General features: G+C 41.4%; 4 protein-coding genes, 4 long non-coding RNA genes and 1 other non-coding gene across 16 annotated transcripts; 1 reads left to right on the top strand and 8 right to left on the bottom strand.

The window, feature by feature from the left end:
* Positions 1 to 8: 8 nt before the first annotated feature.
* On the bottom strand, positions 9 to 1267 carry LOC138926384 (uncharacterized). Its single transcript, XR_011442881.1, has 3 exons — positions 923 to 1267; positions 500 to 708; positions 9 to 168 (listed from the first exon to the last, which is right to left on the bottom strand). It is a non-coding gene; the product is annotated as an uncharacterized lncRNA (long non-coding RNA).
* A 17120-nt stretch (positions 1268 to 18387) lies between these two features.
* On the bottom strand, positions 18388 to 25268 carry LOC108132727 (cationic amino acid transporter 2). 7 transcript variants are annotated; one of them, XM_070279740.1, is made up of 10 exons: positions 25040 to 25268; positions 24620 to 24777; positions 23777 to 24008; positions 23601 to 23714; positions 22588 to 22883; positions 22232 to 22516; positions 22063 to 22167; positions 21168 to 21998; positions 20831 to 21106; positions 18388 to 20744 (listed from the first exon to the last, which is right to left on the bottom strand). In XM_070279740.1, the coding sequence occupies exons 5-10, from the start codon at positions 22826 to 22828 to the stop codon at positions 19288 to 19290; spliced, it is 3195 nt and encodes a 1064-aa protein (XP_070135841.1). In that variant the 5' UTR covers positions 22829 to 22883; positions 23601 to 23714; positions 23777 to 24008; positions 24620 to 24777; positions 25040 to 25268; the 3' UTR covers positions 18388 to 19287. The 7 variants fall into 7 exon arrangements, with proteins under 7 accessions (XP_070135841.1, XP_017107742.2, XP_070135838.1 ...); XM_017252253.3 differs by having other exon boundaries at positions 23601 to 24008; XM_070279737.1 differs by having other exon boundaries at positions 23601 to 24008; positions 25047 to 25268.
* Positions 25269 to 26703: 1435 nt separating this feature from the next.
* Positions 26704 to 28604, top strand: Best3 (Bestrophin 3). Its single transcript, XM_017251983.3, has 4 exons — positions 26704 to 26864; positions 26924 to 27034; positions 27091 to 27634; positions 27729 to 28604. Exons 1-4 carry the CDS (start codon positions 26794 to 26796, stop codon positions 28587 to 28589), a joined length of 1587 nt encoding a protein of 528 aa, XP_017107472.2. The 5' UTR covers positions 26704 to 26793; the 3' UTR covers positions 28590 to 28604.
* A 229-nt stretch (positions 28605 to 28833) lies between these two features.
* On the bottom strand, positions 28834 to 30868 carry Best4 (Bestrophin 4). Of its 2 annotated transcripts, none has more exons than XM_017252025.3 (6): positions 30714 to 30868; positions 30542 to 30652; positions 29728 to 30475; positions 29467 to 29667; positions 29168 to 29405; positions 28834 to 29116 (listed from the first exon to the last, which is right to left on the bottom strand). In XM_017252025.3, the coding sequence occupies exons 1-6, from the start codon at positions 30842 to 30844 to the stop codon at positions 28869 to 28871; spliced, it is 1677 nt and encodes a 558-aa protein (XP_017107514.3). In that variant the 5' UTR covers positions 30845 to 30868; the 3' UTR covers positions 28834 to 28868. The 2 variants fall into 2 exon arrangements, with proteins under 2 accessions (XP_017107514.3, XP_070136425.1); XM_070280324.1 differs by having other exon boundaries at positions 28834 to 29113.
* A 23046-nt stretch (positions 30869 to 53914) lies between these two features.
* TRNAP-AGG (transfer RNA proline (anticodon AGG)) lies at positions 53915 to 53986 on the bottom strand. The gene has a single exon. It is a non-coding gene; the product is annotated as a tRNA-Pro (tRNA).
* A 30030-nt stretch (positions 53987 to 84016) lies between these two features.
* Tollo (Toll-like receptor Tollo) lies at positions 84017 to 88768 on the bottom strand. Its single transcript, XM_017252237.3, has one exon. The coding sequence runs from the start codon at positions 88243 to 88245 to the stop codon at positions 84199 to 84201; it is 4047 nt and encodes a 1348-aa protein (XP_017107726.2). The 5' UTR covers positions 88246 to 88768; the 3' UTR covers positions 84017 to 84198.
* Positions 88769 to 97661: 8893 nt separating this feature from the next.
* LOC138926373 (uncharacterized) lies at positions 97662 to 98520 on the bottom strand. Its single transcript, XR_011442860.1, has 2 exons — positions 98457 to 98520; positions 97662 to 98393 (listed from the first exon to the last, which is right to left on the bottom strand). It is a non-coding gene; the product is annotated as an uncharacterized lncRNA (long non-coding RNA).
* A 12402-nt stretch (positions 98521 to 110922) lies between these two features.
* LOC138926422 (uncharacterized) lies at positions 110923 to 136500 on the bottom strand. The gene is made up of 3 exons (XR_011442952.1): positions 136136 to 136500; positions 113318 to 113675; positions 110923 to 112379 (listed from the first exon to the last, which is right to left on the bottom strand). It is a non-coding gene; the product is annotated as an uncharacterized lncRNA (long non-coding RNA).
* On the bottom strand, positions 122772 to 123330 carry LOC138926380 (uncharacterized). Its single transcript, XR_011442877.1, has 3 exons — positions 123286 to 123330; positions 122988 to 123202; positions 122772 to 122917 (listed from the first exon to the last, which is right to left on the bottom strand). It is a non-coding gene; the product is annotated as an uncharacterized lncRNA (long non-coding RNA).
* Positions 136501 to 144179: the final 7679 nt, after the last annotated feature.

The following is a 144179-nucleotide window of genomic DNA, read 5'->3' as shown; positions in this document are numbered from 1 at the left end:
CTATAATATTTCTCCAAGTGCATGTCCTGTCCAGCAGGCGTTAAGTGTGACTCGAATCGAGTCGTTTTAGTTGGATTGGTTGCGATTTGAATCCGAGCCTCGAAGGTATGAAGACTACCATAATTCCATTAGGCGCAGCGGGCATCTGACTGGAGGAGCGCCACAGGACTTCACACCAAAAGAAGAAAAACTCATTAAATCAATGCTGAGACAAAGGGGAACAGTTGGATATATTGGAAATACGAAAACTGTTTAGAAGCGTCGAAGAAAAACCCTCAAAAGTGAAGTCAGTCGAACAATGCACTGCATGGGATGCAAAGAGCGAGGAAAACTGTGGCAGTCCTTTTAATGTTTTTCCTTATTTTTCCTGTTTTTCTCATCTGCAGTTGCTTGTGTGTGTGTGTGAGTTTCTGTTTGTGGGTGAATTTTTCCGAGAGAACAGCGACAGCTGTTGTTCGTGGTGAACTTTCTCGGTCGCTTTGCAGACTTCTGAACTCACCACACTCTCCACTTTTCTCTCGGCTCTCCAGCTTTTCCGCTCCCATTTTCCGCACTGGGTCACTTTGGGAAATTCTCTCCGGCACACTCTCTCTCTCCCTACGCTTTCTCGCTCGGGCCCTGCCTCACTTTCTTTCTCTCGCTGTGCGTGGGTGACACATTTTTAGGAACTCCAATTTGCGCCTGTTGTCTTTTTTTGATGTCTTTAAACTAAAATAAAATTTAATTAATTGCCAGCTAATCAATACGGGCGGGCTTTTAAAGAGTTATCCGCTTAATTTCTTTTTGAGGACTCCTTTTAGGGCCGAAACCATAAATAAAAGTTGTCAGACTTTTGACACTTTTGTTTTGCTTTCAGTTTTTTGCTGCTTGGCTTTTTCATTTTCCTGGCTGTGTTTTTCTCTTCGCATTCCTCTTGACTTACTTTTCGCAGGACGATTTTTCGGTGTCAATGTCGGCGCTGTTGTTATCCTTTTATTTTCGCAGCCATCTTCCTCAGATTGCGCACATGTTTTCGAAATTCTTCCATATTTATTGGCAATTTCATCTGTTGCAAGTTTTTATTTTCCTATGGTTCTTTATTTTTATGTGGGAGCTATCTTAACGCCCTCGTCGAGTCATTAACGTGTTTTTTGGGTCTGGCTTTTATGGGGATTCAATGTTATAGGCGACTGGGTGACATAAAACTAAAATTATTGAGGTAGGTTAATCAAGAGGAAATAAAAAATAAAATTAAAAGGCTGGCCTAGTGTTTGCCATGAAAGTAAGTATGTTTCTAAAGGTGGAACTTTGTCTGCCCTACTAAGACCACATTGTTGGCTCTGGCTTTTCTTGCTCAGCATCTTATAATTCCATCTGAATACATCATCTGCATGGCGAAGTATCTTAAGACTTCATGTCCCACCCCGCAGTATCTTTCGTCGAGTGTTCAGCTTTTTTTAGTGTTGCTTCCTCAATTTTTGACACACTTTCCAGGCGAGTTTCTGTTTTATGCTCGGTTGAACTGAATAGTTTGCCCAACCCATAGCGCCAAAGTTGAAAGCCAGGCAGCAGTTTTGCAACCGCAAATATGCAGCAAGGATATGCCAGCTGGCGGTGGGTTGTGGGTGCTGGGCGCTGGGTGGTGCGTGGCTCCAAGCGGTGAAAGTGGGAGTGACTTAACCTGAACATTAAAGTGCCTCTTGGCTGTTTTGTGGGTGAAGCAACTGACTTTGATTTCAGTCCCTCAAGGTGCGTGTGTCCCAATAATTTTCCCCTTCTGTTGCTGGGCCCTTTCCCCCCAAAAACAATTGGTGGATTTTTGTCTGCCAGGGTTGCCAGGGGTGTGGGCAAAAGGGTTGTTGTCACTCGGCGCTCCTCTCTGTTCTGTCATGGAAACAATTGAAATGGCAACCGAACGATGGCATGCCGTCGACATTTTTCAGCCATAATCAAAGTGAATAAATAACATGAAAGAACTTTTTTTTTGTCCACCTCCTCACTCGGTACTCGGTACTCCGTTAAAGGGAATATTCTCTCCTTTGCCGGAGCAGGCGACAGAGCAATTAGAAATCAAATTTTCCACGGAAGGAATGGGAATCCCGATGGTTGGGGGGACTCTGAGGGAAATTAATTAAAATATTCCGGAAAGGCAGAAAAAATTGTGGGAGGAGGGCCATAGAACAGGGCAATTAGATTTCATTTATTTCCCTCTACTTTTTATTTTTTGTATTTTTTTTTTGCCCCTTCAACCACAACAAATGTTGGCATGGTCTAGGTTAAGTTGGGTTCGGGAGAGGGAGATGAAAATCCTGTGGAAAATACTGAAAAAAGGGAAAATGAAATTAAAAAGTCGGAGGGAAAGCTATCTGGACATTAATTGGGTAAAATGTTTTCATATTTATCCCTTATTATAATGGGGGTTCAAAGTGTAAATCGCTTATCTGGAAGGTTGTGAGACTTTGGCTTGAAAAAGTCCTTAAAAGGAATCATATTTCAAGGATAAGATTAACCAAAAATTAAATTGTATAATATCTTGAATTTAAATCCTTTGTATAGAATTTAAACCATTCCATGAAAAAATACCATTAAAATCATGTCAATTGTAATTCGAGAGCAAAGCTTCGATGTGACCGTAGTTAAGCCTGTCTCTTTCCATTCGGATCCCCCATCTCTCTCACATTCTGCCCTGATTGTGACAGTTGAATTTTTCATTTTTTGTTAGCTTTTAGTTTTGATGTGCAGGGCGTTAAATTTGTCACAATGCTTTCGCTTGCTCTTTTATCCTTGTTGTCCTGCCTGTGTCTGTGCCTGTTCCTCTGCATATAGAAAATGTTATACAAATAAATTTTAATGCCCACAGAAGCATCCATCCAACCACACACCCACCCACCCACAGACACATATGCATGCACTGTGAAAAATGTTGGGGCAGAGCTGGAAAAGTTTCAAGTGCAGCGCAAAGCGCACACCTCAATTTTCCCGCCCATTTTTCCTGTCTGGGTGGTGGGGGCCAAAAATGCCATAAATTAAATTTTATAAAAAACAATTACAGAGAAGCCGGGACACGCCTCTCGCACCCGCTTTTCCGCAGCAAACCTTGACAGGTCTACATGTGCCCAGGCTGTGGTTTACACTTGTAAGCATTTTCTGCCCGAGCATATTTCATGCAGAAGGACCTAAAATACAAAAAATAAAGAATGGCAAGTGGAAAATGTATATGAAATCCTGGGACTAGGAAGCCGCATTTGCAAGTGTGTAAATTTTATTATTTCTGTGGGGTACGAGAGCCGACTTACCTTGCATTGCTTAAATTAGCACTGCCAAAAATATGTGGGGCAACAGGTCGCCGGCAGGAGCTTCCTTCTTTTGGGTGGGCCGGGATGGGTTTTACTTTCCTTTTCGGTAAATTGGCCAAAAGGGCTGCTTGGTGGCTAGGTGGTCTGGTGGAGGACTGACTACCTCCCCTACCTCCACCTCTTTCTCTTCCTTTCCATACATCATTTCCGCTTTTATGCTTTTTTATGTCCTTTTAATAGATGTCTCTGCATTGGAAGCAATTTATATTCCTTTTTTAGCCAAGGAATCTGCAAAGGAGTTGCGGCATCTGCAGGGGGGATGTAAAATGTAAGGTAGACTGGAAGTCCTTGCCTGGGTCCTGTCGGTGTCGTTATTTGCATTTTATGTATTCAAATTGTGACATTTACACACATGCAATCCCGCATACTTATACTCAGGAACATTCAACAAGACAGCAGTGGATAAATAAATAGTATAAGAAATTAATTTAATGAGGTCCTTTAGAGGATAACAAAGTATAAAAATAATTAAATAATTCCTAATATTTTTAAACAAATTTTTATAAGAAAGGGTTTTTAAAACATTTTCTATTAATCTGCCCATATCTGTGCTTATATATCCACAGAAACACTCATAGATATTCATTTGTATGTCAGGCGACTCCTCTCTTTTTCGCCAGGACCCCCTCTTCCTCCATTGCCACTCATCCTGCACGAATGAATCTAATTGCGCAAATGTGTGTTAAATTATATTTTTGCATACGCAGACAATCTGGGGGAAGGAGCCGGAAGGGTTGGAGGCACTGTGGCAGCTGGGCTCCAGCTCCCTCTGCCCCTTTGCTCCTTGGGCTGTGGCTGTAGTTGTTGCTTTGGTGGTGCCACCTAAATCTAACAGCCAGGTGTGTGTTTGCACATGTGACTTTCTCACTCGCACATCGCCCTGCCTCGCTCTGGCTCTTCAGCTCCTTGTAGATGCAGCACGAGGGTTGTCTGTGAAGTTTCAAGGGCTACCAGCATGGGTAAGTTTCCAAAAACAAAACAAAAAAATTGTTACACTTAATTATCGAATGAAATATCTTCAGGGAGCCCGCATGAAACTCGTATGATTTCGGATTCCGATCAAGAACATCTAATGAAGGCTGAGAAATGCTGGGGAAAGACAGCTGAAATAATTTAATGAAAGAAATAGTAACTAAACGTAAATAAATTTGTCACAAGAAAGTCTGGGAAATATGTAAAAATAAAAATATTTATAATCCGCCCAATTTCAAGGCCCTTGGTGTGCAACTTTTGAAATCCACCCAACATCACTCAGCACCATAATTTGAGCTGTGTTTTCGAGGGGGTTGTAGGGGAGCTGTAGCTGTTGTTGGGGAGTGATGGGTAGTGAAACGGTGGAAGGATATGGCATTCTTCGGCGGTATGTATGGGTGGTGGGCCATAATTGTCAGTAGCTTTTGTTGAATAATTGCTGCCATGCCAGATGCCAAAGCATCAGAGCAAAGCCAAGCCAGAAAACTGGGTATATGGCACATTTATGGCAATGCCAATGGCACTTTACCTGTATGGTGGTATAGATGCTCCACCGGCATCGCCAACGAAATTATTATCCTCATCATCATCGTTTTCTCCGGAAGCAAACAATGTAAAGAGCCATGGCCATGACTCTTATTTTGAGTTGGGGGCGAAATTTAATACATTTGGATTTAAAAGTCAAGACATGCGGCGTTGCCAGGGATTGGCCTTAGCTGAAAACAAAAGGGGGGCACTGGGTACTGTGTACTGGAGGCTGGAGGCTGGGAAGTGTGACCCAGGCACACAACAAATTGCGACCTACACGTTGTTTTCTACTTTACATAAATTACAAAAACAGAACCAACAGAAAACAAACTCATCGCAACACACCCACAAAGTCACCGTCCCTGTCCCCACACCGATCCAGCAACGTGCAACATTTTTATCAATTAGTTTAATCTCCTGTTCCTTGGGGGATGAGTCCTCCCCATTTTCCTCGGAATCTTATCAAGCCAGAAAGCAGTTGACAGAAGTTTTCTTTTCGCTCTCGAGTTTTTTTTTTTTTGTTTCTTGGGGTATCTTGGGGAGCTGCCACCAGAAATCGTTAAAATTGATTTTGATTTCACAAAGAAACAAGGAAGATTTCCAATCTTGTGGCAGACACTGAGAACTTCAGACAGTGGCAAATCAGGCAAATTATATTAATTTCCCACATTGTCGGATCCCATTGGCATGACACGAAAAATCTCCGTTTGAATTGGTTCTCGGTTCGAACACACGCACAAAAAATTACGCACAAAATCGATTATTTTAAAGCCTGACTAGGGGAGAACTGGAGGCCAGAAGGAAGATGTCCTCCCACTTTGCCTCACTGGTGATGTTTGGGCAGAACTTTTGGCAAACGGCAGAGACAACTGCCCCAAACAAAGCCGGAGAAAAAAAAAGATTACTTGAGTGGGGACAAATGCACAAACTCAAATTATAGGGCATCTTAAACCAAAAAAATGGCATTAGAGGTTTAAAAAAGGAAAGTAAAATGGACTACTATTTTTGTAATAGTTTAGGAAATAAAATTTTTCAAATAAAACCATTTAAACATCATTCAAAGTACAGCTTCTTATTTTATATTTTTTATATTATACCCCTTTAGAGGATTTTAAAAAAATCAATAGGCTCAAAACTTTTTTTGAAGAGTATCCTACCGAAAGCAGGAAAAAAAGAAAACAGCAAAAAGGCTGATGTCCTGCCAACGCATGGGTGTGCCGCACAGACACACAAAGGGAAAACAGACAGAGACTGAGTGGGGGACATATATATAGTTGAAAAAACACTAAAATGCTCTTATTCAAATGCAGATTATCCCTGGCCGCACCCACTCACACACACACGCACGCACACATCCTTGCTGGGAGGCTTAGGCCAAGGATTTACTTTCATTTGTGCAAGGAGTGCGTGCCTGTCTCGTACTTTTCGAAGCCCCTAGAATTAGACAAATGAAGTAGAATCTCCTATGCGGCAACGACACATTGAGACAAAATTTAAAGTGCACCCTGGCAAGCACAGGCAGCCCGGAAAGGACCCTTAAGTACCTCCTTGGCAGAGTGTTCACATAATTCGATTTATGTAGTGTAGTTGTCGGTCCCCCTTCGGTGTCCTTCAACGAACCGAACCTGAACAGAAATCTCAGTTTTGGTCATTCCAAAAATGACCAGTTGTCAACTGTTGCCTTGATTTGCAGTCTTTAAGTGTCCTGTGATTTTGGGGCTTTCCCACAAAACCCTACAATCGTCCTGGGTCGAGTGATGTTTTGCCAATTATCGATTTGACACATTTCTGAGCTGAAGGCCCCCCAAACATTTTGACATCTGCATTTCAGTTTGCTCGGCCTTGGATGTGGATGTGGCTGTGGATGTTTATCTCAAAATGGTCAATGGCGAAACAATGGCAGAATTCAATTGGTTTCTGGATTATCAAATTTTGTAGGCCACAAAGCGTTGATGAAACCGAAAACCAAATACAAAATTTTGTCACTTGCCAACTCGCCATTGACTGATTTCGAAAGCTTTGAAATGTTTGACAAGTGCAAACCGATGTTTAACTAATGAGTTGAACATGATTGAATCAATTAAAGTGGTTTCAAATATTAGAGATAGATATTATCTATTAGATGAGCACCAAATATTTTTAGTAAACGAAATTAGAGTCCTGAATAAATAATTTTGATGGGCTATAAGTATTACACTTTTAAATAGAATACCCATCGGATTATTTCGAGTGAAATATAAATTTTAACAAGGTTTCTCGAGTGCTGGTATTCAAAAAAATCTGGGAAAAATAAAACCAGAAGCCATGAAAAGATTTTAAATGGAACTACTTATTTGTATAGCAATTTTTTCTTACTAACCGATGTACTTCACTTTTTGTTCTACGATATTCTATTCAACTTTTTTGGGTCTCAGATTTCTTGTTGTGTCAACAACATTTGGCTTGAATGGAAGAGGAGCTCTTAGAGTTCCCGCCCTTCTCCGAATAGGTCGTAAATCCTATTAGATCCTCTGCAACATGTGACTGACGGCCAGTAAGGAGTTTGAATGGATATAGCTGAAGCTGCAGCATAATCGGCTTAGGATCAGTTGCCAACAATTGATGCTGTCAACGAATCTGAAGGAGGAAAGATCTGGACAGTATTACAGTCCCTGAGATCGATCTAGATTTTAGACTCTATATAGAACCTATGAAATTAAACCAATTTCCGAGTGGGATATCATCTGACAGCTATTTCGTTAAAAATCAGAATGGTAAAGAATGTGATGGTAAAGAATGGTAAAGAATCGTTAAAAATCAGAACGTGATAAAAATCACATGTACTCCATGGATATATGTCTTGCATATCATAAAAATTAAACATTCCATTTTATAATCTTGAAAAATTTAAAACCCATCAACTAACTAATAAAAAGAGACCTTAAAAAGTAATGAAATTCTAACCACAAGATTATTTCTACCATTAATTCTTATCATAGAGAATACAATCTATCTCAAGATGATCTTCACACCTTTGCATTTGGTTTCATAAAAAACAACAGAAAACCATCTGGTAGCCTATCGGGAAGGTTCCACAAACAAGAAAAACCAAAACAAAACCGTCCTAAAAAAATTTACCATAACTAGATCGCCAGATCAAGCTGATCTCGTTTATCGGAAATGACTTAACATTTTTCATGTATCGATCTAACAAGTTCCTGCCCTGTAATTTTGGACCTGGGCGATCCCATAAAAAATCAGAGAACCCGATACCCAAGACACTATTTATCAATCTGGTTATATGGGGTTGAACTCAGATCAAAGGAGATCATGAAAGATCCAAGGAGTCAGCTGACTGAGCGACTGACTTGACGACTCCCAAGAGATGTCTTTGGAGAAATCGAAGCGAAGCGAATAGGAAACTCTTTGCCGGCTGTCGGGGTCGGGTCGTTAGAGAAATCGTTAGAGACCGGCAGAGGGCCATATGGCAGGGCCTGCCTGGTTTTAGGGACCCGCCTATGACTTCGGGTTATGCCATATGCTGCACTCTTTTTTCGGTAATTATCCTTTACACATACTCTCCTTTAAGGACTACACTGGGAAAATTGTCTGAAAAGAAAAACAACTTTAAGAAGAAATAAATCATTTACAAAAATTACAGACAATTGTAAGAGATTATTTATACCATTCTTCATTACATATAGCCATTATATGGGTAAGTTAAGACCCACTTTATCAATCAAAAATATTTCTTTCAGTGTCCACACTTTCCTAACCCAAAATTAGTTTCAGTTTTTTCAGTTTTCGGGTCTTGTTGCACAGACCAAAGCGACTGCCGCAAAACTGCACTGGTCGGGAGTTTGGTGTATCTCATGGATGCAACCGCAGCTAATGCGCTTATGTACGCTCAATAAGATGCTGACAGCCGTGTTTTTGGGGGCCGTCAAGGTGAAGGGCGTGCCCGAGAAGACCCACAGACTGCAGACTACAGACCATGTCTGGAAAAGGTTTTCCTTGTACTCACAAACTCATAAAACTTGCACCGGCTTGGCGGGCATTTCCCCCCCCCCCCCATCCAATGTGTGTGTTTTTTTTCAAACGCTGGCTGTCTGGTTGCCTGGTTATATCTTTAGCATAATCTGCATATGTCTCCTAGTGCAGGCACTAAATCTAACGCCCTCGAATCTAGAGCACTTAGCGCCAGCTGCCGTCACATCGAGAGTTTCAAGGATGCTAGCGTTGTGTAGTTAGAGGAGTTTTTCTTCCACCAAAGTCCCTTGTATTTTAATACTTTTGGTGTCATTTATCATGACCTTCGGCCGCTCTAAAAATAGTCGCTCTAGTTGGTCATGATGAAGAGCCCCGGGTTCTTGGAGTGGGAATAAGTAAATAAGAAGGGCTATAGAGATAATGCGATCGGTGATGATGTACACGAAGTACTTGGGCTCTGTCAAAGTAATCAGCTAGCTGAAAGTTTGATGATCTTGAGGGAGGTCGGAATGCCCTGACTCCATGCTGAGAATGATAAATACAAAGTATTATTTATTATTCAAAAAATATAAATGCTCTCGCCAGACTGAAATAAAATGAGACATTTTTGAGAAGCGACAAGTGCTGATAATTTTCTTCAAACATAATTATTTCTTCAAAAGCATTTTAAAATATTTATTTTCCAACATCTGAAAATGCAAAGGACCTAATTCCGCTAATAAATGTAAAAATGAGAGTTCCCTAATTTTCATGCTAATTTAAGCAAATTTTTTTCTTTGCCAACTCCCATCCTTTATCACTTTCTTTTCAAGAAGCTGCCTTGATTTAATTATTTTATTGAAATTTCAATTTTCGTATATCATTAGCATAGTTTTCCTCTTCTGCTCACGCTCCTCGTCTGTTTTTCTCTTTTTTTTATTTGAAATTCAACGAATTAATTTTGTTGTTCTCGCAAACTCAAAAAAAAGAAAAAAAAAATCCAAAAGCGAAAAATCTGCGCACTTTTCCAATCGCCCGCTGACTTACTAACTTAACCAGAGAGCCAGGCATCCAGCTACCTCTCCTTATTTTAGCAATCCCCCCAGTGACGCCCCTGGTTTCACCTCTTAGCCCTGCCCTGCCACTTGCCCTGACTTTTTGCGTACAAGTGAATTTTAATTTAATTTCCCTACAACTAGACGTTGAGCTAGACGTGAGCTGAGCGAACAAGCGTTCCTCCCACCGAGAGCCACCCATCCCCACCAATTTTCCTCAGGATCCTCTGTGAAAAAACAGTCGTGGGTAGAATATTAGTAACAGTCTTTAGTGCTTAAATGAAGATTAAAGCTTTTGATCCATTATGTCGAAGTTCTTAGTTTTATATAATTTAGACCTTAAATGTTCAAGCTAAAATACTTCAAAAACTTTCTTTATAGTTAACCCCCACTGTGGCCAGGCCATAGACATAGCTCTGCTCTCCAGATCCTGGTGCTTTAATTGTGTATGGCATGACAGCGCACAAAATGGCGTCGAGAGTTGCACGTCATCAGGCGGGAATGCCACTCCTCCTCCGCCTCTCGTCGGCCCCCTTTAAGGCATCATGCCCCCATCACCACCTTCTATACTCCCTATTCTGTGTGCGATTTTCGTATTTAGTTAAACAAAATTAAAACGTGATTTGTTTTCTTGTTTTTCGCCTGGCACTTGCCCTGCTCCCGAAACTCCCATCCCTTCCAGGATGTTTGCACATTTTTGGCATTCCTCGAGTGAACTGCGACGAATGTTGTCTCAGGGCCGGCCTTCTTCATTAGGTTGCAGTATTTGGCGGGCTTTAAGCGTTTTAAATTCAATACGCGCCTCCTTCGGCCTGCCATCGCTTCAATAGAAAATTTATTGCATTTACAAGTCGATTTATTATGCAGGCACCGAGGAGGGTTGAGCTGGAATATAGGAAAGCTGTTTCTCATCAAAACTGTCTTTTGGTTTTGGTTTTTTTTTCCCTCTATTTTTGTAGTTTTGTACTTCACTGCTGCTGTTGCTGCCATTTTCCAATCTGCACTTTCATTTGAAACGCTGCTGACAATTTCCATTTGGCGACTCCCAGCCAGCTGTCTCCCTCTGGGCGGCTAGTTCGCTCTCTTTCCCACAGCGAACCGCAGCTGGTAACCAACTGACGTACAGATTTGATTTGAAATGTTCAAATTACCAACATTATAAAAGATGAACAGCTCTGGGACAGTCAACTAGCTAGACCAGGGAGACCCCTACTACTGCCTCCCAATTACCGCCCACTTTTCTTGCTTTCAACGGTATTTATTGAGTGGGGAGTTTCTACAATTTTCATAGGGGGTTTTCAAAATATTGATCAGATTTTAAACATAGGAGTTTTACATTTCAAAAAATGTATAGATGAAAAAGTAGTAAAAAAAACAATTTTTGAGCCATTCTGTTCACTTCTATTATAATTTATTTATTTATTTTATTTCTTTAATAGCCTATGATACTTAAAAGTAAGATATTCCCTTCCTTAGTCACTATTACTGCCATTTTCCTACTCTATTAGACTCCCCACCTTTGTGGTTTTCGCCAAGCACCCTACTTCCCAGCTCCTGCCCACCCAACCATCTCTCTGTATGTCAATCTATCTGCAGATATAGCCAGATATACATATATCTTATATATATATGGTATTTTGTATAACCCGACTGTGGATGTGTGTTTTAAACGCATCAAATGCTTGCGTGTGATTAGTTTGCATACAACTTGACAGAGACAGAGTCAGAGACGGGCAGGAAGACAAGGAGCTGAAGGAGCTCTACTGAAGCTGATGATGATGGTGCACCATGTGAACGGTGGTGGAAATGCTGGTGGTATTGCTCCTGCTGGTGGCGGTGTTGCAACTCCTGTCGAGTGGGTGGCTGCGATTTGGTTTTGGCCCTGTTGCCAAGGATGAAGAATCCCTTTGTTGACAAGTTCTGCATGGCATCATTCATTCGCGTTCTGTCATTTGGCGTAGCTTAATTTCGCGGTTTTAACGCGCTTTCAGTCCTCCATCATTCAACTCCCGCCTCTGGAAAGGGAGCTTCAAAGTCCTTCGGGAACATCTCTCCTCGTAAACCACAACAAAATGAGCATTTTTGAGGTACTACTTGTACAATGGAACCTGATTTATTTTGGAACAAACAAATTCCTTGACTTCAAAATCGAATTTGGCTGAAATTGCACCGCATTGGCATAATTACCATGACACTTAGCATCAGTCATTCTGATTAGTATTGTCATAGGTTTGGTTAGTTTGCAGCTCGGTTAGTTAGCTAGTTAGTTAGCCTGGAAAAATGGGACAAATTGCCTGTAATTTTGAACTGGGCCAACTGCTAACTAACCATGGTCCAGAGCGATTGCCAATGGCAAACAACACTCAACGGTAGTGGGCTGCAACTAGTGTCGAAAAATTGCGGCTAATGAGCATTTGAAATACGCACATTTGTGACTATAACCCGGGCACTGTAGGCCAGGTCCAAAGTTACCCTATTTTCCTACATACTGCCAGGCCCGACTCCCCCCACCCGACTGGCAACCGTTAACAGCTCCTGGCAACTTGTTAACAAGCTGGCACCCGCAACAAGCTCTCGGTACCAAAGGGGCTCGGAAAATCGGAGGAAAATCACAGGGAAATGGTGTAGGGTGGAACGGGAGGGTGGAGGACTGGGCCAGGAGGCTACAGCTGCTGGCTGTGTGTTGACAATTAAGCCGGTTAATATGATTGCCACTTGATGTGCTGATGCTGAATGTTCGCTGCTGGCTGCCAACTGATGATGGCTCCTGATGAGGATGAGGATTGCGATTCTGGCATGATGTCCTTCCTCCCATTTTGCCAACGAAATGAGCGAAAGCGTTAGGGCCCTAAAATGAAAGCCAAAAACGATACCCTAAGTGGTGATATAGTTTCCGGGGGACTATTTTGTAACAATTATAGAGGTTCTTATAAAGAATGTAAAAGCCTGGATATCCTTTAAGAAAGAAAGGACAGTTCTAGCCAATAGTTAACTGGGTATTTTATATCACCCTTTAAAAATAAGTGCATTCAACTTTCGTGTTCCAGCCAGGTATGATTTTGTGATAGATTCCTGCCCTCTCGCCTTTTACACCCACATTCTCTAATGCGAACTTTGCGCGCAATTTGTTGCCGCTGACAGCTGTGAGAAAGGGAGAATTTGTTCCTGTTTCTCGTTTCTCATTCCTCATTTCTCTATCTCGCTGTTGTTATTGTTGTCCTGGGCTGCCTCTGTCTCTGGCCCTGGATTCAGGCCAGGATGTCAACGGCAAATGCAACTGCAACTGCTGACATTCCCATTGTCCTGGAGACCTGAAAAGATAGAGTCAGAGAGCGAGACAGGGACGAGAGAGATGGCGATAGTGGTGGGTGGGGATAGTGGGTGGGTGGGTCCATGAGTGTGTCACAAAATGCTAACGACATTTTGTTATTTACTTATTGCATTCATTTAGCTTGAAGATGCCCCCACCCACACACTTTTCATTCAATGTCTCCTACAGGACACTTTAAAAAATGATTCAAAATTTCAAGTGTTTCAATAGGGAGTCTATATCTATAGAGCAAAAATACTTCCAAAGTATTAAATAATCTGTTACCTTGCTTTAAGTTTGAATCCCATTTGCTTTTGACCCTCTGCTTTTGTCTCAGTGCAAACGTCTTTTGCACATTTTTAATCTGGCTGCCTTTTGTATTGCACTTAACTTGGCTTGCAGTCTTCGCCCGTTTTCATTCTAAGGCTCTTCCCCCGCTCCACCGCACTCCACTGAAGAATGGAGAACCCGCTTCAACCCAGCCCCTTAGAATTTAGCCAGGAACAATGGGCCTCACATAATGGGGCAAATTGAATTTGAATTGCTTGGTTGGCTTGGTTAACATTCTAAGCGCACTCACACACTTGGAAAGGGACAGATAGAGGGCAATAGAAAGAGACGGAGACGGGGCCATGGGACCAGGGACCAGCGACTGAACGTGTGCAGGCTGGCCACATTTCAGATTCTCAATAATGCTTATTGTCAGGGAATTGAATGCGAAAACAATGCCATGTCCCAGAGACCTCTTCTCTTGTGTCCTGCCATTGTGCGTGGCTCGGTAAATATTATTCTTCTTTAAAAATTGTCCAATGCTCAAGGATACAAGCGACAATAAGACAAGAAAAGGGAGATTTCAAAAAAAATATAAAAACGATAATGTAGGAAAGGTTATGACAAGCACAAACCATTTCTACCAAACAAGATAAATGAGAAAAAATTAGAGGCACTGGCAGAGGATTGCTGGTAGAAATCAATTGAAGTCGAGTAGAAAATCAACAGCGTATTATTTTCCCTCGGCCATTCTCGAACCTTTTGTGCCTTGTGGCAAATGACAAAGGAGCAATTATGAGGAGCACCCTGAAATAGAGAAGTATAAGGAGCCTTGAGAGTCACGGCTAGGATTGGGACTCTTAATGGAGGAGCAGCGAAATTCAAGGAAAATGCTTAGAAATCAAGCCTGTGAATTGTGATGGAATTTCAAACAAAATCGTGATTAGCAATTGGCAAGGTGTCTCAGAATTGTGAGGTATGTATTTTTTATGAAGGTTCAGGTAAGTGCTTAAGGATAAGGAAAAGAAAAGATGGATTTTTGTTTTCTTGAGGGTGTGAGACCACACAATAGGTTCATCATCGATTGCAGTTAATGATTTTATAGTTTGAAACTTAATTTTTATATAAATGTCTTAGAAAAAGAACAGAACTTCAAAGTAAATTTGGCCAAAAAGTATCCAGGACTCATCTGCTTAAAAAGTAACAAAGTACCTTGAAAAAATCAATTCATAATTAAACCGAACCATCTGCATAGTAACAAAAAATTCTTAAAATTCTTAAAAAGAAAAATCCATTTTCTTAAGAGTTCCCCCTCTCCGAAGACCAGAGGACTCTACAATTGTCTTTGAGAAAATCTTCTCAGCAAAAAGGCAACCGGAAATCCCTTTTCTAGCCGCAAAATTAATCTTTCCTTATTAATCTCCCACGACTTGACCTCAAGACCGCAGGATACCTTTCCGATCCCATTAGAGAGTAATTCATTTGCCTCGGCCGACCTACCTCCTCAATGGGTTAATCTCATCCAAATGCAATTGCCTGCTTAACATATGTATGGCCAGACCGCAAAGCCAGGATCCAGTGCCGTCCCAAAAACCTTGACAAGGACCATATCCGTTGCTGACTGTCATGGCCGATTGAGCAAACAGCTAAACCGAAATGCTAATCCTTTTTCCAATTTTTTTTTCCTATTCTGGGCCTGCATTTGTGCAGCTGTTGCTACAAGAATTACTTTTTTTTGTGTGTTGCTCGTTCGAAACGAACAAATCCACTGATCCACTTTGCGTACAGTAGCAAGCCGCCTCCGTTGTTTTGACAAAATGTTTTTGTCGAGTGCCATTGACTTTGGGTAGCGGTCCGGTGGTAGGTGCAACTGCCCCTGCCACTGCCCCTGCCACTGTCACTGCCACTGCAGCACCCGCATTTTAACATTTTACCTGCCACCGTGCGGACAAATGATGATGACAACTTCCGCTTCTGGCTAAAACCCTCAACACCATCCCGGCCTGCACATATTTTAATTTTCGAAACAATTCAGCAAAACAAAATACGAGAAAATCAAGGAGACACTGTTTGCCAGCCAGCCAGCTAGCCAGCCAGCACCAAAGTCGAACGGAATACGCTGAGAGTTGTCCGGCCAAGTTAAGAGGATTATGTCCTGCCGGAATGCGAATGTGGCTGCCAGTGTGTCGGTCTCGGTTTGAGGGGTTCCAGGGTTGTGGGGGTGGATGGTCGGAGGGAAATGGTAAAACTCGCAATTTTTATGAATATGGAAAAGCCGCTTTAGACAGCAGAGAAAATAATAACAAACTAACCGACTTCAAACAAAAACATGCCAGAGTGGAACAAAAAAAATAAAGGAAACAAAGTCCATGGAGTTGGAAAAGGGGAAAATGTTATTAGTGCTGAGCAATGATTACATAACCGAAAACCAATTTGAAAGGAGACTATACCAATTGAAAGTAAGACTGGTTTAGAGCTTAGTCACTTACACAAGAGAGGTTTGTGATGTAAGTATACTTTTTCCAAAAGGATGCATTTCAAAAGCAGTCAATGCATAAACCCTTTAATGTACGATATTTGTCCTGACTAACGAGAAACCCAATGATTCAATATATCATTCTTAGGGAAACTTATTCCAACTTATGAATATTTACCAGAATCTTTCTCTGCTCTCCTTGTCCCACTTTCTGGAATGCAATATCCAAAGTTGTCGTATTCCCCCTGCATTAATTAGTTTCGCTCGTTGCCAATTTGTCACAGAGTCCGATGTCAATGCTCTGGCGATATGAGGGCGAGATCTTGAACTCCCACCCGCACCCGCACCAACTCCCACGACCGACTCCCATCGGGTGTCTTAAAGTCTTAGCAAGGGGGGACTTTAAGTTTTGGCGCCCATAAATATGCCATAAAACTATTTGAACGCTCGACTAGATAAAGGGGGCGGACAGCCGGCGAGCAAGTGTAGCGAACAACCAAAACAACCACCAGACAACTGGGACTTCTGGGACTACTGAATAGTACTACCGACTGTATACTCCCGCCCCTCTCTCCCTGCTGGCCCATAACAAAGTTAATAATAATAAAGCTGAGGCGGAGAAGTCAGGGGCACGCCCCACAGTGGTTGCTCCCATAGGCCAAAAATAAAAAAATTGATAACGACAAAAATAATCGAAAAGTAAACAAATCGCCTCTAAAATGTCCAAGCTTCTTCATGACAAACCCGATTTGTCTAAAAATCTAACTGGATTTTCTAAAAAATGATTTGAAGATGCTCATTTGTAAAGCGCGGCTGCGCGCATCACGAATATTTCACAACTATACCGCACTTTGAAGTGGTCAGATCATTATTTACGTGTTCAAATTCAAATTATTTGTAATGGATTTTGAAGTTGAAGGTATTTTCTATAAAATGAGATATAATTTGATATATTTATAATAATTATTGTTATTATTATATTACTATGAACTAATGCATGTTTTTTTCCTATATTTTGAACGTATTTTTCATGTTTAGCTGAAGTTTTAGTAGTGATCCCACAAAATTCTACAATTCGTTTATATACCAATGTGTTTGTCGGTCTCCAAGGGTAACAAATGTGCAAAAATTTTTTGCCAAAATTTGCCTATGTGTCTAATATCGTAAAAATACTAACACCATCTTAACATGAAAGTTGGGTAATTTCCGTTTTTTCAGTTATATGGCAGCTATAGATATAGTCGGCTGATCCTTATGAAATTTGGCATGTTGAATTATTTTCCCAAGAAGAGCATTCGTACCAAATCAGAATTCTCTAGCTTTAAAAACACCGAAGTAATATCATTTCCGATCAATCAGTTATATGGCAGCTATAAGATATAGTCGGCTGATCCTTATGAAATTTGGTAGGTCGTGTTATTTTGTCAAATATAGCATTCTTACAAAAATGCAACTCTCTAACTGTAAAAACACCCAAGTTATTGCATTTTCGATCAATCAGTTATATGGCAGCTATATGATATAGTTGCCCGATCTGGCTGATTTTAATATATTATTTTAGAATAAAAATATAAATATTTTGTGCCAAGTTTCCAGTCCCTACCTCAACTAGAAGTATTTTTGGCCGCTCTCTTCATACAAGCCGGACCACTGTGCGCCCCAGACAGAGTCCCCGCCAAATACGATTACAATTTGTTACACTTACGCAGCACAAAAGTCGTCAGCCACCCCAGCCAGATACCCGGGAACAGTCCATCTCCTTCGAGGAGATGGGACGCCAAACAGTCGCCAGTTGTTTCGTCTTCGTCTTGTGGTTACACAAATCTCCAGACTGGCATCACAACCCAAAGCAGAACCATCAGCAGCAACCTGACCAAAGAAATGCCCAAACGAATGTCCGCATAAATCAGAGCATAGTTTGAATCGAGGGGGAAAAAGGGGGAAGCCCAAGGGGATGTTTCCCTCTAATCAAAATCAAAGTAAAGGGGAAGGATACACTGTGAATAATTATATATTTTTATATATAGCATATCTATTTTTTCAGGAATTTTAACAGGAAGATTATTAGAGAAAATAGTGACTCTTTCATAGTCTTTGTAGTTTGTAGTTATTTTATATTTTATATATTTTTTAAACACTTAAATTTAAACATCTGTATATATTTTACAGTGTATACATATTGTTGGAAAGTGGATTCACCAAGGAAAACTTGTAATATCCGAAAGGGGAAACACACTCCCTAAATGAGTAACACACACACTCTCCTCAACGATCAGCCGATACCAATTAATTTATCAAAGTCAGTGCAGCCGAAGAAGAACAGTCTTCGAGACAAGGCCACTGGGAATTAAACGACAATGAACGATCCCCATTCATTGGGTTATTAATACAGCACACTCCGGAGAAGATCATTTGGGAATCGATTCCGGAAGCGGCTGCAGTTGCTCTCAACATTTCTTTTCTTTCCATTCTTCCCTTTCAGGTAAACACTCATTTGACTTTTATTAATTACAACTAGATTTTTATTTATAACCAACAAATTGTTCACAATTTATCAACTTGGCTTAGTGATGCATTCGTGTATATATACATTTATATAGATATGTCTTGTATAATTATCAAAATTTCTCAATCAGAGCCGATCGCTATATTTGAGCTTCTGCCAGCCAGCCCTTTGGCGCTTCAGTTCCCTGTAGCTGTTGGGCAGTCCGTAGAAAAAGTATATAGAAAGTCCTGTATACATAGAACCGATTAGCATACTTATATGTAGGTATCTCAGGCATGCACTAGGTTTTGACATGTTTAATGCCATTTAATTAAATACTTTTGCGACTAGTTAGCTAAGCATGCACATTAATTAAGGGGGATTGTTGTTAAGGTTGCCGAAGAAAAGTTTCTATGAAATTGTAAAGCAAATATAGTGTTTGGCTTAAAAGAGAATTAATGTTTGGCCCATTAAACTCTCTCAAATTTATGGCATTTCTATTAAAGCTTTACAGATGATAGGTAATAATTTCAGATACATACATATGTGGTGAAAAATACTCCAAGCCAACAAAATTTATGTTTTGAAGCTACACACTTGCCAAGTATCTGGTTCCCTTTTTCGGGCAGTCCATTGAATGTAATTCCTGTGAAGCCACCTTGTTCTGGCACACTTCTAATCAACCAACTCCCCCCATCCACCTGGTGCTTATAATCTAGAATTGCTTGGATTCCACACTGACTACTAACTACTAGAAACTAGTAACTACTGCTATGCTAGATATGTACAATTCAAACTACATTTGCATTCCGGGGCGCATGCAAGCCCAACTACTCTTAACTGGGGGAGAGAATGGCAACCTCTTTGGTTTCAAATGAGGGAAAATGATGGAGGCGGGGTGAGCACCCTCAGCTAGCGCTTTCCGCTTCCATTTCTATATAAGTGGACTGCGGACGATGGCGACGCACCAGGTCCGGATGTTGTTGGGTTCGGTGCGAGGGACCACGCTGCAATATGGCCTCCAATTTCGCCCGGAATGGCAACGGCTCCAGCGACTCCGGTTCCGTTCTTGTCTCCAATTCCGATTCCGGATTCGATTCCGGTGGCAGGAGGGCCGGGTTCCTGGTATCCACGATATGGTTTTGACTTTGCTGCTGATTCAAAGTGGGTCGCTGTTTGCGCAAACTAATGCTGTTGATGGTCTTGTACAGTACCGGATCGAATTTCGGTGGACGCGGTATGTTGTTGGCACTGGCAAGTGCATCTGCCACTGGCACAGATGGAGATTTCAGAGGGGCTTCTGTGGCGGATATTCCTGTGGCGACCTCATCACCATTGCCAGCCTCATTATGGCCGATTTTCAGTTCGCTGATGGCCTTGAGCATTAAGCGGCGTACATCGGTCTCGCTTTTCGATTGCTTCAGCTGCGGCCTTGCCTCTGGCAGGAGTTCGGGCTCCTCCTCCTCATCCTCCACCTTGTTTCCGTTCCCATCCTTTACAGGCGTTTTCACCTTGTGGGCATTGGCATTCATAATGATGTGGCTTAAGCGGTCTTTAAACTTGGCCGAATGCAGCGGATCCTCAATTTCCGAGACCTGGGATTTCAATGACGTCTGGGATTCCAGGCGCTGCAGTGGAGGCTTAATTATGGGAGCGGTCTCAGGTTCTTTAATAGGTTCCATAAGCTCTGGGGCCTTTGCATTCTTAGCCTCATAGACCCTTTCGAGCTGCTCGTAGAACACTTCACTATTAAACATTTCCTCGAGCATTTTCTGGGCCACTTGCTTGCATTCCTCGTATTTGTTTGGCTGCAGGGAGGCCAGGCTCTTGGTTTCGTCGTCGTCGCTGCTGCTGTGAACCGTGGCCACTATCACCGTTTCAATGACACTCGGATACATCTCGGAATCCATGCTGAAGTGCCTCCCGAAAATCATCTGCTGTTGCTTCAGCTGCTCCAGTTCCAGCTGACTTTGTTGGGTTTCCACCGCGTCCAGGACATCGTCCAACATGGCAATCACCGACTGTTCGTCCTCCCGCGACGGAGACCCATTGTCGCCCAGGGTGGCTGTGGAATTTTCGCTCCTGGTATCCTCCACGTAGAACACCTTTCCATTGGCGTGCTTTACTTCGATTAAATCATCACCCACATCGCTCAGATTTTGTATTTGGTCCACGCTGCTGCTCGGACTCTTCTTTAGTTGAGTGGCCAAGGTCAAAACACTCTCCTGGGACAGACAATTGTTGTCTTTATCCGAAATAACCTCCATTCCCTTCAGGACTTTGTAGTAGGTCACCCTCTCGGGGTTTCTTTTTTGGGGATTCTTACAATCGTACAGATACCAGCATGCAAGGAATATGGGTATACCTAGGTTAGTTGAAGTTAGTGCGAGATTACAACATGCATTAGTCTCTACCACATGCAATTCTATGACAAAAGCTAAAAGAACTCACCAACAATCATCCATATACCGAAGCGTATCCACGTCCATGTATCCAGCTGCAGCATCAGGTAGATATTTATGAAAATACTGATGGCTGGAACGACCGGCACGAAGGGCACTCGGAAGAGTCGACTTCTAACCTCTCTGGGCTGAAGACAAATCAGCAGGATTACCAGAAAAATTAGGAAAATTAATATGACAAGGACAGCCAGGACCCAGGGCTCCTCGGAGGCGATGGAGTGATGTTCTTGCATTATCAGAACACCCAGACCCAAGGATAAAAGACCTGAAAAGTATTAATAATAAGTCAAGATTTATCTTTAGTTTATATAGTAAACTATTCTTACAAAACAAGGTAGCCAAGACTCCCACAATCCTAGAGGAAATGGCGTTTGGCTCCCGAATTCCGTGAACATTAAAAAGCTGTTTACACACAGAGCCGCAAGTAAATCTATCCGTCCGCGAGGTCAATGAGGTTGTCTCCGTAGCTTGACCCTCCTTCTGGCCCCGATTGTTCTCCGGCTCGCAATAGTCCATGTATCTTAGTAGCATTATCGATATGGCCACCACGCTATAGGCCAAGAGGGTGCCAATAGAAAGAAGGCTAACCAATTGGGCCAAATCGAAGAGTCCTGCAATGGTGGCCGTGAAGAGAGCAGCCACAATGGACCCCGTGACTGGCACTCGAAACCGTGGACTCACTTTGCCCAGAAACCGGAATAGAAGACCGTCCTGAGCCATCGAATACATAACCCTTGGCAGGGGAAAGAGGGCTCCAAAAAGGCTGGCCATCAGACCCACCAGTCCACCCACCGTAACTATCCACATGGGCACCGTCCATCCCACATATTCGAAGGCGTAGGGAAGCGGTGCGTTGGCATCTTGCAGGTAGTACGGAAGCATCAGGGTCAGTACAGTGGACACTCCAAAGTAGCACAGGAATATGATCAGCAGGGAGAGCAGGATGGACTGCGGGATGTTCTTGCGCGGATTTCGAACCTCCTCCCCGGTGGTGGCGATGGCATCGAAGCCCACAAAGCCAAAGAAGCAGGTGGCTGCTCCTTGGAGAGTTCCCTCAAATCCAAAGGGGAAATAGCCACCCGCACCGATGGTCACATTTGCGAAGGTTGAGTTTTCCGCGAAGCTAGCAGGATCCACGGTCCAGTTGGCAAGGTCAGCTAGGGAAATTGGGAGGGGAGCTTGATTATTTTAATTTTCAACTAAAACCAACACGCTTCCTACCTTTCAAAGCACCAGCTATGATAACAAATCCCAGAATAAATATATTGAGACAGGTCACAAAATTATTGGCCATTGTTGAGGTTTCCACTCCAAAAGCAAGGGCCACTGAAAATAAAATATCATAAGTTAGATGTTTTATAATTTAGATATTTAAAAATCAATAACTTACCTCCAAATACAACCACCAAACCAAAGGCCAAAAAATCAAAGTAGCTGCCAAGAAAACTAACATTCATGGGGGCCACCTCAGCGAAAGTGGTCTTCAGGGTGTCATTCAGCAAGGAGTCCAGGTACAGGCTGATGCCCCTACAAACGCTGGCAGTTCCGATAACATATTCCAGGATGAGATTCCAGCCAATGACAAAGGCAGCAAATTCCCCGATACAGACATAACTATACACATAAGCAGATCCCGCTTTTGGAACTCGAGCTCCAAACTCTGCATAACAAATACCTTGAGAAGAAAATATCAAAAATTAGTTCACTTTCGCCAATCAACACTGTAGCCGCAGCTATCAAACTCACCCGCCAGCAGGGAGGCCAGGGCCGCAATGGCAAACGATATCATCACCGAGGGACCCGCCTGATCCTTGGCTATCTGTCCGGCCAGGACATAGACCCCAGCTCCCAGGGTCGAGCCAACGCCGAGGGCCGTGAGGTCCCAGAGACCCAGCACCCGATTGAGCTTCGTCTCCCCCTCGTTGCCATCGGCCTGGAGGTGCTTGCGTCGGGTGAGAACCTTCCACGGGGAGATCTGGCGAACCATCTCCTTCGTGTCTCGCGGGCTGGGGTGGTGATGGGGTCAGTAAACCTTCGGAATTCTGGAAATGAGCAGAACCATATTCGCATAGACTTAGGTTGTGCCAAGATCATGCATAATGCACTTCGATCTACGTATTGTCCGGGTGTCTTATCTTGTGACGACCCGCTCGATTATACAAAGCAAATAATTGAGCTCAAAATGTAATCGTAAATGGCCAGTCTATTGTGAGCTGCGAGTTTGAACTCGATTGCTCCACTTAGAATTGGGTATAGGTAATCTCTACATGGGGAGCGGTACATGGGAGAGTTTTTGGAAAGTCTGGTCTATAATGGAAAAGTTTCTGAAGGCCTTCTTCAAGGTTGCACATCAGAGTCTAATATTCTACCTAAATATCCTTCTTCTACAAATGATTTCATTATCTAAGGAAAGTCGTATATCCTTGAATTTTATTATTCATCTTCTGGAGTATATAACTTTTCTGTTAGCCATAAATCCATATATTTTCTACAGCCCCAACAGGTGACTAAGAAAATTATCCACACCCAGGCCCAAAAGTTGAAAAAAATAATTGTACACTCTTTGATAACAATCGGATGCTCAACTTTTTGCCTATATGTAGTATCTTTTGCAAGTTTGTTTGCATTTCTATTATTATACCTTATAATTTTTCTCGCTCGTGTTGCTTAACAAAGATAATTAAGTGGGTCTAGGTAAGAGTCGGCTGGACTTGTCGAACGAAAACTTATGCTGTTTTTATTTTATATAATTGACTCACCAACTTTCTGATTGTTTTTCTCGCTTCTGGGGCCTGTTTTCCCCTTTTTATGTAGCAGTTTTTATTGTGCCAGTGCAGTTTGGGCAAATATTTTCGATTCGCCTTTGTCTGATTCTTATTAATGAATTGTAAGCCTATTATTAATTCTCGTTCACACCAAACAATAAAAAACGGACAACAAACGAGTGACTGACATTCTTGGCGATCTGGGAGCGTCTGCGCTGCCGTTTCGCTGCCTTCTTCGCCGCCGGCTGCAGGTTGTCGCGTTACAGCCGCAAAACCTTCGGGTCCTCCTCCAAAGATAAGACCACCAGTCCAGGGAGCGGGATCCGCACCACCTCCACAGTCCGCCGACAGCGGCCGTGAGGCATTGGCGTACCGAACGGGTGCACTTTGAGAAATATTTGACTGAAAAAAATATAAAGTGTAGGAAGTTGCTTACAGAGTAATCAAAAATAATCGTTATATTTATATACACTTTATAGTTTTTTTTTATAAACGGTAAGATTTCGGTAACCGGGAAGTAAACGGTAAGTAATAAAGTTTTTGGAAATTTATTTAAATCTTTTTTTTAAATTTTAAAATGTATTTGTCTTTTTTTTTAATTTTATAGATTTTTTATTTTTTTAACATTATAAAGCAGAAATAAAAATAATAATATATTTAAAATATTAAAATATATGAGAAATTGTTTGAAAGATTCACCAAATAACATATCTTCCAAGGCGTATACGTAATATTACGCATGTAATGTTTCCTTTTGAAAGGCTTCTACAATGTTTTTGAAAGCATTATTAAAAATTATTATAAAAAAATGCTACTCTTACTTTTAAAAAATATATTGTTGATAAACAATTTAAATATTTTATTAATTTAGTTATTGTTAATGTACATTGTACACATACTTGAATAAATTTTTATTTTCACTTTACTTTTGAAATATTAAAACACTGTTTTGCTACTGTTCAGCTAATAATTAATTTATAATTTATTTACTATAAATTTATTATAATATTAACCTTCTGATTCTCAAAAATGACACACAATAATTTCTCCCAGTGCACACACGAAGCTGGAAACTGATAAGAGACGAAAGACGATGCCGATTCGGATGGATTTCTGGAAGATAAGGCCCGGGCCGGCTGGCGGAGGGGGGTCGGCGGGATCAGTAGATGATCTGAGTTGTAATTAGAGCGACAACAAAAATAAAAAATTAGCAGGTGCACGAGGGAGTGATTGGGAGGGAGGTAGACAGGGGGCGACTGTGAGGAAAGAGAAAGACGGAGGCTGAATCACACTGTGTGACGTCGCATTATAGTTGGTGGTGCTGCTGTGTTTTGATATTGCTTCTATTGTTGTTTTTAGTTGGTGGGTGCCTACTTTCGGTTTTATGATCTTTGCGATATGGGAACAACTGATTTTTGTACACAAACACATACACTCTACCACTAACTCGGCAATTCCCAAATTCTGTTATTTATGTTTTCTCAGATAAGGACTATGTTGGTCTTGTTGTGTTTTCACTTCATTTCCGATCTGCCGTATTTTGGCTTTAGATTTTAACGTAACATTTGTTTCACTCCCCCGCACCCGCGTCTGTCCCACTCGCACCCGTTGTGGCTGTCTCTGTTCGCTTGTTGACGGTTTCGGTGTATAACGTTAACTGAAAGTGTAAGATAATATTCTGGCCGCTATATACGAACGAGAGAGCGGGAGCTGGCTGCTAAAAAAAAATATATAGCGGGGAATGCAACAATATCGCACTGGCGAACACAATTATAAATGCTCGTCTTCTTCATATTGTTTCTGTTTTTTATTTTGCCCGTTGTTGTTGCTGGTCTAGTTGTTGTTATTATTGTCGTTAGCTGCCGAGTGTCAATTTGTAGATTTTATGAAGTGGTTAAGTCGGTTGATAAGCTCCGATGCGCTCTATACAATGACTGGAGATGGAATTCGTATTGATTCTAAAATATAATATATACACATATCTAAGCTGAAAGCTCTCTTTCATTAAGAAATTGGCTTCTTAACGATTGCAATACATTTTTCTTAACCAATTCCCACTGTATGGAATTCGTTATCTCGCTGAAATCTACAATTACGTAAACTTTGTGGATTCAAGAAGGTGAATGAATGACTTTATTTCATAATTCCAGATATGATTCCCTGATACGCCAGATAAGCCGTTCAAACAAATCTGTTCCGATTGTTTTCGTAGCCTCAGCTATAGCTATAGCTCTTTTTTTTATCATTAGGAATTTCAGCGATTTTCATTTCTTACCTTCAGAGGTACCATTATTTTCCCTGGTCTACATTCGGTCGTTAACCATGAAAGAGCACAATCGTTAGCGGTTATTAAATTATCTATAAACTGATTACAAACGCTATTAAGCCAAACCCAAGTTTTATTTCTATGCGTCATGAGCTTATTATTCATCCACTACTTCTAAAGTCTGCAGGTGTATTGCCAACTGAGAAGCACATTTCTATTAGAAATAGTGATAGCTATTAAAAGATACAAGAAATATTATTCTTAAAAAGGTTTAATTATTCTTTTGTTTATCCAATGTAGCATTGAGTGTTTGAAAAACTCATTAGCCGCCTATTTCCTTCCTGGAAAACTGCTGAATTGGCCAAAAGAGTGCTATCAACCCAATCAACAACAGCGAATAAATACTGATAAGATACTTCAAATGCTCGCCACACTTTCACTGCGGCAAGTGGGGGGGAAAAATCACGGCATCGCCGCCTTATCCACACAGAATGTTTGCTGGGGTATTAAAATTTTACTGCACCTACTTGATGCCACCAGACTGGCGTCTATATACACACATCCCACATATATGTATGTATATACAGAAAGGATCTAGAGGTGGAAGGATATGGAGCCGACTTTATCACATGTGGCAGTGGGTGAGAGCGTGTGGCAAATTGGCCTTTGTGCGCTGATGGTTGCCGGTTGGCCTGGCGGCAAATATAAATGATCTAATTTAAATAATTACGCCCACAAAATGTGACGCGCCTACCAAATTGCCTTCGTTTAATGCTCGAGTGAGAAAATTACCCCCAGGCCAAACCGAAGACTAGAACTAATTTCAAAGTTGGCTTTGCTTATGGCCTCACAAAGTGCTTCCTATTGCCAAACCGATTTACCAGCCCAGTATTATTAAAGTTTTCCAATTGATTGTCGAAAATGACTGTTTCGTATACCGCTGAGGTTGCAACTTGTCGTCGCTTCGGTTGCTTCTGGAAACTTTTGATCAGGTAAGGATATGCTTGAAGGACTTTTACTGCCAGCCCTACATCCTTGCCAAAATCAACAGATGGCGCGCAAGCATCTACAAGATTATTTGGGTGGATCTCCTAACGTTCTTGACTTGTTTCTACTTCATGGCTATCGTGTACCGTTTCGCTTTAAGAGAATGCGATAGAGTGTAAGTTTTTGTACAGAAATGGAAGTATTTTTTATTAAATTAAAACTGATTTCTAGAATTTTCGAGGACATTGTGATGTATTGTCATAGTTATGGCAACATGATTCCTCTCTCCTTCGTCCTGGGATTCTATGTTTCCATCATCGTGGAGCGTTGGTGGAGTCAGTACACTACTGTCCCCTGGCCTGATCCTTTGGCGGTGTACGTTAGTGCCTTGGTTCGGGGTCAGGACGAACATGGTCGCCTGATGAGACGCACAATTATGCGCTACATGTGCCTGGCCTTAACCATGGTCTTATCGATGATCTCGCCGGTGATCAAAAGGCGCTTTCCGACCTACGAACAGCTGATCGAAGTGGGTCTCCTGAATGCCAACGAGGCCAATATTATCAAGGCTATGGACGTCAAGTTTCCCAAGCATCCCAAGTACTGGATGCCCATTATTTGGGCCAGCAGTATTGTGACGAGGGCTCGCAAGGAGGGACGTATTTGGGACGATTTCTCACTGAAATCCATGATTGACGAGCTCAACAAGTTCCGATCCGGATGTAATATGCTTACTCACTATGATATGATATCAGTTCCGCTAGTTTACACGCAGGTATGCTCTTATGCTCCATCTTATGCTAGAGATTTATTTCCTATTATTTTTTCCCCTTTTTCTTAAAAAACTCTATCTTTAAATTATTTTAAAGGTTGTTACGCTGGCTGTGTACACCTACTTCTTTGCCGCCATTTTTGGCCATCAGTGGATCGACAGAGAGTCAACAACCGCGAACTATCAGAACATGGTAAACTACTACTTTCCAGTCTTTTCCACCCTGGAGTTTTTCTTCTTTATGGGCTGGCTGAAGGTGGCCGAAACTCTGATTTGTCCCTTCGGCGATGACGACGACGACTTCGAGCTCAACTGGGTGATCGACCGAAATCTGCAAGTCAGTTACCTAATCGTGGACGAGATGCACAACGACCACCCGCAGCTGGTGAGGGATCAGTACTGGGACGAGGTGTTCCCCAACGAACTGCCCTATCTGGTGGAGGCCGAGAGGGCGGAGCATCCGGAGGCGTCTACCGCCAGGTTGCCCCTGGCCAAACCCCATCCCCATCCTTCCACGACTGTCGCTAAGAGTGACGAAACCGACTGGACCGACTTTGATGCCGAGCACGAGGCTGACAACGAGCTGAAGATCCGGTTCGCCCCGCGCCAGTTCAAGTTCAGCAACAGCTCCATTTCGATTTCAGACAGCCTGGGTGGCGACACCATTGACATGCTCGACGAGGAGGGAGACGAACTCGGGAGCCAGTTCTCCAGCCAAGATGACTTCGAGCTCCTCAAGGTGGAGAGAGAGAAACAGCGCATGGACCGTCAGATTCAGCACGCCGCCCTAACCTTGGAGCTAATAAGAAGCGAACTCGGCTCAGAAGGATCCGCCTCTGAAGCCTCGGAAGCGTCCAAAAAACGAGGACAGGAGGTGCAGACCGATAAGAGCTACACCAGCCAAACCAAAAAGGATAAGGACCAGGAAAAGGATAAAGATCACGAGGATAAAGAGTAGAATTTACTATTTTATAATAAAATACAGATTCTCATCTTAAAAATCAAGTTATGGCTATTATTTCTCCTCATCAGGTTTCTTTTCGGTGGCTGAGGGCTTCTTGGATGGGGGACCTTTTGCAGACTGATAAGAGCTACAACAGCCAATTTCTACACACCAATTTCTATTATTTATAATACTAATTTTTTATTATTATTTTATTATTATTTATTATTTTATCATTATTTTTTATTTTATAATAAAATACAAATTGTCATGTTAAAAATCAAGGAATGGCTATTATTTCTCCCCATCAGGTTTCTTTTCGGTGGCTGAAGGCTTCTTGGATGGACCTTTTATGGTACCCTCGCTGTCGACCTGCTCTTGAGCCATTGTTTCCGCGGACGGGGGGCGAAGGACAGTGATCCTGTAAGGAGCTCCCGAGGAGGCGCGGCGTGTGGTTCCCTGACGCATGTCCATGAAGCGATGGCGCAAGCGCTCCCTGCGCTCCCGACGACGTTGCTCCATCAGCTCATTGAAATCCACTACTAACAGGGGGGTTCATTAGATTAATAATTATCTAAGTTACTACAACTTACGTGTACTCTCAGAGTCTCTGTTTAAGCTCTGGGTCTCCTGTCCCGAAACAATAACATCCTCACTGAAGACCACCCGCGAGTGTCCAATGTTTAGGAAATAGGAGTCTGTGAAGCTTCCGCTGGTAGAAGGTCCTGGCACGAAGTTCGAGGTGAATCTCTTATGGCGACTACGGTTACTGCTTAGGTTACTGTGCTCGCTCGCAACCGACATTGTCGCAGCCGAACCCTTTGATTTTGCCTGAAGACAAATAAATAAATCACTACTATTATTTAAATGACTTAAAAGGTTGACCATATACCTTTAGAGATTTTGATTCAGTTTCTATGTGGGCAGTCGATGCTTCAGGAGGACTGGAACGCATTTTCGGCTCGTTGTAGGGCAATTCATTTGGAAAAACTTCATCCCAATACTGATCCTTCACTAGCTCCGGATGCTCCTGATGCATTTCGTCGACCACAAAGTACGAGATTGTTAAATTCCGATCTATAATCCAATTAAGCTGACCGAAACAAAGTCTCAATAAAATTTTATATTTTTAATATTGGTGTTTGTAGCTTACCTCAAAATCATCATCATCCTCACCGAAGGGATTGATCAAAACCTCTGCCACTTTGAGCCAACCCATGTAGAAGAAAAACTGCAAAATGGTCAGGAAGGGGAACCACTTCACAACCGATTCCCCGACACGGGAGCGGTCATTCTGTGTCCACTGTTGTCCCAGGATAGTGAACAGGAAAAAGGAGTAGACTGCCAATGTCACAACCTGTGTGTAAACCACCGGCACACTGACCCAGTCGTAGTAGAGCAAAAAACCGCAGTATCCGCGAAACTTGTTCAATTCATCAATTATGGTTTTTACCGCGTAGTCATCACGAATCTTGTTTTCACTTCTGGCCCTCATCACAATACTGGAGGCCCACACGATGGGCATCCAGTGCTTCGGATACTTGGGAAAAGCTGCATCCATATTTTCAATAATGGTCCTTTCGTTCTCCAGCAAAAAGCCAGCTTCAATGAACTGGTCGTAGGTGGGGAATCGACGCTTAACACGAGGGGAAATCATGCTGAAAACTAGCACCTGGCAGAGGCAAACGTATCTCAGGATGGTTCGTCGCATAGCCCTGGCCCGGTCATCGTAGCCATGGAGACTGGAGCTGACCAAGATGGCTATCGGATCTGGCCATGGGATGGTGGAGTACTGTTCCCACCAGCGAGTCATCACGATGGACACATAGAAGCCCAGCACGAAAGACAGCGGTATGAGTCCCACATTTCGGGTGCAATACTCGGAAATATTCTCAAAAAGCCTACAAATTAAAAGAGTAACTTCAGTCTAGAAATAATAATTACAAGATTTGTAAATTTTAACCTACTTTTGTCCATTTTCGTTCATCAGAAAGCGATAGGCCACGGCAAAAAGAAAGTACAAGCTCATAAAAGCCAACAGATCATGCCAAACAAGCTTGTAAATACTGCCACGCCATCTTTAAAGAAAATATGGGTAATTAGATATAAAACTAGAGTTCTTGTACTTATGGCTCTTACCTTAGAAGTAATCCCAAAAAATTGCTAACAACACTCGAGGTGCTCACACTGGAGGTGTAGGTCACTGTCATGATTACACAATCCGAATGAACTAAATTTAATTTTTGACAAAAAAGACAAAGGAAAACCATTTGACAGCTAAAGCAATGAATACTGAAATCTTATGTTTTCATTTAAGTATTTTATTTATTTATTTCAAGGATAAGTTGTTGGCAAAAATCACAAATAAGCCCCAGGGAACCGTCATATGGTTTTGGCCAATTACATATCAAAAACCACGAGAGATTTGATTACAAAGGTGATGGCAGCAAGACATCGATGATACTTGTGTTTTCATTTCACAACGTGTTTCACAGAATAATTTCATTTTTGTAAGAAAACCATTATACACATTGTTTTCTTTTTATACCCATTAATAGCATGTATTAAGAGTTGTTTCCATCATTTATTTTACATATTATTTTAATTGTAGCTTTATAAAAAATTGGAAAAAAAGTAACCATCTCCTTTAATATTTCATAAGTTTTTACGAAATAGTCTTGTATGTTTGTATTTTACTGCCTCAAAAAAAGCATGAGTATCATTATGTCTGCAGATTTTGTTGTATATTTTTTACCCTTTCGAGGCCTCCTGCTGAGCCCTGAAATCGAATTCATTGCTTCCTGTGACAAAGATTGCCTTTGATGCGTTAAGACAATACGTACAGTTTTGTGAATCATTTATAAACCACAATACCCATGTGCCAGTGTCATGCGCCTGAAAAGTCCTGTCTGACATCAGCAAAACCACACGAGCTCCGCCATAAAAAGGATATATCCAGAGGCGTCCATTGTGCTTTCCATTATCATAACCAAACATGGAAAATCTGACGCGATGCGTGTTATTATTTTTTACACTCGACAGCACTTCCTGTGCCATAAAAATCGCGACAAAAACGAAACGAAATTACATTGGCAGCGCCCGCGAAGGGAAAACTATCACAAAATTGTATTATATTTAATACTTTGATGGGCCATGGTTGCGGGATACAATAATTCCGATTCTGTTGGCCACTTAACTCATTTGGGGCATTATGGGGCCTCAGTTTTTGCTCCAGATCCATTTGCCTTTGTGCTTTTCAATAAACTTTTCAGTCTGTATAATTACACATCGATATGTTGGCATTAATGGGCCAACAAGTTAGGTACTATCTCTTGTAGGGCTTCTCTGCTATTCCGTAGAAGTTGCATTTAAGTTTAAAGAAGATGGGTACTCTTAGTGACAACCCATTAAGGTCTTTAAATAGAGGGGACTAATTGCGCTGGCCACTATTAATTTGTTCGTTAGTGCAAAGGCCGCAGCCAATTCGAGAATCCCCCCACATTCTCGGCTACAATTCAGGCAGATATGTGGCCATAAATATTTCATATTTGCACATCGCGTAGTTTGTGTTTTGTCGCCTGTGCTCCTGATTGATGGCGCGGTTGAGGATTTCCATGCGGATTTTTGTTCATCTCAGTTCAGCTCGATGTTGCTGTTTTTGTATCTCTGTGACTGTTTCTGTGTTTCTACTGGGAGGGTCAGCACAAAAAGGGGTTAATTTAATTTCGCGCTCGAATGAATTTGTCCATAATTGGCAATTAGCATTGACCATTGCCACATACATACATCCACATATATGTATATTCGCTTGGCGGAGCCATAGCAATCATCGCCGTTCTGGCCATCATCTCTCATGGTCAACTTACAACATGGCCAACTGGACTCAGCGTTTGCATTTCAGCATTTGCCCAATGGCGGTAAATATTTGCCTGATGATTGTTCCCCCACCTCGTCCTGCCTGCTTTTTTGTAACCATTTTTCAAACCAAAAAAAATAAATAAAACGCGATCGACAAAAAATGTCAGAATCGTTGAGGCGTTGAAACAATAATCATCGAATCGCTTGCCCCGTACACGTTTATATATGTATGATTGGTGGCAGCGCCTGATTGCAGCTGCTCTCCATCGTTAATTGCAACACAGTCATGCAAAATGCGTTTAATGCGAACTGTGTTTTTTTCGCAAATCCTGTTACGGGTTCCCCTGCGTTTTTCACACCATTTTTCAAAGTCAATTCCGGTTGATTTTTAATGCGACCTTAGGGAAGCCGCATTAGACGTATATTTTGTTCGATATCTGCCTTCCCTATAGCTTGATTAGGAATGATGAGGGTTGGGAGGCCAGGGAGGCCCTACAGGCATTCAACAAGCAGAAATTGATGCGAGTGACCCTCAGGTAGGGATGGGTTAAAAATCCGACTGCCCAAGGGGAAAATCTGTCTATGCCCCGAATATTTAGAGTAGTATTTTTTCAGAGTTAGCACTGATTTCCTAGAGGAGTGATTTACATTTTAGCAGAAAAGGAGTTTCTTACTTTATTGTGTATATTTTTAATGTCTTGTATGCATAATAAAATTAATCCAATAAAACCCCAACAACAACCTCCTTACTGTCCAAACTTTTAGACACCCTTTCACTCGCTCTTGTCCTTCAACTCCATCAGTCACTCGGAATCTTGATTTGAAATAAACACACCCAACTGCTTTAAAGATTAGATTGTTTCCGCAAAACAAAGACCATCTTAATCTTTAACCCAATCGGAACAAGGCCAGGAGCCCCGACAAGCCCAAGATGCATTCGGACATCCTTAGACATTATCGTTTCTGGCCATCTTTGACTTTCCACTAAGCCAGGGCTAATGCCAGTAATTTCACCCTTCCATCGTCTTTTGATACCTTTTTTTTTTTGCTTTTGGCTCAAAGGAAGGTCGTCAGTCCGATTTTGGTTGTTAGAAAGAGCTAATTATGTGACAGCCTATTAGCAACTCGATAAATATGTGCCCGGCGGAGGGACCCCAGCCGATGCCATTCATGGAAAGTTTGCTTTATGGGGCCGGATCCTCTCCGGGCATTCTATTCATTCATTAGATATGCGAACCTTGCTCCCGGCCTGATTATGACAAAGCACTTTTGCCCAATTGGGTAAATTAGGTGGAAACTGAAAACTAAATGAAACGGAACTCGGCACACGCCCACTTTTTCACTTTTTTTCTGGCCAACGTCGCTCTAATTTTTAACCCAACCAGTGCCGGAAAAAAGAGTAGAAAATTGAAAGGGTCAGGGAAAGGAAAAGCGAGGGATAGGGAAAGAATAAAATACCGTTTTGACGTTTTACTTTTATTTTTTTTTTGAAAATTTTTTGTTGTTTTTTTTTTAGGAACGGAACTCGGAAAACTCGGACCACGAACCGTAGCAATTATTTTGCATTAACGAAAGGGTTTAACATTTGCGTTTTAGCCGACATTTAACAACAACAAGCCGCACATTACGATGAAGCATTTGGGGTATTATGGGGTTAAGAAGAGTACTAGGGGACACAGGGGGTGCTTCCAAATTGGACAGTTGTCCTAAGGGGTTGTACTCCTTGTAATTCGTTACGTTTTGTACCCTAGAAGAGGTGTTTTGACGATAAGATGGGGGATATTAATTTTGAATTTATTATTAAGGATGATCTATAAATAACATTATGATTTTAAAACAATTTTTTGCTTGATTTTTAATTATTTTTTATTATAAAATCATATTAATAACTAAAGAAAAGTACTAAAGACTATACTTTTTTATGATTCCCTTTAGAAATATTAAGAATTATTTTAGATAATAAATTTTAACTACTTTACTAATCCAGGGTAATTATTTAGTCGAATCTTAAGACCCCAATTTTGAGGAACATTTTTTGTGGCTGCTGCGACGACGACGATAAATTGTTGTAATTAATTTTTATTTAACTGTGAAAATGGAAATGCTCTTTTTTTCGGCCATTTTCAAATTGGCTTAAAATGTAAATTATTATTGTGGCCAGAATCGTACTACATCATGCCAACACGGAGCTTGGAATCGGGCTTGGAGTTGCGGGGCTGGTGACCGGGCTTTGGGGGGCTGCTGAGGTGATTACCCCTCCAACGGGAGCGGCACTTTGTGATGTCTATTAATTAAGCTGCATGTGTGTGGGCGGAGCCTCCAGCTCACACCCCGGAGTTTCGCCTTTGTGGTTGTCAGTTTTGTTAAACCTGGAAAATGGGGGAAATGGAATGAAAATTGGGCGGAACGGGGGCGGCGTAGCCAGCTCCATGTTGTAAGTGATAATTACAAGTTGGCAAAACTTTTTACACAACCAGCGAGTGGCGGAATGGCGGAGTGGTGGACCGGAGGAGACAGACAGCCTCGGCTTTTGCCAAAAAGTAATTACAATTAAGCCGACGACGAGCGTTTGGGAACTCATTTTATTAGTTTATCAAGCATCTACTCAGAAGTTGAAAGTATTTTTCGGGAATTTATTAAAAAGAAAAGCAAAGACATGAAATTGATGTACAAAACGCTTCTCTAATTCTCTCAAAAACTAAGAAAAAAGGAACTCATCCAACAAACTTTTACGCTTCGAATCCTTTCACTTAAGGCTCAGCTGATTCTCTCGCTGTCTCCCTCGATGTGCAATGTGGATAAAGTTTTGTCTAAGTATTACCAATAAAATTGATGGAGAAATAGTCCAGAACTATTTGGCTGTAGATAAAAACTTTTGGCCCAGCACACGCAGAGATATTAAGGGGGGAGAGCTTCGGGTCTCGGCTTGGGTTTTGTCAAGAAAGTCCCAAATGCTGCAGAAGAATACGAACAAGCTTAGCTTAATATTAAAATTTGGCATCCCCCTGCTTATTTTCACCCCTTGGCCAAGTGAACTGAGAACAATTTTGGTGCCAAGCTAAAAAGTGCAGAAACTGGGGGAAAATCCCATTGTTATGAAACAGGACGAGTGCAACGGTAGAATACTTTTGCAAGTAAGTGTTGGGGTTACTTATTCAACAGCCACCCATCTCCCTGCCATTTTCATTCTTCTAGTATGTCCATGTCCCCCAATTTAGGGATCAAAACTCTTTGCCATTCAAGTTCTCAAGTAAAGACTTTGGCAGTTTCGGACTCTGAGGAAACAATAAATGGAATGTTTGGCAAAGCTTCAATGAATAAATGAATAAACCCGATTCAATGAATGAACGAGTCGGTACAGGACATTGAGTCAGGGTGCAGAATCTGCAGAATTCTGGAATTTATAAAGTTATTTACTAAAAGGGTTATTTAGGAATTATGAAGCATGAGGATTACAACATAATAAATACTATGACCAAAAATTTATTAAATCCTGCATTTGGAAGCTAAAACTTTCTGCCATATTTATACTTTCTAAGTGCAGCAATACCATTTATTTATCCACTCCATAGACTTAGAGCTCCGCCCATAAAAATGGACCCAAATTATAAAAGTCTGCGGCTGGAAGATACAAATTTTGTAGGCCAATTATTGACACATTTAGCCAAAAGTTCTAGACCCGGACAAAATCATATAAAAACCAATCAAAGTTTTTCCTCGAACAGGTGTTTTGACTCCTATTTTCCTCTTACTTTCTCCAACATTCCCTTTTTTGGACCATTGGAGCTGAAACACGCACAACTTCCAGCTACTTGTAATTAGCTTTTCTTGTTCGATTCGTTTGGCAGCAGCCAAAAAACGCTTGTCCCACCCAAAAATCTCCCCCAGTACCGGGGACCCTGTCCTAAAAGTTTGCGTGCAAAAATGTTGCCTCTAACGCTGCGAAAGATTTAACTTTTTGATTGAGAAAACATCATTAACGCACGTAAAAGGTGAACTAACTATTTACGGTTCTCGGATAAGTCTGTCTATGTGTGGGGAAGTATCTATGTATCTACGTCTGTGTATCTGTGTGTAGGTTAAAAGTTTTCGCTTTTTCCGATGCTAAAAATCAAATAGGGGAAAACAGCGCGAAATGCGGAAAACGCTGGAAACGAGATGCGGGATGAGGCAGCAAAGTTTCTAATCACATTTACCGCAATTACTAACAAGGTTTTTTGTTAACTTGGCTCAGAGCAGGGGAATTAGAGGCTGGGAGATTGCCTCAAATATGTGTGTGCTACAAAGTAAATTAAATAATTTAATTAATTATGAAATTTGGGTTAGCAGAACGGAGCTGATGAAGCAGCGCCAATCAAGATGGCATTAAAGCTAATCTGATTTGGTTTGTCGGAAGACAAGAGAAGGAAATTCCACTCAAAATTTTCTAAGCAAAAGATGAAAGAAGCGTTAATAAATTAGTTAAGAATTTCCGGAGATGGCTGATGAAAATAAAAGTTCCTGGAATCGAAATGACAGAAATAAAAAACAGAGAGATAACCGCTAAAGAAATCATAACAATGTTTTAATTTGGGGTTGCTTACCAATTGAATATATTAAAAAACAGGAATGCAGAGACCCTATTTACTTTCGGCCACTTAAACATTTAAAAACCAGTTTCGAGCTTGATTTTTTGTTATTTTAAATTTTTTTAGGCAACCCACACAAAAACCCATCCCCTAAACAAAACAGAAACCACTACCCTATCAAAATAGTGAAAAATTTGTGCATAATCAATTAAAGCCTATCGGGATGAGATATGCTACCCCTAAAACCGAAAAACAGCAACCGACAGCAGTCTAAATCGAACTAATTCAACCCTAACAAATTGATAATGCATTATCTGGCCGGCGATCGAGGCACCCTTCTCTCGGATGCTCCATCAAAGTCAGCGACAATTTTACCTGGTAACTGCCAAATTATTTATATCGCACTTAAATTGGCAATGAATAGAAAATTAGGGTTTCGGGAAAAGGGGTGAACATCATGTCCTTGGCGACAGCTGCTCTCATCGCACCGAATAATGCGTCTTAGACTTGCAGTCAGGCGTTAAGCCATTGATCGGAGCTCCTACCCCTCGCATAGGGACGGTAGGAACCCATCCTAAGTAAATAACAATCAAGTAAAAAATAGGGGGAAAAACAAGGCTACAGAAAACGATCTTAATCTTTGAACAATTAACGTTAGACTTTAATGATAGGGGCGGGATCTTGAGAGGAGCCTTAATGTTAGATGGAAAAACGAGGATAATCCTGTAAAGGTATTTGCAGTTTCAGTTCTCAAGTGCCCATGGCCCAAACTTGTATTTTTTGCCAGATGTACTCTACTTTTCCCATACCTTATACCAGTTCATTTTCTCTTGAGTTTTTCGGAACATGCTTAACAATATTTCAAACTGCAAACTTTTTCGCATGCCCACACAATGAGGCCCCAAAATGTGAGCATAAAAGGCAAACTCAAATGTGAATGGGAAAATACGTTTTGGAAAAGAATTTAAGTTTGGAGCCACAATAATAGGTGGAGGTCGGAAACAGGAGGTGTAGTACACTCGTTCAGTTAGTTTTGAGTTTTGAGCTCCGAATAATAGCCTTGGGTATACATTTTAGACATCAGAGGTTCTTGAATCTAATAAGGTGTATTTCTATGAGCCATCATGGCTAGGAAGAATGTCTTTAAGCCATCAAATCAAATACTAACTTGACCTTTCCAAAACAGATCACAAATTGATCTTCCGCTTGCCAGACGTCCCCTCGGGTTCATCTCCTCCTAGGAGGAGTACTTGGCGGAAAACTTACTCTAGTAAATTTCAACTTCGTTATGCTGTCATTTGTCCGGAGCCACCGACAAACCTGGAAATAAAATTCCCTCGCACGAGTTTTCCGCATTTCCACAGGCGGCTGACAAAACACCCAAGCACCCACATATACACACACTCCTTCGCAGAAGCAACAACATTTCATTCATTCATTCATTCACACACCCACACTCACATACACTCGAAGAAAAAATACCGTCGAACTGAAGGCGGAAAAATAGGGAAGGGAGCTAGGGAAAAAAATTTGCTCGCTTCGTTTTCTGCTTGAATTACAAATTGCAACATCAAAAGTTTGACGTTCTTCGTTCGCTTTTCCTACCCCTCCTCTCCCCACCACTTATTTTTTTCTTTTGTTGTTGCTGCCACCCTGTTGCCGGTTTTGTTGTTATTATTGTTGGTTAACAATACTTTCGGGCTTGGCTGCTGCTCCTTGGTTTTCTCAGCTTTGGCAGCTTTCTGGTGCTGGTGATGGAGCTGGAGCTGGTGCCTTTCCTGAATGCCGAAAGGAAAGCAATTTTCCAGCAATATGTTGAACGTATTAGAATTTTGTTTACACTCGAAATGGAAAACATGTTGTGCAATGCACCTCCCAGTATTTTGAGTGGGCGGAAGAAAGAGAAAGGTGCTAGACATGGCGATATGACATCGGAGGGAGAAAGGAACCCATCCACATACTATACTAGATATCTGTCGCTCATTTGTTTACTTTGAAATCTAGTTGTCAGGCCTTTCGAAAGTGTGGAAATGGATTTTGAATTTCAGCATAAAATGAACAAAACTATTCGGCCAACTAACCATCTTTGCCATTAGTTTTTGCTTTTGCCGTTTTCAAACCTTAAAACCGCCGCCACCGCCCATCGTTCATTTTAGCATAGATCGTATGCTAATTACTTTCGAGCAGAAGCAGCAGCTGTTGTAATAACTCAGCCATAAACTGCTCAATGTATACACTAAAATTATGCATAATTATTTCAAAGCGTTTTCATTAATTAGCTTCCGGACTAGCCACTACAAGGACCTGGCTAACGCGGAGTGGCTTTTTGGTAGAAATGTTCTGGGTCTCTGACTTAAGACTTCTAAACAAATATTCATAAAATTATTTTACACAATTTAATTAAGGATTCTAACCGAATTGAAGATCTATCTTAAAAAAAAAACTATTTAATATTTCGTGAAACCTAAATCCAGAACACACTATTTTCCCTGCCACCATAGTACTTGCTATGTAGGTCGCTAGATGGCGCCAGCCGCACATAGCAGCGCAGATTTCGACAATTTAACACCTTCATTATTAATTGAAGATAGACCAACTAGGTGAAGGTGCCCGGGGAGCAGCGGGAACGGAGCGGGACTCCAACTTGAAATTGGGTAAATTTTTATGCTGCTGCTAAAAAGTTTTTTGTTTTCTTTTTGGGGGTTTTGCCAGTGTTTTGCTGAGAGCTTCGCCCACAACTTTTGGAATATTAATGATGAGCGCAGCTTGACTTCTGCTTTTTGCTTTCACTGCTTCTGGCTTGCTGCTGCTTCTTTCCACTTTTATTTATACATAAAGCATTGTTAATTTTTTTTTTTTTAGTTAGCCAAGCGGGCTTAATTGTTGTATCGTTTTACTTGCGGCTTATTAGTGTGCTCTGCCGTGAAATACCGAGCACTTGCCAAATTAAGAGATTTTCAGGAGACTGAAATGATAGACATTTCCTGAACACCTCTGTTATGAAAAATAAGGTAGCATTTTTCAATTACTACTGGAAAAGTCAGCAAGTAGCTTTTCCATCACAAAGGTCATCCAAGTGAGCTAAAGCAGCAGACTTCAAGTTTCCTCGAGAACTTAATTGATTGAGTTTCTCTAATGATTGGATGCCTCATTTGCTGCTCAGTTGCACGTTTAAGTTGAACTTGTTCATGGAGAGAAATTATTAACTAGACATTTATTTTATTAAAAGTATATATAAGTTACACAAGTTTGTCAAATATTTATATCATTTAATGCGTTGTAAGCATTTAATTCCCGGCAATCAATCAATAGTGAAAAGTTTGAGTCAATATTGCTGGATAAGTCCCTTCATTAAACCTTTCCTTACCCACATCTGCTATAAATTCCCTTATTTTGGTGCGTTGCATATAGTTAAGCTGGTGTTTGGGGTATTATTTGGCTATAATCTGGAAAGGACTTTCACTGGGCTTGCTCTCTCCCTCTCGCATTGTTGAAGAAATTCCCCATCCTTGTGACTCTGCTCATTAGCGTTTCATAAATTTGATTAAGACAATCCCAAGGGGAATCCACTGTTCCTGTTTGCCTATTTGTTTGTCTGTGAAAGGGGCGGGTAGTTCAGTGACAACAACAAAGGGAAGTCACCCCCTCAATTTGGCAAATTAGCAGGCCCAGCCACCACCGAAATAATGCACATATTGCATCAAATACTGGTTCTTGGGGTTGATATGTATATCCATTTATATGCATATTTATCATGAAAGTCTTTTACAATTTCGTCGCTGCTTTAATTGGATTAATTTGCATTAATATTTATTAGAGACGAAATGCAGACGGGTCGTTCAAAGTGTCGACCCGCCGGCTATTTAAGCAGGAAAATCCAAGGAGCAAACCCATTTTCATATCGACTGGGGATGGCTGGGGGCCCTTTGGCTCTTCCTGTCGCACAAAAACATGGCCAAGAGCGGAACGTGGCTAAAATGTGCACTTGGAACTTGGAACTGTCAAAGCAAATATGTCAAACATGGCAGCGTTTGTCCTTGGCTGCTGCACCATTTTTTCTTCGCCGCTCCGCTCCGCTTCTATCTTCCTTTATTTGCTCTGCTCTCGAGCGATGTTTGCCCTCATATATGTATGAATGTCCTGGCTTCTGCTCCTGCTGCTCCTTCTTCTTTTCCTCTTCCCATTGCCCCATCCCGATTCCTGGTTCTTGGCTCCTGGCTACTGTGCTCTCTGCTCTGGATCCTGCTCCTGCCCCAGCTCCTCGGCTTCTACTTCTGCATTTGTTTGTTAGCAAACATGTATGTTGCCTTTGGCCAGTGCCGCAGGAAATGGGAATAGAAAAAAAATGGAGAAGGATGTGCACTTGAAAAAATGAAGGACATTTAACAAATGCTTGCCTGACTACTTGCTTGAGTTCTACGATGTCCTTTACATGGTGGTCTCACAACACCCTTTTTAGTTTAATGGTTAATGTATATTCAAAGTCGACTTGGTTTTTTTTTCAGTGCCTTGAATGAGGTAGATAGTTTTGGAAAGAGGAAGCAATGGAGAAGAAGCGACAGAGAGCAGACAGGCGAGACACATCGCTTACTTCAATCATCTGGCACTTGGCGTTCACTTTTTTCCCCCCCAATCCCTCCCCCCTTGCAAAGCTCTCCTTTTCCTTTATGTCTACTACTAGTACTGCCCATTCCCCCCGCTGGCTAAATCTACCGCCCCGCCGGCACCCCGCAACGCAAATCTATTTTACAATGCAAGAAAAAGTCCTTTTGCCTCGGTGAATCTTCTCCAGCTTCTTGTACTTCAACTGCGATGTCTCTGCTCCCCGGGAGCTTTGTGCCCATTTTATATTTTTTGGCAAACACTTCATACTTTTGGCAGTATCCAACCAGCACAACCCCTCACCTCCGCCCAGTCCAGCGTGCCACGCCCCCTCGCTGATGTATTTGATTTCGCAAAGTGCGCGCTGGAAATTTGATTTCGACTACTGCATCGGGACGAAGGATGTCTGCCATGTGCCATCCCGTACACACATATGCACTCACACACTCATATCCGTTGTCAGCTCGAATGGCAATCACAGCCACGCCCCCTCCTCCAGCTTTCCTGGCCTTTGTCCTGCCGCTGATGCACATCGTCATATGTACAGTGTCTGGAGACAGAAATGGTGGCAAATAGCTTTGATTCTGTGATTCGGGCACATCACATCTTAAGCTTCAATTATCAACGCTGCTTTATCGCATTTTGTCATGGCCAGTGGGCGGGGCAGGGCTACCGATTTGAAAGGGATATCGGGTTTGGTTTCAAGACACGATGGAAGGAGTTAAAGGATATGGTAGACAGTTAAAGCTTCCATACAAGACTTGTTTAATATATATTGCATTTTTAAAGCCATTTAATTTATCCACTTGATTATTATGACTAGAGCGTCACTCGCATCATGCCATCAGCAATTTCAGTTTCGAAATTCAACACTCTCAGCTAATTCCCTTGCCGCAAGTTAAATCTTCAGAGTTCTATTGCCACCCTTGGCCCACACACCCCTTTTTCTGGCTCGACTTGACACCTTGCTATGGAAAACAAAAGCCAAAATCCATTAACGTTTTGACGCCTGCTCCCAGCTCCCAGGTCCCAATCCCCCCCTCCAATGACTTTCCCTTAGAATTTCCGCACGCACCGCTGTCGAGGCATCATAACTATAACTATAATGCTTATCACGCTCCACACTCCAACACGCTTAGGACTTTCTTTTCAGCTTTCCCTTTGCCCGCTTCAGCCGCTTTTCCATTTTCACGATCCAGCCAATGGGGCGAGAACAAATGACAAACTTTTCAGCGCTCTGGATTCGAATTTAACTCGTTAACAAACCATAAAGTGAAATTTATGTCGACTACGTGTGTGGGCCAAGGATATTCCGCTCCAGCTACCCCTTTTTGCCTCACAAAGGGAAGGATTTCGCCAACCCGACCGACAGGTTGGTTACTTTTTCAACTAGCTATCCATCTAACTATCTGTATCTCGGTTGTATCTCTGTCTACAGTGAGGATTAAATAAATTAAACTCTTTGGACAAGCCATAAAAGATATAGAAAGGACAGACGCATAAAAGTATGCTATAGATTTATGTTTTAGCTGGGAAGTCCTTGCCCTGCATGGTTTTTAATATAATAGTGTATAATTTGAGGTAAAGTGAAATATATAACTAACATTTTAGTTCAGGATCATATTGTACAGTTAAACCTGTAACATTATTCACCTTTATTCCATCTATTTGCTCGGAGTTGTCATTAAACTTGGCTGCTGAATTTTCACTTTGAAGTTGTTTCGCTTAAGCGAGGGTGAAGGGGTTCTTAGAGGGTTAAACGGCAATCCAATGCCATGGAAAACGAAAGGATAAATCCCAGACAGGAAGGGGTAAAGGACAAAGCAGGAGCACCCATCCTTTTCTTAGTCATTGTTCAAGTTGCATTTGATGCTTTGACTACGTCACTGCACGTCCTATACGAATATATATCTATATGAACTTATATAGTGTGTAGCCTGTGTATAACTGATATTTTACGTGCCACACACGCACGGCCCCCTGCTCATCCTGCCCCGGCTCCTTGTTGTACGTGTTTGTCTGTGTGTGTGTGTAATGATTCGTTGTATGTTTTATGTCCTTGGGTAACATAAATTGAATTTCACAAAATTGTTGAAGCATAAAACCTGCTTCAAGTGAAATTTTAGCGTGTTCATTCTCGTATAAAATAATGTTTTTTTCTGTCTGTCATTCCAATCAAGACGAAGAAGAAGACAAAGCCATAGTGGATGGCGGTCCTGCTGGAAGGAAACCCCTTTCCAGAGCCGACAAAAAAACTGCCGCGTCACAGGGCATAACAACAACACGAACTGGAGCAACAAGATGAAGCTAATTTACAAGGCGTCCCATGGACAACATTTAAGTCATGTCAGGAGACGTGGGAGGGGGATGGCGGAAGGATCAGGGGAAGGGAAAAGGAAAGGGGATCCGGAAAATGCCAAACTTTCGGCCTTCTGTTGTGTCGGCCTCATGTGATGCACTTGAACAAAAAAAAAAGATGATCAGAATCAAGAAAATAAATAAACTTCTTCAATACCAAGGAATGACTTATTTTTAACCAACAAAATATATAATGATAGTTATTTAATTATTCTTCTAAGTCCTTGTAGATCTTTTTCAGTGCATATTCATCCATCAGGAGCATACACATCCTGTCGGGTGAGCCTCAAGCGGCAATCGTCGCTTCCGCATCACTGCTCCTTTTTTGAAGCGAAAAAGTCCAGCCAAAAAGAGAAAGTCAGGCAGAGAAAAGGCTATGAAGATCACCTTAAAAATATTATGACCCAACTAAGAAAAAAATAAATATATTCTTATAAAATAATATTGTGTTCTACCAGTTTTGAGTATATAGTCCGCTTGCCATAGTTTTCATATATTTAAGAGTATTTCTTATTCTTTATTTTGAATTCACATCCTTCCTGGCCTTCCTTTCAGTTTGTTATTGAATTTTTTGTTTAGTCACTTTGTAAATGTTTTTTTTTTGGCAATTAACCAAGAAATGGTGGAGGGATGGTGGAAGGCCACAGCGGATACGAAGGACACGTAATGAAGAGATTTATCATTTCATTGACTGCTGGTGACTCGAAGGTTTCCCATCTTACATATAGATTGCTCATTAGGAGCGTAACTCTATCCTTTCCCCCACAAAAAGGGAAAACGATTCCGAGGGCTTGATTTAATTTGTGCTTCGCTAAGCCTTCTCCCCCCCGCTTTCCTGCTAATCCACTACATATGTAAACCGCCACGCCCATGCCCTTGCGAAACCGAGGAAGTTAACTTCATTTGGTGACGTCAGCTTTATAAGGACTTTAGCAAGGACGAAACTCAACTTGGGGTAGTCGAGAGTCGAGAGGGTTGAAGGAGTCTCAAGGAACTTCCCTTTGCCACTTGCCACAGCCATAAGAAGTGCATCTAATTGACACTTGAGGGTGCTGTACCCAGACTGAAGTGGTTCAGCCAGAAAGGAAAGGTTCCTTTCTTTCTGGCCCTCATTTGGGGAAACCCTTTTGTGCGAAATTTCCTCATATTGTAATTGCCATTTTGGGCGGCATTAAACGTTTGCCACACTCCACTCGGGCAGTTTATGGCAAACAATTTTCAGAAACGAAATGAGCGTAAAACAGCTGCCAAGACGACCCCAAAAAACACGAATATCCTTGTGATCCTTGTATATGGGGAATTACTTGTCAAAGTGACCAAAAAGGGATAAGAATCAGTGTTGGCTTGAAATTTTTTAAGAAGCTATTTTTGTTCTTAAAAGCATGTTTTTTGGCATTTTTTGGAAGAGGACTTCTTAGAAAAACAGCCAAAGTATCACTTCTGTCCGAAATTACAAGAAAAGCGGCCCAGGGGCTTGGGCAGCTTCACGCAAGCATAAAAAGGGGCAACAAATGAGGTGGATAATTTCATAAGCAAATGAGCAGATTACAAGCCAACAAAATGGCATATTCCTCGGACCAAAGACCCCATCATATTTGTCCCGAAAGCCCACAAAACAACCCCCAATCCCAAGAACTATTCTCTCTCGCCATGACCCCAGAAACGAGAAACAAGGTCGGTCGGTGTTGTCAAACCAATAAATGTAAAATTTCCTTTAAGAACATATCAAAAGGGATCATAAAATAAACCAATAAATATTGTAGTATGTAGAACTTCTTCCCAGTCCCAGCTCCTCATCTCTTTAAACGCATTTTGGTATTTTATTGTGCAGTTGTTGGCTCCTTGAGGCCTCGGCTTTGCCATTGTTGATGTTATTATTGTTTGGCCGCCATAAACTGGAGGAAAACATCGTCATACACACAGATGGACGGCCATATAATAGAAGAGACATAAAATAAATAAATTCATGCAAATGTCGGTGCGTAAACGGGTGGAGATATGAGCATTGTTTGCCTGAAAAGGTAAATATTCCAGGTCGTTATACGGTTTCAGCTTCAATAGAGTTCGAGCATGGCCATTGCATATTAAACAGGTTAAAGTTCAAGCCCTAATCAATGAAGGATGAATGCATAAAATTCGTTCAATAACCTCAGGGGAGTGTGTGCAATTGAAATGCATTGATTTCCTGGCAGGTCGTGGTTGTAAATGGGATTTAAAAAATGAAGTAAAATGTGTGAGGAAATGATAGACTTTTAAAGATGAAATGGAAGATTGCAGAGGGTAAAATTATAATAATTATATTAATAAAATAATTTAAAATAAAACAAACAATTTAGCATACACTTTAAGACTTAAGTTGGAAAATAATATCATCATCAAGGTCTTGATATTTAAAATATAAATCTCCTTTTTTTTCGATGTACACATCCCCTCGTTAAGAAGTAGGTGTTAATGATATGTTAAGAAGCTTTTCACGCATCCTGGCAGCCTTTATTGTGGAAAGGATTCAGGTTTAATACTTTATTTCAGTGGCGCTCCTTATTTCCCCATCCGTTTCATGCAATAATTTTCAATTCCATTTTATATGCAATTGCTTACCCATCGTAATGACTTCCAAATTGTTTTCCACTTGTGCTCTGGCTTTTTAAATTTTACATGTCCTGTTTGTGGGCTTTTATGCCTTTGTTGCGGTGCCTGTCAAATGGCAATTTAACAGCTTTAACTGCCTTGTTGGCTTTTTTCCATGCACGTGCCTGGTTTGTGTTTTCTTTGTTTCGGGCTCTTTCCTTATCCCCCGCTGGAGGATAATATAAACGGGGCAAATGAGAAAAAAATTCGATGCCATACATGTGCGTATATAGGCTTGGCGAGGCTGCTTAGCATTCATTTGGTCAACATCCCTGTCCCTACCCCTGCCAATGCCCTTCATGGCGCCCCCCAGCCCTGGCTTTTTCTCTTACCAAAATACGCTTTCTTATCGCCTGGCCATGCGACGCGTTTTAAGTAGCCGCCAATGCGTTAAATTGTGTTTTGTTATTATCAGGGACTCTGAGGTTCTCGTTCTAGCATTTTTTGTCTCACTCGCTCTGTCCATATGACACTTTTATTTTCTCTGGTAGGAGAGGGGTGTGGCCTTCGGGGATGGGTCGCCAGGTGGGCACTGTGACAAAATTCTAGTCATAAGGGTATCAGGAAGATATGCCTCTTGTCCCTCTAACTTTCTTATTATTTTATTAAAATTTTTATTTTTTAAACATACACGAAAATTAATATGTGGTATAAAATTAAATGATGTAGTTTCTTTTCTTAAAAAATTAATAACTTATAATAATAATATCCATTATTTATTTCGGTGTATTTATAGCCCATAAAAGGCGTTGAAAGCGTTTACACCTGCGCTTCCTGGGGTGGTGTCCTTTCGCTCCCTTCCTTCAGCGGCTGCTCCTACCTCCCTCCTACCTCCACCACCGCCCTCCTTCACTCATCCCTCTTATTTTTTTAATGTGTGTGAGTGTGCGTGTATCGTGCAATTTATTTTAACGGCTCACGCTTTTGGACCCTGAAAACCGCTTTTAATGCCCCAAACGCGTCGAGCTAATTTTGTGGCATTTTTATGCCACCCCCCAGGATATCGTCCTTTGAAGCCCCACCCCGCTCTAAGAGATGTCCCAGCTGTGCGATCGTTTCTCATTTGTGAATAACCGAGTGTGGGGGTGTGCTTTGTTCCTATATTTTTTGGTTTGTTGGACGTTATTACACGGTAATTAGATTATAAAATATCCCATAAAATATGCATGTGTCATGCATTGTGTCTTTTTATGGCACTAAAACATATGTAGCCGCATAAATTTTGCACTTCCCATTACAGGGAACAAGAAGCCCTAAGTGCGATTCTGTTTGGCTCCTTTCTGCCACTCGCTTTGGTCAATTTGCTGTCAGCAAAAGCGTTTAAAAGCCATGAAACGGCATCTAAAACACTGTGTGGGAGTTGGTGGCAGCTACCCGACAAATTTACAAATTAAGCAAATCAAAGGAGAGCCATGCTGGATGGGGCTGTGAGTCGAGACTGGTCAGGCTGGGGTGGAGGGGGGTAGCAGGTGGCAAGGTCAGGGGGCAGGGCATAAAGCAGTCAGCGCTAAAAGCGTGGCAAATGAATAAGTAATCAGGAAGCAGCGAGTCACTTTTTTGGTAAGCAATTACAGGGTATGTTTGTTTTGGGGATATTATATTTATATTTTTAATATTTGAAAAATATTACAAGAAAACAATATTTTTGCTTTTTCTTATACCATCTCTTATAATCTAAAAAATATAAAAGCCCTACAGGATATCAGATCGGTCTGGTTTTTATCAAATAATATTTGGCATTCCTTTATGTCCGTCGGACCAAAAAAAAACCTTTGATGTATTTGTCTGTCGGTGGGGAAGGTCCATCTGGTCCTGGTGCTGGTCCTGTCCCTGGTCCCTGCCGGTTTCGGTTTCCCGTCTGGCTGGCTCATCTCGCCATTTGCCAAAAGGCGAACACCAGCGCCAGCCCGGGCATTAGAACTCATATAATATGGTTATATTCATAAAATATGAACTCGCTGCTTGACTCCGGGTGACAACTATCAACTGCTCCGCACTCACGGAGCAGTCGCTGCCCTTGCTAACTAGCTTTGTATTTCAGTAACGTTTTGAAGCGTCTTGTGGCGCATAGTTGCGGGTAACAAAATGCTGGTTGCCATTTCGGGGTGGCCGGAAGTCTGGTGAGGGGGAGGCTGGCAGTCTGACGAGGGGGCGGGCGTAGTAGGAGCTGACAGCGGGTGGGTCAAAGGGGGCGGCAGCCACATAAGTGTTTGTGTGTGCGGCAAATTATATTTGTACATTAAATTTTCGCAGCCAAAGGCTCTTGCCACAGAGCCATCCCATTCGCGGCAGTTGACTTTGTTCCAGCGCCCTCGGTGGCTTGTGAAAGTGGAAAGTGGCAGTGGAAGTGGAGGTGGGCGGCTCTCGACTCCCACTCCTTGGCGTTGCCGCTGTTTGCCACAAAAATTCCTAAGAGCTCATTAATTATTGAGATACTATAAACAAGCCGGAGTCCCTTCTCTCGTCGCTGGAAACGAAGTCAAGCTCGTTTGCGGCTGCCTACAGCCCAGACACATTTGCAACGTGCCCCGTTGCCCCCCACCGCCCACTCCTGTGCCACTCTGCCCCAATCCTTGGACGTCCTGCGTCTTTGCAATGAAAGTGGACAGTTTTTATTTTGTATGCCCTTACTTCCAAGGAGGAGGTTCGGAATATTGTTCGGGAAAGAATGTAACTAGCCAATTAAATAAATATTGGTTTAATAGATTTTATATTTTTGATTGGAAAGATAAAAAATATTCTTAAAATTTACAAGTAATTATTTTCCAAACCTTATTTTTAATATTTTGAAGAATCCTAAAACTAGAAAATGTAAGAAAATGGTTTCCCTAGAACCTGATTAGAAAGCATTCTATTCTTAAGGGAATACATGATTATCCATAGAATACTTTTGGGGGAGAAATTATAATAAAAAGAGGTGGAATTCTCTTTAGCGCTTTTTTGAACTTTATTAACCCTTTCCAAATAATTTTCCGAATATTTTAAAAAGAAATATTGTATAGAAAAAAAAGAGTATTTGCAGCTTCGTTGGTCCTTGAATAGTTTCCGCTTCCCCGCTTGGAGAATCCTTGAGGCACTCGCTTTCATTTTATTCCCGACGCCGCTTTTACTTCATTTCGCTCACCACACAACACACACTCGCATCCCAAACATTCTTGCACACACACACTTGCACACACGTGTGCCGCTCGCTTTATTCATAATTTATGCCAAAAGCACATTGGGCTCAACTCTCTCCACTGCCCCGTGCCACACTCCCTTCAGCCTGCCACATCTCGGATCCCAAGCGTTTCCCTTTCCTCTAACGAACACCGGAAATGCCACCATACATGTTGTGTGTGTGTGTGTGAGAGGGGGTGAGAGGGTGTGGGGGATTCCTTGGGGCATCCGTTGCGGATGGGGCTGCTAAAGGGGGTTGAGTCAGGGGCAGACGACAATGCGTGACAATAAGAGGCCACGACTGACACTTGAACTGCGCTCTTATTGTCATTTATTGTTGTGCTTATACTGAGAAAAAAAAAAGAAAAAATAAAAATGTCGAATATTATAGTGTTTTAAGTTAGTTACTTATAGGGGAACTTAGTAACTCGAATGTCAGCCCACCTACTTGGCTCAACAGTTAAAGTATACGGCTACAAGTGGAGAGGCGTTCCCATTGGGATACATGGGTTCGAAACCACACTGGAGTAATAATTATAATTTCACATTGACTGTCCTCCTGTACCGTCTCTCTCTATCTATTACCGCTCTCTAATATCCGGCACAATCCGATAATCTGCTGATGACTAAAATAAACAAATCCCAAACGATGTTAACAACACATATAATAAATAAATATGCACACACACACACACGTATAATAAATAAAGATAATAAAAAAAATTAATATTTTTTTTTTTTTATTAATTTTTTTTAATTTAGTATAATTTTTTTGTGTGTTCTGAGAACCCAACCCCAATTTGCACGCTTTTTCCATAACGGCGAATGCAGTTAGCCGCACCACCACTGGCACCACCCTGACACCTAACCTTTCCACTCACTTGCCTGCCCCCCCGCCGTGTTTGGTTGTTTGGGTTTTGGGGTGTGGTGTGTGGCACATAATTTTTTTCATCTTCCCTTTTCTTGAATGTCGCAAAGTGCTAAATTGCACACACCAAGCCCCCGGGCCCACACACATATGCTGCCCCCAGGGAGGTGCCGCACTGGGAGGGGTGTAGCATTAGTAATAATATTTGACCCATGCACTGCAATTAACGTCGCACACAAAATAGACAACAAACGAAATTAGGACACACACACATACTGGCACTTGGCCTGCAAGGATCCAAGGCTTCCTTCCAACTGTATAATTGTTATTGCGTGGGGTGAGGGGTTAAATGACGGGGGAGGAATGGCATATAACTTACACAGAATGTGGCTTAAACTATTTGATAACATTTTATTCATACGCATATGATGGGGCCCGGTGGCAGGACCAAGTCCTGGCATTTCGGATGGCAAAACTTTTACTGTTTATCTAGGGTAAGCGTAAGCAATTCCAGTTGCAGGAAACTTTATGCCACTGGGGGAATTCGACACAAATTTGGAACTAGAATTGCAAATAAAACAAGTTTGATAGAAAAATGACTGGTCTTCTGGTCCAATTGCAACTAATTTAGATGTTGTTATTGTTTCATAGACACTAATGGATGGGAATAAATACCAAAGCCAAAAAGCAGTGTAATTTCGAAAGTGAAATCCGAAACGGCAGTTGAGGGTTAAGATTCTTCTTTCGAATCCTTTAGCTTAAGGTTTCCTCCAAAGGAATCTCTTCTCTTCTCTTAGCAGAATGTTGACTACAGAATATCATTTTCCGAAATCCCGAAATCACATTGCTAATTCCTTTCTTTCACTTTCTCCTTCAGACTTTGGCTGGAGTACTTTCGCAGGTCTCAGAGTCCTGCAGCTCTGTTCCGAATGCAGGGTGTCGCCATTCAAATTGCCAATCGATTTCGTTTGCTTTTGTGCCTGCATTTTCCGACCTCAATGTCCGATACCGTAGCCGATCTAATTCCAATTCCAGCTCAGCTGTCCTGTCTCTTTCTTTCCCTCCTAGGCCATCTCGCTTGCTCCCTATGTCCTGGCGTCCTGGGGGAGATACGCCCATTACGCTGTCTGTGTAATTTGAGTGCAAACACTTTTTTCAAGTCGAAATGTATGTGATTTGGTCTCTGTGCCGAAACTTGGTCTCGCAAAAATTTTCTTTGATTTGTATGCCTGCCTGAATCGGGCACTCCCAGCCCTCCCTCTCCGGGGGAGTCCGCTGGCTTTCTCTGCTTTCCCCTTGCAGTTTTGTGGGTCAATCGTGCCGCTTCTCTTCTTTTTTTGCGTGTGTGCGTTTCTTCACACACACACACATGCTCGCACGTCACCCTGGGAAAATGGGAAAAGAAGGAAAAAGAGGGCGCGATGGAAATGTGATTGTGACAGTGGGCGTGACGGTCAGCCACGCCTACCCACAGTTGTCATGCCAAATGCAGTGCAATCTCCTCCGTTTCCCATTTCCCTACCACAGTGGAGACTCCCATATGTGAGTTGTGGGAGATGTTTTTAGTAGAAACTTTAGTTTAGTGAATATACTTAAATTTAATCAAGACTTTAGAGAATTATTTCTTTATACTTTCCTTCAATTAAGAGTTTCTACTGTATCTCTACTTGGCCTGTTTGTGTTGCATGCAAACGTCTCGAACAATAAATTCACTTGCATTTTTCGAACTAAAAATTTGTGGCCTGACCGTCCGGCTCTCCACTCTCCTCCCCGCCTTTTTCTCAACCTTCTCTGCCCTACCCCCCACCCTGGCAAAACCCCCACCCTTCACCTCAATTCCCTAAAACGCGTCTGTCGCCTACTGCCACCGCAGGACATAGTGCATATTTGATTTTATCTGTTAACTCTTTTAGCCACAAATCTACACAACTGGCCCAATGCAGCCAGAAATGCGTTTGTTGGTTTTGGTTTTAACCCGTCCAGATGCAAGACCCCCCAGTACCCTAGTACCCTCTTTCCACAGTACTGGATCCAAGGACTGCATGTGACAGCGTCGACCTAGGCCGGCTCGCTCGTTTCCGTTCCTGTTTTCTCATCCGATGATGCCAATGTCCAGCGAACGCTTTTGGCATAAATGCATGCATCCAATCCGTACCACCATCCATATTCTATATGTATGTGCCCAGAACGAGCCACCCCAAAGCACCCGTTCTCCCCACCTCCCTCCACCCAGCGGTTGGCAATGGCAGTTGTGGCCACCCAATTTGTTTTATGACACACAGAGTGCAGCCTCTCATTGTTATACCCCAGAGAAGTGCCCAAGACCGATATGGGTCACTCTACAGGGGGGTATAACGGGTACGTGACGGGGTTTGAAATCCAGTCCTCGCAAGGGTTAGTACTGTTCGAATTGGATAAGGAATTAATGCCTCTGCATAGGTGGAGTTCATAACGAGCAGGCTGGAGTCTGGCATTTGTAATGTAAACATAAGGATATCCTTGTAAAAAATTAATAAAGGTTGGTCCCCTTGGGGGGTCAAAGACAATCAATTCAAGACATTCATGTGCGTCTCTTGAGGTTTTTTAAGATTAAAAATAAAGTTTATAGCATACTTTTAGGCTAAGCTTTTGAATGTATATAAATAGTCTTTATATATATCTTTTTCATATATTTACTCAAGTGCTGTAGCTATTTTTATTTAAACTCTCATATAAATTTCTAATCATTCAAAGCTGATAATTAATTTGCCTTATCTCTTGGTTATTTCTAGAATTAATTTCCTTTATTCTTTATTCAGTGTATTTGGCATTCGATCATTTTTCATTTCCTCTCCATTGTTGTTTTTGGCATTGGATTTTTGCATGTGCGGGTCACATGGAAATTTATTGTTTATTGTGCAATGTGCAATTCATATTTTGTCATATTTTGTGGCCCAGCTTTGGCGGCCTTTGGGTTTGATTTTGATTTGTTTTTGGTGCTTTTTTGGATCCATCCCGCATAAAATGTAGTCCATGTTCATCAGCAGTTGAGCAGAGTCCAATATGGCAGCGATTGTTTTTCGGGAATTTTCAATTTGCATAGCATGATTTGGCCAAAAGGATATAGGAAATTTCCGCTTTTGTCAAAATGCAATATTGAAATTTTTGAAACGGGGACTGAGTGGCGCTAAAAAGGCCAAAATATTGTTCAAAATTCCAAACAAACAACAGAAACAGAGAAGTGTGCACTTTAGATAATTAATTTAAATTATAAATTAAAAAATAAAAATAAAAATAAAATAAAAAAGTTAACTTCACTTGGGCTCGTCCGGGATTTGAACCCGGGACCTCCCGCACCCTAAGCGGAAATCATACCCCTAGACCAACGAGCCAGTTGAATCAACGGCGGCTAAAATGGAAATTCGAACTGGAATCGCGCTTATCAGTCTTCGAGTTACAACCACTTGAAGATTTCTTTTTTTTAGCTCTGCTGGCTCTGCATATTTTAACCGATTTCGATGGTAAACTAGTTTCGAAAGCCATAAACCTGCTCGCAACGAGCCAAATAAATTTAAAAACTGTTTTCGTTTGATTTTTATATTCATTTATATGTATACATATGCTATATATACATACAATAAAGTTGTGTATTCTGTGTGTATTTTTATACTCTGTTCCTTTTGAGTGCCTCCATAAAATATAGTTCAACTGCATCAACTTTCAGTGGCCGTCATTGTTTGATTTTCAATATCAGAGCGCTTAAAACAAAGAGTAAGCACAACAACTGGAAAAGCAGAGGAAAAAACTAAAAAATAAAAAAAAAGGTAATAAAATTGTTTTTCCCAAAGAGGGATACCCCCTTCCTTATTTTCCAGATGTTTTTCTACCAGTTGGACACTGTCCGCTTTGTGTTGTCTTTTGTTTGCAATTTTCTTGCAAATATTTTAGACAAACAGACGGGGAATGCTTTTTCCTCGAACCCGAGAAATAAAGTCAATGCAAAAGCAAAGAAAAATATAAACAAAACTGACCACTCACACACGTACTACTAGTACAAGTAGTCAGTCGTACACCCACTTGGCCCACACAATTTCACGTGCCCATCAACGATTTGTTTGCCTTTTTTTCATCTCAGTCTATCATGTTACAAATTGTTCAAGTGCACCAGGATATTGGCAGGAGGAGGGCAAGACTTTGACTTGGCCACCTTGCTTCACTCGCCTTTGTCCACATGCCAGGTCAACACTAGCCTTAAGGATAATAGTGCAGAGATAAATTTTAAAAAATGTAGAAATCCAAGGCCTAATTATTGCTTATATTAAATTTCTACAAGTTTGTGATAATATATTTTATTATTATTATTATTTTTTTTTTTTTAAACTACCATTATTTTGACCTTAAGTGTTAGTACCACCCACTACCCACCTTTCACATACTTCTGTCTTTCAAATCATTCAAGTGTATGTATGTATGCTGGGGCTTTGTTCGGTGGAAAAAGGGGGAAACAAAAGTTTTCCAAAGACAAATAAAACTGTTAAGTGAACTCTTGAATATTTGTTGCTGGCCTCGTCAAACGAAGACGCTTTCTTAGCCAAGAAGTACATGCCAATGGGGGTGGTCCTGGGCCATAAGATATGAGGGAAGAGCGGGGTAACTGCTGTCGAAGGGCTTGTAAATATCAAATTTGTAAATACATATACAAAATACGGGCATGTTTAGCATTTGCAAACAGTTGTGCGCTTCAATCGGTTGACCTTACCACCCTCACCCACCCATCACCTGCTTCCAAACGATTTTCCGCCCTTCTTACCGCCCGTCATCCATCGGAAAATGCCGGTAGTTGCGTTCAATTGAAGCCTCTCCAGGACTCATCCGCTGGGATAAGAACCTAACAGGTGGAATTTTTCAAAGAAAAGGGTTGATCCGTCGATTGCTTACAGCAGTAAGGGATGTGGAAAGGTAATAAAAGTATTCAGGGGGATATGAAATATTAAATATATGTTTCAAAATAAATATAAGGGACTCTGGTGAAGGAAGCTGATAAGCATTCTTGAAATAAATATTTTTTAAAGTCACTTTCAGAGAAACTAAGTAAAGTAATAATGTTATCTATCCTTTTAGGTTTGAAAACAGCTTTTTTTAAACAAATTGTATATCCCCTGGCTTTTCGGAATTAATTCGATTATTTATATGGGTATAAAGCCCCACTCGAATCGTTGATACCTGAACATTTCCGCCGTAGTCTATAAATTCCCCAGCATCCTTTAGGTAGAAGTACCTACCTGCCCCCGGGCATCCGTTCCCACTACGTTTGCGGAAATAAACTCTCCCTTGACCCATCTCCTTCCGCTCCGGGTCTCCTTTGTCCTTGTGCCCCTTCCCTCCCCTCCCTCTCGCCATTGCCCACTTCCCTTTCCTTCCTCTCGCTTATTCTCCTACCTCTTCCGGTTGCTATGACAATGTCCGTATTTTCCGTTGAGTCAATATATTATACATTGTCGCTTCTGTATCTTGCTCGAATTGAAAGCGGGGGAGTGGGGGCGGCCACTGGAGAAAAGAAAGAGAAAGGGGGAGGAGAAAGTGGACCGCTTAGAGCTTTGTTAGCAGTTTTTCAAGTGAACAGTTTGGCCAAAAGAGGAGAGCGGAGGCGAGGAACGTATTGCGAGGGTAAAAGTGCACAAGTAGCACAAAATGTCAATGTAAATAAATAAATTTTGAAACGTATATCTTCCGATCTTCCAAATGCACTGAAAGAAATTTAAAAAAGAAGTATTAGAGGGATATATGAAAACAAGTTATATTTCCATAGATTATTTATCAAAATTATTTAAAATATATTATTAAATTTATTTGAAATATGTATGTATTTCTTCTTAAATATATTTTTTTTTACCTTTTTCCTGTACATTACTTCCTATCTCTTTCGATATCTCTGACATAACATGCGTTGCGCTATTGTTGTTGTTTCTATTGCTATGTTTTGCATGTGTTGTCCCTGCCCCATCCCACTGACATCCCCCCATGATACAGATAGCTACACATGTTCAGGTTGGCAAGCAAACACCAGCGCACACACTGCGTATACGTAATGCCGTGCAATGGGGAGAATTGCTGCTGTTATTGTTGTTGGTTGGGTTTTTATATGTTATTGCTTGGGCTATTGGGAAAAGTCGTACATTTTGTCCGCGGGTGGGAGCTTTCTGATATCATTTCCTATGTTTTTTCATCTGTTCTTCTTTTTTTGTTTGTTTTTTTTTGTTGTTGTTTTGTTTTATTGGTTAATTTTTGGTCATGAAATATGGAGCAATTGAGGGACTGAATGTTTTGCGTAGAGGAAGTCAATTAGACTGATGGCCGACTGCCAAGGGAGTTGACGCTTAAAGTTTCAAAATTTGTATTGAATATTTTTGCCTACAATTGAATAAAGTAGAGAAAGTACAAAGTTAAAAAATAAAAATAAAAAATTAAAAAATTAAAAATAAAATATTTTAAAAAAATATTTGTTTACTAGTTACTATCATGACATTAAATTAACACATATCACTTTCTTGATATACATTAAGAAATAGTATAATTCAAACGGTATGTTGCAGATATGCATCACGGCCATATAAACGGTTAATAGAAATAATTATTTTTGTTTTATAAGTTTCTTTCATACAGTTTTAGAAGCATTGTTCATAGAGATCTTTCCAACTAGATAATCCAATGTACCTAAGCAGAGACACCAACCCATTTATAGGTACATCAATTGAATCGTAGGTATATCTTTAATACTTTCAAAATCATAAGATCTTAACTTTAAATAATATAAGGAAAATTTAAGAAACTTTACCTTTAAAGATTACCTTTATTGATTATTAATCAATATATTCTTTGTTTTTAAAAGAAACCACATATTGTTTTCCATTATATCACAAAGCACCTAAAAGTATGCTTTATTATTTCTAATGAGTCCTGGAATCAATATAACTTTCCTTTTTTTGAAGTTGTGTTATTTGTGTTTATTTATTTTATCTCTTAAGTAAGGAAATTAAAGATTACATTACAGAGCCTAAATTGTGCTAAAAAGATAAGAGTAGAACAGGCCATAAGAGTAGTCATTTATGGTACTTCTACTTTTGTATGAAAACTTGTTAGTCTTTTCCCTTGGCTGTTGGTTAATAATTTATAATTTCTTGACCATTTAATTCAAAATTGTTGTCTGCATCGATTATCATCAATGCAAATTCCTCACCACACCCCTCCCCGTTTAAACATCTGCAATCGATCGATGATCGAGCATATTTTTTTCCATTTTGTATAATTCTCCTACGGCCTTGTCGGCGCAAACCACTTGTTATGGGCTACCGTTTTGCCGGCAAGTATTTACTTATCAGCCATTTGCAGCTGCCCGGAGTCGGCTCGTTAACGACCGACACACGCAGCAGAAATCATCAAATGTTTTTCTCAAAATTGATGCTATCATAGTGAAATGATAATTATCAAAAGACAAATGGTGCGCCGTTCTCCTTTCCATCTCAGCGGTAGTTCCGAGGCAGGATGGATAGAAAAACTTGGACTTGGACTTCAGGGCCCACATGGGGAAAAAAATGTATGCCTATCACTGTAAAGAAAATTATCAAGGAGAAACATAAAAAAAAAATATCTTATATATTTAATATATTATCTATCAAACTATCTTGATAAGTATTTTTAAAATTAATTTTAGGAATTTTTATAACACATCATCATACTTATATTTTTAATGAAATTTTCTCTTGGTGCATAATCGAGTCAGGTACCCAGAGCACGGGCTTGCTGGAGAGGAATCCATCAACATGTGTACATATTTCAAATCCAATTTATGTACTTGCATAGCCGAAACGCAATTACTTCGCAGTTAACGCCCAGTCTCGGTAAGAGTCTTCTCGTCTCCACAGTCTTCAGTCTCCACAACTGCAGTCACAGTCTTCGTTTGCGTCAGTTGCGTTGGAAATCTTCACTCGCCTCAAGTCCGAGCATAAAAATCAGCGCCCATGCAACAGCCAACAGCCAACAGGCAACATCCAAAGAAACAACAACAAACTGGCCGTGAGTGCCGCCGGTTTGTGTTACCAACTCGTTGGCTTGTAAGCGATCCTGCGCCTATAAATTGCAACCAATACAGCAGAAGCCGCATCAGCCAGACCCGCGGCTGCTTGTTATACACCTGATATGTTGATGGGGTATATTGATTATATATATACCAGAAAAGTTGATCGTAAAGTTTTGAACTCGACAGGGGAGTACAAGGGGCGCGGCGTGCCGAGGCGAGAGTAGAAAATGTACATTTGAGGGATTCCACATGGGCAGTGTAAATTAAAGTGAAAGACCAGACCAGATGCTGGTGGCACTGGCTAACGCGATAATTGGCTGGGCTCGAGTTTGATGGTTCCGGCCATGATATGAGGAGTCCTTTCTTTCAGGTGTCTTAAAGGTGAGCTGCCTCTCGAGCGATAAACATGAAAGGTGTTGGAATTCTTCACGGTCCTTCCTAGAGAAATAAAAACAGAGGTCTCAAAGGTTGAATTAATTTATTGGTTTATTCTTAACAATGGAGCTGATCTTTAAATTAGTATGATATGATGGCCTTCTATCTTAAAACCTTTAAAAAGTACCTTTGGATTTTTAATAATTTATTTTATAATGAAATCAGAGTAGATTTTTAATCCAAATTTGTAAAAATGAAACAATTAAGAGCTTAAACATTTCTTTAAAAATGTAAATCATTATAATTGGAAAACAAAGGAAGCCAACTTCGAGGGCATTAAATATTCGCCAGTCTGTGCCTCATTTGTTGGCTGCGTTGCATGCATATGTTGTTGCTCCATCTCTCTCGCTCATGATGGCCCTGTCTCTTTCTGCTTTCTGCCGACCAAGACTTGCAGCCATGCCAAGAAGTTAACAAGTTTGCGCCAAATGGGAGAAAGGCCGGCGATGAATACCGACAACGATGATGACGACGAAGACGAAGGCAGCAAAAATGCTGCAGTTGCTGCATGTTGCATGTTGTTGCTGTTGCTGCTGCTGCTACGTTGCCTGTGTAAATTTTAATGGCTATGGCAGTTTCTGCATCCGCGCTTCACTGTCCTCCCTCTGTGGACCCTCTCCGGTTCCTCCGACCCGCCCCAGGAAATTTTCTAGCCAAGATCGTTGCGTAGGGCGCTGCCACTACTGCTTCTTATGGCTCTGCCTCAGCTGGCGTCGCTGCGTAATTGTAGGCCGCTGTTTTAGCTTGTTGTCGATAATTAGCGCTTGTTACCGCCGCCGCGCCCCCAACCTCCATCTCCGCCTCGGACGCAGACGCAGCTGAGCTCTCGGCCTGGTTATTATTTATTATGATCTTGTTGTTTTTCATCCTAGCTCATTGGCCATGACCATGACCATGCCCATGCCCATGCGCGCTGGTTAAAAAGGAAACAGCTCCCCCGATCACTCACTCAGGCCCCCTCACTTTTTTCCTCATTTAGCCTGGCATTTTCCATAATTATTTGAGGTAAAAGGCTGCGTTTTAGACGGGACACATACCCTGTGGCACACTCCAAAAAAATAAGGAAATCGAATGTAAATTTTCGGAGTGTTTTCATGTTTGTATGAAAAGGTAATTTTCCGTAAAGGTAATTACACATTTATTTTGAAAAATAGGTGATCATTAAAAAGGATCTTAGAGGGTTTGGGGTTACAAAAAAGGACCAATAATTTCTAAAGTGAAGGTTAATGGTTTTAAAAGAAAAAAATCATTAGCATTTCGAGGATCATGTTGCGAGGCTATAAATCCAAGATTTTTTTATAGTGAACATTCTAAATGATGGCCAGCAAATGTAATAATATAAATGAACATCAGCAGTTAGTTTTCAATCATGTTTTCTCTGTGTTTTCCTTAAAGCCTGCTGTCCATTCACTGACTTTTTTTTTGTTCTTCCTCATGCGAAAGGCTTTTGCGGAAAGTTTAGTTTTTTGTTGTAACTTTTTTATGCCCCGCAGTTATTTGAGCATTGAAAGCCGTTAAGGATTCCGGTCGTTTACACCCAGCTTTGGCTGCAATCGAAAGGAGGCCCCTACCCCTACCCCTACCACCCAACGGAGGCCAAATGCTCATGGGGTTGTGTATTATAGTAATTACAAAATGAAGGAGATGCGAGCCGAGAGGATACATTAAATCTTGCCAACACGATCTTTTCCACTATGTGGCAAAAAAAAATCTTATCGAAAGCAGATCGGATCTGATGAGATTAAAATCGCCACATTTCCGAAGCGAAAAAAAAATCCACGGAATTATTACTTCAGTTGATAAAAAAAGTAAAAGATCTGTAAAATTTGTAAGCCTATTTAACCTCATTCCCACACACTCGATATTCTCACAAAATTCTAATTAAATTTCATAAAACCTATGGGAATTGTCATTTCCTGCTAGGATGTGGGTGTTCCAGGCTTTCTTTTCCTGAATTGCGTGTCAGGGAACAATCACAACAGATGCAGCCACATCCTTCCACTTTACTGAATTCAATTGCCAGTTCTGGCCAAGTGGGCCACAGTAGTTGACCATTTAGCATGTCAGCAGTGGCTCCTGGGCCACCTGGATTGTCATGAGAACGCAAAGAATAGTCAATAATATTCAAAGGAAATCCTAAGGCCATCTTGCATTTGGTATCGTTGTGTGTGGACATGTGCGATTTAGTGGAACTATTTGTGAGGCATTTATCCTCTTAGAAAGTAAAACGACCAATATTAAGACTCTCTCTGGATAAACAAGAGAAAGGTAAGGAAAGGGCATTGAAATCCTAAGGATAAAGAGTTCTTAAGCCGTAGCAACGATCGATCAAAATAAATCACAAATGTGTACAAAACACAAACACACTGGGCCATCACCGGAATGAAAGCCTTATTACAATTGCACAGACAATTTTCCAATTTTCCACACACTTTGTGTGTGTTTTGGGTAAACAAACGTTTCCACATTTCTACTTTTCCTTTTTGCTTTTTTTGCGTAACAAAAGAGGAAAATGCAGTCCAAGAAAATTGCCTTCGCTCCAAAGGTACAAAGAGCAGCAGCTGTCAAGGCGAGAAGGTCGCATTAACCCAGTCCGGTCGGGTCGGGTCCGATCTGAATGTAAAGGAAAAAAAAACTATATATATATATATAAAATCGAAAAGGACAACATCTGCCGCCTTGCTGTGACTTTGACTAGAACGGGGGACTCATTTCGAGACGCCTGGCAGGACTCCTTTTTTCCTTCGGCCTTTTTTTCTCTTTTTTTGCGGGCGAGACCCCATGGGACGTAAAGACGTTTGCGGGCCATTGTTAGACACGGCCAATTGCTTGGAAATTTGTGGTGTCCTTTAGGGCCAGGTAAAAATGTAAAAGGGACTTACATGCGTACGATGCGAAGATCGATGGCGGAACAAAAAAAATTATAAACGTCGAGATTGTGTGGTCGCGGTCAACGTGGCCATATATCAATGGCCAGAACCTGCGGTTGACCCGCAAGCCAAAAACAGAAAACCGAAAACCGAAAACTGAAAACTCGGCTTGACACTAATCATAGATCAGGCGTAAAGGCGTTGATTTGTTGCCTTCAGGTAACTTTTCAACTTTTCGCCATTCCCGCTAACTCATTAGAGCTCCTCGCTGCGATGTTAGCAAGCGTTTTTTCGCCACGAAAGAAAATCTTAATAAATTCATCAAAAATCAGCAGCAAGCATCTCACGATCCACCGAAGAAGGGGCATTGCTAGTCAGCCACTCGGTATGGCAGGCAAACTTGCAGTTGCAAGCTTAAGAAAAAAAAACTACATAAAAATCAATGCCAGTTGATCGTCAAACAGAAAACTTACAAATATATTTAGCATTTTGTCGCTGCAGCTGGACACGTTTCTGATTCGATTTTTTTTTTGGTTTTCGGCTGCCCGATTCTCCATTCTCGACTTCGCTTCCATGGCACTGTTCTGGCTCCTCTGATTTCTGAACTCCAAAGCGGCCAGAAACGCGGGCCAAGTCAAGTTAGCCGGTTTCCTCCTCTCGTTTGTTTGGTGGCGGAGGCGTCTTTACACATTTGCATGCTCAAACAGCAATCGATCACAACAGCAACTCCAAAAGCAACAGCAACATCCACAGCAACAGCCACCAAGGGGCAACAGCAACACACACATATTGCCTGTTGAGCAGCAAACGCGATCAACCGTTCACCAGGTTTTCTACAGTAAAACCTATTATTTGTTAATAAAAAAAATAATTCAATTACCAATATATAATACAGATTATATAGATGGCTTAATGAAAAGTTAAAAAAAAATGAAATAAGAGGAAAAACATTGCAAACTATCAAGGTTAGGAATGTCCTTTCTAGCTTTGTTTCAAAATTAGGAAACTTAGGTTGCTTAACTCCTTGATTATTTATAATATCTAATAAATTTTACTTTTACATTAAATATATTAAAATAATTTTAAGGTATTAATTTTAATAACTTAAACATTTCACTTAAGCTTATGATTAAACCTCACATCACGAAATTGGTAACCTTTTAAAAGAATAGATCCTGCGCATGGAAGGACTTAGGCTAGAGACATAAAAGGCATAATTTTTATTTTTATTTATCTTAAAAATTTTGAACTTGCTCCTGTTCGAGTCTGTAAGCTTTTAGCCAGTCCCCACTGTATCTGTTGAATGAGGAGCTGGTTAGTTGCAAACTGGTTTAGTCTGCGTACACATGCAATGGATGATGGTGGCGACCCAGGCTGAGATTTGGTTTTGTAGTTTTTGTTGTTGTTTCTTAGCTGCTCAACCGATCGTTGTAGGTACGTTTTTGGTAGTGTTGCATGCCACAGCAGCCAACCTCCCAACCCACTCTCCCCCGCAGGAGCTGGCCAAGTGGAGGTTAAAAAAATTTGCAAAAATATTAACGAAACGTAGGCAGAGAGCCAACGGCGGCTGCTGTTCCTGTTGCAATTTAACACTTAAAAAATGGTTAAAAAATATTTTTAAATTTAAGAAATAAATTAAAAAAAGAATAAAACTTAAAGAGAAAGAAGTCACTAAAAAGATCTAAGCTAAGCAGAAGCTTAATAAAATTATTAGTTTTGAGGTAATAAATTTTTCTCTGTGTTGCTCCTGCTGCAGATCTGAAGCTAAGGTTGAAAATCTGAATCTTGGTCGGATCCCTGGGCTGCTGCTCGCCTTTTTCCACTCACACACATGCAGGCTGCAATTATAGTGAAGCTGCAGCTTTATCTGCCTTTTTTTGTGTCGGTTTGCCGGGGCGGTTTGTTGAACTTTGACAGGAAGTCGAGAGGCCCAAAGAGACAGGCTCAACTCAAGTTGAAGAGACGCTTTTTCGGGATGGAGATTGGTCGGCTGGCTGGGCCATGGTATGGGGCTGGAGGACAGCCTTTGTGGGATGGGATGCCTTTGTGTTTGGGTGAAGGTTGTGAGACATGCAGAGTGGCCACAAGACAGCAGACAGAAGACAATTGACAATGTGAAAACGATGTCGATTAAGTTGCTGCCGTTGCTAGCTGCCAGTCGAAAGCCCAGGCCACAGTCCCAAGCCCAAAGCCGAAAGGTAAACTTAAGAGGTAAGAGGTAGATTTAAAGGTACTTGGTGCTGCCACAGGGAGACAGGGAAGATCCGTCCCAAAAAGGGACGACCGACGATCGTTAAGCTGATCGAAGTCGAGCCAAAGGCAGAGTTATGCGAAAATCGTCGACTGGCCCGGCCTGGGGGAGGGGAAGTGTAAATTGTTTTAACAGCCTTGAAGGACGAGCGGTCTTCCGACTTCAGTCCTCTGTTTTTCGATTTTCGGTTAAGTGTGAACAATGCCAGCGGAGGTCACCGAAAGTTGATTGAGGAAATGGCTTAAATTAGCAGGGGGTCGCCGGGCAAGAACACCTCATAAGAACTTTATCAGGGAATTAAATTTAATTTTGAATTTATCTTAAAGAGTAAGTCATGCAAGTAAATTATCTGTTGTGTTTTAATTCATTTAAACTGCATGTCAGAGGAAAAGACTTTAATGACTTGTTCTCTGCCTTTAATATTGGATCTTTAATCACTCAAACCTTTAAGAAATCATTTTGAATAAATAAACCAAATTCAATAGCAAAGTATCCTTCAAAACCGATCAATGTCAATGATCAAGAGAGTCTTTAATGATCTTTAGATAATTGAAGATCTCATCCTTCAGCACCTTCAACCTTATCCTTTTCATCCTTTCTCGACCCTGCGAATCAATATCATATGCTTTTTCATGCTGACCACCATTATCCACTCGAATTGGCAAACAAATACAATTTTTAGCTAAACACTTGAGTTGGTTCGATGCAAAGGAACGTATCCACTCATCGCCATCCGAATCATCGTCATTATCATCCTCGAATGCAGCTTACCTCGAGCCCCTTCTCATTCCTTCAATCACTCAATCAATCAGCAGCTGGCTAAACCAATTGTAATCAGCCAGAAGGAAACTTAAATCCAACTTATTGAATGGCAAAATGCATTAGGCGGATACCTGTTCCATACCATATCCCCCACGAAACCCCCGGCAACATACAAATCATTTTTCCCAGCATTCTCCCCCAGCAGTTGGTTAAATAGCTCTCCGGTATCAGAGTCGGAGTCGGAATGGGAATCCAATAAAGCTGTCACATGTGACCAACTCTAAGCGGAGAAACCGAGTTGGATGGAAAGCAGCCCAGCTTTTGTGAGGCTCATTTTGTTGTGTTTTGGTGTGAAAATCGAAAAGAAACTTCACATGTACACGTTGGTTTATACTCCATACTTCCCTATACCCCCAACCCCAGAGTCCCGTACCCCTATATAACACCAGACCCCCCTCACTCAGCGTGGCACTTCCCAAAAAGTTTCGTGCAAATCTTGTTTGTCTGTATGCAGAACTTAACAAATTTCCATAACATTCACACCATACAATGAAAACCGAAGAGCCAACAGAAATCCCCAGCTTTGGGTGCGGATCTCAATGTCCAGTTTGCTTTTACACTGAGAGAAATAGTTGGTTGTAGCTGGTGTTATACATAGTAATGAGGTATGAGATGGAATAAATGTGTGTTTTGTAGAGAAGTCTCGATTAAGGTAGTCTTAAATATAGGCTTTATTTTTTAATATTAAAATGTATTTTTTAAATAGATTTCTATCTATATATATACATATATTCATATTCCATTATATTTCGATATATATAAAACTCAAATATTTTTTAAGATAATATCTAAGCTAGTTTATGAAAAGTCTAGAATATCATTACCAAACACACCTCCAAATAAGTAGCGAAAAAATATACCTTTCGTAGTAGTTTTAAAATAAAAACTTCTCTACCTATTTTTATAGATTTTTCTAGATTTTTTTTTCAGTGACCTCTACCCTTTTCCCACCCTCTCCCCCTTGTCCTTTTCAAGCTTCGCTCTGTTTTATTTGCCACGTCATTTTTTTCGGTTAACTTGCGGTTTATAGTCAGATGCCAGTATGCCAGACTGTCTTGGAGTTGTATAACTTTTTGATGATTTTTTCCAAGCATTTTTATAGTTGTTGTTATCGGTGTGCTTGGGTTTTGTTGTTATTGTATCCGTAGCCATACTTTTTGCCCGTACTGTTGTTGTTTCGTTGATTTCTTGCTTAAGTAGACACCTAAATGTGAATAGCGCAACGAATCGTAGCAAGTATGCGCATCGCATCTGTCAGATATATATTTTTCTGCCTGCTTAGCGGCCCAAGTGTGTAGTTAGGATCGATGGACGGTTCGGGATCGTGAGTTGGATGGATGGGGGCGGGGGCTACGAGACCAGGGGTGTAATGGGGAGGGAGGAGGCGGTCTACCTTGTTTTCACCTCGACTTGGGGCTGAGGCGGAATAGCGGTGAGGTGGCAGTCCGACTGCCAATAATGCAATGGAGAGGCGTGATAATGCAGTTTAGTCACTGCTGCCTCAAAAGGGGGATAGGGAGAGGCGGGTGGGAGTCTGCTGATGTAGAGGGGATGAAGGGACCGTGGGGGCCTTGAGTTGGGGGAGTAAGACGCTCTTCGACTGTCGTTAGTCAGCGCAAAGTTAAAAATTCACAAAAAAAATGAACATTAGACGAGGAGAAAATAAACACTCAGATAAAAGTTATAACAGATTTTCATCATTCGAATTTTTATGGAAAATAAATGTGAATAAATAAATATTCAAAATTAAATATCCAACTACCTTATTTTACTGCTTTTATATAAGAAAGATCTTTGCCATTTTCCTTACTTCCTAACCAATTAACTAAAATTATCTGCCTCAGATGTCAAGCTCTTCTTTGGCTAAACATTGTACTTCCAACTGAGTGAAAGACAGATTTTAAGCCTTGCCTCAAATCAATCAAAATCAATCGCTTCCTGGCCAAGTTATGGCCGTGGAGAGTAACTAAATAGGGCTGCTCTGGCCATTCCTGGTTAATGGGCCGACAGCTGGGGCCCGTCGTCTGACAGCTGTCCACTCCCCTTTTCCCGAACAATAGGACTTTTCTCGCGGTGCAATCGATAGTCGGCAATCAGCGCAGTCACAGCTACGTGGCCTCCGCCGTCTAACGGATTGAGTGACTGACTGCCGCCGCCTCAGCTGCAGAATTTTTACCTCCAAAGGGGGCCCGAAGAGGTAAGAAAAGGGGTCTGATCTACGTGCAATATGCAGCACTTGGCACGATATTTTTCGCTGTTGGTTTTAAATCATTTAACTTGCCTAGGAGACGACCAAGACAACCAAGACGACGACGATGATGACGAGACGGCAAGCTCCAAACTCCCCAGCTCAGAGCTCACAGCTCCTAACTCTGAATCCGAGGAAGGCGCAAGACACTTAAAACGTGATCGAAAAATGATGTTGCCCCAACCGCAAGCCAGCTCCCCAAACACCCCAGCATCCCATCATCTTACACAGCAAAAATGTGGACTAGAAATATTTTTTAAAAATTGTATGCAAGTGTGAAGTGAAATGAAAAAGTTCTAGAAGTAACCTATTACTTCTTGGATACTTTCTGCTATTTAATTTCTTAATATTTTTCCAAGTGCATCCTAGCAACTTCTGAAGCTTTTCTAACTTTGAGTCCGAGTCCTGAGTCCGCATCTGCATCTGAGCAATTCTGACAGTGCGGGGGAAATAAGGTCACGTGCAAAATATGTTCGTGGTGGTTTTGGCTTTGGTTTTGGGTTTTTCTTCTCCCCAGAGATGTTAATGATTTGCAGCTCTCGACTCCAGACACTGGACGGATGGTTGGATGGTTGGTTGGTCGGTCGGTCAGCAATTTTGCATATTTCTCTCGCCCGGCAAGATAGTGGGTAATATGCTCGTTAATGTGCCCACTGCTCCCTCGACCGACCGGGTTCAAAAACCAGGAAGTGACTCAACAACAGAAACGGCAACAACAGTGAGGTGAAAAATATGACTTGGTTATTTATTGTTGAAGTGTTGCAGTGCAAAAAAAAAAAAAACAAAAAATAATCATAACAACAACAATATGAGAGGAAAGGGGCCTAAACTTCAGCTTTGGGTATTTAGACTGTGATTTATTTTGCCCAACGCGGCGGGCGGTACGAGCAGTTCCAAACACCACCACCGCAAATTGTACTGGTGTGGTGCAGAAAACGGGGAAACCACATACCACATGATGCATTCCCCAACATCCAATCTGAATCCCCTCTACCTCCACCACCACCAACCAAACACCAGGCCCCAAACTACAATAAGCCATAATTATCAAATGCCAAACTGATCAGATTCGAGGCCGAGTATTCTCGTCTCTTCTGGGAACCTTTATGTGCTGAGATGATGCTGAGCCAATTGCCAGTGTCAGGGGTATCATAATTCATTAAAATTAGAGAAGATTCGGATACGTATGGAATATTAATTGGGGGATTAAGAACGAGGAGATTTTTAAAAGGGCGGAACAAACTCAATTCAAATGTTTGAAACCGTAATTAACCGACTTTATCCAAACTGGAATTAAGTTATATGTTTCTCAATTATCCAATTAGTAATATAAGTGTAATTGTGGCCTTAAAATAAGTATATATATTTAAAATAATAAAATACAATCTCTTTTATTAGCTACTTTTCTTTTTAACTACATCCTTCCCAACTAATTTGAATTTGGAAAGTCCCACAGACATTTCCACAATAAAAGATCTTATTTATTCATAAATATTTCATCTATGATAATTCTACAAAAGTTCCAAGAAACTATCTCCAATACTGTTGGATCCTTCATTAGACGTATCTCCTAAGACGGATATCCCTATTTAGAGTACTCAGTACTAATGAGATTTGAAGACCCATCACTGCTGACCTCAAATCGCATTAAATATTTGAATAAATGTCCCGTTTCTCGAATCGTGTAACCTGGAAGTCCTATACCGACCAGAAATCCGATTGTCCCAAAGATAATCTCCCAAGCTAATGCCTTCTCACGCCTCCTGTCTTTCCCTGCGACTCGATCTGATCCCCTGGCCCGCCTCCCATTTATATATATATGTATATATTCACTGTCACATACGGCCTAGACCCTTCTCAATCAATTTCGATTGGTAACATAACTGCAGGCAAACACAAATCGAATGAGCGAGCAAACATCTAAGGTGCTCCGGAGTCCATTTCCGTGGATGGGTCCTCCGCCGGGGTCCGGGAGGTGGGGTTCCTGCTCCAAATGCTGATCGCTGTCCGAATCGATAAAATGCACCGCGATCCGTGCGGCACACATCAAATTAGTTATTAATTGAAGTGGAAAGTTCTCAGAATGTGTACTCTCAGCGGGCGGCCAACGCGCATGCGTCTTGGATCTTCTGGACTTGGTTTTGGTATTGGGATTGGGACTTGGACTTGGTAGTGGACTTGGGTTTTTAGGGGAGGAGGATACCCAACTACCAAACTACCATACCTGCTGGTTACTCGGGGCCTTCGGTCTCGTTTGTTCGCTGCCTTGTTAACCATTCAACCTGTTTTTATTTACACCTAAAAAAAAAAGTGTTCTTTCTAGAACATTTTTGAAGAGGTTTAAAGAACTTAAAAGGTTAAAGTTTATATAATCTGAGTATTATAGACAGTTGCTTAATTACTATTCATTTCTTACTAATTTAACTCACTTATCCTCACTCACTCATCTAACAACCTAAGAAGCCACCTGACCTGACTCTGACTTATCCCAAATTGGGTCACCAAAATCATATTTTCTTCAGTGTAACCTTCACCTCCTTTAGTGCCTTCTATGTTTATTTTTTTTCTAACTCGAATCTCTCGGACTGTGTGCGCGCATTTAAATTTTCATTTATTATGGAAAATGCCAGGCACATTTCTAATTTGAGTCATGTGACCAAAAACAGTTTTGTCCTAGTTGTCGCCTGTGTGTGCCAATAGCTCCTGCAAGCCACAAAACGTTTTTGAACAATTGGTGAATGGCTGGCCATAAATCTTTTATTTCTTTGGGCCCCCTCTCGATTTGTTCGTACATTCAACGGGGATTCATGAGAAAGTATGTGGGGAGCAGTAGCCGCTGTCTGCGGATCTGCAGGTCTGTTTGTTTGCCTGTCATTAGAAAGACTCGAGTTGAGTTGCTTTGTAAAAAAAAAAAAATAAACGAAAAATAAAATAAAAAAGTAGAAAAAAAATTGAAAGAAAAGTAAAGATCCCAATTCCAATCCGAAGCTGAAGCTGAAGCCGAATCCAAAATCCGAGATGCTGAGATGAAGAGACACTAGACCGAAAGTCTACGCTCACTTGTGCTTCTTTAGATTGGACTCGAAACTCGGTTGAAGTGCACTTGTATGCCAAAACAAGCCACGTCACTTTGGCCACTCCAGTGTACCACCGTTCCACAGGTTAGCCAGCACCACCGCCTTACCACCGTTGCAGCATCAGCACCACCGCACCACTCGAAGCCACTTCATGCAACACACATGCGGCGTCATCATCGGCGAATGGCCATCACATCAAATCGCAAGGAGATCGCAGTCACACTTGTAAAAATCATAGCTATATTTTGTCTTTGATTTATGGAATTTCAAATATCTTAAGAGGGTCGGTTATTTTCTTAAAAAGTTGGCAGAGTTAAGACCACTTAGGAAGTTCAGCATCGAGTTAGAGAGAAAAGTCCAAATATTTCTTGCACATTTCTTTCACTTTCATAAAAACCATTACCTATATTAGTTAATAACCTTTTTTTTCTTTCTGTGCACCTTCTTGGTCAGCTGAAAACAGTAACAACAAACGGACAGCTTTTGGCTTTCACTCGACATCTCGTTAAGTGTCTTGTAAATGGCATTGTTTTCGTTTTTCATTCAAAAATGTGTGTGCGTCTGCCAAGTCGGACAATGGCAATGTTTTTCAGTTTTCCATTTCTTTTTTTTCAGTCTTGAAGACGCTTAACAAAGTGCTGGCCAACATTGCCCTATACCGTCATCATATTTGTCATAAACTTCATAAATTTTCTAACCCATCGCCAGTTGCAGAAGAAAGAGCACTGCATCTCGATGCAACTCCTCGGGTATCAGGTGTTCCATCGGTGTGTGGATGCCATTGCATTAGCATTTGGATTTACATAATTATGTTTATCTATACGGCCCGATGCGGCCTACATATATCAGCAAGGGGTTTGCCCAATAGTTCATATCAAAATTTTATGCTAAACTACCATAAAGCGGCTGTATTAAGATACAAGGGAAGATCACTTGGCCATTATCATATAAATGGTGCACAATATTGATCAACCTGGGATTTCACCCGAAGTATGTATTACCCGAAATCTAATCTCCGATTTCTGAAATCTCGAAGCAGACGGAGAAGCGTGAAATAATATGCAAAACTTTTTTTAAGTGATACCAAAAATTAAAAGCAAGCTGATAGCCTTATTTAAATTGTATGCGATATGGTTTTTATACCCTTGCAGAGGGTATTATAATTTTGTCCAAAAGTGTGCAACGCAGTGAAGGAGACATCTCCGACCCTATAAAGTATATATATTCTTGATCAGGATCACCTCCTGAGTTGATATGAGCATGTCCGTCTGTCCGTCTGTCCGTCTGTCCGTCTGTCTGTCTGTCTGTTTCTACGCGAACTAGTCTCTCAGTTTTAAAGCTATCGACTTGAAACTTTGCACACACCCTTCTTTCCTTTGCACGCAGTATATAAGTCGGAACGGCCCGGATCGGCCGACTATATCCTATAGCTGCCATATAACTGATTGATCGGAAATGGTATAACTTCGGTGTTTTTAGAGTTAGAGAGTTCAAATTTGATATGAGAGCTATTTTTGGCAAAATAATATGACATGCCAAATTTCATAAGGATCGGCCGACTATATCCTATAGCTGCCATATAACTGAACGATCGGAAATGACCCAACTTTCGTGTTTTTGAAGATAGAAAGCTGGAACTTAGTACAGATTTAATTCTTGGTCAGTTGATCCAACCTACCAAATTTCATTAGGATCGGCCGACTATATCCCATAGCTGCCATATAACTGAACGATCGGAAATGGTATTTGGTAGAAATATCAACTTTCGTATTTTTGAAGATAGAAGTTTGGGACTTTTTTTAGATTTTGTATTGTAATAAATTGGATTATATATTCCTATTCCCATAAGGATCGGCCAACTATATCCGATGTTTGCGATATATATCCGGTTTTAACTGCAAGGGTATATAAACTTCGGCTCCGCCCGAAGTTAGCTTTCCTTTCTTGTTATTTCTATTTTATAGAAATTTTCGAAAATGGAAAGGTGGAAATAGAATTCATTAAATAAATATAGATTGTATTGCGGGCTTTATTTTCGAAAGCCTACCAGAATGAATGGAGGGACTATATGTCTTATAGCGGTAGGTATATCTTTGGCAATATCTTTCCAATTCTTGAGCGAAATACCTTAAACGATCGATAGATTCTGCATCCAAATCTTACAATATAATACTTTTGAAATTTTTTTTCCCAACAATTTTCGATTCTTCATCAATCTGCATCAAAATCAAGAAGCGAATTATTTTTTAGATTTTTTGTCAAATTTTCTAGAGGATACTCTACCAGAATGCGGAAAAATTCATGGAAGTCCTTTATGGCCCATAGCGATGACTATATCTTTCCCAATTTTTATCCGACTCTCAAGCGGATTACCTTAAACGATTTTTAGATTGATTCTCCATAAATCTGCATCAAAATCTGGAAACAAATTATTTTTTAGATTTTTTGTCAAATTTTCTGGTGGTTCCCCTGCTAGAATTTGGAAAAATGCATGGAAGGCCTATATGGCCCAAATGGCCTACAGCGATGACTGTATCTTAGCCAATTTTTATCCGATTCTTAAACGGAATACCTTAAATGATTTGTAGATCGATTTTCCATAAATCTTTATCAAAATCTAAGAACATTATATTTTTCAATTTTTTTTCAAGCTTTTTGGAGGATTTCTTTTAAAAATCTAGGAAAATGGTTGGGCCCACTATATGGTTCCCAGCGAAAGAAATGTCTTCGACTATTGTTATCCAATTATTGGGCGGAATACCCTAGACGATTTGTGGGTCGATTATTCATAGTTCTGCATACAAATCTAACAATATAAAATTTTTAAGATTTTTTGTCTCATTTTCTAGGGGGCTCCCACCAAAAATTAAGAAGGAGGCATAGAGCCACACTATATGGAACCAACGAAAGCAATATCTTCGAAAATAGTCATCCGGATCTTAGGCGGAATACCTTAAAACGACTTGTATATCAATTTTGATCAATAAACCAATCAAGATCTGCATCAAAATTTAACCATATTTTGAAGATTTTTTATAAAATTTTCTTAAGGACCCCCTTTAAAATTCATTGAGAAAGTCTCCATGGTATTCGTGAAGGAATCTTTGACAATATTAATTTTTGAGCCGAATAATCAAAACTATAAACATTGCTATATTCCCAGCAATTCACATAGATTTGTAGAATATTAAACAATAAATAAAAAAAAAACTCAGACCTTTTTCGTATGAGAACGGAAACTGTGAAATCAAGTGCAAAACGATCGACAGATTGTGATTGATCCTGATCGATGGTTTGCCTAGGCACAGATCATTTATTGCCGAACTGACAGCTCCTGAAAGTTCATGACTCAAGGATCATCTATAATTTGCTTTCTAAAATGATTCTCAGCCTGTTAAAAAATTTCCCCTGTGATCGATGACAAGGAGCGGAGCGTCGATCGTCGGTCGTGTGTTGTGCCATTCATTGAGGCATTTAATTGTCATGCGACAAAATGCAAAAATCTTACAAGTAACTGCAGCCGGTGATCTGCGGTTCAAAAGACCACAGACATGGCTTTAGAGTCCGCTCCCTTCTCTCCTATCCATTGATCTTGAACATGACCGTGATCGAGGATCGGCATCGGCATCGAAATCGCGATTTTGGTGATCGGTGATCGGTGGTGCCTTGGCCTCCTTCATGACTTCCACTTTAAATGAGCTCGCATGTTTCAGGCAGTCCCCCTTTTTCATTTTTTCCCTCTTAACTACTTTTTTTTTTGTCCAGCTTTAGTTTAACCCAGACTCTAATTCGAATTGCATTGACTTGTCCGCTGACTTTTCATACATTCAATTCAATTAAACAAATTTCTGGTCGGTGGCCCGCTCTCTTGCGCGCCAAACTTTTCTATTTCGGCCCCAAAAACAAAAACTCAAAGATCTCCCCGCAACAGAAAACAGGGAAAAGCTAAAGCAGGGGAAAAAAAAGTATTGAAAAACAAACAAGCCAGCCAGCAGACAGAAAAGACCCAGCAACAAAGTGTTAAGACAAACGTGCAACGGTTTGGGGTCAGTACCATTCACTTTTGGCTCGTTTTAAACTGGAGTTAAGTGCTATTTGAGGTAAGAATTTCATTACGTACTCCGTACGTGTGCGCTTTGGATTTTGTTTGTGACTGTGTTTTGCGCCATCCCCACTTTTTTGGGGGGGGGACTGGGTGCGAGACTTTCGGGGACTTCCCATAAGTAACCCAGCTGAAAAATGCACACACTGAAAAAAAACCTATCAAAGAGGTCATAATTGTCATAAATCAATGATTTGGTTGGAGGTTAGTTTTGGAAAATAATTAGTGTCTTAAAAATATCCAAACTTGTCAAGAAAAACTGATAAGAAAGAGTAGCCATACTATTATTAAGATGCCTTTATATAAATATGTCTTTATATAGCTCTTAGACTTCTCAATTCCATTCTAGCCATAAAAAATCTCATAAAGTTAAACCACTTTTTGCAACAGTGTTTAATGCAGAATGATTTTTGAAAGTAAAAATAATACAAAATCTGCAACCAGTCGGTAATTGATCCAAACTCTACACATTTGAAAGTTTTACGCTACTGTCCTAAATCAAACACTTAATAGGAATTCACTGTGATTTTAATGAGGTCTAGAACTATAGTACTTGTGTGAGATATTGTTAACAAATAGAGTAGAGTTTTGCTCAGTGGCCGGTGGCAGAGATGCAACTTGGTCGGCAACTGCGACTTCGGCGACGACACGTTTGCATTTTGAAAAGTCACGACCCACTTAGCCAGCCATGAGTAACGTAACGGACGGCAAATGGCCAGCACCGAGCTTCCAGGCCCCCAAGTACTACTTTGGCCAAGTGTTTGTTTTTCTATAAACAAATCGAACCGAATCGAATGGATTCGGAATTGGAATTGGACTTGGAATCTGAACGCGACGATCGCCTCTAACGAACCAACGCATTCTCACTCCCATTCTGAAAGCAAGACCCACACCAATTTCAATTCCAATCCCCAAGACAATCTGAGTCACCTGGCGAAGATGCGTTGATTAATTGCCCAACTGACATCACCTCTCGGTCGTCGGTGGAACCGCAAAAAGCTTTACATGTCTCCCAGGCCCTCAGACCTCGGTCCCCGTCTTGGGCTAAAGTGAAATCTTCTTTCGGGTCGCGGAGAGCTTTATGTCTTATGTTTGTTCGTTTTCAACAAACATTTTTCTTAAGATCTCGGGAATCGCATCGCATAGCATAGCATACTCGTAGCATCGCAATGGATTGGTATGGGATCGTGTGAAGAAGAAAGTGAAGTTCACAGGCATTCGACACAAAACCAAGAAATAAACCTTTTGGTAACAACAATAGCTGATAAAACAAATACATTTGTCGCCTCTTCTTCAGCGAGAAATGTAAAGATATTTCTTCAGCTCCGCCACTCAGCCAATGGTTGTTATTCAAAACCGAACCTCAAACTGGGAGTCAGCGTCTGAGTTTGAGTTTGAGACTGAGCCGTGATTTATTTGCTTGTCCCCGACAACATTGGCTGGGTTTAAACGATGCGGGAAATTCTAACAACAAAGCACAACAATTTGACGTTTAACCACAGACAAAGCCAGGGCTAAAGCCAAGTCCAAAGCCAAAGCCAAAATGCTCGTGACCGTTAGACAAATAATATTAAAAATCAGCCACGATGGTGGGGCCAAGAAAATAAAAAAAAAAAAGAAAGAAATAAAAAAAAACCGAAAAACTCCAATACGAAATTAGAGAAATAGAGACATTGTCGCCGGGGCACAACATCATCAACAGCTATTGAAAGACCCCGCAAGCCCCGAAACTCGATGTGGTACGTTCATTTACATAAACCAAAGCCAAAAGTAAAACCAAACCAAGCCAAGCTGAGCCATCTTGGCCAGCCAGCGATGATGATGATGATGATGATGGGGCCCAAAAGAAATCCCATCAGCCAAGAAGACTGGGGACTGGGAAGAGTCGGTGCCTAAAACGCATTTTTTCTCTGTCGCTGCTGCACGCACGCGCTCATAAATCAAAAGCCAACTTGTTTATAACTGAAAGCGATCAATTAAAACGTTAACGCAAAAAAAGCCACAGCCGAGAATCAGAAATGAAAAAAAGGCCAACACATATACTATATATACAGATATATATATAAAATTCAGATGGGAAGATGAGAGCCCAAAGAGCGTTGATCGGTGATCGCGATGCTTGATCGTGCCGAATTTGAAAACTGGCCAAGGGATCACCATCTCCATCTCCGTCTGAGCATTCCGCCGGCCCAATTCTCTTGGAAAATAAAAAACTTCAAAATTCGAAACAAAACAAACGAATCGAAGCGAGAGGGAGAAACATTTAAGTAAATTCCAGTTAAAAGTTAAAGCTGTTAACTGCATTTTGGTGTCAACATTATGGCTAAATGAATTGGGTTTTATGGTCAACATCGAAAGCTAATCAATTGTCCGGCCCGAATGAGTCAACACCGGAGTTGGACAATTAAGTTTTTTGGGGAAAAGTGGAATATGTCCGTTTTATGATAATTCAATGGAAGTATGATTAAGTTGCTTTAAAAAATGATCTTAAAAACCAGAGGTGTGATTTAAGATGTACTTTCTAGATTTAAAATAAATGCATATCTAAAGTAGGAAGATCTCTCACCAAAATTTTAAACAAGTATATATTTAATTATATTATTAAATTAATTTTAATTTATAGTCCACCAGACTCGCACTTTGATTATAAAAACAGAAGCCTATATGTTTAGCCTACTTTATAAATAGTCCTTTTTATAATTAAACATTAATTTTGTTGGCATGTGTACATTAAATATTTAAAACGCATTGTTTACAAGTGCGATAAACACGTTCCAAAATTTGGCCTTAATTATCTGGGCAATCTAACGGAATACTCTTGGCGAAACATTTAAAATGGGCTTCACCCAAAACAAAATCATACCTTATCGGTCATTACGGTCTTGACCATCTAACCGAACTGAAGATGGGTCTAACCAGAAGAGGAAAAAGGAGAACCTTCAGGGAGGATCTCTGCGCACGATCAGAAATTCCAGTTGCCCAATCGAGCGCTAAAACGTCGAGACACAAAAGCGCCTCCTGTTGCAGCTTTCTCTTTACCACCATTCGATGCTTATCATCCCAACTTGCAACACCCCAAACAATGTTGCCTTATCATCATCATGGCAGCAAACGGGGAGATGGGGTTGGGTCGAAATCCGGGACTTGACAACACCCCTGCTAACTTGGAAGGCCGACGAAAATTCCGGTCACTCATATCGCGAATTATCAATAATGTGCAATGCTACAGCTCATAAAATTCATCCGGCAGAAGAAATATTAAATATTTTATGGTGACTGAAGAGCGAACTGGGATCGAAACGGATCGGATGGGATCGGTTTTGGATCGGATCGGATCTCCTTTGCCTTGATCAGGTGCCGCCAAGGTAGATCCCCACCGAACACTTAGCAAAGCAAAGCTCGGACAACAGATGAGGTTGCTCCTGCAGCTGATTTTGATACACTAAGAGAAATATTTATAAATTCTAAGAAAAGAAATAAATAATATAAGGGGAGCTTGAGAAATAATATAACATGTAAGGATAACATGTTCTTTAATTAAAGTTTTAAGTTTTTGAATAAAAAAATATTTGTTATTACTTTTTTTCATGTGTCCTGCTGATGCTCACGGGCCATCTCCTGCCCCTTTTCGTTGACCAGGACGAAGACGATCCCGATGCGTGCGGCGCGATAAGCAGCCGATGCAAAACCATTAATTAGGAGCTGCAGATACCTGGTACCTGTGCCACTTCTCTGCCCCTCGGTCTCTCTCGCCCAATATTAAGGCTTTAATCGTGCATGAAAATACGTGAAACTTACGCGTCTTCTTCGCGAGATTCGGCGGAGACTGGGAGGCTCTGAGACCGAGACTGTGCCCCTGCCACACCGCAGCATCGCCAGAGATGCAACGTGATCGCGATAAGATAAACTGCATACAAATTTGCTTTTATGCGCAGTCGTCAGAGTTTGAGGACCTGCAACTTTGGGGCAAAGTGAAAATGATTATTATTTATGCAGGGTATCAAATATTCCCTCAACGCGTGTGTCAACAGTCCGGTGTCTGTCATTTATTTCAATGAAAACAATCAGCACTACTCCCCAGGTCCAGTCTCCCAGACCCATACCCAGGCCCAGGTCCGGGCCCGTTCTTGTGGGCTCATTAATCGGCCGGCAATATGTCAATGTCTCGCATATATATGCGATATATCTTCAGCGACCTCCCCGCACCGCTAGTGGCTGCTTGTTGCTATTGGGATGCGGTTGATGACGATGATGACGACAATGACGGGGTTGGTAGTTGGCTATAAACCTAAAACCCATTTTCCATTTGCCATTTCACAGTGGCATATCAGCGTTTGCATCGCAAATTATCAAAGGTAACTGTAAAGTGATATTCAAAGGGGTCCTAACTTATTAAATAATACTCTATTTTATGGGAATATTTTATTACAAAGTTGGTAGAAAAATTACGAGACTATCTCGAGACTATCTTAAGAAGCTACTGATGGGGTTTCATAGACCTAACTTGAGTTTAGAGCTCAAGGTTTCGAAAAACAAGTTTATAAGGTAAAATAATGTTTTTAAAATAAATTTATTCTTAAATTCATAGAAATTCTCTTATTAAAAAAAATTGTAAAATAAATAAACTTTGCAATTAAAAAAGAGTATATCCACGTAATGAATTCTCCTACCTGATTGCTCGATACCTCTCACTCTTCCTTTCTGTCTGTCACTACTATATCCACCTCCCTCGGTTGGTTGGCATCTCCATGACTATATCTGGATATATATTTCCTCTCTCACCCCTCGTAACCCCCCGGCGACTATCTTTTTGCATCTGCGTTGAAGCGCGAAAATTGCAAACCAATGTTGTTTTGACAATGTGCAATAATTTGTAGTCAATTTTATGTGTCTACCGTGGAATCGGTCGGTTCAGGTCCGCTTGTTTCGGTAACCTCTCCCCTCCGCCTCGATTCGATTCGATCCTATCCTATCCGATCCGATCCGTATCCCCCGTCCTGCCCACATCCCTCTAAATTGAATCCCAAACACACAGCACAACATTCCCCATCCCAGTGGTTACTTCACTGCCCACGGGGTAGACGGGCGGGCAATTTATGGCTGGTAAATTAGCAAGAAATGGAAATTAAGAAAAATGTTGCTTTTATTGCAAACAGTTGTAGTCGTCTTCCAATAAAAGCATATTTATTTATACGAAAGACCAGAGACCAGAGAACAGGGACCCGGAGCCGAGGGAGCATCCGGCGACTTTTACGACTCTCGATTCGTTTGGAGTCTAATGAGCCAAGTGGTGGGTGCAATGATTGGGTGGCTACCTAATTGACGGTTGCACATGCCACAAATATTTCTGCCACCGAATGTTGGTTGTCGAATGTGTTGATGCGGCCTCCTAATGAGATTGCTTCTTCGACTTCCCTTATTTCGTTTATTATTTTTACGTTTTTCTCAGATTTTTCCATTTTCTTACCTATTTTTTTTGGGCCACACTTCCCTTTCGCTTTTAGCCTTTGATAGATGGCCAAAAAGTTCCGACTGATGGCTCTGGCATTAGCACTAAGCTTTAGCCAGGGCCAAGCACTTTGATTTGACTTTCAGACCCGCAAAAGGCGCACAAAAAAATGCCAAAAGAAACGAGAGCGAATAAAAACTTCTAAACTGCAGTCAGGGAAATTTTTGATGTAGGTTTTCGGCCACGAAGAAAGCTGGGCTATCGAGAAATGGGCAAACAGGAGCGGTTCAAGAGGTCAAGGGCTATGTCACTACAAACTTGAACCATATTTTAATCAATCTGTATTTCTTAAAATTATGTTTATCCCTAAAACAAAAATGTAAAAAGTAAATACATTCTAGTAGCTACCTCCCTTAAGTCCATATTCCCTCCCTGTTAGACAACCCCACCTGCAGTTCCATCTAAGACCAAACTTCGGCAAGGGCAATCTATAAATAAAAGGCATCTCTTTTGACACTAAACTGACTTGTAAACCGAAATATTTACGTCGAGTTCTTTTCGCTGCGTATGCCAAATGACAGACGGAACCCCCCGTGCCAAGCCCATTCCCAAACCTGACAACCCAAACCCCACCCCTTCCCAGAAAAGAAACAAAAAATTTAAGCCCCGACCCCCAGAAGGCCTCTAAACTTTCCTTACCCGAAAGGAAACAACATGAACAAAAAAATTCAATTGAAAGTTTGCCTCTTGGATTGGCGGTGTCTGCACTCAACTCATCCGTTACTTTGTAACAAATCCCACAGGCAAAATTGATAAAATAAAGGAAAAGGCGGGAGGGATATATGTGAATGTCGGGATATACATATACATACATGTGAAAGGTATATATGTATATGGCCCAGAGAAAGTAAAAGCAAAGAAAAGTTTTTAATATTTGACGTGTTTTTTTGCAAAGTTTTCTAGGTTTTTGCCTTGAACCGTACCGAATCAAGAGATGAGAGAAAAGAAAATATTGAAAAGGGTTTAACTCGAGCTTGAACTTCTCCAATGGTTAGGCCACAGACATATGTGTATCTGCCAGATGCCCAGATACAATTTTGAGCCCCCATCCTACTGCCACCCCAAATCTACAAAAAAAAAAAAAAAAAATTCACATCAAAGACTATTGGAACTCCGTTGGCCCGCTAATGATTGATTGTAAAATTTGCTAATTTAAGCAATGTGAATTTATGTTTCGGTGGTGGGGGCCCCATCAATTTTATTGCTCATTTAATTGATCATAAAAATTATTCATTCATCGGGAGCCCACGACGAACTCGTTCTCCAGTCGGCGGAATCGACAGAATCGGCGAAATAAGCAAAATATTTCGCTGTGGGCTCATTGAGTCAAATAAAAGCAGCCACAGCAAGTATAAACACACGATAGCCAGCAATTCCAAAGATGAGATACGACTGCCATATAGATATATCTTTAAAATATGCATGGGAATATATCTTGGCATCTTTGCCAAGAAGGCGCTGGCGGAGGCTTTGTTGCTATAATTTTTTTTTTTTTCGTCTTTTAAATTAATTCAAATGGAGCAATCGTGGGATGCTGTTGGTCTTTTAATCGATTAATGAATACGAGGGGGGCTTGAAAAGTCTATCACTGGAATTTGGCCAAGTGAAATGCAAGCGTACACATTTTTAGACCCCTTTTTTGACATGGAATGATATACCCCTTAGTGTTTATCTTGCGATTTTTTTGTAGATTTTTTTGACCGTAATAGAACACCACCTCTGACATAAACAAAACCAGAACTCCAATCGCCCCATGGAAACAGCGGCTGCTGGCATTGGAATCTGCTTTTGGCGTGGATTCCGTATCCAAAAACCGTATCAAGTGTCAAGGCGAGATAGTTTATGGGTTATCAGAGGCAGACAAAAAATAATAATAATAATATCATTCGGGCCAGACTTGTGGCTCTGTGGGCTGTGAGCTGTGGGAAAGTAAATAAAAAATCAAGTCTCTTTTTTGGATTATCAATTTTTTGTCATTTATATATTTTTGTGTTTAGCTTTTTCTTTTCGCTTTTTTGTTGACTATAAACTAGAAAACATAAAATTACAAAATAAAATACATATTCGTGTGTAGGTTACAATATTTACAACAAACGACAAGTAAATCATAATTAATTTTTATGCATGGTTATGCATATATGTATAGTATAGTACACATGTAATCAGTCGATTTATGTTTTAAATTTGTTTGATTCGTGTTGCATAATTCGTGTTGTTTTATATTTTTGCTTCGTTTTTGTGCATACAGTCCTTTTTCTTTTATATACAATAGTTTTATTATTTTCATAGAATTAATATGGCTGTATTATAGGCGGGGTTGTGGATTCGATTCGGATTCGGATTAGGTTTTGATTTATTAACTTACTAACTAGTCTAACTAATGAGGATAAGCTTACGGCTAAGTATAGGTTGCTTGGAAAATGGTATTCATCTTCATAAATTAGAAATTAATTCTAAAACAAAATATCACAATGATTAAACAAATTAACGTAGAATTAACATTTAGATTTTTAACTTATTTACAGTTTAAACTTTAAGCCAAGTGAATCCATCTAGATAGTGCGTGTGTAGTGTGTTTTGTTAACTAGTTTTCTGGTTTCTTGCTTTTGGAATGCATTCTTAAATTGGCCCGGCAAGGCAGCAGAGCTGGATATTGTCTGCGATAGAGATGGCTATAGGGGAATAAAAAGAGGCAGTGGCAAGGAGGGACAGAACAACCAGGTAGATTCTAATCGCCCAAGACCAAACTAATCTGTACAGCTCTGTGCCATGTTCCTGCTCCCTCCACACCGGCCTTGTCGATTGGCCAAAAACACAACTTTTCGGGGCCCGAAAACTGAAAACTCGCTGGCACGGGCACACGTGCTGATCTCTCTCCTACGCTTTTCCTTGAGACTTTTCTTCTTGGGACTTTCTCGACTCGCCAATGAAGTTCTCTACGCTTTTCTTTATTATTTTCCTTCTGGCAGCACAAGGTCATCCGTGTAAGTTTCACTCTGGGAAATTCTTAATCTCTGACTAGCTGGGAGGGATGTAGTAAGAAAGAAAGAAAGAAAGAAAGCTAGGTTTTCTAATCAAATCTAGGCATAGCGTGCTTTGCTGCCTCTTGGCCTTTATCAGGGCTAAAATCCTAAAAACAATTGTTTACATTTTCCCACATCTTGAGCTCTCTCCGTTTCAGCCATATACCATTGATTAGCACATGTAATTGTGGCTCAAAGGGGCCAAAACAAAACAAAGAAAAAGACACAGAACCCGAAACCAATTTTAACCCGTCCAGCTGCTGCAACAACACACTGTCTGTAGACAGTCTGGGTCTATTTTTTTTTTGGTGGGGGATTTTTGGTCTGTGTCCTCGTCTAACGTCTAAGGTCTGCTTTTTGTTACAATTTCTTTTGGCCAGACATGAGTTCTCTCTGTGATGTGTTTTGCGTTGCCTATTTTTCCTTTTGCTCAGTCCAAGTCCCAGTCCCAGTCGCAGTCTCGGTCACAGTCACAGATACATTTACAGCTGCAGATACAGATACAGATACACGGGTGTATCTTCTACACACGTCGAGCTTGTTATAGCAAAATGCAGCAGTTAAGATGAACTAACGACGGAACGTTGCAAAACAGGGAAAATGGTGAACCAAGAAAAACAAAAATACAAAATGTGTAGAAGAAAAAAAAATATACAAGGAAGGAGGAAAAACAGGCAAGAAGAGAAATAGTTTTGGGCCTTTGTTGCTGACTGACTGGTTGTTGGTGTTGCTGCTTGGTGTGTGTGTGAGTGTGTTGCATGCAACATCAATTTTCTGAATCTAGCTGCGAGCCAGGAAACTGAAAATAGCTGGCCGTAAGAAAACAGAACAGGGCCAACAAACAACAATTGCCTGGCTCGCCAGCTATTTTACTGTTGTCTTTTGTTGTTGCCAAGTATCTTCTGGTTGTTGCCTGTTCTCTCCCCATTCGACTTATTTTCTTTTTCGTATTTTAACAAGTAACTAGGCTTTTATCGCTAAACGTTTGCATTTGCATATTGAATGCAATTCCCCTCCTTTTCTCAACAACAAAAAAATTGGAGGAAGTTCAACTTGTTTTTTTTTTTTAAGGGAGGAGGGGGAAAGAAAGCTAATAAGTTAAAAAAAAAATAAATATCGTCATCTCCAATATCCAACTCTCTTGACCTTGCCGTTAACCTATAACCCTTCTACTTATCTCGTAACCCCACTCACATGTGCAGATTTCTGGACGCCGGCGTGGGTTGCGTGGGTGGCGGTGGCAGGCTCTGTTGCTGGATGCCCCCCGCCAAGGGTATCATCTGGGGGGCAGGCCCTCCCACCGACCCACCGCCCATGAGCAGGGCGGCCTGCTGCTGTTGTTGCTGTTGTGTTGCATTAGCGCCCCGCAGTTGCTGCTGCTGCTGTTGGTGTTGCAACGACGGCTGGCGACGGAAGCTACCCGGTTGCTGAGGTGGCGGCGGCAGCATGAACTGCTGCTGATGATGGTGGTGCGGCGGGTGAGGCAGGGGCAGCGGCTGCTGGTGGATGTGATGGTGGTGGTGGTAGGCGGCATGGTTGATCGGCACATGGCAGCCCTGGCCGACGCCGCCGGCATTCGATCGCTGGGACGAGGAGACATCCGGCAAGGCGAAGCGCAACTTCTGCCAGAACAGCTTATCGCCCCACTGCAGATACGTGTTGGTCTTCAGATATAGGCGCAGATCCGGATCCAGTTCCTTCTGAGGCACCTCCCCAAGCACAATCACAATCAGGCGACGGCGCCGATCCCTCAAGACCGACTGATGGGCGGACTTGAACTCGAACCGGCACCACTCCGACTTGATGAAGTTCTCGCTGACCACCATTATAGTTCTCCGGCTGCTGTCGATGGCCTGGACGATGGTTTCCGGCAGGTAGCCGCCCACGGGGAAGTCTCGCTGATGAAGGCACAGCTTGTACCTTTGCTCGCCCATCTCCAGCATGGGAGCCAGCTCCTCGTTCACGAACAGCTCATCCTTGGAGGAGTAGGAGACGAAGGCGTCGAACAGCTTCTCTCGCTCGTTCTTGTCCACGTCCTTGTGGGCATTGTAGAACAGCCTGACGCCATACCTCGAGTGGCACCACACGCGCATCTCCTGGCGGAAAATAAACACCAACAGGGTGCAGATCATAACGAAAATGAAGCCAGTCAGTATGGCCACCAGAATGGGGATATAGTCCTGCTTTGGTGGCTGGTTCAGGATCATCTTGGTGGAGGTGGCATTGGAGGCATTGCCGCCACTGGCTGCCTGCTCCGCGTAGATGTAGTTGTTATCCAGACCCAGTGGCAGGGTCTGGCTGCACTGCACCACCGGCAGGGGGGTGGCTTCGGCTCCGGATCCGGGATACAGTGCCATCTGCTGGGTGCTGTTGCCACCAACAGTTTCGCACTTCATCTTCTGCCTGTCCGCGACATACTCGTGGCGGTTCATGAAGTCCTTCAGCTTGTCGATGAACTCACAGTTGCAACTCCAGGGGTTTCCGGCCAGGCGCAGCTCATTCAGGTAACTGGGCAGGAAGTTCCAAACGGCAAACGAGGTGATGGCATTGTGGTCCAAGCGCAAGATCTTCAGGTGATACAGGTGCGTGAAGGTGAGAGTATCAATGGTGGCGATGGCATTGTGCTGCAGATACAGCTCCTGCAAGTTGTCCAGACCCTGGAACTCGTTGCCGTTGAGAGCCGTCAGCTGATTGCTTTGCAGCTGCAGGACCTCCAGCTCCAGAAGGCCATAGAAGGTGCGATTGTGGAGGATCTCGATCCGCGAGTGATTCAAGTGCAGAACCTTCAAGCGCTTGCGTCCAATGAAAGCGTGACTCTGCAGCTCCCGGAAGTTGTTGCCGTCCAAGTAGAGCTGTGTGGCATCCATGGGAATGTGGGAGGGCAGGGCCTGATCGTAGGTGGCCCGACTGCAGTCCACGACATTGGAGGTCCACGACTGATCGTGATAGCAGGAGCACCTATCGGGGCACTCCATTTTGCAGTCGCAGGCCTGGAAGTCGCAGCAATGGCACAGGGCGAAGCAGTGCGAGGCGTACTTGCAGAGGAAGTCGTCCGACTTGGCTTCGATCAGGGAGACATGCGACGATCCGCGGGCATAGGCCAGGCGGCAGTGAATCTGATCCAGGTCCATCAGCTGCGGCTGAGTCCGCGACTCCCGGTTCACCTTCTGCAGCCAATCGAGGTTGCAGTCGCACTCGTAGGCATTGTGGCCAATGTAGAACTCCGGGATCTCGCGATCCTCGGCAATGGGCGAGAGGCGCAGAGCATTGGGCTCCAGAGTGGTGAGACGATTCCTCACCAGGTCCACTCGCGTCAGGTTCGGCTTCTTGAAGAAGGTGTAGGGCTGGATGCTGGAGATTTGATTGTCGTTCAGGTAGAGAACCTCGACGCTGTTCGGTATCGAGTTGGAGGTAATCTCCGTCAGCAGATTGTAGCTGGCATCGAAGGTGGTCAGGCTGAGTTCGTTTTCGATCTGGAAGTGATTTCCCAGCTGGGTAATCCTGTTGGCCCTCACATCCAGCCACTGCAGGCCGATGGGAATGTGCGAGTAGTCGAACTTCTCCAAGCGATTGCCGGAGATGTTCAGCCAAACCAGGTTGGGCAGCTCGGTGAAGAGCCCGTCGATGGATTTCAACTGATTGCCATCGAATCGGATGGCCTGCAGCTGGACATTCCGTTGCAGGGAACCGGCTTCAATCGACTTCAGCTTGTTGCCGGACAGATTGAGGATCTGCAGAGAGGTCATGCGATCGAAGACTCCTCGCCGGATGTGCGTCAGGGGATTCTCCGTCATTCTCAGGCCGTAGAGATTCTCCAGTTGCGTCAGACTCGTGTTCTCGATCTGACTGATCATGTTCTCGCCCACATCGAGGGTTTTCAGCAGCGGCACATGGGCCAGAGCATCGGGAATCGTCTGCAGCTTGTTGCCATTCAGATGAAGATCCTGCAGCTGAGTGCAGTTGACCAGAGATCGCTGTTCCAACCGGGAAATGCGATTGTTATCCAGGGAGAGCACCAGCAGATTGTTCAAGCCCTGCAGAGTGCGCTGCTCGATCACCGAGATGCGATTGTGGGAGAGAATCAGGGTGTGCAGATTCGTGAGATCCGAAAAAATGCCCGCCGGCAGCTGGTCAATGTAGTTCTCCTCCAGTTTAAGGATCTGCAAGCTGGCCAATGGTCGGAAGATGTGCGCCTCCAGGCGGCTTATTTTGTTGTAGGAAAGATCCAGCATCATTAGCCGCTTCAGACCCACAAAAGTGGCAGCGTTGATCCACTGGGAGGTGAGCTCGTTGCTGGCCAGATCCAAGACCAGAAGCTCGGCCAGCTCCCCAAAGATTCCAGGAGCCAAGACGTTGATGGAGTTATTTCGCAAGTAGATCTCCTGCAACTGCTTGGTCTCGGCGAAAAGTTCCGGTGGCAGGGAAGTCAACCGGTTGGCCGATAGGTCCACCACTTTCAGGGAAAGAAGACCCTCAAAGGCACGATCGGCCAGGAAACTCATGCTATTCTTGGCCATGTTTAGGTTCGTTAATCGTCCCAAAGCCGACAACATGGCCGAGGGCAGGCTGACCATCTTGTTGGCGCTCAAGTCCAGACTTTGGAGCGTGGAGCCACAAACCCTGGCTTTCCGGGAACTCAGCGAGGCGCTGAAGTAAAAGTTGCTGATGTCCTGGATTTTGTTGTAGGAGGCATTCAGGTGCTGCAGCGACTTCAGGGGGCACACCATGCCATCGGGTATCAGCCAGATGTTGTTCAGACTGAGGTCCAAGCGCTCCAGCTGGCGGAACTCCACGAAGCTGTTGGAGGCCATCTCCAGCGACATTGTGGACCAATCGCCGTTGTGGGTGCGAATGGTCAGGTTCCGGAGCTCGTGCAGGCCGCGGAAAGAGCCATCGGTGAGGTTTCCCAGCTTGCAGTACTCGATGGTCAGGTCGCGCAGCTCCACCAGCGACCTGAAGCTGTCCGGACTAAGGCTGCTCTGGAAGAAGAGGGCATCGTTGCACTCCAGACGCAGGCGCACCGTGTTGTGCGGCTGGATGACACTGAAGTTGGTGTTCTCCAGCTCCGAGTTGATGGTTCTCAGGTGGCACACCAGGGTGATGTCGTGCTCCCCGCCGCCGGACCAGCGGCACTCGTCCGGAGCCTGGTAGAGAACCGTTTTGCTGAGGGCGGCCCCGAAAATGGGCATCACCCAGGTGGCGATCAAAACGTACAGCATATGACTGGTGGCCAGCATTTTGGCTTCCAATGGGTTTCGCGATCCGATTTCGGTTTGATTCGAACGGGGGATCGGGGGTTATGTTTTGGTCTCTCAATCCTTAATTATTTCTTTCCCATTTTAAATTTGTGTTTTTGTGTATTATTTATTAGAATCTTTTTATATTTTATAGCGTAGCTTTGCACAATAGCCACTTTTCACAGAAACACCAAACATCAAAGATGCCAGAACTTAATCTAATACGATTTTCTTGTTTTTCTCGCTGGCTATAATACTTTCTTCTTTTCGATTTCTTTGCTTTTTGTAGCTTTATATCTTTATATCTTTTATTTTTGTTTTGATTTTTAGTTGTAGTTGTAGTTGTTTCGCGTTGACCGTAATCCAAGTGGGGGGTGCGATAGCGCGTTGCTTTGATAAATTTGTGCCACTTCGTGTTCTAAATTTTTCTCGAGGCGATTTGGATTCTCTTTCTTTGTATCTTCACTTTTTTTTTTGGTTTCGTGATCCGCAGAACGACAAACTCGCGTCCGCTCGGCTCGAAGTCAACTCAAAAACTGATCGCTCACATTTCTTTTCGGTCAGCAGCAAGTGCCGCCGAGAATCACTCAATCGGGGTGAGTATCTGAGTATCTGCATCTCTGCTGAGTGTAGTGAGTGAGCGAGCGAGCGACTGAGTAGGTGAATAGTGAGTGGCTGAGCACCCATTGAGCACGCACACAGAACCGAACCCGAACCCAAGGAACTAGAGCGATCATCAAAACGAGGGGTAAAATAAACAAAAGCCATGCAATGCAAACGCAACGCAACGCACCGTCATAACCCACCGTGCACAGTGGGCTGAATAGCATTGAATTGTGCATGTGTTTTGGTTGGCAGGTAGCATTTGCATTTCCCAAACGACAGATGTGGAACGCTGTGGGAAACGAGGAAGTAAGATCGCGGGAGATGGGCAGGTGATCTTGGCTTAAAAACATGTGGAAATCCGGGCCAAAGAGATTTAAGGGCCAAAGATTTTAGCAAAAAGTAAGGCAATACATGATCAAAGATCTTTTACGTGAATAGGAACTGTTTTCCCATGGGAAGAAGGATTATCTAGCAAGTGCAAACATATAATCCTTAAAAATATGCTATACATTTTATTATGTCGCAAGGATTATAGGGATGGCCTATTTTTGTATAAATATTTAAAGATCTTTCTCTTTTTCTTTAATATAAGGCAGTTTGAAGCATAAAATAAAATTAATTATATGAATCTTTATTGTTTCTAAAGCGTTTAAAAATCTTAAAACTCACTCCATATGAGTGCACTTAGATAAAACTATGAAATATATTTTAATTTAGTAGTTTTGTAATAGAATGGTGAAATAAATAGTTCATAATCATAATAATTCATAATAATAAATAATCTGAAAAAAATTTGAAAAAACTACCCTGAGTTTTTTAACATAGATTTTAGCCCTATAACCCATCCGCCATGTTGGCAAAGCCTCATTTTAATTTTTGAAACATTTATAAATTTTTTGGTATTTAATGGTTTATTATATGTTATATATAGTTATATTTTTAAATGGAATAAAATAATGAAGAAAGAGAGAAAAAGTTGAAAATATTATAGTTTAAAAGATAGAAAAATATAGACAAAACATTAAAGCTTATTACTCATACGCCATGTTGGTTAAGCTTAAACTAAGCATTCCATTTATAATAAAATTAAATTAGAATAACCCACTCTCAAGCAGATGTTTTAAAATATTTTTTAGAATACCCTATTGGGCTTGTAACTAATCGAATATGTCAATTAGTTATGGGTATACAAAATATCTGCAATAAAGCAATTCCAACCTATTTTATGACTTCCGCCCGTATGTCCTTTGAATGCAAATCAAATTAGCCCACACCTCAAATATTTGCCCTTGAGAGCTGAACAAAGGAACCTCACCAGTTCCGCACCCACAGTTAGCACCTCGCTGTGTCCCAGGCCCACTGTGCGACGGCACCGTGGGCTTGAAATTCCGATTCCCTGCTGTCGGTTCCGCTGAGCGTCAAAGCCGAGCAAACAATTCCAATGAGACATTGACACTCGTCACACCGGTTAGACGAGTTTTCCTCTCCAACATACCGGCCGAGTGTTCGAGTTTCCTCCGCAATTGAGTGACTTTTTCATATTCAGCGGAGAGCCGGAAAGAGCAGCACTCGGATCGAGTTTGCTGAATTCAGCAGTTTGAATTGAGTGCCAAGTGGCTGATCTCCGGCTTTTCTTAGCCGCCGTTGCTTGCCTTGCAGACAGACGGCCACAAAAACCGAAAACGAGGCAAAAAAAGAATATACAGCAACGGAGAATAATCATAAAAAATTATTGAAATCAATTGTTAATTCAGCCAATGTCAGTTTGATACAGGCACACACTCGCACACTCGTACGTTCTCTGTTCGAACACTCGAACCGACAAAAAATTGACTGATTTTTCTTGATTTATGAGAGCAACCCCAGCAGTTGGTGGGTATGGTTGTTGTTACGTTTTTGTAATTGTAATTGTTGCTGGATTTTGTTGTTTTTTATATATATTTTTTTGGACCGGCTGGCAATCGAGATTTGTCGGGGAGATCTTGGGGCTTACTCATTATGGAGCTTGAATCCGAGCAGAGTCCGAATCTGAGTCGGAATCTGTTGTCGTTTTTTTCGCATGATCCGGATGGCCATATGTTGTAACCGCACTTTCAAACTTTCCCAAAAAAATAAATAAATACTGATGGCTACTAAGTTATATAGAAAATGATGACAGCAGAGGGAAGAATAATAATAATTCTTAAACAAAAGAGACACAGCTTTATTGGATTTATTTGCTAAAAATAGAGGTATTAATTTTCCAAAAATATCAGTCTTTACTTGTTAAATTTCTCACTTACCTTCCAAAACATTATCGCTAATCTTTAAGTTTATTTACTATTTATTTAATTCGTATTTAAAAATACAAAAAAACATATTTATAAGTCTGCCAAAAGCTTAAACTATCATAAATCTTAAAATAACATGAATGACCTACAAATAAACCGATTTCTTGTTGGCCTAGTCATCATACTTTATTATTATTTTCATTTTTCGATTTTAATAAATATTTATTTAGCTTTAATTAATATCCCCTCTGCAATTTCCAATTAAAATTTATAAAAATACAATGTCATACAAGGTAAAACAACACTCAAGATATAATCCATATAAAACATGATTTATAGCCGACATATGTTTTGGGGTTAGTTACCGCAGAGTTGCAACTAATGGGCCAGCTCTTATATAATTGTTTACCAAATAAGCACTCAAACGGGCAAGAAGTGAAACCCGTACTGAAATGAGGCTAAACCCTTGATTTGCTGTGCTATTATTTCGATCGCAACTGTATATATGGAGTGCTCCGTGAGCGCGTTGTAGTTGTACCTGTCGACGCCCGTTGAGTCGACAGGTGCTGATTAACCAAACACATCCCAGGCGATGCGTATCAGTCAGCCAGTTACCCAAGTTGTTTGGACGGGAATGGGATGGTATAGGATGGCATGGGATGGGATGGTACGAGATGAATCTCTCCTCCGGCCCGATATGGGCTCCGTTCTCAGGAAAACCCACACCCAAGCCTCCGTCTGAGCAAACTGCAGGTAGCCTACAAATTGTGTTGAAAGTTGACCGTGCAAACATCGTCTTGGTCTTGCTTTTTGGCCTTACCTCGCCTTCGCCCTCGTCCCGTCCCGTCCCATCTCACCTCACCTCAGCTATCAGGTCAGGTAAACAGTTAAATGCTGCAGAAGCGATATCTTCGGCTAGGATTTTGTTACAATCCTCGCTCAATTGTTTGTTCCTGCCTTGTACCTTTCTTTCTTTCTTTCCTCATTTCTTTCACTCGCTTTATGATTTTCTTTATCGGCCGATCGATCGATCAGGCCAGTTGGTGTAAGCCAGGAAGTGCTTGGCTCTGAAAGAACAGACCCAGAGCCAGGGATTGCACAATATGTTACCAGGATTGTCAGATGACACTTGGAAGAAATTTGGGTCAATATTTTCTTAAACGATTTTATAGAAACAGATTTTTGTTTATTTAAGTATTTATTTTAGGGATTAGGTGGACTATTTCAATATTCGTTTAATGACATTTGATATTTTTTTAATGAAACCAGAACAGGTTGGAAATTAATTAATAATAATATTTTAAAAACTGTTTACAAGGTCACATATTTTAAAGAATTTTCTTACAACAGTTCTCTAAGTTTATACATTTCTCCAAGTGCATACTATATCGTGGCACTTACATTCAGTATCCAAGGGATTTGTAATCCTATACAAGAGGCGGTCCTGCCGGCATTGATTTGATTTGATTAGATTAGTCGAGTGTATTGGCCCGGAGGTGCAGCTCGGTTCGGTTGGGTTCCCTATTTCCCTACGATGACTGATCGTTCTGGCTTCTCTTTCGTTTTTATTTGCGCAAAAATTTATTTTCTTTTGTAATCGTCTCGCTTGTCTCGGGTCTTGGGTTGCCAAAGACGTGCAATTCTCATATCTGTATCTCGTGGGTGCTGGGCGCTTGTGTCTCGTATATTGCTCATTGGGTCACAGTCACATGAGTCATGGAAATGATTCTTTTGTAGATACCAGTACTTTATTTTATTTTTTTATTTTTTCGCCAGCTGCCTCTTGCGAAAATTTCATTTGTTATGTTGTCTTGTAATTGGAATTGCTTTTTTTTTATTGTCCGAAGACAATGACCGCTTTGAGGGACGCCCCCGGCGTATGGTAAAAGGAAACCCTTGAGAGTAGCTGCCGAATGGAATAGTTAAGGATTAGGATATTGAATTCATCTGTTGGAATCGCTTGGGAAGATCTTTGGAGGATCCAGGGGAACTTCCTGTTTCTTCTGCCAAGATTACCGGGGTTGTTTGCGGATCTTATTGAAGGGATTGCCAAATATTGAGAAACAGGTGGGTTATCTTGAGTAATTGTTGGGTTAAGTTTAAACGCATCCTTGAGTTCACCTTGTTAGCACTAAAAATCATGAATATTTTCCCCCAAATCCCACATTTCTCATTCCAAGCACTCATTCAGCTTGGTTCCCGCCACTTTTTAGGGGTCTTTTTGTACCGCCCCGAGGGGAGTTTGCAATTAAATTCCCGGGCGATGACATGTCACGGCAATCGGCGATGGAATCCGTCAAGTGTCAGCGGCTGGAATAAATGAGAGAAGTCTGGGAAGTCGGCACCGAAAGCTGGTACCGCTAACAAATCGCCATCTCGCCCTCTCTCTTTCTGTCATCGTGTTCCTGTCTTTATCGGGCACTGAATAAGTTGCCATTGTTCTTAATTATAACGCGTTGTCATGTGAGCTTGCCATTCATTCATTCATTCCAGCACTCAATTCACTCGACTTCACTCCGTCCATCCATCCATCCAGCCAGCCGTCCATCCATCTCAGCTGTTCTTTACGGCTTGACGCCTAATAAAAATTAATTTAATAATCTCCAGTGGTGTGTGTGAAAGAGACGGCTTTTGGGGGCGAAAAAGAGTGCGAACGATTGCGGGTGAGCAGTTAACGCTTATGTAAACAGAGCCACCGAGGATGTGTGGATATCGCCTCGTATCTGCTGTGCAAAACATATTAATTAGCATTTCCAATTTCGTATGCATATCTCTCGCAACTATCTCGTGATGCAACGTTGCACACCCAAACGCAGATACTGCCCCTCATTCTCGGCCCCTCTTCCACAATGGAGCCACATTCGCGACGGTCAGCACGGTTTTTGCCTCATCTTGACTTTTTTCTTCCATTTTCTGCAGCCACTAAAGAACTTTGGCATTGCGTCTGGGCGCTGGGCGACTTAACGAGAGCGTAAAAGCGAAAACATCAAAATAAATAGCTCAAAAAATTAACAAGACAGCGTCAGCAGAGACGTCGACGTCAGCGTTTCGTTAGCGATACCCTGTAATCGAAGAGGGTTCGGGTGACCTTAACCCTTATTAATAAACTAAAAAAATATATAATTGAGTTCCAAGTCATTTTATTATATTTTTTTCAAAACAAAGAAACAAGAGTGTGTAGTCGCGTATACGTAATTTTATTTATTAACTCATTTGAAAAATCCTTTTTTAATGTCTTCACTATATAACACTTATATAATATATCTTTTTAAAAAATGTAGTACTATTTTACAATAATAAAAAACTTCGTTTTTATGTATCAAAGTTTTGGCAACTTTTGTTACGTATACGTAATATTTTTCAAAAATATGAAACTATATAGAAAATATTAATATTACCAATGAAATAAGATTAAGAAGATAAGAATAATTTGAAACCTCTTTAAGATAAGCTTAAAAAAGGTTTATAGAATATTAATTAAAACTACTTTTACTTAATTTTAAGAATTATTAAAAGTTCTTAAGCAAAGAACTAAAACAAAACCCCTACTAATGAGTATCTAGAAGTCGCAAAAAAAAAGGGTTCAATCCGTTACTACTGTTGTTTTGGTCTGAACCTGAGTCTGGGTCTGATTCTGAGACTAAAACCGAGGCTGATTTTGTGACGGAGGCCGAGGACACACCGGAGACCGGTGATGGCAAAGGGAAAGGGAACCTGGCTGGCTCTTTTGGTCTTGAGTGAGCTGAACTGACTGACAGACAGCCGCCGCGTTGTGGCAACTAATCGAAACGCGTTGCAGCTGCCTCTAGTCCGCCGGTTTTTCGCAGTCAAAGTGGTTGCCCAAGTTGTTGCACAGTCACACAGATACTCTCACACACACACACATACACAAAAAGAGGACGCACAACTCGAGAGCTTATAGATATTTTTAGGCGCGAGTGTTTACCTACAACGCTCTCCAAAAACTTGGCAGCACGACAGGCTCTAAAAAAATGAGAGGTCTGAGGGGAGTTCGACTTTTGCGTTCCGACTGGACGCACATCAAAAAGACCATAGACGACGTCAGACATGGACATGGACAAACAACAACAACAACACAAACACGCAACAACAGCAACAGTAACAGAAGCAGCAACATCGGAGACAGCAACAAACACACTGAGATCCAATTGTATTGTGCCCGAGGCCCGACGAATTGAAAGGATATGCTATACTCTACCATGTACGCAATGCAAACGAGGATGGCAGTCGGTAGTCAGGGCAGAGCTCTATATAATTTGATGAACAAACAAGGGACAGGCAGACAACCTTGGACCGAGACATGCCCCGAACTCAACTCCCCAACTAATCATCTACATATAGACACTTAAAAAAAATACAATAGGCCACTTGGGTCTATAAGAAACGATATTCCTACCCTTTGAGAATCTTAAAGAAAAATTTCCCAAAGTGTATGATATGCAAACTAGCCGTAAAGACTCGCCCTGCCTTTGGCCAACCCAGTTCATAATAATAATAAAAAAGAAACTACTTAAGTCCATCCAAATGGGCCTACAATTGACTCGATCTGACTGGCTGGTCCGGCCTGGTATGGGCTGGGCCCACAGACCAATTCAAATTAGCATAAGCAGACCAAAGTTGATTCATGCAATCCATTGGAATTAGTCAAATTATAACTCAACTGATTTTAATGGTGACTGGCAAATGACAGCCGTGCTGCCAGTTGGCGGGTTCTTAAAGTTCTCGCTCCGGTCCATATTTCTGCCGGCCATTCATAAGTTTTCGCCATTCGCGACCCGTGCCTCCAAAATGGTTAAAAGAAAAATGAAAAGGAAGTGGAAAGAGCCGAACAATGGCAAGCATTTGGCTTCTGTTAGTGGAGGGACGGGAATTAGTTTCAGTTCGGCTATAAATAAAGCTCATTTTATTCAATTAGGTTGAATGGAAGTCGTACTGTAGGTTGGCGAACTTCTTTCATGCTTAGAAGTCTCAGACTGATTTTGACTTATGGCTATAATCTCTTATCTATATTTTATGCTAAAATGTTGGACAATGGCCCAGTGATCTCATGGGCAATAAAGCCAATGATTCTTGACAAAATAGTGAGAGTAAAAATTAGTCATGGGAAGTATTAGATAAGGGATTGATATATTCCTTTTCATCCTTTAGTATAAAAACCTTATATAAAACTATCTTTTAATTTATCAATGCCTAATGACTGTCATTATCCCAAAGATACTTCCAATCGGACATTTAAATACAAATTTGAACAGAAATTCCACATAATCTATTTTAAAGCATTTTCCCTCCAATGAAAACCCGTTTAAATTCAAAGCCAGTTTATCTTATCCCATAAACCCAGTTATCTTCCACCTACTTTTGGATAAGAGTCCCGAAAGCCGTAGTGATGGTGGTTTTATTAATACCCCAACCCGGTGTAGCTCTATATCTTCACTAATATGTCATCTATTTGCAACTAAATGCAATTAAAAACCGAGAAAGACAAAAGAGCGTCAAATCTATGGTGGAAGATAGGGATCGCCATAGAAAAATACCGAAGCAATCAGGTTGAATCACATTTTAAAGTCGATCTCAAAGACTACTTGATGAGTGGTCAAAGTGAATCGAGATGGAGATGGAGATCGGGCCTTGGATCGTCGGCAGATTAAATTACCATGTTCCGAGGGGAATGAAGCGTTTCTTTTTCTGTTCTTCTGTTGGTGGGTTGCTAATTAAAAGCGAGTAAAACTCAAACGAAATAAAATAAATTCCCCCATGGGCTGGAATGGAATGGGAAGAAAAGGGTAATAATTTCACAGACATTTCACATAAATAACATCAATCGAGAGCGCAGGCGACTTCAACGAACTTCTTCTAGGAATTCGAATCTCTGGGCCCACAAAGCAAACGTTTTTCAGTTTTTCAGTTTTTTTTTTCGTTTGAGGAGTGGAAACATCATTAACATGTCGTAGATACGCGATGAGATTTCGTTGTTCTTTTTTTTTGTATTTTGGGTGTTGTAGGAGAAGAAGATTCTTTACCTTTATTTTGTTTTATATCTAACTGATTAACAATCGACATGCATTGTTGTTGGGTTGCTGCTGATGTTGCCGTTGTTGTTGCTCCTATCAGTCAGTCGAGGCGTTAAGGCCAAAATGTTGAGTGAGGTTGCCCCATAGACCCATAGCTCGTATATCTCGATCGCGTTCGATCGCCGTCATCATCATCAGTATATCTCTTCTCCGGTTCGTTTCGTGTGAAGCTGCATCAGTTGGAAATTTTATTTTGTTTTCTTCTCTTATTTTTTTTGTTGCTGTATCTTTTGAGAGGCAACAGGTTAACACGCCAGGTTAAACTGACCCTAGAAGACCGCAAACTCTTGTTGCCTTGGCCCCGAACATTTTTGATTGCTTTTTTAATGTTTCCAATTTATACGAATCATTGTTGTTTTATAGTCCGCCACGAGAGTCCATAATTTAGCCAGAAGAGCCTCAGACGGCGAAAAGAAAGAACGAAGCCCGCAATAAAAACAAGACAACGTACAAAAGATGGAAAAAAAATTGTTTTAAGAAAAATTACAAAATAAATAGCAAGTTCTTCTCATCTCTCTGGCTCTTCGGCGATCTCCTTCAGATGTCATAAAGTCAAAATGCTTTTGTCGGCATCATTCCCATTGATTTCTGTTACGCACTGTGGCAATGTTTTTAATTAGACAGTTTTGATGTTTGCGTCAATTGTCAATTGGAATTGGTATCGGAATTGGTATTGCAATTGGAATCGGTAATGGAGGAAGCCACTAACCAGCAGCCAGCAGCCAACAGCCAGGAGCCAAAAGCCAGAAGCCACAAGCCAGTCAGAGGATCCTTTTACAAGCCTCCGGCTTAGACGCCTGGACCAAAAAAGGCGACGGCGTTGTCGCCAACTTTGGCCAACAAATCTGTGTCAAGGCATGGGGCAACAAGCAACATGCAACATGCAGCAGGCGCAGGCAGTAGCGGGCAGTAGGCAGCCGGCAGTAAGCAGCATTCAGCCCGATGTTGAGCGGATGATCTGAAGCGCGACAAGTGATTGCCATCAGTTGTCAGGCCGCTATCGTTGATCACAATGTCAACAGCAACAGCAGCAACAGCAACAGCAACAGCAGCAGCAACTGCAACAACAGGCAGACAGTCAGACTGGCGACGGCATATTCCCGTGGGGAGCTGCATTTAAAAGGCATTTAAGCCACAAAATCTCAAGCAACAGTAGCTGCAGCTCCACCACCAACAATTACTGCAACAAGGGGAGATCATTTAGGGCTGCGAGTCCAACACAGGGAATAATTAAATACTCTACTTTAGATTAAAAAGACATAGATGATTCAAAAGTAACAAAACATTTAGAAACTCTACATAAACAATAAAAATATTGAAGATATATATTAGACCCCCTACCTAAGCCATAAAAAACGCCTATGCAGTCATTAGCATTATCTAAAAAATTCTCTAAAAATAGTATTTACAACAAAGGTCTCCCTATCTACATATTATAAAACAATAAAATATATGGCCAGGCTTTCCTTATGCTAATTGAAATGCTAGGGTTATTAATCCAGGGCCAAACCCAATTATAAAGTGACCGAGCCCGGAGGGGAAAGGGCTGAATAAACCACTATAAACAAAAAATGAGAACCACAATAAAGCCTGATGCCGCCAACTGGTGGACTTGGTGGCAGCCACAGTGCCGCAGTAGCAGAAGCAATAGCAACAGCAGCTGGGAGCTGGGAGCTAACTTTCGTGACATGACAATTTCGATGACGATGATGATGAGCTGGGATAAACTGAGCTGAACTGTAGTGGAGTGGAGTGGAGTCAAGTTGAGCCAGGGAGCTTGGACCGATCAAGATCAAGGGGGTGACCAACCTTGGTTTTGGCTTTATTGCACTGAAACAAATACAACCAATTACAAGCCCTAATTTAAGCCTTAAAAATCTCTTCCAAATTATTTTATTAAAAAACTCCATTTATAATAAATATATGTATCATATTATTTATTTTAAATAACTAAAAACCCTGCTAATCACAATACCAAATTGTAATTTATTGTGTGGTTGCTGCTGTTGTGGCTGCAACATGATGATGTTGTCGGTTGACAGTGACGATGACGATGAGGCAGATGACTGAAGCTGAGACTGAGACTGGTACTGAAACTGAGGATTGGAGATTGAGGTATGAGGTATGAGGACTGAGGGCTGAGACTGGGACGACACACCACGTTGACGATATGATAGACGCACTCATCACATCAGATCACATCACATCAGGCCGTGGACGTGCGCGTTGATTGTCACATCGTTCCATCGTTGAATCTTGGCTACCGAATTGGATGGATCGGCATGCGGGCACTGAAAATTGCAATTTGCCGTCATTTTGTAATGAGGGAGCGCCAACCGCCAACCGGCAACCGGCAACTGGTAACCGGCAAACCGACAACCCGGCAACCGACAACCCGACAACCGACATCCTCGTCTTCGTCGTCGTTCAACAAAATTATGGCAAATTGTTTATGGGGTGTTTAAATGGCCCTGCAACTGCTCTGTTGTTTCTGGTGCTGCTTCTTATGCTTCATACTTATGCTGTTGTGTGCCCCTGACTTTGAGACTATAATTTTATTTGTAAATAAATTCATGTGGAAAACCAACAGAGGTTAGGCCATGGAAACGCCTAAGCAGCAAGTGAGAGATAAAGAGAGGTGGTTCTAAAGTCATTAATCATTTTCTCCCTCAACTAGCCATCAGGCAAGCCAACAACATCGGGTATCCCTCGTGCGTGTGTGTATTTAACTAACTCATTATAAGGCAGGAATCCCTAACATGCAATTAAATAACGTGGGTCTAATCCTAATGAGACGACAGGCACTATGTCATGTACAAAAGTTGCTGCCGCTGCTGCTGCGTCTGCAACTCGCCCCGTTTTCCATGCAACATTTGCGTTTGCGCAGGCGCGTTCGCTTCGACTCTGTTTTCGAATAGGGAGCCGAGCCTTCCTCCACGCATGAGTGAAAGCTGCGATTTGAAAGATCGTAAAGTGGAGAACATACATAGAAGAAATGAAAACTAGAACCACCGGCCAAAAACAAACACGTGTTCCGGGCCAATTGCATTGGGCATGAATTTTTCCAGCCAGCGAGAGATTGGTGCTGTCAGAGGCCTAAAGGAAAAATTAATCATATTTGATTCTGAGCTGGAGAAATATGTGGTTGAATTCTTGTGGGCTGTTCCGGGAAAGAGCAGTCTTTTGTGTATGGGCTGTGTTGTTGATCATTAGGGAAATCTACGTTAGGTGAACTGGAGGAAGTGAAGAATCGTGTTTCACCATCACCTTTCTTTTTCTCCGGAGGGGGGAAGCTACAAGCTTAGTCAACGAATATTGATTCATAAAGATCAGTGGATCTTCGGTTGATTAATTAGTCACTTTTAGCCAGAGGAAAATCTTGATCGATTGGCTGGGGCACAGCTTAATTGTTGTTGATATTGAGAAAAATACGGGAAATGCGATTAGAAGAATATATTAGAAAGATTCGTGTAGAATTGGAATTAACTAACGCAAGAAGATTCAATAAGAAACATTAATCATTGTATGAATGACAAAGATACCAAGTAACTACTAGATTTCTAACCCTTTTCTCTAGGTATACTCTTTCTTCTTAAACCCTTAAGCCTACCAACTACTGATCCCTTTCCTTTATCCCAAATATGGATAACCACCTACTAAGTAGCAAAAATATTTCTCTTACTTTTATGACACACACATAAAGTAATCGGACCAATATCCATACTAATCCCTTACTGATCACTTTGGTCGGGGATTTCGGAAAGGAGACAAAACCCTTCCTGGCGACCTTGCTTTAACTGTTTGTTGACTTTGGCCCACCATTGACCGGCGGGATCTATTTTGCATGTTCTGCTTCCGTGTAAGGTCGTCGGGATCATTACAACACCCATTGTCATCCGGCGTAATTGGGCCAGCGTTAAAGTTGAAGGAGTAATCCCTGGCGATCCTGTGAGACACAACCCACGCCGAATTCTCGGATAACTAATGATCCGCGGGCGGAGCTACAACTACAGTGCATTTCTGTGGAAGTTCTTTTACGATCCGCAGCACCCAAGTGGGTTGGGAACCCTAATTGCCGGGAAAGGTAAAGGGATCGGCGAGGACGGGTCGTAAAAATTACAACCGCAGGATTTCCTCTGTCAGCGCAACCATTAATCCCGGTTCTTGGTTCTTTTCGGAGTTTCCAGTTTTGGTTCTGGTTCTGGTTTTCAGATACTGATTCGTTCCTTAACTGCTTGAAAACGCCCTTGTAAAGTGTTTCTTTTATTTCGGATTTTGTTTGGTGCCAGTGATGCAATGTTGGCCCTTTTCAAAAGGTTACTTCTTTAAAAGTCAGGTAGAAATATATTTTTCTATAAAATTTTTTCTTTAAAATATATTCCATTAATTTTGTTGTCTATTCTTTTAATTAAAATTATCCTGGCATCACTGTTACAAAAAATAAAAGAATGATGCAGGTCGGCTATGGGACTCCTCTGTCGGCGGTTAGGCTCTAATAATTGTGTTCATTATGAATTAATTTAATTTGAGATCGGTGAGGGGATCAGGGCTGGCCAGAAGTGAAAAGGTTTGCCCTCGAAAAGCCAATGGGGGGGCGCCACGGATTGTGTCAAAGATATGCGACGCATGCGGCGCAAAGTTCCGCCAAATGCACAGTTGGTAGTCGATTCGGATCGTTTCAGATCGGAGCATTTTTTTTTTTGGGTGCTCTTTGGGGTATTTGGAATTTTTATATATCACTTCATAACCCAATTTTTAAAGCGGGCTACAGGTTTCTGTGGCTTCTCCCCTTTGCTCTTTAATTTTGTGTGAATTTCATATTTCATTTTGTATTTCGTTGGTGTCTTGGTGCTTTTGAACGGAAAAAGGTCAAACACACGCAAAATTCGTTCACAATCTTTCGCTTTTGCCTGCCCGCAGACAATTTTAATGCTGATTTAAGGGGGGGATTACACTGGGTAGCCCGAAAGGGGGGGGAGCTCTGTGAAACAAGGCAAGAGTTTATCGCATCCCAGAAACTCTCAGGCAACGTTGCGTGTTTGGCCGGCTTTGACCCAAAATAAAGTTGGCATTTTGAGTGTTTTATTGCATGGACACAAGTTTCAAGCAATCAACAAAGCGACTGATCAAATGCAAGATCATCCAAATGGGACAGCCAACAGCCAAAGTGTATCCATGTTTCTGGTTCCATTCCATCCTCCATCCTCCGAGGGGCTGGAGTTCAGGGGGCTCTCAAGAAATATGTTTATAAACATGCACATTTGGCACGCGATCATCAATTTTTGGTTCGTAACTGCCCCATGCGTACTGTTTATATACACAATTTTTAGAGTCTGCATCTTGTGGCCTTTTTCTTAGCCCGGCTTACACTCCACACTCCACAGTTGCAGTCGGGCTGGAAAAATTGTTTGGGTTAATATTATATGTGATAGATAATGGTTATTGATATGTGAAAAATGGGGAGAAAGTCGAGAAGAATTCTTGGCTGGAAAGCAAGTTTCAATTTGCTTGGATCGAGAGATTAAACGATTAATAGAAAGGAAAAGGCAATGCCACGACCATGAAACTTATTCGAAAGGAAAGGCCTTTTTCCGATTAAATCTGACACTTGCTTACCAGCAGGTAGTGGTACAAATTTCAAGAGGAGGATCCACTGTTTAGTGAAAATAATTCACCTCTCCAAAACAAGTTCATTCAACTCGGACAATCTTAATGCAATTAGAAAACAATAAGTCGGTTTCAAATTTGATTTCATGCATTAATTACAAAAATATATCTACCAACGCATCCTCCCAGGTCCACAGATCCCAGAAGAACAAAAGACTGGGAGGCAGAAAAAAAAACTGAAAGAACAATTACAGTGTTTCTCATTCCAGAGATTGTTGATCAGTGTTGATTCCTTACCTTAATTGTTACACAATGATCAGGCTGAATCTCTCTGGCTCTGGCTCTGGCTCTGGATGTGGATGTGGCTGTGGGTCTCTTGCTGGTTACCCACCAATTATAAAGGCCGATTAGATAACCAGAAAGGCGACCCCCTGCCTCTGCCTGTGGCCCATCATCATGTTTTATTGTTTGCTCGAATCTCCAACTCCAACCTCCAGCTCGGATCGGATCCCCAACGTTTGTGGCACTGTTTTTGGAGGTCCCCAGACGACAACCAAAATGTTCAACTCATTCGATGCCATTTAGAGCAACAATAGAGAGCACAAGCCTGGTAAAATGTAAACAGAAACACCGGCTTACGTATCGATACGAAAATGAGCAATAACCCAGGCTGGTGGAATAAAAAATTCAGAGGAAAGGGTAGCAACCCAAAAAAAAAACGCAGACAGCAGAAATTATACTGTGCTCCAATCGAGGGACCCAAGTAAAGTGGGATTGAGGCTCGAAGCGACCTTCTCTTTGGATAAAACAACAAGCATACCCAAATATGCGATCATTACTCATGCGCGATTTCACAATAAATCAACGAGACGTGTTCACAATAATTTTATTCAACTTATTTTCTTGTCGGTTGGTCTCCGGGCTGCCCTGGCCAGGCCAGGCCGACCAGTACGGACCAATACGGGACTCCTCTGGCTCCACCGCTCCACCCAGTTCTGTGGTCTTGGCCGCCGCTCTTGTGTCGATTGTTATTATCCCGTATCTGTGTGAGGCAATCTGCGGGTGTATTGGTTTTGGCCAGGCCACCAAAAGGAGCGCAGGCTTTCATGTTGTTGTCGGCAACAATGAAACCGTTTTTCGTTACCAGCAATGCCCCGGCAATGTGTTTGCTAAATATGCAAAGCACCAGAACTCACCGGGGCAGCCAACCTGGTGGCAGTTGCAGCAAGTCGCGCTGTTGCCAGTTGCTAGTTGCAAGTTGCAAGTTGCTGGTTCTGTGTCTGTTTCTTCATTTTTTTCTGCGGTTCCTGTTGCGGGCTGGCTATTATTACACCCAAAAAAAGGTCAATCAATCAAGGTCCTAGATCAAGGATTTAATGTAACTTTATTTTAAAACAGGTTAGTCTTTCGAAAGTCTTTGATATTATAAGCTATATTTCTTTAAGATATATTTGGGCCTATCCTTAAAAACCCTTTTTAAGAGCATCTTTTTTCTGAGTGGTCCAATAGCTTTCAGTGGCGTTGGCGTCGACTTCGTGATGTGACGCTTCCCACTCCATGGAGAGCAGGCTCCTTCGCATCGAGCGCCGCCGTCTTTGGGTGGAGTGCAACTATTTTCATGTCGCGGATCGTGATGAAGTTAGGTGCATGGGCCACGCAATCCCATCGAACTCCGATGCCAAATACTGGCATCATGTGAGCCACCGAACCATCGAGCCACTGAGCCACCGATCATTTGCAAATTGTCTGCAGACACAAGAAGAGGAAGCCACACGATTTAATTGTTACGCACATTGACAGCACTTTCCAGGGGGGGGTTGCCGGGGCGGACCAGGGGCATTGTCTGGACCCGGGTTATGAGACCATTGAAAATGCCAGCCAATGCTAAAAAGGCAAGCTCGGTGGGTTCGCCATTAGCTGGTTAGTCAGAATTGCCCTTTTGCCTGGACTTCCATTCCAAGTAAGGATTGTTGCTAGAAAAGAGTCTTAAAATCAAATGGCTAGTTTTTTATTATTCTGAAAAATATATTTTCTAAGAATTACTGATATCAGCGAACTTCCCACCCTCCAATAGATATAGTCGCGTGTCAAATTTGTAGATCAAGAGCAATTGTGTCAAAGAGGAGATAAGTGATCAACACGAAAAGATCTCTGAATGAAGTAATCATTTAAGCAGAATAGATAGATCAGTTCGGTGAGATCTTTAAATGAAATGATCTTGTCTCGATCACAACTCGAGTGTTTACAAAATAAAGACCATTGGCATTGATCGAGTGTGACAAAGTGACAAAAAGCAAGTGTGGCATTGTGGATGATTGGAAAATGATTGATCGTTCGATATGAAAATACTACTGTTTCAGCAAGAGATACAATCAATGAAATAGATTTAATTATGAAGCAATTATAGCATCACGAAGACCAGCCTTATACCTCATGAGTCATAAATCCACAGTCGAGTAAGAAAATGAAGAAAAATTGAATAATCTCTGAGCGATTCGAAATATGCGGCACTTGTGTATAGGGCATGAAAGCTTCGTCGTGTCGCATACTTTGCATTTCGAACATGTTTTATAAATAACGCTTCCCAGACCCTCCAAGCTTCAGCTCACATCCTCAGCCCCAGCCCCATCTTCATAGAGAAGCGAAAAAAAGAATAAAGTGCGACGATCTGGTCGTAGTTGCGGCTCAAGAACATGGATTTCGTTTTAAAAATCGTGTCTTGTTGGCTGCCTCGCTTCAGCCACAAAACAAAAGGGTAGCAAAAATATGCAACATAGTTCGTGCGGCAAAAGGCGAAAAGTGGCAAGAGGATAGTGTGGCGGCCGGCTCTAGTGTTGATGCCTCAGAACGCAGATCAACTTTTTGGCGTCTCTCAAAGGAGGCAGCCATACCCCCAATTACCCCGCCAGTCCACTGTCTCGAAGGTTCCTGGCTAATATGCATGCAATCAGCCATGCCAGGCAGTTCACGAAAATATGTTTGGCTTGTAAACGTTTGCCACGCAAAAACCAATAGATCAGGAATCCATGGCTGGTCCTGTTCCTCCCCGCAAAAAAATGGGATACACTTCCAAGGAGGTTCTTTGGACTAACAGATACTCAGTAGCTATACTAGATGCCTTTTCCTTACAGAAATATATGAAAAGGATGTAGTTTTGAGGGAGGAACATACCCTTAGCATACCCTTGGAAAAAGGAAGCACTCGACTAATATCCATCCATGGCCAATCTGAGTTTCCTCTCTAATCTTCTAGCTGTAGGATGACACATATTTTGCTTAACGAATGTCACACAGCATCGATGACTCTTCCTGGTGTTTGGTGTTTGGGGCACGTACAGCGATGATGTTGCAGTTGCTGGGTTGGCTTGGTTGGCTGGGTTGGCTGGGCTGGTTGCTGCTACTTTTGCTTCTGTTGTCAGAGGCCTCAACTGCTACTGTCAAAGTCACGTTTTAATGTAACGCTGCTGCTGCTGCTGCTGGTGATGCTGCTTCTGCTTGTACTTGTGCTGCCTTGACTTGAGCCGGCTTGGTTTGGGCTCTGAAATATTGAGATTGAGTTACGAGCAGCCAACAACTTTTGTCAACACGCGAAGCTGCATAAATGCCGCTTAAATGGCATAAAATATGCATATGCATTCGCCAGTGCGCTCCTCCGGGTTGCCAGGGGTTTCCAAGCTGCCAGGTTGGCAGTTACCAGTTACCAGCCAACTACCAGTTAGCCAAGTTACTTGGCCAGTTATCGCACCACGCTCAACATATTTCAAAGTTACACGACCATAAGGTAGACGACGGCACCGGCCCGGGGAATGCCGGTAAGGGGTAAGCGACTTGGTCGACACGCCCTTAGTTAGTTAGTCGCCGTCGCCGTCGCCTTGGCTGTCTGTCCATTTGAAAACTCTGCAACTCAGAAACTCTGTAGCTATGTGGCCAGTTTTTGCCCCAGAGGGCTACACCCCCTTCCTTGCCACCGCATAGCACTCTAGTGTTCCGCCCTCCTCCCCCTTTTTCGAAACAGTACAAAAATTCTTTGTAATTTGCGTTTTTCACACCCATTTGATGTAGCACCAGGTCTTAATCTTAATCCCTGCCACCAAAACAGCTAACTACCATATAATACCGATGGTCGGTGGTTGGTTGGAGGGGTTACCTGGACCTCTGACCATCATAAATCGATGGTGTTGGCATGATATCCGACAACTCCGGGCATTCCAGGTCGTAATCCAACTCCTTCTGGCCACTGGGAAAAACTGTCATGTTTTTGTGTTTTTTGTTTTTGTTTTCTGCTGAGCTGAGCTGAACTGAGGGTTGGCAGCCCTGAGTGAAATACGATCAGATAGCTATATCAAACGGAGTAATTATAAGTGGGAGAGCTGGATTCGAGATTGATACATCCACCTCGGGAGTACAAAGAAAATGCGGGCAAAATGAGGGGGTAATGTCGAGGTTAATTGTTCCTGACTCTTTAAGTTTCAGATAAGACATCTCCGCAAGAACAGAAAACAAATTACTGGGTAATGCCAAAATTGTGCTGGTATTAAAGGTATTATTTAGGGAAGTTATTAAACACTCTAGAACCTTCAAACTCTCATTTTAATATTACTATTTTATGGAGTACTTATCTTTAAACATTTATTTATTTTACTGCCTAAAGTTATAGAGTTGCCTGTGAATCCAAATCCAATCACCTGCGACCAATTAAGATCGGCAGGATTAGACGAGATTACATTTACATTATCGAACATGGCTTATTTATGGCGCTGATAAACCTTTAGCCTACTCATATTTTTAGCAAGCTACATGGACTCCTCTGGGTAATTTTCATACCTGATGCCAGCCAGGATCGCCGCTGCCTTTCAGTCTCATCAATTGCTTTGTCAAACCTTGAAGCCTCGAAGCTAAAACCTGGACCTGGTCGATGGTCGACGGAGAAAAAGCAAATCAACTTTCAGCACAAATCAGCACAAGGCCCAAGCCCCGGTTATCAAAGTAATTGCCAATTGCTGATGTTGCTGCTTTCGTGGTAGTTGTCTTAGTTGCTGTTGTTAACTGGAGACTATCCTTATAACAACGTACCATAGCATATGCTATTTTCTGGATATGAGGTACAAGTTTATGTATGTCTGGACTCCGATGAGCCACCACCATTCCCATATAGCCCGCAGCCTGATAAAACTCAATACTTTTGTGTGTTTATGGCCAATCAGAAATCATGCCCATGCCCACCTCTATACACTCTGCACTATACTCTATACTATATGCATAAGCAGATCTCTCCTTCGATTTTTCCCTATAGCCTCTCCTGGAAAAGAAAAAGAAAAAAGTAAACCCCACCCCGCATTGAAAACGAGTGTCATTTTTAGCCAATTTCGCTGCAGTTGCGTGGCATGAAAACTCAATGGAGTGGACACGAGTCTCGGACGCAGGGACTCGGGGACTCCATGGGCTGGCTAACTTGCCACAGCAACTGCAGCAACAAAGAGCTGAGGAAGCAGAAAAAAAAAGTGCGAACGCGTTAACTACATGGCGTCGCCAATCTTAGCTGGAAAACGTACGACAAGACAAGACAAGCCAATTGCCGGCCCCAGCCCCGGCCCTCTAGCTCTCGGAAAGCTGCACTCCAAGAAAAAAGGATAATAAATATTTAAGGTTTTTACATTCATTTTTAAGTGAGGACACCATTGTTAAAGTTATAAATAATTGTACATCGTAATTCAACCAGGCGTTTACTTCATGGAGCTGATAACCTTCAAATAAAAATATTGCGTATACGCATCATAAGCTTTACGTTCTTTAAAATAATATTGTATATATAGAGCCTTTTGAATTGGGTTACCAATATTAATATAGTTATTTTATAACAAATATAGTTACCCTTTAAATGGCCCTAAAAATTTCCCAAAGTGTAATAGCTGGCAGTGCAGTGAAGCGTACCAAGCCGAGCTGAGCTGAGCTGGGCTGGGAATGCTAACTGGAGAACTGGAGCTAACCCAGGGCTCCACGAGCGGATAGGTGGCCATGGAGGTGGCGACGGGGAAGGAGCCTGCACAGTAGCGCCCGCGGCCCAATAAGTGTGTGAAATAAACAATGTGCACACGTTACCCTCCCCGGCTTGGACACTCATCCCCGCTCTGGGCCACCAGTCCATGTGTTGGCTTGTATGTACATTTTTGTGCTCGACGAGACAACAACAACAGCGCAAAAAATACGAAGAAAAATAAATAAATAAATTGCAACATTGGCAGCATATTTTTACACCTCTCCTCCTCGGCTTTTGCAGCCAAAAAGCCCACGGATTCATGGCCATTCCAAGGATGGATCGAGGATTGCATAGGATGGATGGGGGCTAAGCCAAGATGACGAGGACATAAATGAAAATAAAATCGGTGTGGACGGAAAGCAACGCACTTTTAATAAGCAATGGCAAATGGGTTAAATGGTGTATAATTAGGAGGGCAGTGAGTTGGTAACAAGTTGGCCTTTGGGGGATAAGTTGATGTGATGGATTTATGAGAAAATCTCAGGGCCTGAAGAAGTGGCTAAAAATTCCTTTATGAGCTTTAACAAAAAATGATTGGTACAATACCTTTTAAGATCAAATTCCTATAGAGTCTTTTTTAATAATTTTTTTAAGAAGCCTTGCCTTTTAATATTTTATTTTTAGTAACCATAAGTTTAGAAAAGTATCTTTTGCCTCGACTTTCCAAAAGATGCGTGTTCGTGACGTGAGTTATTTTTGCACCTCGTTTCATCGTAGCCCCCAGCCAACCTAGGCCACTGGCAAGCCCCTGGAACCCCTTTAGCAATTTTATCCTCCCTAAGCCCCTGGGCCAACACGATCTCCAACTCCGATCGCCGCTGTCAGCAGCTCCGCTTGTGGCGTCCAAGGATGAAAATGAGTTGGTTCGCCAATCGGAGCCAAGACTGGACCCGAGTCATCATCAGTGGGTTTGCCCTTCGGTTGATATTTATTTTTTTGCTGTTTGGGCTGATTAAAACTGAGAAATCCAATTTATTTCAAAATTTATTGTGTCTCACACGCGCTGGGACGTTCAGGAATTGAAAAATATCAATAAAGGCATATGAATTGTTACCCAATAATAAATCAAGTCGACCAGTCCCCGGTAAGGCAAACAAATATTCCTTTTATTGTTTATATGTGTGCATAAAACAGGCTCTCTGTGCATACAACAAAAAAATAATACAAAAAAATAAAAAAAATAATAATGGAGGAAAGAAATAAATAAATAAATGGCAACCCTTTCAAGCTCTGTGGCATTTTTCGCACCGAGCCTGCCCGAATGAGAAATATTTCAATGTGAAAATCACCGAAAAAGCGAGTGGAAGAAACGTGAGCAGGCTCCCCAGGTTATGCGGCCCATGATCATCATTTCATTTCAATTCGCTGTCCCAACTGGAAGACGGCAATTTTCTAAGAACGGATCCATCCACAGACCGAGATGGAGATGGAGAGTCGGAATCGGAGTTGGAGTTGGAGTCCAAGTCGGAGACGGACGACTGAGACGAAGCGCATACCAAGGAGCCAAACGATTTCAGATTGGCTCCAACTTGGTGTTTCAGAAATATGTGCAAACAATTACCGGCTTCAGACGAACGCGAACCGAGATCTTCCCTTCTGGATCTCAAGCTGGCTCCGTTTGTCTTTCTGTCCGTCTGTTTGTATTTTTTCTCTGATTTTCGTCAATTAGAATGATGCTGCTCTCCTTAAAGGAAGCTGTGAATGTGCGAAGATCTCTTTTATACAAGTATATTCCTGAACCGGCACCAGGTCGGGGGCTTCTTTACTTTTTTTTGGTTTTTTTGGTGTTTTGGGAAGCCCTGGAACCATCAACGGCAGCTAAAATTAATATACCCGCGATAACTCAACATCAACATCATGCCCTGGTCACGGAAATACACTAAAAATTATTATTTGTTTTTAAAGATTTACTTACCAATTAGTTTATTTAATATAATAATTATTCTTGCATTTTTTGGGCTCTGACAAAAATCTTAAAAAAAAGTCAAACAGTATATGTTTATGTTCTGCATAGACTTCGAATTTTATATCAATAATTTTATTAATAAAATTTATAAAACATTTGAATCAATTTTATTTCAAGTGCCCTGGCATCCCCCTTCTTAGTGAATTTTCCCCTCTTGGAGCTTCTCTTGCAAATTTCTGCCCCACGTTCCAACATCCTGTTTCGTGCCGTTCATCTTGTCTCTTCAATTGTTGGGCCCGTCTCGTTGTTGCCTTTGTTGTTGGTGTTCTGGATATTGTTATTGTTCTTGTTGTTTTTGTTGTTGTTGTTGTTGGCAGCTAGTTAAGCAGTTTCGCGTAAACGTTTTTCCAATATGAGTTTAAAAGTGGCAGCCAAAGGGGCCCAAGCCCGATGGAGGATCGGGAGGAGGAGCGGTGCTGCTGGCCGGCCTGTGTGTTTAGGCTGTCTACAGGGTTGTTATTTTAAAATTAGCACTTTGATTTAAGTTGTCTACACTCTTGGCGGCCCGTCTCTAGTTGGCCAAAAGGCCCCAGTCTCTCGGAATTGGCCCGGAATTGAATATACAGCTGCATTCGGTTGGTCGAGGTGTTGAACAGCTGAGTGAAGGGTAGAGGGTCTTCCAGTTGATTGCCGCCACGAAAGGTTGAAGGTTAGGGCAAGATAAACTGTTGTTGATGGGGGCCCCCAGAAAGCTATTATCCACATATCATCGCGCCGGATGATTTCAGATGTGTTGCAACTAGCAACTCGCCACATTGCAACGTCGTTGCGCCGTTCCACCGTTGCACCGTTGCGGGGGATCGAGGATCACACTCTACCAATCATTATGCTGAATGATTCGGACAGGCCATGGGAGTTGAAATGCCACAAGAGATGATGTCCGCCAAGGGAATGGCAGTTGAATGATTTCAGTTGTTGTGGCATTCATTTCCGGGTTCCTGATTTTATTAGTCATGGGTATTTTCTATTTAGTTCCCAGGCTTTATTGGAAGTGATATAGTGGCTAGATATTTTTTATGATTCTTTTCATTCATCAATTTATTTTAAATATATTTATTTACAGTTTCACGATGATTTAAATGCTTTTTAATTAGGCTCGTGATAAGAGACAGCTGCAGAATCCGCCGGAAGCGATTTACGTGCCAATGAAAAGTCCCCAACTCCACATAAGTCCACACGCTTGTATTTAAATATATCTACAATGTATGTATATCTCTATAGTGATTGATTACGCTAGTCAGACTGGGGTCTGATAAACGGGTTGATTAGCAACGGCGACTAGATCTCGATCTCGATCTTGATCTCCATCTCGAACCTCCAATCTTGAGGCCTAGGCGCTTGCGACGTGACGCTTCTCTTAAGAAATCCAACGCCGTAATTGCGGCAGATGCTATAATGCTGGCGCCCCAGAACAGAGCGACGTGCTCTTTCTCACCTGGCCCCATAGTAGTATACCCTCTAGTCGCCCCATACCAAAGGGGAGGCATGCTTCTGGGTTAATCGCCTCAATGGAGTAGCGGTCTTCGGCAACAGGAAGTTGTATTGATAATTGCAAGTCTATATTGAATAATGATATAAATAAATCACTAAGATTAATTGAAAAATACATTTTTAATTCTTAAATTCTATGTATATATTTTTGTATGAAACTTAAAGCCCGAGAAGTTGCCTCGTAAAACGAAATAAACTGTGTCGCTGGACATTAAAATGCATTCGAATCAGAAACACATTTCATTACTAATCAGTGTGATAGGCGGCCGGACTGCGATTCGGAATACTCATGCATTTTTAATGCCCCATTTTGTGGCCGGAAGGAAGCGCAACACGTAAACGTGTTAATATGGACAACACAATCTATTAATTTGTCAACAATAAAGTAAGACAACCGACAGGCGACATCGTCCCCGAATGAGAGCATTGATTGGAAGGCATCAGGATGGGGATGCTGCTGACCACAGTAACTTTCAGCGTCTTGGCCCAGCTCGAGGCCCAGCCGGGGGGCATGGAGAGCCAAGAGGGGAGCCGAAGAGGCCAGGTTGTTGTCAGCACAGCAGGTACGAAATTAATATGCGAGCAACAATTAAGATAAGCGCGCAAAGTTGTGAAGTGGCTGCTGCGAGGAGGGCGCAGTCGGTGGCCCCAATTGAGGTTGTCCGGCGACCACAGCAGCCGCCAATGACTAAGGCGACAACAAGCTGGCAAGTCGGAAAGAAAGACGACACTGGGGGAAAATATAACAAGAATAAATCAGGGAAATACATGGAAAAGCCTCTAAAAGATTTGGAAAAAGAAGAGCCTCATAAAGTATCACCGAATGCCTTTATTATTTTAATAATGTTTTAGGATATTAAGCCTTATACTTAATTTACCTTAAATTAAAGCCTTATACTTTTCTAATTAATACATATATGTATCTCATAAACTCTTTTTGAAATATTAAAGCAACTTGTTTTTCTGTGTAGTGTTTGTGAGAAAAAAAACGATCTCGATCATACCTTGCTTCCTTTTACAACAACAGACTCTTCGTCTCTTCGGTAGCACAAGGAAATACAAAAAAAAAGTATCACAAAAAAAAACTAAATACCAACTGCGGCAAAAATATTTTATACGAGTTCAAAAAAACTTAACCGCATCCATTAAACAAGACCTTGATGACAAACGGCAGCCAGTCTTTTGGGCGATAATAATAAGTATTCATTTCAGACACAATTTTTGTGCTTCCCTTTGGCATCGCATCGGTTTTTGATATTTTTGAAATGTTCATAACCATAATAAAAATTGAAGCAGAAATATGGAAGACCCTTTTTTTTCTTCAAAATTCTTTTGTTAATTTCAAGGCGATAAATGTGACATCTGCAAAAAAGTAGAATATGTTCTTAATGAATTTAATTACTTAGAAATATATAATTAATAATGAAACAGTGGGTTGTCTTGCTTAGAAAATAGGTGAAGTTTAAATATTTTATTCTAAAAGTAAAGAGAAAGGTAAGGATTTTGGTAAGGACTTTTATATTAAATGAGAATTCATATTCGAATCAAATTCGAATAATATAGTTTCGGATAAAAGTCTCAAAGTTTCTTTGGCCTTTCATATTTTTAATCAAATATTCTATTTATGAATTTTTATAATGCCAGACAATAGTTTCCTGTTTTATCAAATTTCTGTCCAACTTCCTCCTCAAAATTCAACGTCAATCTAACCGACAATCGTAACACGATCATCACCAATTAGAGTGCTCTTTTTGCAAAATACTCGAATTGCAATCGATTAAATTGAATCCAATTGAATTATGTGGACCGATTTCCACCTGCAGTCTGGATGGGCGTGTGAAATGATTGTTGTGTTAATTTATCCCATATATGACACCGACTGGCGGCAGAGAAATTTGAGCATTTTATGCGGTTTATTGGCTTTGATCGATGGAAGGCGTCGTCGCATTTTTTATGCGCCCGCCATACGTTTCGTGTTTCTTGACAGCTCATTCAATGCGGTCTGTGGCCTAGACCCCCTCAGCCCCTACTCCCCATCCTCTAGTGGGCGTTGCTTTTTTAGCATATGTTTTAAGGCCCGTACATATGTATTTTTTTTTATTTTCGGTTTTGATGAAATATTTTGAGGTGATTTAGCAGCGCGTCAATTACCGCTAGCCACCTGATGACAGTTGCAATTAAAAAGCGAGAAAAAAATGTGGCAGACACGATAGGAAAAACATGGGGAAAATAGTTGCCAGTCAACATGGATGGATGCCTGTTAATAGACATGTAAACTGCAATTAAAACAAGCAGAGGTGGGATGGGGTTCAGAGACGGTAGGAGGGCCCCAAAATATTTTGACTCAGGCCAACTAACAACAACATGGCCAAGACGCTGCCTGTTGGTCTTTTCTTTAATTAAAATATTTAAGCACGCAAATAGGCCTGCCATGTCCGACTGTCTATGGCCAAGTTGTCCAGTCTGCCCCTATATGTTCGTACTTATTCCGGGGATCTGCGGGAAAAGTTAACTGGGCGTGTCCCTCGATTCGTGCTCCGTGGTGCTCTATGTGCCACATGCCCCTTGGTACTCCATGAAACTGCGGCTGCTGCTGCCGTGGTGCGGCTTTAATCAAAGTTTTTGCCAGCGGGGAATCAATCATTTGAAATTTAAACGTCATCGTGCGTCAGACAACTCATAAGACAAACCAACAGTAACAGCGGGCGAACCAGCCCAGGTTCCACATTTTGTGATGGTAACGTGAGAAATGCCAATTTTCGGAAAATTTATGCGGTGCTTTTAAAAAAGAAACCATTGTTTATATAGGATGTAGAGAAAAATAATAAAGGAAAAGAAAATTTCAATAATGTGTTTAAACTTTAATTAAGGCTGTAGTTTAGTTTTATAACATTTATAATTACTTTGTATTTATTTAATTTATTTAAAAATAACTCAAAATAAAACCAAATAAAAACCAATTCTCGTGTCACGATCTCTTAATCCATCTTAGCCATCCCAAAGTATGGCTTGAATGCGATTGTGGCGTGTCCGAGTTTTTAGCGAGTTGCCTCCCAGATGAAGCAAAAATCAAGCAAACCCCCGGCCAGCGGCCAACGCAATCACAAAAAACATTTTTCTTTCGCTTAAGGTTTGTATTTAAGTTTATTTTTTTACTTCTTTTTTTTTGTGGATTTCTTGGCCCGCTGGCCTGCCGGCCTGTCTTCATGTTTCGCCGTATTTTTGTTAATGAAAGCCAAAAGCAAAATTAATGCGTGTGGCCAACGCCATCAGCAGCGCCCCCAGCTTATCACTGTCAAGCGATCTAAACTGGAACTGGACTGGATTTTAGCCAAGTTAAGCTAAAGCCCAGCCAGACCTGAGCTGAGAGCTGGTCAGGTCTAAAGGTTGAGAATGAGCAATGCCGATGTTTTAGTAAATTTATTTGCCAAATATCCATAGAAATTTATTTGATTCGACTGGCTCATGGGAAATTTATGCGCCTGTCTCACGGCGCTTTTGTCTTTTCGAATTTGTGTGTTTTCTGTGTTGCGCATAGATTTTTAATAAGTGATAAACATTTGGAATGACAATTTTAAAGTCGATTAATTAATTAAATGGCAATTGAAAATGCCAGATAGACCGAAACCGACACGACGGCAAAAAAACCATCGCCTCAAAAACATGATGGCACAATAAAATACACAAATTGATTGATTTTCGGCTTTATACGCATATATTTTGATTTTGCTTGGTTTTGCTTGTTTTTTGGTTGGCTTATTGTTGGCTTTTTGTTTTGAGAATTAATGTGAATATTTTCGAGAATTGGTTTACGGCCGGTTTGTTATCTTGAATAAGGAAATTGAATGGATATTCGGTTCGGATCACTGGTAAATTATTGCGCTATTTATGGCTTGACATTTTCATGACACGATTTCAAATTTAGAGATAACCAATTTGATTTACATTAATGATAATTTAACTAGTATTCACACGGCAGAGGTATAAAATTGTATTATTTTTAAAGAACTTGGAAAGATAATATGACTTTTTATATGCTTTTGAAGATATTTGAACAAAGATATCATGTGTTGGACAAATTTTATGAGCAAACCACAAATTGGCATTTTGTACATTTAAGTGGAATATCTGGAAACGTGAGATCTGCATATTTGGTCATGAGCACCTGGAAACTATTGGCCAATAAAAAACCGCGAATATCTGCAATGCATTTGCGCAAAAAAATGGCTGCAAAAAACGGTTAAATCTTAACAGAGAAACAATTATTTTCACTTTCAGTTTTAACGAGCATGGATTGACCCAAAAATTCCAATCATGATGAATGGAAAAAGTCTTTAACTTTTTGAACAATATTATTCTGCTTCTGTTCCCATGGAACGCCTTCTGATATGCGGATAGTTCAATAGTTTGAACTCTTTTTAATTGATCTTGATTAATCGCACACACAACATACCATACCACACAGCACACCGCCACCCAACGAGGAGGCGGCTGCGGCGGCAGGCAGTCTCCCCATATCGAATCGGAAGCCGGACCATTAATTACGCTTTAATTACCAGTCGAAAAAAAAACTGCCCAGACTCCCCAGACAAAAAAAGCTTAATAGTTTCGCCTTATCAGCATAGAGTTTCGCTCTCCAGCACTCCTCTAATTTCATTAGTTTAATGGCACAAAACTGTGGAAAAACCAACAAAGCAACCGAAACACCCAACGGATGGCTTGATGGCTACCAAACTACGCAAAACGTGCAAAGACCCAAAGAACAACAAAACAAAAAATTGTTAACAATTGTGAGAATAAATTGCTAAATAATTAAGTGGATCAACGGCCGGACCGACGGCGGGAGCAGCTCAAGAGATCTCAGACTCCAAATTGCATATGATTAATTAAAGGAAATAAAATGCTGACGACGGCCGCAGCCACTAGAGAATGAGTAGCAGAAAAAAATTCAACAACAAAAAAATAAAAAACTAACAAAAAAAAAATACAGAATATAAGCGAAGCGAACGAAAATCTTTTTCTTTAATTAATATTGAAGTGAAGCAAACTGAAGTTCAGTAGCAAACCGACAGTCGGCGCACCAGAAACGAGACACGAGAAAAAATACGAAAAAATAAGAAACAAAGACAGGAGGCGTTTTTCAACTCATTAACGTTCAAACGAATTCATTTGCATATCTCTACCTACCTGCCCCAAATTAATATTCCATGGCTTCAACATTCTTCTTGACTCTTTATTTTTTCCGTAAATTTGAAACGCTTAAGAAACGAGCTGAGAAATGGTCTCACACACAATTTGAACTGCAACAGTGCCCAGTCAGTCATTCAGTTAGCCGAGTTAGTTCCCCCTATCTCCACCCCCACCATGGCCAACATCTCTCCTACCAATTCCTACCTCGGGAGGGCAGGTTTTTCTTTTTTTCCGTTCAGTTTCTTTTGTCTAAATGATTTTTATTAACATTTTTTGCGTCAGGTATTCGAGTGTAGGGACACGCATTTGCTGTGTCACTGCAGTCGAGCGTGTCAGTGCTGTCAGCCTGGCTTATACTCCACCAGCACTTCTTACCAAAATGGTTGCTTTTTCTAACAAACAAAATGGCCTAAATTAAAAAAAAACTTTTATCTAAATACAATTTTAAGAATCCTTTTGAGCTAAAATAATATTTATTTTATTAAATTCCCTTTTTTAAAAAAAGAGTATATATTTCTAGCTATTTTCATAGAATTTTCTAGCCCATTTTCTAGCCAAGAGCACCTCAAATAGCACCGCTTTCGAGGGGCGATTGTAGAAAAGAGCTGGGGAGATCCGAGGGAAAGACGCCGGCGCATACGATCCAAAGGGCTGGGCGTCAAAGGCATGCCATGCGTAAATGCCAAAAGCAGCGACCCTCGTCTTGGCCTGGCCCCCCTGCCCTATGACCCTCTACCATTCCCCCGCCCCTGTTAGGCCTCCAGGCCGCTTATCTACTTGTATTCATCTTGAAAATTGTTTCTAGTTGAAGTTTGCCTTTTAATTGTTAGGCGCAAACAGCCGACCAACCGAGCGACCGACTAAATTAAATTTATACTGTTCCTGTCTCTTTTCCTGTCAGTATCGCGGACTCTATCGCACACCTTGACCCCCGTCAGTTCCATCTGGTTGCGTGTTTTTCGATGTGGTCGGTATGCGAAAGTAACCCCATGCCAGGGACCATATACCCATCGTCGTCACATGTCGCCCATTGAGCATGTGCAGCCTTTCAGGTTAACCGACTATGTCTATCTCTATTCCCTGTCCTATCTCTCTCTGACTCTATGGCAGGCAGGTCAATAAATTCCTACGGAAAGTGAATTATTATAACATTTTTATTAAAGTATGCCCTTTTGCATCCGCATCTAGTCCATAGCAGTATCTCACATAATTAGCATAGTTATAGGGGTACGACTCTCAATGTTTATCTAGGGGTGGCTCCGGTTAACTGTCTAATTTTTCACTCAACTGTCCACATTTGCCCACGGAAATTTATTAATTTGTCCAATTCGACTGACAAATGATAAAAAGCTTGGAAATTAATGGGAATATCTGCAGGAATAAAAGGTGTCGTATTAATTAGAATACAGGATCAGAGGGGGGTCTCCCAGTCACACAGTGCTGATATAAGGGGTGTTACCCCAGGGGTAGGTGGTCCAGGACTTGTCTAAAATTTATGACAACAGTACAGACAGGAATAATACAGGAATAATATTATTTTAATGGTGGGGTTTGTTTTTAACATGTCGCAGTTAATCATGATCAATTAAAAGCCCACTGGCGCAAATGTGTTAATTTTTTCGTGATACTTAGTGAAATGTAAATAAAGATAAATGAATAATCATTTGTAAATGTAGGTTTCTAATGGAGGAATAATTTTTTTCAGGTGGTCAGGTGTTTTAATATACTGGGAAAAAGTATTCAAGTCCTATTCCTTCCTCCAGGGAAAACTTTACAAACTTCTATTATTTGAAATATAATAAAGTGAAGCCCAAATTTAGACACCGACTGTTTGATAAGAAAGGCACAAATATCCGATTCTTCAATCAAACCACCATTCAAGACTCTGCATAACCGAAACATTTAAAAGTCATGAATTACCATATCGAAGTCCCGCGAGTATTGTACAAGTGTATACACATGTTACTTATTCAAAGCATTGTAGTTTCCATAATATTTTTTTCTATGAGGGGATAGACCTTTGTATCCCCCGCCTTTGTGATTATTATGATTATTTTTTCGGGAGACCCCAAAGAGCGCCATTTAAGCCGCTTGTTGTTTCCTATTTTTCACAGCTCGGCACAAAAGATGGATCTTCATCTCCAGCGGAGAGTGCTCACGATCGATTTGAAATCGTTGAAATATTTCCCAAAAAAACGAAAAAGAAGAAAACTTTTCTCAAAGAGTTTCATTAGTGTTTTCAGGGGGGTACACCTGATGTGGAATTCTTTTTTTCTGTGGTGGACAATGGAACCCACAGGAGGCTATTTTGAATAACTCGAAATGAGTGAGGAAACAAAACGCAACTCGAGTCAATGGCAACAATGCTTTTGGTTCAGTGGGACGGATGTGCCAGCGTTTTTAGGGTTCATTGCGTTCACCTCACAAGATGTTCGTTCACATGACTCGACAGTCCCAAAAAAATGCAAGACAATTAAACAAATTAACAAAACAACTGAGTGCACGGACTTACAGCAATTTTACACATGAGAAAATCGAAGAGCATCGAAATCGAAAACCATTACCCATTAGCCATTAACCATTAGCCGAGGGAACCCAAACCATCCACCGCCCCAGCTCATCCAATTTTTCGGGCCTAACTGCGCGGGTGTTTCCCGACTGTCAGCTGTTTGTTAGGGAACTGAACTTAGCGTTGAACCTGCCCCAGGTAATTAAGTTTCGAATTTTACTTTTCAATAGGCCATCAGGTTTGACCTCCGCCTTCGCCTCCACCACCAGCAAGAGAACCTCGGTTACCATCTGAACCCTTTCGATGGTCACATGTGTGTGCGTCTAATTTCATGGCTGTTAGCCGAAAGGGTCAGGTCCAAAAAGGTCGCGGAAGACAGGCATTTAATATGCAAGTTTTTCCCATCCCACCGTAGATGACTTTCCTTAGAAACAACGAATTTTATTATTGACAACAAACGGCCAGAACAAGAATGATGACCCAGGCAATGAAATTCAGCTAGGGAAAGAGCTCTTAACGAAGTGGCAATACTCTTACCTAGGGGGCTACAAAATTTATATAAGAAACTACAAATTTCTTGAAGAAAATTGTCTACTTAGGCCTTGACTAAGAATATTTTTAACTCACAAAAACTTGAGAATATTTTACGCTTATACACTTTTGTTTAAGAAAATCTGTCTTTATTGAAAAGATCTCCAAAACTTGCTAATCTTTCACACTTTAAAAACAATGTCTCATTAATAGAAAACCATTTCCGCCTTAATTAATTTGCATTTCCGTGTCAGAAACTGAGTAATCAGCATCTCACCAGAGATTATTTCCAACGACTTCATTGACAAATCAATCACTTAGGCCATTAATTACGTTTTCCTCGAGGGAACTGCCATAAATATGTGACTTCTAATCTCCATTAAATCCTATCGGAAACAAATGCATCCATCAGATCCAAACAAACCTCAACTTAGTGCCCACTCGACTCGACTCAACTCTTTCTTTCCCCCTTCGATTGAAGAGCATCCCAAATAACAATCGAAATGAACAATCCCACCAGAAAAAAAATATATATACTATATAAAAAAAAAGAAAAAAAAAGAGTAGAGAAAAAGTTTGAGGGCAGCAAATAGCGACAAAGAAAACTCATAAAAACGTTTAATGATGTCACAAAACGTAATAAAAATGCAATAAAATGTCAAAATTATTGAATTTACGATACGAAACAAGTTCAGAAAAATAACAACAGAAAAAAACAAAAAGAACAAAAACAACGAGAGAACACTGCCCAACAACAATAACAACACAATAACAAAAGAAGAAGCACCAAAATAACAATAACTGAGGGGACAAAAATTCAAAAAAAAAGCCTGGGATGCGGGGTATATATTTTGGGCGGACGGAACACCTCTGTAACTCTTTGACCCATCAGAGGGGAAAGGGTTATGGCATTAGTGTGTTCCATTGTTGTTACCGATGATACTTGTTGTTCTCTATTGTTGTTGTAGTTGTTGTTGCTGTTGTGTCGTGTGCGTTGTTGCGTTGAGTGCAATGTGCGTCGTCTGTCGTTGATGCCGCAAGGTGTCGCACACTGGGAACTACTCTTCCATAACCTTTAACCCTTCATGTCTAATTTGAATAAATTTCAAGATCAGAATTTCTCTCTCTTTTTTCAGGACTAATTTTAGGAAAATATTTAAGGCATTTGAACATTAGGAATTTTTACTAACAAAGGAAATCGTAGTTAAATGAGCTTTTTGTTAATTTACTCGATCTTTACTTCCTTACGATATGGGACAGCGCCCCTTGGTCATTTGGGCACCAGGTAACCTGTACATATGTATGGAGTTTCGAGATCAGTTTTAAAATTAACAATCATCTGAAAAGTTTTCTAGCATTTGAAACACCATGAGACATTTCTTTCAGTGCCCAAATATACTTCTATATGTTTCCATTCTACTTTTTCTTGTCATCAGTAAAGCGATTGATTTTTATCTAAAGTGTAATCAAAAAGGGTTTCATTTTCCTTTGCCTTTGCTCTTTCCTATTTTAATTTTCTGTTACACCGTGAGCGGTGGATAAAAGCGGGAATCCAGGCTGCGGGTCAAAGGATCAGGGCAACAGATTTTAAATAATGGACTACATGCGGCGATAAGAGATCCCCCCCAAAAAAAAACCTAAAAACATTAATCCCAAAACCAAGCAATTAACATATGCATATTCTGGGCTTAGACAGAGTGTCTCTCCAGGAGCAGACTGCTTGACTCTGGAAACTCTTTCGGTTTCCTGTCCCATCATCATCCTGGCAGTGGGATTCCAGACGCACCTCCATCACCTTATATATGCAGACATGAGCGGGCATACTAATTAGATCGGATCAAAGACTGAGGGCCTGTGGCCGAGTTAATGGGAACGGGGATTGGGGCAAGAACTGATTCGATTTTTGATTGGGATCGTTCTCACTCGCTTCAATTCAATTGGGAGGAAGCACTAAAGTTGCATTCTTTATGGCCAGACGTGATGGAGAAAAGACAGCCTTTGGAAATCAAAACAATGAACAGATTCGAAAATCGTATGGGAGTTTCAAGTGTATTGAAAAATATTGTGGGAGATTTAAGTGCGGATAAACAAATAAATTTAAAATGAATTACAATTGGGATTATAATAAAATTGAAATACTAATTTAATCTTTATTTTCGTTGCCAATTCAAAGCCCTTAAAAATAAACAGACATATTTATGTCTTGTATAAAGACCACTTATCTTCTTCATTTTATTTATTATATTATAATTAAAAGTGAAATCTCCCTTCACTTGATAAAGATGCTAACAAGGTCGTAAATTAGAGAGACATCAGACATCAGCCCACCAGTATACCAGCTCAACGCCACTTGAGTATCTCAAAACAGTCCACTCTATCAATAACAAAACACAACACAGTTCATTCAATTATAATTTGTAAAAAAAAACGAAATGGAAGCTTACAATTTTCGAAACGGTGCCTCATTAGTGTATAATTATTTTGGCCACAATTCCTTCACTCAAATTGAATTGCGGTCACCTATCCAGCAGACCATTCCAATACTATACCATGCCATACCATACCATACCACCTCATCTCATTTCATCTTGGCTGTAAACAGAAAATTCTTTAACCACATGCGGCGAACGCCTTGTTTGCCCCAATTGAAAATGTCAACCTATCAGCAACAAATTAACTTGAAAACTTACAAAAACACAAAAAAAATGTATCTCGAAAATACGAAAAAGAAAGCTACAAAACCTGAGCGAGTCTATAAGTAAGTAAGACGCCGCCTGCTGTTGTTTCTGTTTCTGTTCAGTTTCTGATGCTGATGCTGGGGCTCTGAGCTGATGGTCATCATGATATATGAACGGGCCTGGGCCAACATTTATGTACCACAAATGTCAACTGTCAATGTCAATTTATATTATGCTGCCACATTGCGGATATGTCAGCATATGAACATATGTATCTTAAAAAAAAATACTACAAAAATAATACGAAAGAAAGATACAGAACCAACATTTTTCGGCCTGGGTTTTCTTTTTGTGTTTTGGCCATAAGTCCAAACCGGGACTCAGTTGACCGGCCTACGCAAAAGAGTCTTTCTTTCTTCAAATAAAAAACAAAAAACGAACCAAAAGATATAGTATATTTGGGAACTGGGGATCACAAGTATTTATAACATTATTTTTGCACAGCTTTGGTGTGGGTTGGTTGTTGATTTGTTGGTGTTGGCAATGGTGTTGGTTGTCCATTTCGTTTCGTTTGTTTGTCATTCGCATTTAATTTGCTTTTTTCGGGTTAAACAAACAACGGTTAAGAGGTAAATTATTTTAGGGCTGCTGCCATTCCCCAATTTATTTCCGAATATGAATCGAGAACAAAGATACCAAACCCAGATGACCATCAACAGTGAAGGGCATAATGATAAGGTTAGGAGGATATACTAGTCTCAGATAAATAATTGTCTACTTAAATTTTAAAAGCTTAAATATTTCAAGCTTGACTTGTTTCTAGTTTCCTGCCCCCAACAAAATAATTTCCTACTATAAATTTAAAACTAATCATTTTAATAAATTATTATATCAATAGCAATTGCCTTTTCACTTTTATGATTTTTTGGTTTAGTTACAATAATTTATTTTACAGTTGGGCAATATCCTACAGGTAGTTTATTATACTTTTTGGTGTTGGCTCGTTACCATTTGAAAACTTAAATCTTATCTTGACCGCAGGTGTACAGAGGATGTATCTGCATATGTGTAAATGTATCTGTGTCTGTATAAACAAGCTGGCGCACATTAATAATCTTGTTGAACCCGGCAATTTCGACCCTATAATCAGCGAGTGAAACGCATATGCACATAAAGCCAGCCGGACAGGAGGAGCTGGACCTGGTTGGTTGGCTGGTTGGGTTGCTTGCTCGGTTTGGTTGGCCAACTCCGAATCCAACTCCAACCTGGAGACCCCGAGTCTTTTTCGGCCCGGTACACGCCTCCGGGCAACGCCTGCTCATTCCATTGTCTTGCTGCCTGATATTTCTCCTTCTCGAGGAGACGTGGCTAATTTGAATCAACCGCCTCTCGCTCATTTTCGCTGTCCCAAAAAAAAAAATAAATAAATGAAACCGAAAACAGGCGGCCGCAGAAAATTAAACGCGCATGCGCAGCGAACGAACCAGGCTCGAAAGGTCTTCTCCCGCTTTCTCTCCTCTGATCCAGGAGCAGAGCTGGGATCCCTCGGGCTAACTGGAAGTCTCCGCCTCCCCCTCCGTTGCCCGCACCCTCCCCGGCGACCGGTGGCCAGCAAGCGTCGCTTCCGTACAGAGAGAGCCAGATCGCTCCCCCACTCAGCCAAACAAGCATGTGGATAATTGTTTCCTGGACGCGCGGTAACCCGAGCCCCACGGGCCCCGCAACGAAAACCCTAAACTGGCGAACCTGAGTCGGAACCCGGAGCAGTGACTGGGTCTGAGGTTGGTATTGGATTTGGTACTGGAGCTGGAGACAGAGCTTGGGGCGACTGCGCCGGCGTCTGAGAGACATAAATCCAACAGTAAACATATAAATTTAGCTAAGTTATTTATGCACAGAGAAAAAATATCCAGCTACAGCTTCAGAGATTTTTATAAAATATAAAATATTAACTAATTTAATATATTTTTTATTTAAAAAAATTGGGAAAAATATATGGTTTGACCTCAAACTAAACCTATCTTGTAATAACAATTCACTAGTAAGACTATCTTTATTTTCGATTTCTTCCGGTGTAAAACCACTCACTCATTGGCTGTCATGTGTGTTGTTTATTTTACGTCTGGGCTTTTCGGGCTTGTTTAGAACGAAAATTATGCAATTATGATAATTGCCCAGCGGAGCAGTTTGGCCAATTATGAAAATATGAGTGTGCTTATATTTTTATTATATTTGTGATCGTGCCCGGGAGGCTTCCCTTCCGTTGGCACGCAATCGTCCAAGTCTAATCCCAGGTCCCAAGAACTCTTAGAGGAGTACGTTGGACGTTGGAAAAACTCTGTCGATAAAGGGAGGCGGTGCACTTGACTCTTGTCCCCGTAATTCTCGGGAGTAATGCTTATCATTGTCCACAAAGGAGAATTGTTCCAATTACGCGGACACTGCACGCACTTTCGGCACTCTCCCATGCAACGGACAGACGGACATGCTCATGGACGGACAACCTAGCTCCCCGAGTGTAAATAATGCTATTTAATAGCTCGGGTTGGCTTTTTATAGTTGCCCTTTTAAATGCCGATAACCTTTTTATGCGCTCGCCTGGCGACCATAAAATTAAAGAACCCCGAGAAGAGACTTGAATGCATTAAATTGAATTCTTGGCCAGGCCCTTCTTCGTTATTCGTACTTGTTACTCGGAAAATGAAAATGGTCGGGCCAAACGCTGTTCTTAACGCCATGAAAACTAATTTTATAGTTGCACTCTCTCGGCACATTTCAATTACATGGCCCGAAAAGTCTCAGCGTGTATTTTTACACTGAAATTAAGATGGAAGTAACTTAAATATATTTTCAATAAAAAGGTTTTATAATTTTAGATCAGTTTTAAAGAAAGACGTTTGAAAAAGTCTGAGTTTACATTTATTATTTTGGAAGAAGTGAGAGAAACTTTACTAAATCCCCAAAGTTTATTTTAAAATATTTTAGAAAACAACATCTAAGTCTTTAGTATAAATCCTAAAGTACCCTAAGAAATAAAATAGGAAGAATCATTTCATAATATAATCATTAGAAATTTTGAAAATTTTCCTCTGTGCATTAATCGTAGCTTCATTTAAATGGTCATCCAGACTTTGGAAAACACATTCTTTTCGAGTTTGAAGGAGAACCCATCCATGTTGCCTTGTTTTATTTCTATTTATTTTCCCCTTTCATGTTTACAATGCGTGCCCCGTCGTTCGATGAGCTCATGTAATGAAATGTAATGCCTTGGCTTGCAAATGCATTTTGCACTTTTAGTGCATGCTAATTGGCTCCTTTCGCAAGCGAGGGTTGGCTAAAAGGCTAGGGCCAGGAGAACTGGGAGGTGTGGCCCCCCAATGTTGTTTTGCATAAACCGTTAGAACACTCATCTGGGCAATTCTCACGATTGCAACGCGACCATCTAAATATATGGCAGCAGTAACTATCACATAACTATCTTTTAAAACCTTCAAGTGCCGTCGTTTTATTGTGGAATCGAGCAGAGCACAGCAAGCCATGACTCTGTTATATGCATATAATGGTAGTACTAGTATATGGTAAGGAGCTGGGATTCGGTTTCAATGGATCGGATTGGCGTAATGATTGCTCGCATATAACGCACTCGTTTGCGGCTTGTTTAGATTGTTTTTACCATTCGCTTGCCACATTTACTACTCTTTTTTTATTGGATTAGATTGTTAATATTTTATTTTATACGATTCGGCTGCGCTTTACGACACTTGTTTATTGTTTAATGTTTCTTGTTGGCCATGTTGGTTGTGCGGGAGTACGGGCATATCCTTGCCTTAATTAGGTGCAACGCTTGCCAGTCCTGTTTATGAGGAAAATTCCGGCTTAATGACCCTTAAGTCGAACGCGAACAAATCGCTTAATTCCCGGCCGATGAGTCACCTTATTATAATCTGAGGTTTTTATGGAAAAAATAATAAAATAGAGCTGGTCAGAGCTGGTGCTTAAGATTTAACATTTATTTTGGGTAATTAGAATTGATTGTACTAGCATTTTAATCTGAGAAACCTGAAGTTTTTAATAAAATAGTCTAAGAATAAGCTTTTTATTTGTATGACACCATTATTATTTTTCTCGTTTTCTGCAATTATTGCAATCTTACATATTTGCATTCTTAAAAGAAACTGCCACTTGTATGTCAAGCACGTTTATACTTATCGTTTTTTTATCTTGAGACTTTAGCAGTTTATTATTCCGTTTAGGTTGGCATTTATCACTTTTATATGATCTGAAGAAACGGCTCTTATCGTGGTATATCCCAACAAGTTAATCCCCAAGCAAATAATTTATTTCCCAAGCTGAGCTTCTTGATTCATAAACTAGGACTACGGGGGCTTCTTGCATAATTATCTGGAAAATTACTCAGAATTTTGAAAGACTTGTTGAGGGATCTGCCACCAACAAGTACTCCCCGTTTGGCCATCTGAGGAATTAAATATTTTATGACTAACCCTGGCTCTCATTACGCAGTTCTCACAGTGACCCAAGAAGAGTTAATTTTATTATCTAACCCTTAAGACGGTTATCAATACAATTCCGATTGCATTCGTGTGACCCCGTTTGATGGCCCTGTGAAGGCCATAAAAGCAAGTTACCCAGCACATCGAATTAAATGCAATTGCATTTATAAACTATTTCCCCCCCGGAGCATCCACTAGGCCCGCCATTATCGTTATTGGTTAATCATCGCCAGACAATAAACAAAATTAAACGGGTTTTATCTCATGAGGCTTAATCAACTTGCGACTAGATCTTCTCCATTTCGCTTCCCGACTCTATTTCCAGTAACCGAGCGTTTGAAAATTAATTACGAGACTCTAATTTGAATAAAACTTTGTTGGCGGTTCGGTGGATGATAGCCTGCTACGTAATTTGATTTCCCCTGGAATCGTAAATTAATTTTTTTCCGTAAATCTTCCCGCCGCTAGTTGGACATACAAAGTAAGTAGTTGACTCTATGGGTATGGCTTTCTGATTTTTTTCCTTTTCAGTTTTGGCCACAGAGAGTCTGGCATATAAACCATCAGATTTCGATATAATCGTAAATTTTCGCCCAGCACACAAGGAGCCACCGCAAAGGAGAGGAATCTCTAACCGAACACACACTCACATGCACTCGAAAAAAAATCGTCACAATGAGTCGACGGCAATAAAATAGCTGAAATGTTAAAAGGGGAGGCCAGCGGATGGCAGGGCAGTTGCCAGTTGGAGAGTCTCTCCAGTTGGAGGCGAAAATGTGATTAAGTTGCGCGCAAAATCCAATTTTTATAACTGCAGAATCACTTCACTTGGACCCGCTGTCCACCCGCCTCCCCACATATTTTTCTGCATTTTAATACTCTACTAGGAGGGTATTACAAATATTTTGGATACAAGTTTTAGGATTCTTTTGAAGCTCAATAATAATCTTAAAGAATGGAAAAGCTATTCTCAAAACCTTCACCAACTATTCCTATTCAAATAATCAAATTTTAATTTCAAGGATAATATTATCCCATAAAGTGTATTTCGAAATACTACTTTGTTTCCAATCTTTCAGATTCTTTTTTTTTTGGCTGAGCCAAGGCGAATTGAGTCCGCCGCTGTTATGGTTTTTTTCTGCCGTTGCTCGTAAGATGCTTGGCAGGGCAATAATCATAAATTTAGACAACAACGAACCGGCAGCCGCAACAGTAGTAGGCACCACTTTTTTTTTTGTGCTTCAGAGGGAGGGGGGCTTCCAGGGGACTTCCAAAGGAGCCAGGGGGCACTGGGGGCGACAATCGGATGGCGTGGAGCTCCGACTCCAAGTGTGCCATGTGTTCCAACTCCGTGAATCCAATGACTACGACTCCACTTGGCCGTACCACTTGGTCTGGTGATTTGGGTTTTCGCAGTTTTTTGGGGGTCGTTCTAAGCAAACAAAATGCTTAAAGCATAAAATATTGATATTTTTTCTCCTGTTTTATTTTTTGTTTATTCAGCTCTGTCTGAGCCAAAAGTTTAAGCTGCAATCGATTTCGATTTTCGGATTCGGGTTGCATATGAAGTTGTCTTTTTATTTGATTTTAAATTGTTTATTGCTTTGCATATTTCATAATTTTTTTTTTCGCCCCTCAGTCCTTGGCTCCTTTGCTCGCCGGATAGTTTGTTTTTGTTGAAGCTGTTGTTATTTTTGCCGCTTGTTATTGTAAGGCTTTGCAAAAAAATGTTTTATTGTTTCATTGTGGCCTTGGGTTAGTGGAAGTGTCGGATGGGTGACTGGGAATTCGTGCGGATGTTCTAACGTGGTGGCGGACGAGTATCCGACAGATGGTTTTTGCGTCGAAATTCTGTTGCCGGTTCTGATGAAATAAGGAAGCAGATCAATGTGCTGACATTGAGGAGTCACATTCCCATGGATGTTTTGAACTTGCTGGCCCTCCAAATTTGCTGAAATTTGAATATGTTTTCGTTTTTCTAAAGCATTTCCTTGAAACTGAGAGAAGTCATCCGGAATACGAGCTCTAAATAGGTTTGTTTTGACTTCGAATGGACTAATGACCTGGCCAGAAAAAGATAATTACCCAATCAAAAATCAAGCAATAAACGATCCTTGTTTAAAAACTTTCAGGCATTCCCCAAGACTACGGCTCCTTCCTAGACGAAGCTGCATAACTTTCAGACATTTTTGAAACCTCCGCCGGAGGCCAAAGTTGTGTCAGTTAATTTCCAATACAATTTTCCATGTGCCTTACCCACCCAGGGGCGTGTGTGCATCAATTGGTTGCTTATCAAAGGTGTCTGGGCTGCGTGCGTGTGTTCCCCGAATGCCCGGGCCTGTGTGCAACTGCAACTTGTGCAACTGGATGCGGGGATCCAAAAAAGAGGAGCGGCCCAAACCCATCCGCCTGGCCGAAAACACTTGAATTTGCTCATCATCAGCAGCGGCAGGAGGCTGGAGGATGGAGGAGTAACAGGAACAGGAACAGGAGCTGGAGGAGAGGCACTCGAGATTGGTATCGATGGCAAGGCTGTCTGCCAGAGGTTCAAATACTAACACTTAATGAACTTAACTTTCCAACAACATCAAATTTCCATAAGAAAGGCAGCAAAAGGAAAAGCTTTGGGGTATGGTGATGCTGCAGCTACTTCCACTGCGTGTGCAAGTATCTATTAGATTCGTTCATTGCAAGGAGGACGATGTCGATGCAGCATGCTGCAATATACCTACCTGCCTGCCAGCTTGCCTGCCACACTTGTTGTTGCTGCTGCCAGTATTACTGTTCTTGGTATACCCAGTAGCTAGATTTATTTTGGGGATATGTGAATCTAATATTTAATTAAAAAATTTGAAATATTTTGACTAAAATATATTAGTCTCTGTGCTGGTTATAGCTCTTTTAAAATTCTTCCAATAACATTCAAAATATTTTCAGAATTTACATCCTTCTAACCTAAATGATACTATATCTTCTAGATTCCAGATACCGGGTATCTAAAGGTCGGAATCCGTAAGCATTCCACTGCAACTTGTTACCGTTTTGGCCAAAAGCTGCCGTTGCCTGCACAGAGGCATCAAGATACTGGGCCCGGACTACATTGGTAGCTACTAACCGAATACGAGTATCTGAGCATCTGCTCCACCTTGTATCTTTCGGGTTCGGTTCGGTTCTGTTCTGCTCTGGACTGGACGTACTTCTTTCCCCCTTGGCTCGACTCGGCTCGGATTCTGTGGGTCGGTCTCCCTGGCAGCGAGCGACTTTGGCAATCAGCAATTAGCAGATATGTTAACTTCATGTTAACGAACCAATTTGAAATTTAAATGCGGCACAAACCCGGGTGCTCATACGTCGTTGTTGTCATCACTTCTTCAACTCACCGATGCACCCAGTCTCCGATGTCGATATGTCGCTGTCGATGCCGGCAGACAGGAGTCGAACTCCAATGGAATCGAGTTCCTGGGGCCACAGGAAAGGCACCTACCTCTACTCGTCAGCAGCAGGTCGTAGGCATCTGAAGATCCAGGCCCAGACCCAGACCCAGACCCCAAAACCCCAACACACACACTGATATTTTGTTTAGCAAAATTTTAATTCAAGCAGCCGGCAAGAAATCAGGGAAAACGGCAAACAAATACCAAAATCGAACGATCCTAAGAGACGATACATATGCATAACCAAAAGCAAAGGAAGCGATAAGGAAAAGGGTATTCTCAACTAATAAGAACGATATAGATACTCTTTTTGAGTATTATTTTAAGATACTTAGGTTCTCATATACTAGGACCTTTTCAGAGGCATACAAAGACCTGAAGAACTCACTCTGAGAATTGTCCTTAAAAATGCTGAAACAAATCCCATAAAAACAGTCTGAAAACTTACACAGGCACCTCCAGTTCCTTTCCCAAGATCCATTACCCACTTTTTATACCCTTTTGAAGGGCATTTAAAACAAAACACAAAAAAAACAGTGGAAAGCGGGTAAAAAATCTTGTCATCATACTACGTACCAAAGTACAAATGAAAAGAGTTCGTTAAAAGCTTCTTCATGTTTCTTGCCGTCTCTCTTCCGCCTGGATTCTTCATCTCTTTCTCGGAATGGGTGTGTGTGAGTGGAGCTACAAATTCTTTTGGGGGCCCAGCGTCGAAGAATCATTCCACCTTCAGTCGAGTCGTCGTCCGTGCTTTTATAAATCACAGAACGACGACGACGGGGACTGGAAGATGGAGCTCCTCCGACTGGCAACTGGAGGAGACCGGCTCAGGAATTCAGAGACTGACAGACAGGAAGGAATATAACGACGACGACAACTTAAGCGCGAAAAAAATAGTCAATAGTGCGCGGCTTTCGGCCCAACTTGCCATCCACACTAACCATGCAAAAAATGGGAAAAAAAATAAAAGATAACAATGGCAGTGGCCTCATGGCCATGGCCATGTAATTGTTGCAACTTGCACGTTGCCACATAGAAGTTGCGAGCGGTGCAAGAAGCGGTGCAAAATTTAAAGCGCAATTTCAAAGCGTATGACAAACAATAAATCAGCTGAAACCATCGGCCATTGCCGACGAAGGAAGTGGTAATAGTTAAATAAGCACATCTGAGAAGCTCAGGAAAAACTCCAATGAAATTATCATACTAGCATATGAAGAAGCAGTGCACCAGGAAAAATTTAAGCCACTATTTGGATTAATACTCTGCATTTTGGCTAGTTAACAATATCACTTGATCCTAAAGTTTTAAAGAAAAGGAATCCCAGGAAACAAATATAACATAAAAATATTAAAGTTTTTAAGGTGAAGTGGAATAACTTTCATAAAACTAATTCTTATAAAATTTTCTCTTGTGTAGTACCTACTCTTTCGTTTACTCCATTTGTGACTTCTCCTTTTCATTTTTTATGATTTTTTTTTTTTGCATATGTATCTGTCGGATTAACTAATGCGATTTTCCATGGCAAGACTTGCGACTCGTAAAAAGTGTAACGACTTTGCCAGAGGCATCGTAATGCCGACTTTCGCATACATCGCCGGCATCAACACCCGACCAACTGGCCAAGTCCATGGGGGGCCGTATATCCATAAATGATCTTGTAGGTAGCCGGCAGTGATCGCTAAATATTGGATTCCCCTGAAATTGTGCCTATCTATTTGGCAGTCCCCGTGTGTTTATACGCTTATTGTTGACTGTTTCTGTTGCTGTTGCTATTTTAAACGTTTTTTTTTCAAACATTAAGGCAAATCCCATTCTTTCATGTTAATTTCCAAGGCGATGATCGGTGCGACCTAATGATCAGCAACTTAATGGCTAATATAAAGGGAATTCCGCAGCGGCTACAGACATTTCTATAAATTTCAATTACCAGTTGAAGTGCCACTTAATGTAGGATTCATTAGATAAGGAACATAAAAGCCAACATTAATAAAATTTCTAAGGTCAAATGAGGTTTAAAAACTCAAAATCCTTCACCTAAACTCGCCCAATAAAGCCAAGTCAGACCAATCACTTGACTAAGAAATATTTAATTTTTCTATTTTTCCACAAAATGCCGAAAAACAAAAGTCAGCATTTATGGACATTTTGCAAGACCAATTTGTAAGGCATTCAGGGTAATCCTTAGTTTAAAGAAGTCCCTGGCAAACGATTTTTGTTCTTTTGAAAATCACAGACAATCAAACACACATACTATAGTTCCTATGAAATCACATTCTGTTGCAGATTTTTCAATTATTTACTCACAATTTGTATCACTTATTCTGGGCTTCCTGTGTGTGTTCCTATGCCTATCCCCCAGGTTAACAACCTGGAACAAAAACTCATAAATGCCACACACATTCAAATTCGCATTCCCCATTTGCCATTCACATCCCCAGGCCCCATGTCTCGGGTTGCAAATGAAATTCGCATAAATGTCGCAAGTAAAAACTGGTAAATACAAAACAAAAATGTCTATTAAAGGCATTGGCACAAAATTTTTAATTGCTTGACAACATCAAAACACATAAAAACCGTCAGCATGGGGTTGTTTTCTAGGAAGGATGAAAAAAAATGGGGAGTGCCACCACTCAACCAGTCAGTCGCCTCAAAAAATATAATTTGGCTTGCCACCGACCAGAAATTGGTCCAGACCCGGAGACCCATCAACCCATCCCTCCATTTGATTCCATCTCTCGAACAATTCCATCTCTGTGACGTCTGTGATTTCCAATTTTTCCATCGGTGAGCAACAAATAAAATTTTTAGTTGCAGCTTTAGTTTAGAGCCCTCTATTTTTGCCCCAAAAAACTGTTCTGGCTTTGTGTCCATTTCGCATTCACGAGTTGGCAAAAATTTTGCATTCGATCTGAAAAGTCTTTTCGAGAGACGGGTTTTTGGTTCATTTTGCTGTTGTCTTGTGCTTTTTGCCTGTCTCTTGTTTATTTTGGTAAATTTCCTCTTTTTATGTTTGATGAAATCACGTACCAATGGTTGCGGCTTGGCTAAACAAATTCGAGTGCCATTTTGGACAAGAGATGACAGCGTGACAAAAAATTGGTGGCTATACAGGGGCTTTAGGTTATATTATTATTTTAAGAAAGTTATTTTTTTTAAATTTATTTTTTCAAACTTAAATAGCTAAAATAGATCTAGTTTATCTTTAAATTCTACTTCCTTATGCAACTCCTGCTGATAAAAACTATTAAACCCATTTTAGTATCACCTCTCATTAATTCATTAAGTACTTTATAACCTCACGATCGCCTCACGAAGCCATTTCTTTGGTGGACTGAGATCGGTCAGGTTCCCAGGTTCAGTCCGTAGGTGCAACATGGTCGTAAAACAAACAAAACCAAGCGAAACCAAACTAAATCGGAAGGGGGCAGAGCAGAGGTTGCTTTTGGCCAAAGTGGATATTCGGTTGTTGTGCCGGCTGCTGCCAAAGCTTCCAAGCTAACGTGTCAATTGCCAGAGGGGATGGGAACGGTGGGGTAGCTGGTAGTTGGTAGTCGGAGGGCAGAGGTGGTCCAAGGGAGGAAGGCTGTGCCAACTATCAAGTCAAATTGGTGGCACAGGATAATGTTTTGAGCTGCGGTTAGTGGAAGTTTTGCTGGTTGCTGTTGCAGCTGTTCTACCAACACCTACTAGCACCCATTGTCCCCACATTCGACACCTTTTTTAGGCACTGAGAAAATTTTTACTTTAAGTAGAAAAAGTATAGGTTTTTAAATAAAAAATATAAGAAAATTGTAGGCACAATTAATGTTAAATAACATTGCGATCATTGTTTAAACCTTCAAACTTACATCTACCTAATACAGTGCATAAAATTTTAGGAGTATTACTTTTTGTGGTATTCCCTTGGAAAATGTTTTGTAATTTTTTTCAGTGCTCTACTCTTGGATGTTTTATTTTCTTGCTTTGTTGCAAGTTGTCATTTTTCGTATTTGGTAATTGGTTGCTGCTTTGTCACACCGTGCCACATGCAAAATGGCATTCCTATCACATACGAGCCGCAAGCCACTCGCTGCCACCCACTGACCCCTCAAAGCAATAGCAATGGCCAACACCAACACCACCACCAACACCACTCTGAGTCTGTGCACCACCTTTGTTGTGGCGGTGCTACTGCCAGAAACTACGTGCTCTTTTCATTTGTTTTTATTATTATTAAACAACTCTTGTTGTTCCCGTTGTCGATGTTGCCGGTTTGCCGCTTTCTGCTTGTTGTTTGTTGTCTGTTGTTTGGTGTTATTTGTTGCGGCAACTCCACCACGTGTCATAAAAGTTTACAGACACCCACATATCCAGTGGACCGGGTGGAAAGGTGGAGGACACCACACGGACGTGTGATAAGTCCAAAGGCCCAATATGTCGCGCTTTTTACGACCACACCGACCAATCACCGGGCCCTGATCTAAATTAAGTTGATTCAATCAAGATTTGCGTGTGTTTCTGTTTCTGGTTCTGGTTCTGTATGGTTCCTGTTTCTGTTACCGGTCAATGGATTTGTTTAATGTCCAGCATCCCCAACACAATAACACAGAAACATGCAACTCAATATGGTACGTGAATCGATTCAATCTCTGGCGTTCAATTGCTACAATTCTGGACAGTACTTAATGGTTTTCTAGCCAACACTTTGATTATCAAGCTGGAGGAGTAGGGGAAGGTTTAAGAAAATTCTGGATTTAATACTAAGCAATACATACTAATATATACAATATGTATATTTTGTGTTCAAGGTTGAACTTCTTAAAAATGAATTCAAACGAAGACTTCCATGACTATTTAATATATATCAAATTAAATTAACATAAAACATATAAATGTTATTATACTTAAACAATGAAAAAAGATGACTTTTGAAGAGCAACATCCAATGGTATATAAAGTTCAAAAATTTTTAACTAATGCAATAACTCACTTAATACATATCTGTTATTAGACCTCATACGGCATCATCTTCTAAAAAAAACATCCAACTTTAAGACACCCTTTCCTGAAAAAATCCTTTAGAATTCCGTTTTCCCCATTATGCCGGAAAATAACCAAAATCACGTTTCTTAATCCTCAAAAGCTACAGCTCTTTGAAATATCCACAACGAATTATGTTGTCCAGTGTATATGGTCATAAATTTTACGAGCGCGATGACCAACGTAGTGGGAAGAGGAGGATTTTGTGTGTGTTTTTGCCAAAACAGGAATGTAAGGAAACAGACAAGACCAAATGGAATAGGAGTACATAAAACTGACGTAATTTCGAAATTTTATTTCTGTAAAATCTGACAGTAATTTCATTTAAATGACAACGCCACACGCCGTATCCCCATAGAGTCCAGCCGCCCAGTCCAACGTATCGCTCCACCCACTCCCACTATATCTAAAGATAATGAAGACAGGCGGTGGTGAAGACGAGTAGGTTGGAGTACGGAGCCAGGGTGGGGCAGCAGATGGAATCGCAGTTGGACACAAACGTTTATCCCTGTCAGGTATTAAATCTCTCTACTGCTCTCCACCTCGGGTCTTTGGACAGTGATTCCGTCCTGTTGTTTGCTTGTTTGGGCCGTACTTTGTTATTAACTCATTTCCGTTATGCCATAAATATGCGAACACGACGGGCCCGGGCAATTAAAACAATTGCAAGTTTAAATTTACTACAGACTCAGCAGCGGCTGCTCAGGCATTTCACTCGGAAGGACTCAGTCTCAGGCTGGCTCCTCTGTTGACTCATAAAACCAACAACATGGACATTAAAACTGGGCTCTTGCAATGACCATGGTGGGGGAGGGTCATTCGGTGTCCGAGACGCGCCTGCAGGGGAGAAGGTTTACGTACATGCCTCTACCTCTTTGAACTCATTTCAGTTCAGGAAACTATCAGCCATTTTACAATCGCAAAGGAAAATTGTTTCCGCTCAACAGAACACGAAAATTGATTGAAATCGAGTGTGGAATTTCAAATTGGTGTGTAAATAAAAGTTTCTATATCCGGATGGATATCAGTCTTAAAATTTGGTTACAACACTTATTAAGACTAGCACTGGTCATCAAAGAGGCTCAAAATAATTATAGTCCCTTTAAAACCTTTAACTACTTACCTTAAGGAGATGCTTAAGCCGGCAATAAGATCGTTCAGATAAAACCGAAGCGATAAAGACGGCCTTGTCGGTGCTGGCCATTATCTTATCCCACTGCCAGCCGGATCAGTTGGCCCGGCTACCGTATAGGCCAGGGATTCGATTCGATTCCCTGGCTAATCCTGTAAACAGTAACTGTAATAAATTCCTCCACCTTAACCAATTCCCACTGTAGCCAGACCGTAAAAGAATCGCATAACAATAAAATTGAAATGAGTGAATTGGATGCTGTCTTGGAGCTTTAACTGCTACCCGGCTCCCGGCCCCTGCCCGGAGGCTATCCGTCTCGGTTGGGAGGCCTATTGCCGACTTTGTCGCACATCTCAAATACTTAAAAGGCGACAAGACAAGCCTGACACTAAGAATTGAGATTCCTTGGCTTAATTATCAACGCATAATGTTTTTGGGTGATTTCATCTGCATATTTGCCAGCGTCAGAGCGACCCAGCGGCCCAGTGGAGGATGGCCTCTGGCCGAGGGGTAGAGTGGGAATCGCAGTGCCAATCTTAACAAAAACGACGGCGACATTGTGTAAACATTGTGAGAGACTTGAAATTTATGTACAATCCCCGCCGAATGGAGAACGAACGTACCGAACGAGTCGAATCGAATCGAATGGAATGGATTGGATTGAAATCGGAGGCTGAAGGCTGTATGGCTGGAGCCAGGAGGCCGGAGGCTCCAGAATAAGCCCGAACCAGATCGGTGTGGACTCAAGTCCACGGACCTCTTTCGCAGGTGAGAAGTGTCCATCTTAATCGAAGCAATAAATACACTTAATGAATTTCCTGCACTCGAGCGGAGGAAGGCCGCGTTTCGTGGCTCCGGAGTTGGGACTGGAATCCACATTCTATTGGTCATACCATCCTATAGGGTTGTCGTTGTGGCTACACTGAAAATAAATACTATTTTTTAGGGCGTTTTGGAATCACAAGATCTCTTACTAAGACTTTCTAAGAAAATTATTCCAGATGAAAAATTGAAATCTTTTGTTTTTTAAAGATAACCCTTTTGTTTCTCAAAGTGTAACGTTTGCTGTTACTGGACATTGCGTGGCATTTTCGCACCCATGGAGAATGACTTTGCATCGCTTTCCCCCACCTAAACCCCCCCGTTCCCAATGGGCTTACCAGACGCAGCCTCGAAAGCGAACAATTCGCCTGGCGATCGCCGTCGTCCAAAGTGTCATTAAAGTCCTTTAATTTATAGCAGAAAATCAAGTAAGAAACATGCAACGACTCGGTCCATTTGGATCTTTTGGTCTTTGGTCATGGTCGTCGGCTGTATGGTATGGTCTCTGTGCCCTGTTCCCTGTTCTCAATCCCGAACCCAAACCCAATCCCAATCCCATAGCCATTGCCATCCAGTTCCATCTTGCAACGGTTGTTTGTTACTCGATGGAAATGGAAATGGCAAAGAATCGAATTTTGCTTTTAGCGCGGCCTGTTTTTTAAGTTTTAATACGAGAAGAAAAAAATAAAAAAAATATAGAGAGAGAGAGTAAGCAAAACGAGACTCCTCAGTCATGTCGTTTTCACCCGAACATATGGCTTAAATAACCAAAGATCGAGGGAACGGGAACGGGATCGGGAAGGTCTCTGCGGTAGAATATCCTAACATCAGGGCCCAGTTCTCATCTAAAAGGTGTCGCCTGGGTTTGACGTTTGTTGCGGAAGTTGCCAGCGGCATTGGGACATGTTAATGGCCCTCAAGTTTATAAGTTATACATAAATTAAATCGCCCCCGGGTCCCAACTGGCCAAGAGTGGCAATTGGCCATCGAGGATCGGGCTAGGGCGTAACGGGTTCGGTCCCAAGTCATTAAGGCCGGCCAACCAGCCGGCCAGCTGTTCCCCCAATTGTCCCTTCTCAAAACAGTTTATAGCTTCTGGGCAACCCGAGAATCGATTGGGTAAAAGTGAAGTAGGAAGTATGTACCTTTCTTTCAATGAAGATCCCCCATTAAACGGACCTAACTCAACCCTAAAAATTCTATCGATCTTTGGCTGATTCCACTTAAAATCTGTTGGTTTTTTTTAATGATTTTTTGATGAAAGATCCCTATCTTAATGAGATCCTTTAAGCCAGGATTATAGGGGTTTTTATAGCAACATATGCTTACTTCATTAAAAGGAAGACAAGAGAAAGTTCTTTGTGTGGTTTTCACTTTTTTGGAAAACTTAAAAACCCCATTAATAGGGTGTTAAAGATTTCTGAGTATAAACTTAAAGACCATTTAATTTGAAACCAAATGAGATTTAATCTGCTTGGTTTACTTGACTTAAAATAAAGGTGTTTTAGAACTGTATAATCTTTTAAGACTCACAGGAGTCCCTTGTAATTTTAGGCTCAATTTTCAATTGCCTTTCTCGAACTTCCCACGAGCTATAATTCCAAACAGAAACCCCAAAAAGAAGTTCTCCCCCATTGTAATTGATATCCCCAGACCCTTTTTTCGTGGCTTTCTGCCCATTAGCTGACTTATTATAAACACATTTTTTCAATCTCTTAAGCATTTGATTTGTCTCAAATGTTCAAATATAAACAGAACAACTAGTCCAGCCCATTTCCCACCATAAATTCACACGGAACTACTCAACGCTTGATTTTGTTTTTCCCCAGAGAAGGCCCGACTGCCAACCATCTTTTCTCCCCCAACAATAAAAAAATACGGGAAAAAAACCAAACAAACAAATAGGAAAAATAAACAAATTGAATGCCTGCCTCACTGCACAAATTTGTGACCTCTATGTCTGAAATGGATCACTTTAAAAAACATAAATGAAAACCCCAATTCCGAGAGGAATTCCCCAAACTGACAGCTGTTTTGAAAATTCAATATTTTTGAGGTGGATGTCCAGGGGGCGGAGTGTGGGAGGCCAAACAGGGCTTGTTAAATTCTAATTATTGTAATTAATTACCCGAGAGTCTGGGCCGAGCAAACAATGGCCAGTCAATAATAATAATGATATTAATTGATTGAATTATGGAGCGTGCACCGGAGTTGCGCAAAATCACTGCCATGGGGCGACACACACCAGCCAGCCAGCCAGCCAGCCACACACAGAAAATGGACAGATATCGAAAACAATTTGTGGCCAACTTTGGTTCGCAGCAACTTTTCAACGCTCGCCTGGGAATATTTATGAATGCCATGCCACAAAAGCTGGCAACAAGGGGCGACAACACAGACTCCGCCGGTTTAGACATTTATCCCAAAAAAAGAGTAAAATTCAAACGTGCGACGCCCAAAAATAGACATTGAACACATTGGAAGGGGGTGGTCTGTAGGAGATTCTTGTACGAGTATCTGTATCTTTTTTGGCTGACGATTATTGAATGGATTCCCATTCCGCCATCCGAGAGAGGAGGCACAAAATTACAACCGGGCCAGTCCACCATTCCCCTTTGGTTCCTATCAAGTTTCGAGTGTTTCGTAAGCGTTTGCTTATTTTTGGCATATGAAAAGGAAAAGTGTAGACAAGACGACGTTTTTATGGTAAATGATTTATGCCAGCAGCGGGCGCAGCTTCAAGGTAATTGAGTGGGAAATGTTGCCTGGACTTTTCCATCCGCCCGATTTGGTGTTGGACTTACAACAAAAAATAAAAATAAAACCGGAGACAGAGTTGAGCCAGCCATGTTGTTAGCTGCTTCAAAGACATCGCGAACGACTCGCAGCAAGTGTAATTAATGCTGTGAATTTTGCATATTAAAAGTCCCAACTTCTGCCATCATTCAGCCGCCAAGCGTATCGGGACGAGTGTTTATTTTACCCTCAAAACCACGGGGTATTTTCATTTTGAGGAAGATTACAAACTCATATAATTAAATCCAAAAAAAAATAGTTGATCAATCAAAGATTAACATCCAAATAAGAGATTTGGGAAATAAAACTAGTGATTTAATGATCATAAAACAAAAATAATCTCCCATTACAATCCCGGAAAAGGGACTTGCTGTTGGATGTTTACATATATGTTCGGCTATATCCGATAGTACTTAAATGCACTCTTAACCCGACACCTGAAACTAGTTCGCACATATCTGTCACATGATTTACAGCCTCGTAAACAACTCAGGGCAAACTCAAAGCAATCTTGGGACGATCTCCCCTCGTGGCGCCCCAAATAGATCCCCCATACATATGTGTCTAGCATCTAGAGGGTATATGGAGTTCGGCCGGGCATCGGCCATGCATTTCCCCCATCGGTGTTTATTTTATATGGCCGCAACTGCAGCTGATCCTCATAAAAAGCCGCGACACCAAATCCAAATCCTTGTGGCATGGCAAACGAGCCGTGGTCTTTTCTTCACTTTGGTCCATGTTGCATGCAACATGCACAGGCCTACCATAGGGATGCTATATTGGAGGTTTTTTCTTGAGGTAATACATTTTTAAAGAAGATATAATTGAAATAAAAAATAGAAGTTTTAAAATAGAAAATTATGAGGTGCTTTATATAAAAAGAATCTTTTTTTTTGAGTTTCTTAAAGAAATATATATATATTTTTTAATATATATAAAGTATAATTTTATATGTTGGCTTTATTTGTAAAGATCTTCCATCAATTCCCAATAATTCTTCAAATTTCTAGAATCTATATATCCTAAATATATCTATCTATTTTTTCCAAATAGTAATAACAATATCCTGCCTTGGTAATAGGTGTCTGGGCATCTCTGGCTCACACAGATACTAACCGACACCAAGGCAAGGCACAAACGTGTCAAGTTAGTCGCCTGCTCCGAAAAGGAGGAGGAGTGTTGCCTGGAGGAGAGCCGAGGGGCCGAAATGAGGGGGCCAAGAGCGGAAAGGAGGGACGCACAGACAGCCAAAAGACGAAAATTTATTACGGAAACTTCATTGACAATTGTCACTGCAAGCTGACGTCGCTGCCTCTGTCTCAGTCTCTGCCTCAGTCTCAGCCTCAGTCAGCGTCGCAGTCACAGTCACTAAGTGCGTTGCGGTGTCGGGGATTTGTTGGTATGTACTTTGCCGTACATCGCATCTTAAAATAAGCAGCAGCAACATGCCTCCGAGTGGCATGGGGGGCGGACGGAGTCCAATACTTGTCTATGGCAGCCGTTGTGGCTGTGGCAGTGGCAGCTTATGGAAATCATATGGCGAAATGTCAACGAAAAACAAATACCGTAACCGACAACCAAAATACACGGCTACTCATATATGGATGCGATTTTTTCATTGGAATTCCCACAGACAAAGCCCCGGAGATTGGGTGGGCGCAAAATAGGCGTGTCAAGTGCCAAATCTGGTGAATTATATGGCGATTAGTTGTACATTAGCTGAGGCAATTAAAAAAAACTGTCACCCCATGGTGGCATGGGTTATGAGTTATTTTATGACATGAAAACTATCCCAAAAACAAATACCATGAAATATAATGTATCCATAAATTTTATGAGCACTTCTAGAACTCCGAAATGGGGATGATGTGATCAAGTGATCAATACAGATCATTAATCATTAGTAGATTTTAAATAAGTTGTTGCCTCTTTTAAAGGTTGTTACTTTAGGATAATAATATTATTCTATATCTCTGATAAAGTTCCAATCTTTTTATTATAAGTGATCTCAAAACTGACTTTATTTTAAAATTGGGGAAACCATAAACTAAACCTACTTAGCACCCATCTGCTATCACTAAACATTCCCCATAATCCCTTTTGGGAGAAGATCTCTCCTTTTCCTCTCATCTCGTTGAAGTGAATGTGTTTATAATTCCGAAAGAAGAATCATCCAAGTTTTTTCTTTTTCAATGCCATCATTGGGAAGCGTCATGCGATATTAAGTGAGGCACTTTGTCAACTCTCTACGAGCGGGGAGGGTAATGGGGAAGTCGAGGAGCTATGAAGACTTGGGTACGAGGGGGATCCCCTTGATGTCCTCCGTTCCGGAGCACCGGATGTTGTTCGGTAATTATTTAGTGCTCGCTGCTGCCTTGGCATTGGCGTTTGATGTGTTTGCGTTGGCTTTGCTTTTTTGATATATATATGGATATAACAACAAATTGCTGAAGCGCGTCCAATAAGAACAACATCAGCCAGAGCCAACAGCAACAGCACCAGAGACAGCAGCCGAAACAACAACAAACAATGCGACAACATGAGAACAACAAATAAACAAAGACATCATCAATAAAAGGCACCAACCAACAGCCAACACAAACATACATACAAGACGAAGTTTGGGCCACCCTCTCATAACGCAGAACCCCCCCTACCAAATTCCCCAATCCCACACCCATGCCAAAGACAAGACATTAACTTTCAATTGGAGAGCGAGATGGGGAATGTTGATGGGATTATAAGTGATTTTCATCAAAAATGCAGCGCACGACAAGAACACATATACGAAGAAATATGTGGGGGTGCACTGATCAAAATTTTGAGGTATCATAATTGATTATCTTTGTTAGGTGAAGAATTTCACACAAAATGTCATTAAATTTCTTTAAACAGAGCTAAAAGTTAAAACTCTAAACTCTTTTTCACTAAACCCAAGCTTCCACACTTTTCTCTCAGTGTCTGCTAGGGATAAGGCCTTGTTAAAAGTTGCCGAAGACAGGCGACGTGATAACTCAAAGCGAGACATCAATCGATTCGTCACCGTTGCGGGCAATCAGCCAGCAGAACTAAGCCAACTTCGACTTTCGGTCGAAGAAGTCGGACTCCTTGACTTCAGTTTCAGTTTCGGTTTCTGATTCGGTCTCAGTGTCAGTTTCCGAGGCCGATGGAAGGTGGATGGAGTACGGTGGCCAGTGGCCGGTGGCCGCCCTCGGGGCCCTCTTAAAATATTATTCATAATTCC

Source organism: Drosophila bipectinata, chromosome 3L (genome assembly GCF_030179905.1).
Source record: "Drosophila bipectinata strain 14024-0381.07 chromosome 3L, DbipHiC1v2, whole genome shotgun sequence".
NCBI classification, from domain to species: Eukaryota; Metazoa; Arthropoda; class Insecta; order Diptera; family Drosophilidae; genus Drosophila; species Drosophila bipectinata.
This window is presented reverse-complemented; position numbering and strand designations above follow the sequence as displayed.

Bases quoted from the DNA above. Each gene is read 5' to 3' on its own strand.
- LOC108132727 (XM_017252253.3), bottom strand. From the start codon at position 22,828: ATGGTTCGCCAGATCTCCCCGTGGAAGGTTCTCACCCGACGCAAGCAC. The intron at 22,168-22,231 runs GTAAGTTATTGA...TTTTATTTTCAG, and splicing joins TTTGGTGGTTGTATTTGGAG to TGGCCCTTGCTTTTGGAGTG. The intron at 21,999-22,062 runs GTAGGAAGCGTG...CAATTTCCCTAG, and splicing joins CATAGCTGGTGCTTTGAAAG to CTGACCTTGCCAACTGGACC.
- Best3 (XM_017251983.3), top strand. From the start codon at position 26,794: ATGACTGTTTCGTATACCGCTGAGGTTGCAACTTGTCGTCGCTTCGGT. The intron at 26,865-26,923 runs GTAAGGATATGC...CAAAATCAACAG, and splicing joins TTCTGGAAACTTTTGATCAG to ATGGCGCGCAAGCATCTACA. The intron at 27,635-27,728 runs GTATGCTCTTAT...ATTATTTTAAAG, and splicing joins TTCCGCTAGTTTACACGCAG to GTTGTTACGCTGGCTGTGTA.
- Best4 (XM_017252025.3), bottom strand. From the start codon at position 30,844: ATGGTTTTCCTTTGTCTTTTTTGTCAAAAATTAAATTTAGTTCATTCG. The intron at 30,476-30,541 runs GTAGGTTAAAAT...TTTAATTTGTAG, and splicing joins ATGAACGAAAATGGACAAAA to GCTTTTTGAGAATATTTCCG. The intron at 29,668-29,727 runs GTAAGCTACAAA...TGTTTCGGTCAG, and splicing joins AGGATGATGATGATTTTGAG to CTTAATTGGATTATAGATCG.
- Tollo (XM_017252237.3), bottom strand. From the start codon at position 88,245: ATGCTGGCCACCAGTCATATGCTGTACGTTTTGATCGCCACCTGGGTG.